Source organism: Ruditapes philippinarum, unplaced genomic scaffold (assembly GCF_026571515.1).
Source record: "Ruditapes philippinarum isolate M1 unplaced genomic scaffold, ASM2657151v2 ctg939_1_1_1_1, whole genome shotgun sequence".
Classification (NCBI taxonomy): Eukaryota; Metazoa; Mollusca; class Bivalvia; order Venerida; family Veneridae; genus Ruditapes; species Ruditapes philippinarum.
In genome coordinates this window covers 57348-201526 of record NW_026855929.1, presented here as the reverse complement: position 1 = coordinate 201526, position 144179 = coordinate 57348, and the positions used below count along the sequence as shown (strand labels likewise).

At 32.3% G+C, this 144179-nt stretch overlaps 5 protein-coding genes and 1 long non-coding RNA gene across 7 annotated transcripts in view; 1 reads left to right on the top strand and 5 right to left on the bottom strand.

Moving 5' to 3' along the window:
- LOC132744885 (G-protein coupled receptor GRL101-like) overlaps window positions 1-16162 on the top strand; it is a gene marked incomplete at its 5' end in the record, with an annotated part of 19516 nt that extends 3354 nt beyond the window's left edge. Inside the window, 5 exons of the mRNA XM_060733677.1 lie at window positions 8564-9093; window positions 10076-10203; window positions 13246-13294; window positions 14118-14365; window positions 15162-16162. Of these exons, the coding sequence (XP_060589660.1) occupies window positions 8564-9093; window positions 10076-10203; window positions 13246-13294; window positions 14118-14365; window positions 15162-15296 (1090 nt within the window). The remainder of the gene's footprint in view (window positions 1-8563; window positions 9094-10075; window positions 10204-13245; window positions 13295-14117; window positions 14366-15161) is intronic.
- Window positions 16163-40913: 24751 nt separating this feature from the next.
- On the bottom strand, window positions 40914-81134 carry LOC132744884 (uncharacterized). The gene is made up of 31 exons (XM_060733676.1): window positions 81034-81134; window positions 80729-80773; window positions 78347-78382; window positions 77697-77741; window positions 76543-76572; window positions 76183-76236; window positions 75933-75983; window positions 75219-75269; window positions 73497-73535; window positions 70499-70711; window positions 69889-69933; window positions 66800-66850; window positions 65793-66218; window positions 65309-65501; window positions 64867-65049; window positions 64158-64268; window positions 63137-63217; window positions 60668-60742; window positions 60096-60176; window positions 59350-59475; window positions 51252-51338; window positions 50875-50955; window positions 50372-50446; window positions 49447-49527; window positions 47860-47946; window positions 46866-46943; window positions 44033-44077; window positions 43738-43812; window positions 42690-42770; window positions 42359-42466; window positions 40914-42172 (listed from the first exon to the last, which is right to left on the bottom strand). Exons 1-31 carry the CDS (start codon window positions 81063-81065, stop codon window positions 41873-41875), a joined length of 3066 nt encoding a protein of 1021 aa, XP_060589659.1. The 5' UTR covers window positions 81066-81134; the 3' UTR covers window positions 40914-41872.
- A 2218-nt stretch (window positions 81135-83352) lies between these two features.
- LOC132744882 (ribosome-binding protein 1-like) lies at window positions 83353-97194 on the bottom strand. Its single transcript, XM_060733675.1, has 15 exons — window positions 97039-97194; window positions 96475-96570; window positions 94317-94370; window positions 89036-89086; window positions 88645-88698; window positions 87658-87708; window positions 87268-87321; window positions 87013-87057; window positions 86738-86770; window positions 86455-86505; window positions 85697-85744; window positions 85049-85099; window positions 84216-84266; window positions 83666-83701; window positions 83353-83407 (listed from the first exon to the last, which is right to left on the bottom strand). The coding sequence occupies exons 2-15, from the start codon at window positions 96504-96506 to the stop codon at window positions 83353-83355; spliced, it is 666 nt and encodes a 221-aa protein (XP_060589658.1). The 5' UTR covers window positions 96507-96570; window positions 97039-97194.
- A 1948-nt stretch (window positions 97195-99142) lies between these two features.
- On the bottom strand, window positions 99143-114435 carry LOC132744880 (cilium assembly protein DZIP1L-like). 2 transcript variants are annotated; one of them, XM_060733672.1, is made up of 11 exons: window positions 114257-114435; window positions 113156-113225; window positions 104941-105033; window positions 104340-104531; window positions 103564-103756; window positions 103218-103367; window positions 102819-102905; window positions 101750-101839; window positions 100811-100900; window positions 100412-100519; window positions 99143-99911 (listed from the first exon to the last, which is right to left on the bottom strand). In XM_060733672.1, exons 2-11 carry the CDS (start codon window positions 113215-113217, stop codon window positions 99624-99626), a joined length of 1353 nt encoding a protein of 450 aa, XP_060589655.1. In that variant the 5' UTR covers window positions 113218-113225; window positions 114257-114435; the 3' UTR covers window positions 99143-99623. The 2 variants fall into 2 exon arrangements, with proteins under 2 accessions (XP_060589655.1, XP_060589656.1); XM_060733673.1 differs by lacking the exon at window positions 100811-100900 and having other exon boundaries at window positions 114257-114431.
- A 5584-nt stretch (window positions 114436-120019) lies between these two features.
- LOC132744879 (uncharacterized) lies at window positions 120020-126550 on the bottom strand. Its single transcript, XM_060733671.1, has 6 exons — window positions 126493-126550; window positions 123282-123422; window positions 122880-123069; window positions 122336-122503; window positions 120700-120801; window positions 120020-120379 (listed from the first exon to the last, which is right to left on the bottom strand). Exons 2-6 carry the CDS (start codon window positions 123386-123388, stop codon window positions 120092-120094), a joined length of 855 nt encoding a protein of 284 aa, XP_060589654.1. The 5' UTR covers window positions 123389-123422; window positions 126493-126550; the 3' UTR covers window positions 120020-120091.
- An 8159-nt stretch (window positions 126551-134709) lies between these two features.
- LOC132744878 (uncharacterized) overlaps window positions 134710-144179 on the bottom strand; it is a 10766-nt gene continuing 1296 nt past the window's right edge. Inside the window, exons 2-3 of the long non-coding RNA XR_009627759.1 lie at window positions 136201-136293; window positions 134710-134921 (exon numbers count right to left, since the gene is read on the bottom strand). This is a non-coding gene — a long non-coding RNA (uncharacterized LOC132744878). The remainder of the gene's footprint in view (window positions 134922-136200; window positions 136294-144179) is intronic.

Sequence of the window (144179 nt, the reverse complement as noted above, 5' to 3'; positions counted from 1 at the left end):
CGCGTCTCTACCGACTGAGTTGTCCGGCCGCTTACACCTTTTATGTGCTTAAAAGTGAACACCTCTTACCCATACGTTAAGATAGCTTACAAAAAACAGAGAAATTAATTCTCAATTAACACGCATTGAAAAAAACCAATATACATGCACACATTTTTTTGACAAAATTTACAATTACAATTATATTACGAGTATTATAATATTTTTACTGAAATGGGATTGTTCCATTATTTATACATGTATAGTTAAAACTTAACTAATACATTGTACCATTTCTATATTTTTGTACAAATAAAAAAGTACATAATAAATTCTACGGTGGCTGATTTGTGCCATGTTGTACTTTTGCTTTGGTAGGCACCAGACGAAAACTCAAAAATACGACTAAGTAGTTTGGTTGTATTTTTGCCCGGCCCCCATGGCACTTTGTTGTTTTTCCATGTCTTCGTAAAAAAAATGATATACAAATGTACATGAATATAACATAAATTGATATTATGATAAGTGTCCAAAAAACCGGTTCAAAATGTCCCGAAAACTGTTCTGAAGTGTCCCAAAATCTGGTTTGATGTGTCTGGTAAGAAATGTCTATTGTCTGAAATGTCCCATAACCAACTCAGCCACAATAAAATTTAATGAACTTATTCAAGAGTGCAAGGAAACACCTACTCTATTAAAAGTCTGTAATGGGATTGATTATGTTCTAACACTGAATATTGACACCAGTGTCCCTCCATAATATAAATAAGACATAAATAAATTCATTAAGTAAATCTGTCACGGGCTTAGCCAACCTTAACAATATTTCCTTTACTCTATAATAGAAAAAAAAATAAGCCAGCTTAGACTTGGTTTAAAGCTGCTCCAGATGAGCGAAAATATTTCAGAAAATCAAACCTGAGAAAAATGTACTAAGATTTTAGGAAAAGTGTAAAGATTCAAAGTTCTAATAATAATTTATATGCTATGTGCGATTAGGCCAACATTTTTTTATTAAATGTTTTACGGGACATTTTTTAAAAAAATTGGGTCGGGGGGGATAAATAAAAATAAAAATAAAATTCAATTTTTTTATCAGTCGACCACAAAATAAAAATAAAATGACAAATGAGGTGAAATTTTTTTATTTTCGAACATTTTTTTTAACACTCCAAAAACAGATTTTTTATCCATAAAATCAATGATTTTATAGTTTTGAAATATTTTTGACATGATTTTTAACAAAATAATTGAAAAAAAATGTTTTAAGTCACTTTTGCTTTTGTTTTATGTAAATATTTAATGCTGATCTAGAATTTGTATTAGTTTGTCTTTTCGCATTTAGGGCAAACATGCCACACAACTCCAAATTCATTGTTTAGTCCCTTCATTTCAAGAGTATCCAAACAAGGTTGTATTGCCACTCTCAAGCTTTACAATACTGACACAAGCTTGCAACCTGATTATAGTGATAGAACAACCAACCTATTATAAGCTTACTGATAGTTTCCTTATGGTAATCCAAATTAAGTTCCTGACAGGATTCTTATCAACAACATCACACAGGGAGAGTGATTTGAGGTCAGAAACCTTAACCATTCACAGAGGTACAAACATAATATTGTACAATGTCAGTTTCACAAGGTAAATTAAATCAACAACTTTAAATTATCTTTAAGAGAGTAAGTTATGTATGTGCAAAAAGTTTGCAATTTCTGAAAATTATTCATATTTCAAATGATTAGTAAAATGAAAGTCATTGACAGTAAATAGAAAATCAAATGGCATACATTGTTACAAAATCAGGGTTTTCTGCAGAGAATTTATTACAGGCAATTTTTTACAGAAATGTCAAAGAGGACTTATGCTCATAATCTTACATTGAAAAAAAAAGGCAAATTTTCTCAATATTGATCTAGTAAAAAACTTCTTAAAATACACATAACTACTGCCTTTAGTCTACTGGTCATGATATAATATAAACTTAATAAATGTTATAGATGACTGTGTTCAATTATAAACAAGCCTTGTATTTCAACAAGACAACAACAACAAAATCTGTCCACCAAAGAACTTTCAGGAACTTATTATTTAGGTATTATAAATTAATCAATTGTTTTCAAAGATTCATAATAAAGATTTTATATTATTATCAATTTACTAACAATAAATGTTAGATTCTACAATGTAAGTAGAACTCGTACGAGTTGAATTTCGATTTATACTCAATTTTCTCGATATGTCAAAGTAAAATGCAAGTCCAGATTTTCCCCTTATATTTTTTATAAACACCTATACATGAGTCTAAATTTTAATGTTTCAAAGTTTTCTCATGTTCCGTGGTAAATCTAGTAAATATTTCATTCTGACACCTTAGTCGATCAACGGCTTTGATCCCGTGCCCATTTAATTTTTTACAACTGATCTGAAAGTGTAGATGATTCAAATCAACTTATGCAATGGATGTTACTTCCCAGTCGTGCTTTCTAACAGCTTTGCAGGCTATCATGTGTGATAAAATGCTCTAATATTTATTCCTGAAATTGCCATAGTTGTATTGAAAGCGAACTTTCATGACCCCGCGACCTTTCATGACCCGGTGTCGCGTGATATTCACACGGGTTAATTTATTACAAGCTTGTTAAGTTATTGCCCTTCCCTTTTGTTACGCCTTTTGTAACATTCTTGTAAACAACTTGTCATTTGTTTTAAGCAAGTTCCTTTGCTTTACCAAGATCCTACAGTTAAGTACCGAGTAACTTTTAATTTTGACAGAAGTGGGTAAGAGAGGTCGGCGGACAAAATGAAAATAAAAGTTCTTAAATGAACTTTTATTTTTATTTGATTTTCTCAAAAAATACGGTCGGCGGTCCCGTAAAACATTTTATAAAAAAATGTTGGCCTTAATGACCGATTTTTCATTATTAATAACTATATTTTTACTGCGTTACTAACGCAGTAAGGGCTATTTTTGCATATTTGTCCTCTTTTTAGTAATTTACGTGTGTTGTAAGTGCCATTGATATTGTATTGATATTGTGTAAATTGCTTCCTTTTGGTTATTTCACTGAATAATACTTTTAAACACATTTTCAAAATGTTCATGAAAATAAGCATGAATCTGGAGGCGTACCACTTTAAACTTAAAATTGGGCTGTCAAATTAAGCCATTAAAGCTCCATTTATACTGTCCCGGTAATGGCCACATTATTGCTACGGTGTCTTAAACCGTTGAACCGGAGTGTTTCATGGTGTTTTTCTGAAAAATCAAATTGCCTTTACACATCTCCCACAAAGCCCAGGCCAGGTGCCTTCCTGTTTTTTTAGTACCCAATATAATACCGACTATATACGGGTAAGTGCCTATGCTAACCTGGTGTATTCCTGGTTGATCTCTTTGAGACCCGTCTACACACGGTTTCATCACCGTCCATCCCGACCATCACTGATTTCAGCACGGTTGAGCTACGGGTGATGCTGTTATTGTCCCGGGGACGCCCCGGTAATGCGCCGAAGCTTCCCTGTTCAAGTTTATTAAAACTAGAACTTGTTGACAATATAGTTTAGGAGAAATACCTAGGACAAAAATGAAATATGAAAATTAACAAAGGGCAATAACTCAAAAAAAAGGAGTGTAGAACAGCAGTTTCTGTGCACTGCACTTGTTATCAATAAGATCTATTATCCTATGAAGTTTCAAGTCCATAGCTTTTATAATTCATGAGAAATGGCCTGGACAAAAATAAAGTATGAAAATTAATAAAGGGTAATAACTCAAAAGAAAGAAGTGCAGAGTACCGGTTTTTGTACACTGCACTTTTTCTTAATGAGATCTATCATCCTATGAAGTTTCAAGTCCATAGCTTTTATACTTTATGAGAAATGGGCTTGACAAAAATGAAGTATGAAAATTAACAAAGGGCAATAACTCAAAAATTAAGAAGTACACAGTACCGGTTCTTTTGCACTGCACTTAGGGTCATTATAAGAAGTCAATCCAACTTATAATGACTGACTTGTGCTCCGGACAAGCTTAAGGGGACGCCGACTCCGACACTGAGGCAAACAACAACGCCGACAAAAGTGACCCCTATATGTTGCCTTTTTCAAGGCGAAACAATAAAACTGCTTGACGACATTTACATCAGTCATTTGGTAAAAAGAGGGAGGGCTGCAATAGAAAGGAAAGGGGAAGAAAGTTCGGAAAACTGTGCATACAATGCCTACAGAGGTTGAGGGCAGTCAGGAAAGCTTGACTCAAAAGAAATAGCAATGAATGGCCATTCTTGGTTTTCACTTAACAAAGTTATCCAAAGTAGCACTTCAAGTCCTTTAAATTGCCCGTTATCAGCATGAGGTCGTGACGCCACAGTCTATCACCAAAGATTATTTTATCACCAATCTGATGAATCCTGTTGCAGGATACCTTTAGATATGGACTAATTGAAATCAACTCTTAAGTATATTATACAGCCAGTCAGACAAAATATCCATTATTCTATTCTATTTATAATAAAGAATAATAAGAAAGTTTCTGTATAGCCTGAAAAGCACACTGCCAGTAACCTAATTGTTTATAAACACCTAAATAGGTCTGTTTGAGATAGACAGATAAGGACAAACAATTTGGTAAGCATGAGTTGCTTCCCCTTAAATTAGAGACAAACTGGAATTAATTGTTAAATACATGCATGTAACATGCTTGAGCTCCATGAGCAGTTTAGTATTTACTGTATTAATTTGAATAACTTAATATAGGGAGATTGACATATTTCTAGGGATATTTATTTTTTATTTTTGGGGAGTGCCCTTGCTTCACTGGAGCCAGATAGGTTAACAAAATTATCTCTAATCCAGGAGTTCTGCACTTAACCATTTTGGGTTGTAAATGTATATTTGAGCTAATGATTCTTTTTTTCTGTACTAATTTTGGAGGGGGTAGGAATGTGAGATGGCCTGAGATAGCTTAGATAGTACAATCCCCATATGGTTTTCTGATTGTCAGGGGTTTGATATCAGGCCAGAATGTAGAGCCATGGTGGTACATGTATATAGCTGAGACCTATTCTCTATACTCATGAATGTAATGTGGTGTTCAATATGGCAGCGATGTCACAGTATTAACTGTTCAATGATTAGGGAAAGGGATATTGAAGAAACCTTATAGCTCAGTTGGTAGAGATTTGGAATGGTATTCAAAGTGTCTATGCAAGCCTCCCAGGTTTGAGCCCCAGTCAGGCTGCACAGTTACTTTCGAAATTGCCTGTAAGGATTAATCATTTAGATTATTATAATAGCACAGGGGTATTTTCCTCTACTGAGTGTAATCAGAAACAATACAGAGTTCTCCTCCGTGACATTTAAAACAACAATGTGAAATTTACTTGGAGTTTCATACGATCACCTATTCCAGCAGGGGACTGTTATGGTATGAAACGATGGTATAAAAGTCCTATTCGCATTGTACCTATTCAAGGACGAATTTCAATAAAGCAGGGATATATGTCATGGTTCCAAACTGTCCACTATTTAAGGAGGTGATGTGTAAGCAGCCTGATAGTTCAGTTGGTTGAGCTGCAGAATAGTTTCCGAGGGTCCTGGGTTCAAGTCTCGGTAAGGCAGCATATTTTTTAAACTTGTAACAGTAACATAAAAAGGAAGGTAACATTGTACTAGGCATTTAATGTTGCTTTGTAATAATATATAGAGGATATTGAATGAGCGTAAGTTCAATACTGAATTTATTGCACAAGTTGAATAAAATTATATAACGCTAATGACGTCACGTCAAATTATATGCACGGCCGTGCAATACCATATTTACGGAGTCGCAAAATCGGCACGGGTGTGTGATAAAGCATATTAATACATACTAAGCGCATGTCAATAAATTTCAATTTTAAGTGATATGAAAAATATTTTCTGTTGCGCTGTCTTTGTAAATCCAATAACTTTACATCACAACCGGTTTCCTTATTTTCCTCACTTTTTTCCTCTCAATTACAGTTTCAGACCCAAAATAAAATTGCGTTCTTAACATTTATATATACTCATATATTGCAATACCCTAGAAATTTTACCTTTTTGGCTTGCAGCCACGGCTGCAAGCCATTTCATTTAGAAAACTGGTTCCGGTTAGGTGGTTTCCTGCTTACATCTGTTGGTGCATGATTGAACGGGAAACCAGCTGCAATCGTGCCAATCGCAACTTTTCGGCCTTTTCCGTCACTCTTCGGATTAATGATAATAGCCGATGTAGTTCCGATTGCAATCGTGACAATTCGGGCGATTCCGTCATACTGCGGAATCAGACGAAGTAATATTACGGAAATCTAAGCTATTTTAGTTACTTCAGTAATCCCAGTCTGTTTCTATAAATAGGATTTCTATTTTTACTTGATTTATCGGTTTAAACCGTAATAAATTATAAACGAAATTGTTCCGTTTCAATTGTTTTTCAAGAAGCAAAAGTTAGTTTCTTTTATAATTGTTTTTTGTCATACAATAGAGAATGGTGACTGTAGTAGTATTCCGTCTTCAAAGGGTGGTCCTGCTTACCAAATCACGCATGATCGAGTTATATTTAGATCTACTGAACGCAATTCAACTTCTTGGTGAGGTAATCTAAAAATAGCCCATGCAAATCATTAACCTTGCAACGTACTGATCATCGTCTATTTGTGATCGTGTAACATAGTTGATACATGCTTATTAATTGGTACCACGTAACGAAGTATTTTAGTGCATTTACTTGTCTAGAAAGCAAAGGAATGATTTCGCTGCGAAAAAGGGGAAATGAAATGTGCACACTTGTTTTCCTTCAGTATCACGTTAGTATTTTTACGATTGATCATTTTCTTTATTAGTTTTATACAATAGAGAATAGATTTCAAATCGTTTTGACAAAAAATATTCGGTTTTCTAAAAAAAACAAAAACCCAACTAAATGAACCCTTTATGATATACAAATACCGTAATTCAAATAAAATGTGATAATATATTGAAACCAAAACAAAAAAAAAAACAATTTTAAAGGGTTGGGATGAAGGCACAACTGTGCAAGCCTTTCCTTTTAAAAGGAAACTTTATTTGTGATTTCACTGGATTTTAGTATTGTTTATTTCTACTTTCACTTTCGTTTTGAGAAGCTTTTACTGGCGACAACACAGTAAATTATGCGGTGTCCTAATGAAACATACAGGACATCAACTTAAATCTACGTATTGTGCCAGCAATTTAATCATTTCTGATTCTGGAAGCTTTTCCCTTAATGTTATCCATTTACATTAATGTTATCCGTGGTAGAATCCTGTGTTTTAATCTGTTTTCGTGCCTTCTGTCAAAATAGTTAATTCCTTTATTTTACACTCAAGATTTTATAGTTCGATTGTTTATGATGCAGCCTCACTTAATATATAGATTTGTCTCATAAATCCATCTGAATTTAATTGTTAGCACTGTATATTTATGAAAATTTGCAATGCATTTTTCAATGTCGGCCATGTTGGACTATTACGTAGAGATTATACGTAGTGAATGCATGGGATAGTTCTTTACCCGATTGCGCATAAAAGAAACACGTTACCCTAATTATTTTACTTTCGATATTAGCGCGTGATAGCTTATACATATTTCTAAAAATCGTTTGTTGAGGCTGTGACAAAAATTAATTTTGGTGCTAGGTTGAGTGCATTTCAGTTCTAACATAAACTCGTTTAAAATACATTTCTAGCTACCATATATAATCAAAATTAATCGCTAAACGATCTACATACAGCTAAAGTTGTTAAAAACTTAATATGATTACGATATTTTAATAAGGTTTAGAAACGTTTTCATTTTGCGTGCGTTTTAGCGTGCGTATATCGTTTAGCGTATTCCGTTTAGCGTATATCGTTTTTTCCAGAACGTGCGTTTTGTGTGTAAACTGAAACGTTCACCCCACTGTATCCTCGAGCTAAATATTCTGGTTTGTACCGGCAACCGGTGAAAGGTCCTTCACTAACTGACTGCTTACTGTTCAGAAATAGAAAGAACATTTTAACTGATTATATTTAAAATCAAAATCAAATTAATTTTCTCTTATAAACAACAGGTGCTTAGTCCTAAATAATGTTAACAAAATTACTATGCCATGTTGCAGTAAACAGTTATCATTCCTTTATAATTTAGAGACAATTACTACAGATACATGAATAAGTTTACCCAAAGAAGATATTGTACACTGTACCTTCATAGTTATAGCTGTATAAATGTTACGAATGAAGTTAAATATTTATGCTTTGTTCATAACTATATCTTTTTATGCTTTTTTATCACACAATCGAGTACATATAAAAGAAAAATTGTTTACATATAATTTGAAGTATTTATATTTTCAATGAAGATATTTAAAACGTTTAAGATGATTAATTTTCCATTTTATTTTTTAATAAAACATGTTTCGATTACCTTTACATGCCAAAGGAAAGAGGTAAAAGAAAAAAATCAGTTAATAAATCTAATAGATGATGATTTTTTGTTACATAATTTAAATGCTTTTTTTCTTCTGAAATTCAAATGTTTTATTCCCATTTATTTGCAGATATATCTTTGTGGACGATCAATGGAGAAACAGTAATTGGTGTATTACTGCCGGAGTTTTGTCTACAATTTCATCGGAAGCCAGCGTCCTCTTTCTTTGCTTGATAACATTAGATAGACTTTTAGTGATCAAGTTTCCGTTTGGCACAGTGAGGTTTGGACCTATGAAGGCCTATGTCTCTTGTGCATTGTGCTGGTTCATTTCCATCATCCTATCGGTCATTCCAATTCTTTACACAAGTCACTTCCAAAACAAATTTTACTCTAGAACAGGAGTTTGTATTGCATTGCCTTTAACACGAGATAAACCTCCTGGGTGGATTTATTCTGTGTCAATCTTTGTCGGCCTGAATTTTTGTACTTTCATTCTTGTTGCTGTAGGACAAATCTCAATATTCACAGAACTTCGACGATCAACATCAGCTATGAAGAAGACAGAAATATCAAGAAGACGTGACTTGAAAGTTGCAAGAAATCTTATACTCGTTGCAACAACTGATTTCCTGTGTTGGTTTCCGATAGGTGTGATGGGTAAGATCTCATACACATGATATATGTGTTTGTATTGTCTACATCACGATTTATCATTTAAACTGAATTACGCGCGTCTAACTTCAACGATATTGCACGATATATCTACCTTTGGGTGTAAAAGCATTATTTTTCTTTTAAATTTTAAGGATTTTCTTGTTCAAATTTTAGTACAGAAATATTCTTCATTTTTTAACATGTACAGTCGACTAACGAATTCAATGGGACATTAAAATATAGTTCGTTATATCCGAAGTTCGCTAAAAGCGAAGTAGCAAAGAATTGCTGACTTGAGTGCGTAAATTTGCCCTGAAAAAGGCATACCTGTCACTGGTTACCCGTATATTTTGTATTTTACGCTGCTGTAATTTAATGCGGGTCATTTTATTGAACAATATATTATGTACTTGTCTATAAAGTGCTTACCATTTGTATTCTTTTACTATTTGTTTGTTATTGTTTGGTTAATATTGCAAACAACATATCGTTTTGGTATGCTAATTATCGAGTATTTACGGCAATTTATCAACTGAGGGTGCGAAATACAAATTTTACGTAACAAGTAGTCTCTATGCTGTGAGAATATTTTATCAAAATCTTTATTCTTACTTATGATTATCAATTGGCGGTATTCATGTATTGCATCTTAATCAAGAGCATCCCGATATTTCAATATAACAGTTTGTTAAAACCGGGGAATTTTACATGCTCTTCGCCGTTTGGGACTTGAAAAAATGGTTTGCTATACCCGAAAATTCGTTTTAAGCCAGTACGTTTTAAGCGATGTGACTTGATATCAAATCAAGAAGGAATCGACCGGGGATGTCAGATTTAGTTCGCTATTAACGATAATTCGTTATAAGCGAGTTCTTTAAAAGTGGAGTCGACTGTATGTGATTTGATAATCTATGAAATGGTCTAAAGTGTATTTAGTGCGCTTTTGAATCTAATACAATGAAAAGTACAGGTATTCCTTTTTCAGGTATTTTAGCCTTGAACGGATTTGCAATTCCTAGTGATGTTTATGCATGGTCAGCTGTTTTCATTTTACCAATAAACTCTGCTCTAAACCCGTTTTTGTATACAGTGACAGCAATAATCGGGAAAAAGGTAAACAAGTAGTTCGCTTTCCTGAAGACAAAATGTCACTTAATTATTTTTTTGAATATCTGAAATCATTATCAACTGTTTACATCGGTGCTATCTATCTTACACCCTCCCCCCACCCGTGTAAGACACGTCGCGTGTTTTAAATGGCGTATCCCGCGCGCCTTTTATTATAGATGAATTGCGTTCTTAGGATGACGTCATTTTGACGTTCATACGCTTCTATAAGAAAAAGATAAATTAAAATATATGCCTTTGTTATTTCTTTCAAGAAATGACTTATATGAAATGTGCAAGGAAAAGAGTCAAACACCGACTGTCGTAACAGATGGGAATATATTGATCTCGGAAACTTGGTTCTGCGGAAACCTGCAGGACCTCGTTACCGCTTGATATTACCGTCTGTACAGGAAGCCCGTGTAAGATTTTCAAAATCTATTTATTCATGATATAATTAATTTATCATGCCACTCGAATGTATTGAAAATTTGGGGCGGAGGGGTTTATTTTTCGAATCACAGTACCATTTGTGTAACTAAAAGTAGAAGAGCATCTGGCAAGCATAATATTGTTTTAGTCAACGAGTCAATAATTTCAGAAATGAACCTGCACGAATGTATATACAATTTATTACGTACAAACAATAAAGACTGTTAAAAAGGGTTAACTTTTCATTGACGCGCCTATAGTGCAACTCTAACATTTTGGGCGTTTTACGCTGTGTTTATGTAATGCAAATGATGTAACGTCAAAATATATACACGGTCGTGCAATTCTGTCTTTGCGATGTCGCATGAACAGCACGTGTATGTGTTGAAAAGATACATTGAGATAACTAGCTCAACAATTTATGTACGCAAAAGTGTCAAATAAATCCAAATAGTTGAATGTATCATTAGGTAAGAGGATTGTGTAATTAAAGACAGGAAAGGTGATCTTATCGTTTATCAACAGTGATAATACAATATATCTCAAGTTGTTATAAAGTGTTAGTATTACAAAATCCATTAAACTCACTACAGTGTTGGGCAAAACCTCTAGACGCTTGCAGAGAGTAGAAAAATATCGTTTTTAGCTCGACTATTCGCATAATATGGAGAGCTATTGCAGTCGCTCCGGCTTCGGTGTACACATCCGCGCTGGCGTCTGCGTTGGTTAAAGATTTTTTGTAAAGTCAAATATTTCAATTATTGCTTGAGATATTCAATTGAAACTTACAATACTTATTTATAGTAACAATGTACATCAGATTGACAAGTTGGATAACTCTGCCTACAATATTTACAGAGTTATGCCCTTTTTTAACTTAGAAATTTTGGTAAAAGTTTTTTGTTAAGTCAAATATCTCAATTATTGCATAAGATAATCAATCGAAATTTACAATACGTTTTTATAGTAACAATGTACATCAATTTGCAAAGTTGCATAATTCTGCCTGCAATATTTGCAGAATTATGTCCCTTTGAAACTTAGAAATTTTGATTAAAGGTAAAAGGTCTTAAGAACTATCAATGATATTTACTTGAAACTTTGCACATGTATCAAGGGTCATAATTGAAGGTCACATCTCAAAATCCATTACTCTGCCATGTATTGTGACAGAATTATACTCCCTTTTGTACTAAAAAATCCTTTTCTTGGTTAAGTTTTTCATGGAAGTTTTGCATATCTCTGAAACTATTAAAGATACAAATTTGAAACTTCATATATATATTTGTGGTCATAAATAATGATGACTGAACAACTCTCATATCTGTGTCATGTATTTAGGCTGATTTATCTCCCCCTTTTTTACTTAGTCTCTTGGTCAATGTTGACATGTAAGTTTTACATATCTCAATAATTACCAAAGATTTTGATTTGAAACTTAACATATGTATCAAGGATCATAATTGTATGTCAATGACCAAGTTCCATAACCCTATTCTGCATTTAGGCTGATAAATCCTCCCTTTTCTACTTAGTTTCTAGATTAATGTTTACATGCAATTTTATATATCTCAATAACTGTCAAAGATATTTATATAACATTTATGGTCATAATTGTAGATCACTGACCAAGATCCATAATTCTATCTTGCATTTATGCTAATTTTTCTCCACTTTTGAACTTTATATTTTTATTTTTCTATTTATGTAATTACATAACCTTTTAAGATAGAGCCATAATGCTTACAATGCTTGTTTACAATAATGCTCTGAGTCTGTATTCCAGAGGGTGTAACAGTGTAAATAATAATATTTACATTTTTAGTAAAGGTACCAAGTTGAAACTTAAAATTACTTAAATATTCTCTAACAAAAGTTACATAACTCTGTAGTATTTCAGGAGTTATGCTCTGGGAAAAATTAAATTTAGTACTTATTATTATTTATGCACCTTTTATACTCAATGAAACTCATGGTTAACTTTTTGCTTGTAAGCTGGTATCTCCCTAACTACTGAAGGGAATGAAATGAAAATTTACATACATTTTCACTGTGATTTTTTTACATGACTGGCACAGGTCCCATAACTCTGATTTACTTATTTACACATTTATGCCCCTTTTTATACTCAATGAAAATCCTTGTGACAACTCTATCGAATAGTCGAGCATTGCTATCTTCCGGCAGCTCTTGTTTTCGCCTATTTTTACATTTTTTATCATTATCGTATATAATTCGATGTAAAAAGATAAATGTTAAACGTCTTATGGTGCATTTGGTGGACGAAAAGGCGAGATTTAACTATAAAAGCGTGTTGTACGGTATATACCGGAATACGGTTTTTAGTGTGTTGCTCAAACATATGAAATTAAAATGTCGAAAATAAATTCATGTAGTGCTGAAGTACCTTTGTCGAATGTATTTGTTAAATTTGTAATTAATTATACCTTTTATTTACTATAATTTAATGATAAGCGTAATTAATTATACCGGTCTTCAAGTTTTAAATATTAAATAAGTGATAGTAGTGCCTTTAAAACGGACAATTAAGATGTTATATTTTTTGCAGTTGAGTAATATTTTTTTTTGAAATCAGTGTTTTACTTTGTATTTTAGAGTTTTAATCCAAGCCTTGATGAGCAGAGTCGAACAGTGGTCCAGAAAGGTAAATACTTAGCTGTAATCAAATTCACTTCTTTAATTCTTTGATTGCTTTTTTCTGGGAAGAATATTTTAAAAGTTAATAACATGCTATGGAATATCAAGACAATTAGAAAAGAAAAAACTGGTTTCGACAGATGAAAAAGAGAGACGAAAAATGTAGAACTGTAATTGTTTGTGACGTTACATATTTTCTTATCAGCGTCCAACTAAATAAGTCGTTGACTAACATGCCGTCGGAACGGGCAGTGCGTATCCAAATATTTATAAACATGGCGTTTAAAGCATCTCCTCTGAGCTTCAAAAGCCTCAAACATAAAAGTTCAATTTCCTACATAAATCAGCACAGAAAGATACACAAAAGAAAATTGAGAAATATTATCAGATAAATTTGAAAATCAGTTTGTGTGCTATTTTAAACCGATTTAAGCGAAATTCGTTGCATCGCTTTCCAAAAGTTGATTTGTTTGTGCACAAAAAAAAATATTCTAAAAACAATGGAGTATGTGAACGATCTAAACTTCTGTGCACAAGATAATGTTCTCGACCTGCATCAAATGGAACATTAATTTCGAACAATTATTTCTAATCCCGTAATGTCAAACAACCTTAGTGGAGTATCTTAAATAGTATCTTTCAAGTTTACAAATATTCGAACGATGTCAATCTGATAAACGTAGCACCACTTAGACTGTTGTTCAAACTGTTTGAAATGCAGATAACCAGTTAAAATATGATAATTGTATACATGATATAATTACAGCTGTTTCCGGCATAAATAAATTACAAGAATGTATAGTTCAATTCAACGTGTACTTTTTTTTTAGAAATTGGTAAAGCCATTTTGGAATACCAGCAATTTAGCAGATCTGTGCGGATGATAAGTGAACTTGTACCAGTTGGGACGAAACGTAGTATTCAAGAAATTCTTGATGACGACAGTTGCTTGTCAGTCAATGTTGTTGCGGCTCTGTGCAAAGAACTTGCCGATTATCTACGTCTATTGCATGAAAATTATATTGCTATAGATCAGATAAGTGAGGAAAACATTTACATTCAATTGTATAAAACAAAGGTACTTACACAATTTTATAAACGATTTCAATTTCATTTTTTACAATAGCACACTTTTCATGATTTACAATAACAAAATTAAATCAAATATCAAAACATATAAAAGAAATAGATCACTGTGATAAGGTATTGACTAAAAGCAAACAATAACAATGATAATAAAACATAGAGGAAAACGAAATAGATTTATGTTTTGTAAGTTGATGTATTGTATAATATAATTATACCAGAATTGTAGTTTTAAGTTCTTTGTGAATAAATATTTAGTACCGTTTGATTAAAAAAAGTCATCTAATCGCACAACAACGGGGAAACCATTGATATTGTCTACAGCACTCATTAACTTTTCAAATTGTATAAAATACAACTCAGTCATTTAAGTAGTGTCATTGATAATTACGTGATCAAATAGGCTTTATAGTGGCAAAACATTTAGTCACTACATGTTCACATGAATTGTTGAAATTCTTGCTTGGTGTAAAGTCAAATTGTTGAAATGTTCAGAATATTAAAAAGAAAAAGTCATTAATGATATTAAAACATCTCTTGGAGTTTATCTTATATACGTCAAAATGATGATATTTTCAATCTTTTTCGCAGAAACCCTTAATTATTTTTTGAAGCTGTTTATATATGTTTTTGTAGAAGCGTGTTCATTATTCCGCAAATGTGCTTATAATGAAGAGAAATAATATTGCGGTATATATATGCTCTTCCTCCAGTTTTCTTTAACATTTTTTCCTTTATGCAAAGCTTCACCAGCCTTTATTAGTTACACTTTTACATTTTGTCAATAGGTAAACAAACCAATTGTTGTAATCGATGCCAAAGCGTCGTTAGCTGCTGATGAAAGAGCTCGTCTGGAAAATATTCGCCAATTTGGTAGCATTCTGCGAAAACTTATTTTAAAATGTGAAAAGGGTTTAAAGTAAAGATTGGTATTCAATGAAAGGAAGTTTTCTCTGTGACGAGGCATATATACTCAGTAATATATATGAGTGAGCCAAAAATAAGTGTTGGAGCACCATACTGTTTCTACACTGTCAACAGTAGAGACATTTCATTCGTACAGGATGACGTGATAAGGAAATTAAATTACTTTTTTACTTTTTATATGCATAGAAATTTCGAATTTCAAGTGACGTATTATTTTTGTTTAAGATATCTTTGTACATAAACGTTCATTGAACCGTCATTATGTCATAAAAATTTTCATACTTAGTTGAATTATAATCGGAACAACTCGGCCTTCATCTAAAATAATGCCGGACTTAATGTAGTTCCTACAAGTGGTTTTAGATGTATTAAAGAACAGAGGGCACAGTATTTAATATAATGTAACAAATGTTTGTATTTAACATGCCAAGAAATACATAAAAGTATATTTAGGTAAAATAATGATTTAAAATATGTCTTTCAATCATAATCAATTTAAAAATGCCAACTGAAAATCAAACCCAAATTTATGTCAACAAGTTTCTACAACCATCATAATAAGTATATGAAAAATGTACTGCTTACTTTTATATCTATGAATTTACTTAATTTATGTTGATTTTTACTCGATTTATTTTGGAAAAAATAAGTCAACAACTTTTGGCATTAAATTACTATTTACTTAGCGTAGGTTAGACAGACCAACATACTGTATCCGTTCTGTCTATTCTTACTGTTGTGTTCGATCGTGTTCTTATCCGAAGTTTGACAGAAAGGGCAGAGAAGTTGCGATTGTGTCAAATTATGGTTGTTTTCATGTTTTTGAATTAAATACGTTTGTTCGGAAATTGTGGTTGCTATTTTGTCTATTTCAATGGTATTTTTACTTATACAATATTCATAAAATCGTATAAGAATCAATGTTAACCATGGGATACGTTAAAATATAAATTCATAAAATGTAAATTAGATTTATTTTGGCGATGACGTTGTCAATTTTTAATCGGTGTTTTTCAAATAGCTGAGTGATTGATGTTGTAAAACTTTCAATAATTTGTTATTTTATTAATATTTGTTATTTTATCAATATTATTAAAATTATTATGTAAAATGTTTTCATCATAGTATCAATGTTGTTTATTGTGAGTACTGTGTTTTCTTAGAATTCCATTCGAGGTTATTATCCGAAGTTTGAAAGAGCCGAGAAGGTGCAATTGTATCAAATCATTGTTTTACATTTTCTTATTAGTGTTGTATCTGTTGTTGTATATGAATAACTTGTCAGAGAGGAGGGTAGGTAGTTATTGTTGTAAAGATTAAAATACTGGCAACACTGGTTTGAGTCCTACTCGTTTGATATCAAAGTACCCCTTGTAAAACCAGTGCAAGTTAGTTATTTATTTCAAAGAGGAGAATTCGATAGCTGACAAAGAAAGAGCTCTATAGTGGAAAATATTTGATAATTTGGAAGCTTTCTTCGGAAACTTATTTCGAAATGTAAAAAAAAATTATGCGTTGTACACAAAAATTTACAATTTAAAATGCGGATTTTCAGTATAAGAATCAATAATATTGAACATTGGATACGTTACCGCTGTTAAAAGAATAATGTCATTTTTTATTATTATTTTGACGATGACGTCAATTTTTAATCGTTGTTTTCCAATAACTGTGTGAGTTATTTTGTAAAAAATTCAATCATTTGTTATTTTATTAATATTGGTTATTTTATTAATATTATTAACCTTATAATGTATAATGTTGTCATCATAGTATCAATATTCTTTATGGTGATAGTACTGTGTATTCCTACTATTGTGTTCGAGGTTTTCTTTCGAAGTTTGACGGAAAGAGCCAAGAAAATGCAATTGTTGCAAAAAGCATTGTCTTATATGTTCTTATTAGTGTTGTATCTGTTGTTGTATATGAATTATTTATCAGAGAGGAGGGGTGGTAGTTATTTTGGTGGAGATTGAAATCCTGGCAATATTGGTTCGAGTCCTTCTTGATTAATATCAATGTACCCCTTGTGAAACCAGTGCAAGTAAGTTAGTAATTTCAAAGAGGAGAATTCGTTAGCTGACAATGAAAGAGCTCTATAGAGGAAAATATCCGATAATTTGGAAACTTTTTTTTTCGAAAACTTATTTCGAAATGTAAAAAAGATTATGTGTGGTACACAAAAATTTACAATACAAAATACGGATTTTTAGTTTTAGAATCAATAATGTTGAACACGGGATACGTTACCGCTGTTAAAACAATATATTCATTAAATGTTTTTATTTTGTCGATGATGTTGTCAATTTTAAATCAGTGTTTTTCCAATAACTGTGTGACTGATGTTGTAAAAAATCAATCATTTGTTTTTTTTATTGATATTTGTTATTTTATTAATATTATTAAACTAATTATGTTAAATGTTGTCATCACAGTTTCAATGTTGTTTATTATTCAGTGAGGAGAAGTCGATAGCTGACAAAGAAGGAGCTTAATAGAGGAAAATATCAGATAATTTGGATATTTTCTCGGAACGTGAAAAGAATTATGTGTGGTTCACAAAAATTTACAATACAAAGTGCAGGTTTTTAGTATCATATATTGCTTATTTCTAATATACATGTAGTAATTTTTTATTGTCAATATCTTTATCTATATACATTTAAGGTATTGTCAAGATATTATCAATATTCTATTCAGTGTCAAATCATATTTTGATGTTTGTGGATAAAACGCTTTTACTGTTGTTTCTTCCGTTGTGTGCCATAGTTTATAATAAACAAGTTTAACTTTATATTTTTAGATGATAGATATTGCCATGGTATCTTTAAGTGGGATAAATACGCTTTTGTCTTGCTAGATATATTGTTGTAGTAATAAGTAATTCTTGATTCAGTTTAAGTGGAAAATGTACGTTTATTGACATTCGTTAAAGGCCCATTATGCCTTAGAAATGCTTTAATTTTCATTTCACAAAAGCTTTTTAATGTTAGTGCTCTTTTATAATCATATCCCAAAAAGTTTATCATAAGGATTTTACCTGAACCGTTTTGTTGGCAGTAAGATCAGTAAGAGTAAATTGGTATTTTGTATGGAAGTCAAAATTCTATTTTGTTTACATTTTGCTACTTTTATGACAAATTATTTCACATTAATGGCTAATATTCTCTGTTCATCTCTATACTCTACCATTATTTAAACATTATAAAATTCATGTTTGCCCTTTCAAAAGAATGAAATTAATTGTTCCTTAGGCAAAGTGTGCCTTAAATAAAATTTATCGAGTAAATACTGCATAATGAAAAGCACAATTTGTGAAACAATAACGTTAATAACGTTTTTACTTTACATATCCTATACTGGAAGAGAACAAACAAGATAACATTGAATACTTTACAATATTATTAGTTGTAAAACTGATTGCCACTGATTCAGACTCTAATTGCTTTTGTTTTATTCACTAAAGAGAACTTGGTGTTTTTTGTTTTGTTTTGTCTTTTTTTGTGGGGGAGTGTGTGTGTGTGCGGGGGGGTATAACTCCGGTCTATTCAAATTGTTTATTTCAAGACGATTGAGTGCATTTATGTACAAGTGGACGTAGTTGAAAGATAGTCCATTAGGGATCTTTTTGGCATATTTCTATTTTAACAGATAAAAAACATCTTAATATAACAGAGGAGATAGACTTTTATAATAGATATATATTTTTTAAACAACCAGATATTAATATACGTTTTAAATAGTGTGTGTGTTTCTAATGTTTTAACCGGCACAAAGTGTTATGTGTTGTATTTTTAGTCAATGAATTAATATAGCAAAATCATTTATAATTCCAGGTAACTATTGACGTCATAAGCAAGTAATGTTTAGTCAAATAGTTCTTTAAGGACACATTATGCCTCAGAAATAAAACAAATGTTTAATTAAAGATTAAATAGTGTTCATAATGTTTTAATAATATATTTAAAGATGTTAGATGTTAAGAAACTAAAGAAAATAGCGCTAAACGTGCAGTAATGTGCCGAAAATAAAGTTAAATGCGAACAAAGTAGTATTATGACTCCAGTAAAAAATACTCAAATATTCACTATAATTGTACACAATGCCAAAAAACAATGGAATCAAAAGATTCTTGTACTTCTATATAGTTATTTAGTAAATATTTTGAAAATGTAAAATAAATATCCTAAAATAAACAGTTTGTCAGAAATAAAAATAATAGCATTTCGGAGGCATAATGGGCCTTTAAATGGCTCTTCAATTGATCAAATTGGAAAATTTGCATTGCATTGGTATCAACAATAAATATCCAACCGTAAAATTAATTTCATATATACATACATCTATACAATACAGAATTGATGCGATAAAATATGCCATCATCAAGAGTTTTCAGGTTACAATGCTTACACGAACTAAGTTAATAATATATATATACAAAACAAACTGTAGTTATATCATGTATATTGCTAAGAATCTATGTAGTCATTTTTGTGTATTAAATATTGTTCGCAAACTGCCTTTTTTATGTTTTTACTTGAAAATGTTACCAGCCGCTTTATATAAGCCATGGAATCATCAACTGCGTTTGGATAAAAAAGTTTATTAACATTTATATACATAGAGATATATTCTATTTCATACCTTGAAAACGATAACCAATGGACCTTCATGCAGCATTTGAACCACGTGACGTAACGTTATAAGAGTTATCATTGGTTAATCCAATCAATAAACTTTCTTTTCTTTTTCCAGAGTCCAAAAATCCATATCAAATGCATATCGTTCCACATAAAGCTTCATTTATCTTAAGAATTTTCTGATTATAAATTTCTGGAAATATACGGGAGTGGCATATTAACACAATCAAGAGAAATCAACCGTGGACAACTGTCTATAAAATTGTTGAAGTAAGAACTAAGTCAGTCCGTGATTTGGACTCGTTTCGTGTAAAAGTAAATTACTTTAAAGCAGCATGCCTTAAGATTTATGCTTATTTTAATAAAAAAACTGTGCACATCATATAAACATACGCCTGTTTAAGTAGGGAGAGTTGTTATGCTCCTCTTTTAGATAACAAGTCAAACTTTAGAAAAGAAAATCTGGAAACGAAGTGATCCCTCAAAAGCATTAATTAATTAAATTTTAAATCCAAGACAAATATAAGGCTTCATTTTTGTGCTTCATTGATTGATTGTACGCCGATTATAACACGTGTTTGTCATATGTCCGCGGTAATTCAATCTCATAATTAAGTCTTACTGGGTTTCTGATAACAATTATTACCCAATTTCTCCACAAATAACCGGCTTCTTAACAACTTAAATTCAATATATCTGCTCTCTAAAACAAAAGGCCGTAGATTGGAAAAAAATGACATAGTCATTAAGTATAAATAGTGCCTGATATGATGGATTGCTTTAATGATATAAGAACACATTTTTTGCTCTTTTCAAAGCAAATTCTTAGTAAAGTGAAGCTTTAAATTGACCGACAATTTGTCAGACACGTGAGTTTAAAACATAAATTGAGTTTCCTTCCATAAGATGGCAAGAAGATATAACAAGAGGGCCATGATGGCCCTGAAATCCATCACCTGTATATAGGCCCCTGGGCCAATGCCAATTTTTAACCAGGGACTTTTATTTGAACAAATTTGGTAGACAGCCATTAGAAGATGTTTCATGATAAATGTCTAAGGTCTAACTGTTTGAGGTTTTTATCAGATATATAGGGAGAAACAATGACCCCCGCCCGGGGAGGGGCCAATTTTGACCCCAGGGCTTTTATTTAAACAAACTTGGTAGACACTAACTAGAAAATATTGCATGCCTAGTATCTAAACTCTAGTTCTTTTGGTTTTTTAAAAGAAGATATTTTAAGTTTTTACTCAATACAAATAAGTTTTTGCTATATACAAATAAGGAAAATCAATGACCCCACGGGGCGGATCCAATTTTGACCCGAGGGCATTGATTTGCACAATTTGGTAGACACTGACTAAGTGATGTTTCATGCCAAATATTTAAGCTCTAACTCTTGCAGTTTTCTAAAAGAAAATACTTTAAAATTTTACTATATACAAATAAGGGAAATCAATGACCCCCCTGGGCGGGGCAAATTTTTACCCATTTAAGCCAAGGGCCATTATTTGAACAAACTTGGTACACACCCATTAGAAGATCTTTCATGCTTAATATTTAAGCTCTAGCTATTAAGTTTTTTTTAAAGAAGATTTTTTAAAGTTTTTACTATATACAAATAAGGAAAAACAATGACCCCCCGGGGCGGGGCCAATTTTGAACCCAAAACATTTATTTGAACAAACTTTGTAGACACTGACTAGTTGATGTTTCATGAAAATTTTTTAAGCTCTTGCTCTTGCGGTTTTTTAAAAGAAGATAATTTAAGTTTTTACTTGTACAAATCAGGAAAATCAATGACCCCCCCCCCCCCGGGGCTGGCCAATTTTGATCCCAGGGCATTTATTTGAACAAACTTGGTAGACACCTACTAGAAGATGTTTCATGCTTAAAATTTAAGCTCTAGCTATTTGGTTTTGTTTTTTTTTTTTTAAAAATCAAAGTTTTACTATTTACAAATAAGGAAAATCATGACCCCCGGGGGCGGGGCCAATTTTGACTCCAGGGCATTTATTTGAACAAATTTGGTAGACACTGACTACGTGATGTTTCATGCCAAATATTTAAGCTCTAGCTCTTGCGGTTTTCTCAAAGAAGATATTTTTCTTTCGGTTGCCATGGCAACCAGAGTTCTACTTGGAATTAAATTCTTTGAACAATTTTTAAAGTTGACTACCAAAGGAACATTCCTGTGAAGTTTGGATGAAATTGGCTAAGTGGTTTATGAGAAGATGTCGTTTAAAGTAAAAGTTTACGGACGGACGGACGCGTGACGAAAAGCGATCAAGATCTACATTCTATCTTCACCTATTCTCGTGTACATACAATATTGTGTCACGTTTTGCTATTGTTAGATGTTAAGTATGCTGTTTTAGTACTATGCTTGAAATATACTGGATTATTGGAAAATCTATTATAAACCTTACGAGATATATGTTATTACCCGATCAATCAAAAACAACGTTTCTTTAAACAAATAATTATGACTGTGCAAAAAATAGCTTAAAGACAGCGGTGTTTTTATGTCAAAAATACAACAATGTCAAAATACTACAATGTCAAAAAAACAACTATATTTCAGGACTACATGTACAACTATGGGAGGCGTTTTGTTTTGCATTCTAATTAACATTTAATTAAACGGATACAAATAATACTGTAATCCGAGAAAAATGAGTCGGCTTTGATGAATATGTATGTAAACCATAAAAACCTAGGTATGTTTCAAATTAACAGGAATTTAATGAGTCAGTTATGCTTCAAGTATGCGTCAAATTATATATGTGATATTATTTTTTTTGTACGAGGCTAACTGATTTGTACGAGGGGGTGTAGCCCCCCCCCCCCGAGTATAAATGAAATTGTCGAGTGTTTTGATGTTCTTTCTCTTTGAATCATAGTCAAAAATAAAAAAAAGTTCCTTGTTGTCACAATATGAAACCTTAGAAAAAGTAACCAAATAAACGAGCATCTTAATAGAATATTTTTGCCGCTATCCATTTATCTGTCGTCACAATATGTAAACCCCAGACAAAATGAGCCAATCAATGGGCATGCTCTGGAGTACAGGTAACTAATACCTGCACTCAAGTTAACGCACTGTGCATTTATGTATACGATTTAACTTTTACACATTTTCAACAAAGAGGTCCCCAAACTATGAAACAATATAAAAATAAATGAATTCTGCAGCACAGATGGTTTCATTTTAGGAAACGATTTAAATACAAATATTTATAAGATAAGAAACGAAACACACCATTTTCCAAGCAAATTTTATTTTCTCATCATACAATTGAGGACTAGATCAAAATATTCCTTTTATACCCCCTTTTTGAGCTGAAACATCATTTTTAGCATATACAATTTATCACACTCAATTTTTTCGAAATGTTAATTTTCCATAGGCCTCTGGGAGTTATTTTTACTGTTAACGCAATTGTACCACGTGACTAAGAATTTTCTACTGTTACATAGGTAACAATATTTTTAACAGTATAAAATCTGGTCACGTGGTCTATTGTCTAAATACAATGAAATCAAATGGCCGCCTTTTTTCTCGATTCATTCTTATTTACGACGTTAAACCCCGATAGGACATCAATTTCTTCTCTGGAGTAACTATGACACCAATGAATTTAGTTGTTTTCACCCTGTTGTGCTTTTAGCGTATAAAATATCTTTTTGTGGAATAGTCAAAAAGTAAACATCCGTGTTCAACGGAAGTAATTGCAATGCAAATAATTATGTGTCAAACTGGAACATGCAGATGATTTAAGCATGCAACAAAGGATTATTTAACAATTTTAATCAGTGAAACGTTACAGATATGGTGGAAAGACATATGATATCATCGTTATTTTGTCAGAAACCACAGATCATAACTGTATAAATGGGTTTGTGTTTTGCTTTCTAACTAAAACCTAGATTAGTGTATGTTTATGACAGATATCATCACTTGCTTTAAGAATAAAAGAAAAAGAAAACTTCTCAAGTAGGCCTAAAGTACACTTTAAACTTAAAAGGTAAGGACAGTTTAGTTATTGTTACTCTTGGTTAATTTTTGTTACAGTAAGATTTATTAGACAATTTCAGATCATCACAATATTTTGTTCGGGGTAATAAAAAAAATAAATGGGTTTGTGAGTAACAGTAAAAATATCATCCCTCGTAAAAATACTGTTACCCTCGGCTACCACGCCCATTATCAGCGAGGCGGATCTTCCGCAACCGTAAACTTGTTACGCTACGGCCAGTAAGGGGAGATCACTGCAGAACAGTTCGTCCTCAAAATCATTCGAACATTATGCAATTCGTACCTATATTTACATGGATATTTTCTCGGCACATAGTGTCTTGAATTCATTTTAAGTATACCAATCATTTCAATTTTACTTGTTATCCAAATTGTTTTGCTTCGACCAGACGTTTCAATCTTTGTCGCAACAGAAAAAACATTTTTGAATTTCAGACATGGCTTTACGTTGTGAATTTATGCATTAGGTTCTACTTTTTCACAAAAAATATGCACTTTATTATTAAACAACGGGAACATACCAAGAACATGGAGAAAAAAAATATTTGTGCTTAAGATATTCACCTGAAATAGAGAACGATTTTCAATGTTGATTGACTGTTCACATCATTTGGCGGCGTCTTTGATGTGCACCATCAACATTTAACTTGTTTTTCTGAGCTTTACTTATTGTGACGGTAGAGAAAGGGATAACGATAGAAATATCATATCAGCTCGTTCAATAGTTACGTTTTTCATGTTCATGGTTTCATATTGTGAAAACAAGCAACATATTTTTATTTTTTGCTCCTCGTACAAATTCGATAGCTTCGTGTTTCGTTGTTCTTTCTATTACTTAGTCATTACAAAAAGACTCCACGAATAGACAATTTATACGAATTTCGGTATTTAAAACATTATGCCTGTTTATTTCTAATTAGTCCATCCGTCCGTTTGTTTGCCTACATCCAAAAATTAATATATAGAGGATATGTGTTTGATTTGCAAGTGTTGACTGAATATACTTCACTGAGTGAACACCACATGTAATATTTAGCAAAGCCAGGAGTGAAAGTAAAATAGCTGATGTCCAAGAATGAAATATGTTTCAATCTTATATGTAAAACATATTTCTTTTTATTTCATGCATTTTATGTGATTTTAAGTACTAATTTTGCTTCGTAACGTCGCGCGTTCTCCTTTATGACGTCATCACTTCTTGGCGTTTTTGGACGAGCCAAATTGGACAATGTAGTAGAGGACATGAAGCTTTATATTTACTTCAACATTTTTATTTTAAAAGTCATTCTCTCATTTAAGCACTTAGTTAAGGACATTGAAATGTCACTTTTATATGTACAATACTGACACTTATGTTATTTCGAAGTGTGTTTTTACATATATTGAAAGTAAGATGAGGTTTAGACAAGGTGTCTAACTTTTGTAGATATGAAACGTTTTTAAGATAACTTGGCACATATTTTACACTTTTATCAGGCAATGTACATTGCACTAAACTAGGCCGCTACCCTAAAGATTGAGGCCATTTTAAAGGTCAAATATAACAGAGTCATGTGCGCTTCAGATTTTTTGAAACAGTGAAAAGTTTTACCTCAACACAAAATATCACAATTATGACGTAATTTGCTGCAATCAAACGTTATCGAATGGCCAAGGTCATTACTGGGAAAAAGTCCATATTTTTATCTGCTTAATAACCTTTAAACTACTAAATAAATCAATCGAAACATATAATGACAATTATCTTTGTTTGACAGAGCGGAAAAACAAGGTTGCTTCATCGAGGTCAAGATCATACTTAAAGGTAGTCAAAGGTTACTTTTGTACTGCAGCAAAACTGTCCTTCTGACTGTCTTGTTTTTCATTGTTTTACAGGTATTTTACACACCTTAAAACTGAAGAAGAAAAACTTTATCAAAATTTAATATGCATTGAAAAGTACGAGACATAAAACAGACGAGACCCACATAAAAAGGAGAGACTTACATGAAAACTAAATGAACCCTACATGAAACAAAAGAACATTTCATGAAACAAACGACACCTACATGAAATAAACGTCACTTACATACACGACCAGACTTACATTAGATAGACAACTTGTACATGAAATAGATAAGACTTACATGAAAAGATAAGACCTTCATTTAAAAACGAGAATTGCATCGGATTGACCTGCCGTATTTGAAAAAAAAAACAAAAAAAAAAAACACGAGATCGCGATTTACATGAAAAGACGATACTTCATAAAGACAACCAATAAATGGAATAAACGAAACTTCGTGTGGGGGTTGCGTTCATTTACCGCCCCATTTTCTTGTTGATCTTGTTAATCATATTTTTCATGTAAAAGGTCGACACTAACACAAAACGACATGACGTATAAGAACATGAAACGTTCAATCAAGACTTACAAAATTTAATTTTAACTGCGGCCTTAAACTTTTGGAAGCCAAAACTATCATTTATCTTGGCCATATTTCAGCTTCAATAAGTAACAGTTATCTTACAGACGTAAGTAGACTCTTTTTGAATGCCTCTGCTTTGGATATAGTCGTAAGAATTCTTACAATTTAAAATCACTAAACTGTTTAAAATAAACTCGATATGTTTTAATGAAAATAATAACTGACTTATTGTAATGTAATCTATTATGATCAAGATAAGATATATTTGTATTTTTATTGTAATATCATATTTTATATCATTTTACACGTCCTTCTTTATATAATAACAATATGTTAATATCAGGGTTAACTTTTCGCAACAACATTGTGTGTCTTTACTTGTTTCTTTTTTATTATAATATACGTTTTTAATACAACATGTGTTACACAATGATTATCATGATTACTGTTAATTTATACATGTATTCTTTGACTGTCCCGCGCACCTGGAAAAATATTTTCAGTCCCAGCCCGGGAAACTTAAAAAAATCTTTCAACCGGAAAATTCGTGCAAAATGCGTAACACTTGAGCTACAGATCAATCCTGTAAAGTTTCATAGACATTGCATTAGTGATATAAGAGAAGTAGTCCGGACAAACTTTAAAAATGAAAATTATTAAAGAGCCATAACTCGGACAAAAATCATTGAGCCGAAAAATACCGAGAATATGCACAATTAGACTTAATATTTATCATTCCTGTAAAGTTTGGATGAAATTGCACCATAAGTTTATGACGATTAGTCCGGACAAGTTTTGTGACAGACGAATAGACAGATCGACAGACATACGGACAGACATAAGACGTAGAAGTGATTCTATATGTCGAAAATGAACGATTATTCTAACTGACTTCGCCTAATTTCACATTAAACTACAGTGTAAAACGACCAAATCTACTGCTTATCTATCTTATTTACGTCTCCGAAAAGAATCATAAAATATATGGATTTTCAACAGTTTATTTATGCCATATATGAGCATGGCTCTATACATTAAACTATTTGAAATTTAAATGAATCAGAGGTTAACATTAATTAAGGTAAACGTGTCTCCTATAAAACTGCGATTTCTGATAGTTAAGAAAAAAATTATATCATTGTTTTACATTTTAAGAGTAAGGGTTTTAATTTTAGATAAGTTTACTCTACCAGAAAATTATAATACTGACATATAATATATAAAACGGGGAAGTCAAAAACCACGACCGCGAAGCTGGCCCGGCTATAGACTACACGTGTACGTATATGTAAAAGAAACATTAAATAAACTATATAGATTCTGTACATATCCATACAATTTACAGTGTCAGTTCTAATTGGGCGCTGTTCATTGTAACTTAAGATATTCCGATTACGTAACAATTGCAACTTTTCGGATTTATTATAATTGTCGAGAGTTCCAAGTGAAAACCGAATGACACCGTCAAAACGGAAAAAATGAACGATTTTTTTAACCGACTTCCCCGTTCGTAAGCTTTGCCTAATTTCATATTATTTAAATATAGCTCTGCGATTCTACTTAAGTGAAGACTTTAAGAAATATTTATCATTTCATAGCATTTTAAAGATTAAGATTTTTATAGCGAGCTCGAAGAGCAGACCAAAGGAGTCTGCTGACAAAGCGAGCTTTACGGTAACGCGAGTACCTGCAAGATAGTTATGGTTTTGAAAACTTTTGCCGGAAGTATTGCAAAATTATGGGAAATAAACCAATCGCAATGTTTCGAATAACAAAATAACAGACGCTTCTCTTGCACAATTCTATGAAAACCAAAATAGGAAAGTGAACTAGAATGGAGCGGAAGCAGTGCAAAAAACACTGAATGGTACTTTTTAAACGGAGATGTAAAATAAAAATGTAAAATAAAAATGAATTATTATTTTAACCAACTTCAGATCTAGAGGTACTGGCGTTACCGTAAAACTGACTTTGCAAGCAGGTCATTTTGGCCTGCTCTTCGAGATCGCTATTTCCTGAACTATGATCAGGTTCCCTGTCCTATAATGGTTTCCATCTATGTTCTCTGACGGGTGGATTCAATTAAGATACCATAGTTATAAAACATAAACATTGTCGTATACAGTATGTGGTTGTGTTGAGTTCGGCCGAAAGTGTGCAGTTCTAATAAAATTGAAAACATAACATGTGTAGCCGCCGATGGTTTAAAATTATAATGTACTAAAAATTCTGTCACATAGCTCGCTTTGAGGTTTTCCTTTGTTGTCAAAGAAAAAAGGGGAATAAAGAAATAGAGATTAACAGGTTACTGTCTTTTGAGAAAGGGTTTCTCAAACGAGGTTAGATATAGTCAAGCCTCGCCCCTTCCGGACCATATCTAGCCGAGTCTGAGAAATCCCTTTCTTAAAAGACAGTAACCTGTTATTCTTTTTATCATGCCACTATTATGATATTGCATCTCATTATTTTAATTCGGGCGCTAATTTCTGAAAGTACGGTAACCAGTTTGTACAAGAGGGTTATACGCCAAAAAAATTAGTCCGAGGGTTTTTACCAATAATTTTGTAACACAACACAATTTTTGGTACAATTTGCTTTACCAATTTATTTGCTGTGTATTATCATAAATATTCAACAAAGACAATTAAACAATACCAACAACAAATATCATCAGTGCTGATCTGGCGTAGGAACATATTACCATTTCAAACAAATTTAGCAAATGGCAGCCGGCTGAAACAGACATCAACTGAAAAATTTAATTGTGCTTTAACAGGATAACAAGTGTGATTTTTAAAGCTGTATAGGAGATTAATACAAAAAGAACCATGTTTTACAAACTGATAGCCAGATATTAACAGTTTAACAGTTAACATAACGGATTTGGACGAAGGAGTCTCGGTCACATGTTCGCCTCAGCTGTTCAACGGAAATATTTCAAAACTGTTCAACTACGACTGCTACTGTTTTGATCGTTCCTTGGAGGCATGATGTACATATTAAAATTCTGTATATGGACAGTAGCACCAACAAACATTGACTACACATAACCTAGAGCATTTCCAGCCTGAGTAATGGGTGGGGTAAATAACAGTTGGGACATTGACTACCTGAGACTGAGTGTTTGGAGCATAGACTGGAGGTTTGATTTGTGTAGATGGCAAAACAGGCAGCAGAGACTGCATTGGGACAGGAGTGCAATTGTCAAGGTAAGAAGCATTTGTACATGTTGCAGATTGATTTGTATTCATTGATTTTACAGAAGTGGCAGAACTGCTTAAGCTATAAGAGCAAGTTGTTTGCTTTTTCAAAGATATATTGCTGTAATTGATTATGCTTTGTACACATTCATGCCCAGTGCTCTGCATGATATCAGTAGGTGCCTGGTCCGAATCCCTGAGCTTTTGTATAGTCTGTTTTTCTCGCAGAATGGTTGGTAAGGTGCCGTGTAATGCCTGATTTTACAATCATTGTTTTCATTAGTGTGCACTTTTTTTTTATTCCAACCCGCTGTTTTAATAACCACTGGTCAAATTCTGTAGGTGGGGTTGTTCTTGGTGCCAATTGAAATGGGTCCAAATCCCGACTGAATCAATATGGACGCTTGGCCGCATAGTATCTGTAGGCAGATACCGGATCCCGACCATCTCCACTAGACCACATACGTGGAGGAACCTCCCTAGAACCACCACTGTCTCCAGTGCGTGTTTTAGTCTGGCGCTCTGTAAGTTCCAGAAACTCAGTGCCCTCCGCATCGATCTTTACTTGTACGTCGCTCTAACTGAAAACAATGTTTTTATATGTACAATTTTTAATATAAATATTTAAATATTAATTTATGTTTTTTTTTTAGTTTAAGTATGCAACTAAAATTACAATTTTATTCCAATTTCAGGTTGTGAAACGGTGAAGCTCGGCCACATGAAATTTCATTTTGAATGGCATTCTGAACATCTTTTAACGTCTACGTTCCAGAAAAACGTAACTAGATAGAACAGAGATTTTGCTACACGTGATTTTTAAGTAGAAAACCTTTTATGCATTTAAGTCAAAGGTTACTTTTGTACTGCAGCAAAACTGTCCTTCTGACTGTCTTGTTTTTCATTGTTTTACAGGTATTTTACACACCTTAAAACTGAAGAAGAAAAACTTTATCAAAATTTAATATGCATTGAAAAGTACGAGACATAAAACAGACGAGACCCACATAAAAAGGAGAGACTTACATGAAAACTAAATGAACCCTACATGAAACAAAAGAACATTTCATGAAACAAACGACACCTACATGAAATAAACGTCACTTACATACACGACCAGACTTACATTAGATAGACAACTTGTACATGAAATAGATAAGACTTACATGAAAAGATAAGACCTTCATTTAAAAACGAGAATTGCATCGGATTGACCTGCCGTATTTGAAAAAAAAAAAAAAAAAAAAAAAAAAAAACACGAGATCGCGATTTACATGAAAAAGACGACACTTCATAAAGACAACCAATAAATGGAATAAACGAAACTTCGTGTGGGGGTTGCGTTCATTTACCGCCCCATTTTCTTGTTGATCTTGTTAATCATATTTTTCATGTAAAAGGTCGACACTAACAAAAAACGACATGACGTATAAGAACATGAAACGTTCAATCAAGACTTACAAAATTTAATTTTAACTGCGGCCCTAAACTTTTGGAAGCCAAAACTATCATTTATCTTGGCCATATTTCAGCTTTCAATAAGTAACAGTTATCTTACAGACGTAAGTAGACTCTTTTTGAATGCCTCTGCTTTGGATATAGTCGTAAGAATTTCTTACAATTTATTATCGTTAAACTGTTTCAAATAAACTCGATATGTTTAAATATAAATGATTACTGACTTATTGTAATGTAATCTTATATGAACAAGATAAGATATATTTATATTGTTATTGAAATATCATATTTTATATCATTTTACACGTCCTTCTTTATATAATAACAATATGTTTATATCAGGGTTAACTTTTCGCAACAACATTGTGTGTCTTTACTTGTTTCTTTTTTATTATAATATACGTTTTTAATACAACATGTGTTACACAATGATTATCATGATTACTGTTAATTTATACATGTATTCTTTGACTGTCCCGCGCACCTGGGAAAATATTTTCAGTCCCAGCCCGGGAAACTTAAAAAATTTTTCAACCGGAAAATTCGTGCAAAATGCGCAAACACTTGAGCTACAGATCAATCCTGTAAAGTTTCATAGACATTGCATTAGTGATATAAGAGAAGTAGTCCGGACAAACTTTAAAAATGAAAATTATTAAAGGGCCATAACTCGGACAAAAATCATTGAGCCGAAAAATACCGAGAATATGCACAATTAGACTTAATATTTATCATTCCTGTAAAGTTTGGATGAAATTGCACCATAAGTTTATGACGATTAGTCCGGACAAGTTTTGTGACAGACGAATAGACAGATCGACAGACAGACGGACAGACATACGACGTAGAAGTGATTCTATATGTCGAAAATGAACGATTATTCTAACTGACTTCGCCTAATTTCACATTAAACTACAGTGTAAAACGACCAAATCTACTGCTTATCTATCTTATTTACGTCTCCGAAAAGAATCATAAAATATATGGATTTCAACAGTTTATTTATGCCATATATGAGCATGGCTCTATACATTAAACTATTTAAAATTAAATGAATCAGAGGTTAACATTAATTAAGGTAAACGTGTCTCCTATAAAACTGCGATTTCTGATAGTTAAGAAAAAAATTATATCATTGTTTTACATTTTAAGAGTAAGGGTTTTAATTTTAGATAAGTTTACTCTACCAGAAAATTATAATACTGACATATAATATATAAAACGGGAAGTCAAAAACCACGACCGCGAAGCTGGCCCGGCTATAGACTACACGTGTACGTATATGTAAAAGAAACATAAAATAAACTATATAGATTCTGTACATATCCATACAATTTACAGTGTCAGTTCTAATTGGGCGCTGTTCATTGTAACTTAAGATATTCCGATTACGTAACAATTGCAACTTTTCGGATTTATTATAATTGTCGAGAGTTCCAAGTGAAAACCGAATGACACCGTCAAAACGGAAAAAATGAACGATTTCTTAACCGACTTCCCCGTTCGTAAGCTTTGCCTAATTTCATATTATTTAAATATAGCTCTGCGATTCTACTTAAGTGAAGACTTTAAGAAATATTTATCATTTCATAGCATTTTAAAGATTAAGATTTTTATAGCGAGCTCGAAGAGCAGACCAAAGGAGTCTGCTGACAAAGCGAGCTTTACGGTAACGCGAGTACCTGCAAGATAGTTATGGTTTTGAAAACTTTTGCCGGAAGTATTGCAAAATTATGGGAAATAAACCAATCGCAATGTTTCGAATAACAAAATAACAGACGCTTCTCTTGCACAATTCTATGAAAACCCAAACAGGAAAGTGAACTAGAATGAACGGAAGCAGTGCAAAAAACACTGAATGGTACTTTTTAAACGGAGATGTAAAATAAAAATGTAAAATAAAAATGAATTATTATTTTAACCAACTTCAGATCTAGAGGTACTGGCGTTACCGTAAAACTGACTTTGCAAGCAGGTCATTTTGGCCTGCTCTTCGAGATCGCTATTTCCTGAACTATGATCAGGTTCCCTGTCCTATAATGGTTTCCATCTATGTTCTCTGACGGGTGGATTCAATTAAGATACCATAGTTATAAAACATAAACATTGTCGTATACAGTATGTGGTTGTGTTGAGTTCGCCGAAAGTGTGCAGTTCTAATAAAATTGAAAACATAACATGTGTAGCCGCCGATGGTTTAAAATTATAATGTACTAAAAATTCTGTCACATAGCTCGCTTTGAGGTTTTCCTTTGTTGTCAAAGAAAAAAGGGGAATAAAGAAATAGAGATTAACAGGTTACTGTCTTTTGAGAAAGGGTTTCTCAAACGAGGTTAGATATAGTCAAGCCTCGCCCCTTCCGGACCATATCTAGCCGAGTCTGAGAAATCCCTTTCTTAAAAGACAGTAACCTGTTATTCTTTTTATCATGCCACTATTATGATATTGCATCTCATTATTTTTAATTCGGGTGCTAATTTCTGAAAGTACGTAACCAGTTTGTACAAGAGGGTTATACGCCAAAAAAATAGTCCGAGGTTTTTACCAATAATTTTGTAACACAACACAATTTTTGGTACAATTTGCTTTACCAATTTATTTGCTGTGTATTATCATAAATATTCAACAAAGACAATTAAACAATACCAACAACAAATATCATCAGTGCTGATCTGGCGTAGGAACATATTACCATTTCAAACAAATTTAGCAAATGGCAGCCGGCTGAAACAGACATCAACTGAAAAATTTAATTGTGCTTTAACAGGATAACAAGTGTGATTTTTAAAGCTGTATAGGAGATTAATACAAAAAGAACCATGTTTTACAAACTGATAGCCAGATATTAACAGTTTAACAGTTAACATAACGGATTTGGACGAAGGAGTCTCGGTCACATGTTCGCCTCAGCTGTTCAACGGAAATATTTCAAAACTGTTCAACTACGACTGCTACTGTTTTGATCGTTCCTTGGAGGCATGATGTACATATTAAAATTCTGTATATGGACAGTAGCACCAACAACATTGACTACACATAACCTAGAGCATTTCCAGCCTGAGTAATGGGTGGGGTAAATAACAGTTGGGACATTGACTACCTGAGACTGAGTGTTTGGAGCATAGACTGGAGGTTTGATTTGTGTAGATGGCAAAACAGGCAGCAGAGACTGCATTGGGACAGGAGTGCAATTGTCAAGGTAAGAAGCATTTGTACATGTTGCAGATTGATTTGTATTCATTGATTTTACAGAAGTGGCAGAACTGCTTAAGCTATAAGAGCAAGTTGTTTGCTTTTTCAAAGATATATTGCTGTAATTGATTATGCTTTGTACACATTCATGCCCAGTGCTCTGCATGATATCAGTAGGTGCCTGGTCCGAGTCCCTGAGCTTTTGTATAGTCTGTTTTTCTCGCAGAATGGTTGGTAAGGTGCCGTGTAATGCCTGATTTTACAATCATTGTTTTCATTAGTGTGCACTTTTTTTTTATTCCAACCCGCTGTTTTAATAACCACTGGTCAAATTCTGTAGGTGGGTTGTTCTTGGTGCCAATTGAAATTGGTCCAAATCCCGACTGAATCAATATGGACGCTTGGCCGCATAGTATCTGTAGGCAGATACCGGATCCCGACCATCTCCACTAGACCACATACGTGGAGGAACCTCCCTAGAACCACCACTGTCTCCAGTGCGTGTTTTAGTCTGGCGCTCTGTAAGTTCCAGAAACTCAGTGCCCTCCGCATCGATCTTTACTTGTACGTCGCTCTAACTGAAAACAATGTTTTTATATGTACAATTTTTAATATAAATATTTAAATATTAATTTATGTTTTTTTTTAGTTTAAGTATGCAACTAAAATTACAATTTTATTCCAATTTCAGGTTGTGAAACGGTGAAGCTCGGCCACATGAAATTTCATTTTGAATGGCATTCTGAACATCTTTTAACGTCTACGTTCCAGAAAAACGTAACTAGAAGATAGAACAGAGATTTTGCTACACGTGATTTTTAAGTAGAAAACCTTTTATGCATTTAAGATTTTTAGGTTTAGTAATCTGACTGATTAACTGTCTTTTAATAAATAGAGATGACGTTTAAAGTTACCATAAGTGATAGTGTTCTTCTACACGTCTCATGCCGAAATGTATCCTAAATTTTAACCACAAAGTGTTGATGATAGACTGTGGTGAAGAAAGACCTAGTTGGCCGGTATCATAAACGCTTGTCAATCTCTTCATCTGTTATTGGTTGGGCAGCATTTTCTTTGTAGCCTTTTCCTGATTTTTTCTGATTTTTTTGTTTTTGCCTGAAATTTACATGCTAATCATTTTGTTGTTTGAAAAAAGGCTGATTTATATCATCATTATTTGTAGAAAATTAAAAGATCATTTATAAACAAAAAATCATTACAGAAACATTTTGTTTTTAATTAAAAGCAAAACAAGTCGGGGGGGGGGTGAAACGTCTAGTTTATAATGATGAAATACATTTATCTTGAAGCGTCAGTTTTTTGCTGAATTTATTTAATTTCCCAAAAGATAGACGTAATAAATTGTAATTACAGATTTAGTCCGATTTGTTAGGGGAAATTATTGTCTTGAATTATTGGCTATGGTAAATTGGTACCCATTTTCCTGGAGAACTCTGTCAAATGTAGTATTGTACCCTCGTAAACTAATCGGCTCGTCTGTTCCATGGAGAGGAGGAACATAGCAAGAAGCTCATCCAGCTCCGTCATTGGGATGGTATGGAACTCTCGTGTTTCGTTTTTCAGTTTGAGGAAAGTTTTTAGCCTGTTTATATGTTGGTAAGTTTTACGTTTTGTGTGCTGATTTTTTTCCGACTTGTTAAATGCCTTTACCGAGTCCATATCAACCATCATAAAGCCTTTGTTCATATTTTCAGAGGCAACACCAGAAAGGACAGGCACAGCACTGTGATTTTCATCAACTTGAGGATATTGAGCAGATGCTGCTTGAGAACATTGAGCAGCAGTTTCAGGAATATGAAGACATTCAGTTGAAACAGGAGTCTTCGAATACTCGGACAGCTGAGAATCAGTCAATAACTTTGTAACATTGTACTGTTTTTCTTCATCAATATCCTCATCAAAGATTGATGGATCAATACCAGCATTTACTTCAAATTCATTCTTGTCATAAATTTCTTCAATATTCATCATTTGAACTTCCAACAAATCATCCCAATGCATATTGAACGTTGCCATAAAGTTGAAGGATTGCCAAATTAAGATTAAAAAGTGCTTATTTGTATTATTTATAATTATCTTTGTGAAACTTGAGACTGATGTAAATATTATAAATGTTTTTTTTTTCCTGTCCTTACATACTCACTAAGAATTCATCTTTTTTTAATTATTTATTATTATTGATATTGTTGTTGTTTAAGATGTCTAAGAGCAGAAGATGTTTTTTAAAGATGTAAGCATCTTAATAAGAAATTGTGTAAATATACCTTTAATTACAATAACATCATTTAAAAATTATTTTTTTATTTTATGTAACATTTTTTTTTTGAATAAATATGTTTTACTTAGGCTGTTTTATCTCGTTAGTTTTTGCAATGCTTTAATCTGTTTACATTGTGAAAGTAGTCCGGACACATCAATGGACGGACACAAAGGCAGGAATGTAAATGTATCTCTTTGTTCCAAAAAGTTCAAGAATGTTTGACCATTTGCAATATAATGATCTTCTTATGAAATCAAGCATTCTAATAATTTATTGAAATAACTTTAATTCCATACATTTGAAGTATAATTATCTCTTTCTAATCCGATTGAAACTATAGAAATATATTTTTTTATCTCAGCACAGAAAAGTAAACAAATATCCGCCATTTTACCGGAAATTTGCTGATAGTAAATTAATGGTGTGAATTGTTTATTTCCAATCAAGTAAATGCCTTAAAATAAGTTAATTCCTAGATACAACAGCAAACAATACATTATTTGTATATTTATTATTATGGTTATAGAAATGAAAAGTACAAAATACCAACCTGTTGACATTTAGTTTAATCTAGTGACGTGCACGTAAAAGACGAACTGTCAAACGTGCGGTATTATAAATTGAGTAAAGAGGTGAAATCTTAGTAAATTAACATTTTGCCATAATCCCTTTAAATTTTATAATTTTCTTCGCATGAACGATAATTAACTCGCGTGGCACAATGATTTTTTATATAAATATCCATCGGAATTAATCAGATTATAAAAAATAGTGGGGCAACCTTGTTATATTTTAAAGCAGATTCACATTTTATCCTTAACATTTGTCAATACAAACTTTTGGTCAACCACCATTATACATGAAAGACATTTTTCGAAATATATAGTTAATTCAGCCCAATTTTCTGTTTCTGTTACTATTATTTCCTATCATGTATCATTAAAGATCCTTTATGTTGTGATCAAAGTGGTTGACCACACTAAGTGAAATAATATATATGAACATAATTATGCAAATAAAACAATTTTTAAACATCGAAGAATATGTAAAATATGTACTGCAAATATTTGTGCATATTATATGTAATCATTAGAATATATGCATTCATTTCTTATTGTAAAGTTTGACTTAAACTTTATAGAAAATAATTTTTATTACCTCCTTTTATTTACACTAAATGTTAAATCCTGTAATATCTTTATAAAAAAATGTTTCTTGGAACCTACAATATTGATAAATCTTAATTTGACATCATATTTATGATTTAAAACCATTAAAAATGTGTTACAGGATCTTTAAAGTAATAATGCCGCCCGTATTGTAAAAGCTTCCATGTATTCAGTTTTGTTATATTTTCTGATATATCGTTATCATCAGTCATGCATTGACTGAATCAAAGCGACTTTGCAATTTTCATGTAATTTTGTTGTGATTTATCACCTTTTTCCCATATTTTTCTAATTTTGAAAAAGAACACTTCCGAAATAATTGTATCGTTTAATCGTTAATGAAAATATTATATACAGATTTAAATAACAGAATATAGATAACATATTGTTACGCATCATGCGATGTGATATTTGAGTAGCCTCGTTTTCATGCTTCTTCTAACAGGACTCCAATTAGAGAACTGCTGTAAATGAATCGCCCTAACAACCGAGTGCGAGTGCTCGTACCTGATGTCAATGTCAGTTCCACTACGGCTGACCGGTAGTAGTCTCACAGCTCCAAGTATTTTGCAATATTTTCAGCGCATAAACGACTTAGGCTTCACTTTAGAGTGAATGACAAATAGGCTTTATACTTCAGTATTTAAAGGGGATCATAAACAATATGAGTACAAAATCGTTATTAAAGCAAAATGAGGTAAATGATCAAGTGTAATTTATTCATTTTCTCTTTAATTCAAAAGCAACTAGCCAATACCCAGTTATATAGTTCCATACAACTTAACACTTTTAAATATAAACTCTTGTACATATAGGTCTTGTAGTTTAATCTTAAAAGTAGAACGTACATGCCTCAAACTCTTATGACAATGTAAAGGATGATTTAATGCGCAAGTTGTTTAAATCAATTTAGAAAATATCTTTTATTATTTATCAATCTGCAAAAAAAATATTTCAAGACTCCTCTTACAAATCGACTGCAACATGTTTTTATCCCCAAAACAAGAAAAATATACAATAAATGAATTAGTCTAGTCTCTATTCGTTACTTTGATAAGTTACACTTATCTTTATATTGAAAATTTTGAACGAAGCAAGACGTCTAGTATTTATAAGAAGTGTGTTCTACCGATTTATCATGCAACAATATGCCAATGAAAACAAATTAAAGAAATAAATTTGGAAGGTTTATCATGGATTGTGAACAAGTTATCTTCATGATAAAAGGAAACTAGTGTTATCAACAATTAAAACAACTGGAATTGTCACAAAAAATACACAGTCTGAGATAAACAGAGCAGCTGAATTGAAAATGAAAAATCTTTGTTTACATTTTAAATGGAGTCACTGCGATGCAAAAAGTAAGAAACGCATAAATAAGGTAAGGTGAGCTAAACATATGAATAATTCAACTGACTTGATTTATACAGGAAACAAGCAAACGCTACACAAATATCTATTGTTCTAAACAGAAAAATGACAGAAAATAACATAACATAAATGTAAATCAGCAAGTAACCAGGGCATTACAATAATGGGCATTTAGCCAATAATCTTTAACTTGTTAATACTAGTATTTAAAACCAAATGATTTTAGTGAAATCGTTACTCAAGAATAAAACAAATGAAGCCATATACAGAAGTGGTTTAATTGCATTGAGTAGGTACAAATAAAGTGTAGCGAAATATTCTTTTATTAAGTAATGAAAAAAAATCAAAATAAAAAGGTATTAGTATAACTGACCTTTTTAGGAAATGTCTCTTGTAAGAATTACGAAAAAGTAAATTGAAAACTAAAACTACATTGAAGACATTGTTAAAAATAAGAAAACTTTAACATTGTTTCTTAAATTCCTGGAACAAAGTCTTTAGGGCTATATCTTTTTAAAGCTACATATCTCTAGATGTGTCAAACTATCAACGTACTAATATTTCAAGAAAAGATAATGGTGCAAGATTCATGTAATACTGAACATGTTTAACGTGGTTAAAGACTAATTTTTCAATATTTTCCACCATACTGCGCTACTAAATCAGAATGTTTTTTTGTTTTGCATATTTTACCTTTTTGGTAATTTAAATGTAGATACCGTTTGCAATATGTAAATTTCTTTGTTTGTTGACTTCTTTGTTTACAAAGTTTTACAATTGTAATTTTCATTTAATTTCAAAATTCAATAGTAATCTAAAAACACTTCTGCGACAAGGGATTGGCCAGTCTGAATTTTACGGGGATGTTATTTACAAACATCGTAAGATCATCTGTCATTGTAATTTTTCGGTTGTCTTTACTAAAATAATTAAACGTTTTATTAAAAGGGGCTATGACCCTATTATTTTAAGACATGCCGCATGCTTAGTGTTCAACCCTTTTACAGTTGGACGCTTTCCTATTTTGATAACATCTGACGGGCCAAGTGGGAGACTATAATGGACAATTATTAAAGCCCTTTGAGACTGAATTGCCTAAATGTTTGTTAAAACTAAATGAACGTGTGATGTAAATTTTCATAGATTACAATTAAAACCTTTTATTTCTTATGTAATAATAAAATCCTATTTTTGTACAAAATGTGCTCTACGATCAAGAAATAATGTGTGCCCTTCGTGTCCGCATACTTGATATTTTGAATGTTGTTTGTTTGTTTGTTTTATTGGGTTTTACTTCACACCGACACAGTACAGGTCATATGGCGACGTTCAAGCTTTACTGGTGGAGGGAGACCTGAGGTGCCCTTCCGTGCTTTATTTCAGGCACGACCGGGCACCTGAGTAGAACCACCGATGTTCCGTAAGGTAGCTGGATAGCTTCACGTGAAAGAATCCAAAGTCTTTGTCGGGATTTGAACCCACGGCGTGAGGGGCAAGTGGTCTTTTAATGTTGACCAAGTCAAAATGTATAAAATCGATTCTCTGTCTTAATGATATAATCACATGTATACTAGATATTTTTACACATACGTAGGTTAACACAATGAAGTGTTTCAAAGAGTGGTGCAGCATTTCTAAACATATGTTAGGTTATAATTGTAGACCTGTAGGTAGTACTGGTGTCGTTTCCTTTGCTTATAAACAACAAAAAAACCAACAAAAATAAAACAAAACAAAAGCATACCAAGAGTGAATTTTTACCCTCAAGCATCTATCCAAGTATCATTATGAATCACATTAGCCTTACATCATTTTGTCCATGTAATGTAACATTGAAAATTTACAATGACTTATGTTTTCTAAAAACGTGCATTCGGCGATTGTAAGCACGAGTAACATAATCATGCATCCTACTTCCTTAATGGAGCGCTGTTTGAATAAACATCTGGACAAAGATAATGTCATTAATGACATTATCTAAGACGTTATTCCAGGATTGTTGTGCGGGCTTATTTGAAAATTAATTGAAAATAACAGATATTTTAGCAGATTGATCCAATCATTGGAACCAACCATATTATGCGATAAATTTGTAAAATCAACAAAGATGAAAAACAGCTAATTGACAATAGTTCGTTATAATGAGTGAATCACATTTTTAATATACATTTTTATCAACCTATTTTCAAAAATAATTATCAGGATATTGTTATTATGGCAGTTTTCTATAGCAGGGACAAAAGATTTAATGCTAGTATATGAGATTTAGGTGCCTGAAATAATTAACAGAAGGTCTTTGGACGTTGTCCTACGTAAGGACAGCTGGAAAGCCACTATAAGACGATTACAGTTTAGTTTGACCCTCATAAACAATAAATCAAATACAAGATAAACATCTACAATCTGATTACAAAAATACATGTTTGAACTTTACATTTCTCAAAAGACAGGTAAAAATGATAAACAAACAACAGAAAACAACTATATTAGAATGACTTTCATCATGAAGGTAAGTGTAAAAACTGTTATTTCACCAATCAAATAATGTTGTTCAAATGATGTTAATTTCAATGAAATATACGATGCTATTAGGAATTTACAACTTTGGAATTTAAGCAGTATACACTGTCTAACTTTCTATTCAATTTATTAACTTAATTACATTGAGCAAAACTCAATAAGGGTCCTTAAGGGATATTGTTATTACGATAATGTCATGTCATTTAGGAATCATTTTTATAATTAACGTTGAAGCAACAATATAAACAAAACACTTTGATCAAAACATTTTAAGACTGAAAACCCTTATAAGTTTTATTTCGATTTTTTGTTTCCCAGTCCTTGGGCTACTCCCTTACACAATAATGGGCCGTCCTCATGTAAGTATAAAGCTGGCCAAACTATATAGTCAATAAATTTGCCAGAACTTGTGTAAGGTTTGTATTTGTTGGTATCAAAAGGAGTAGATTCCTTTAGTTCAGGAAGTTCTATAAAGACTGGTGGGTTATGGCGGTACATTGACCAGCAAATATTCACACACTTTTGGATATAGGTCTTTAGAGTCGTCTTCTCCGAGTCTGCATGGAATGCCTTGCCAATTATGTCTGCGACAGTCTAAATAAAATGGAAGAATAAGACTATTATTAGAACGTTTTCAAATAAAATTGACAATTCAATAATCGATTACATTGGACAATATTTACCTTTTTACTTCGTTAATGCTATCTTAATTAAATTACTTACTTTTCGACAAGTTTCATATAGTTATGTTATCGTATTTTATTTATCAAAGTAACATACCGTTTCGACTTCCTTCGCCAATTGATTTTCAAAAAAGTTCTTTGCGTCCATTATTGTTTTCTTTTGCTCTTTTTGAAGCAATTCAAAGTCTGATTCAATCCGTATTGCCTGTGAAGGAGATATTCAATATATTTTATGTATTTTCTTTCTGAAACGTACTATTTATAGTCGACGAGACAAATGATTTAATTAAGAATGAAGAAAAATCCAAATCTTATTTTTAGAAAAATAAATATGATCAATGTAGATAAAATAATAACAGGAATTCAATTTGCAGTATTTTCATTTATTTATATGTATTACGGTATGCATTTGTGTAATGACTTTTTACCGTTGTTGTCTCTGTTACATCATCCATCGAACTGTGTGTTGCTTCTGGTGCTTCCATAGCATCACTATCAGTTTTATCTTTCTGAAGTAAAATATTATATGATTCATAATGCACGAATAAGACAATACATTCATAGTTGAACATGTATAGAAGCAAAAAAGTATTACTATAGTTATGTTTCAGTGTAGAAATATTGCAAACAAAGACGTTTGATCTTGTTACAATAACTTGTACTTTGTTGAATAAATCGAAATAATTAATATATGATTATGTAGTGTTAAATTAAAGGTCATTAAAATTTCATTATATAAATTTATTTACATGAGTATTTTAGTGATATAGTTTTTTTTTCGCATTAGTTCTTGTCCGTTCTTAGAATATCAATAGTCTGGGAATTAATGTTGTTAACTAGATATCGTCTTACTGTAATATACAGGGCTAAATGTGACGTTTTGCATACAAATACCTAGTTTAAACTTCCAAAAAGTAGATTTGCTACTGACTTGAGAACCCGATCAGTGAATGATTTGGTTTACTATAAAGTGGTATTTATTATTTTACGCGTGTATGTCCCATGGGAGTAAGTACTCCCCTCATTTTAATTCCCCTAAATTGTGTTTATTTCACTACGCCTGAAATTCTTTAAATATTGTATACCTCTCTGAACTACAACTTTTAAGATACATTGCCGACTATTTTCTTTAAGGGGTTATCTCTTTATGTTGTTTATTGCTATCATTAATTGAAACACACACTTCATAACACAATATATATGCCCATTACCGTTTTGGACCGTGTTCCCAGAAAATTTAAAAAGACAGAATGGTTATTACTGTTTTGTTTGATTTCGTTTTTCTTATACAGAGTTTCCATCTGCTTCTTGTATCACAACTTTCTTTTCCGACTTTCCCTAGATAATGTATTGCTTTTTATAGAAATGAAAATAGGTGACGGGCTCTAGTTTATTTACATTAGACTTCTAAACTTAAGCCTTATGTTATTCACATTATCTTTGAATATTTTCGTTGAAAGTATTTTAAAGAATTACTATCGGTGATTCGGGTGTTGCAACTTGATTTGCTACAGGTGGTTTGTCCGTGTTATCATGCTGTTGCCCTGATGTCTAAAATGGAATAAACGCCAAATTCAATAAGGGTTGATTGTATAAGCTACTGACACTCGTAACGTTACTTTTGGTTTACTTTTTCTCTTGTTAACAAATTTGTAATAAGTTTTCAACAGGTGAAATCTTTCATAAAATTGTTCTTCTTTATTCTTTATGAAATACGTAATTACAGTTTAATGACTTATAATAGCTGGATAAATAAGCGTTCTTTACGCACTCCATTACTTTGAAACTCATTTGCATTTTCATTTGCAGCATCCTGCTGAAATAAAAACAATAATGATAATATTCTGACAAGGTTATCTTAACGCATCATGTCTTTGGCCTGTCATTTTCCCCTTACCATTGTGTCTAAAAATGTTCGTGAACTCAATATATTTTTACGATGTTTATTTCTACACATCATCAATGATAACATATTAACCAATATCAAATAAGTCGTTTAGTGGTTGATTTTTCTTAGTAAAAATGCGTATTGTCTTAATACATAATCATCTCAATTTTGTTAAATCCATTTTTGCACCTAAAAGGTAAATGATAAATAAAAAAAAATACAATGGAATATCTTAATGTTTTTAATATGAAAACTCAGTGGTATATTTTACTTATTATCTATTTATTTTTATATGATCAAGCTTTCAGATGAATATTAGATTAACAGTTCTATTTATCATTAATATGGAAGGAGAAATGACAATGCTATCCTGAGTCATGTAATACATGATACATGCTTGTTTTCATGAATAGATTGAAAATGTTTGAAAGTAAAATAGTGTAAAGTGAACAAAGAAAGACATTTACACATTGAAAACGGCACTAATAATCCGCACAAATCATTAAACAGAGGTCAAAATATACAAATATACTTCACACTTAGTCAGGCAGTAGGAAAATGGTGATTAATACTGCTTAATAAGTATTTTGAAACGTTTTAGTTTTTATAAAGTCTTAGGAGGTTTTTCGCAATTGTTTTTCTCGAAATATTTTGGTTCATCTACAAACATACAGCTTCAAACATTTATTAAAGTTCGCAAAATATAATGATTATCCATTGTACTTTATTGATCATACTGAGATGCTAATTGGTTTTATAATGCACTCTTGTCTTAGTAACACTACACATTACATCGAAATGTTACTTCATGATAGATATTTTCATGTTTTCTTAATTACCTAAAAGGTAAATGATAAATAAAAAAAAATACAATGGAATATCTTAATATTTTTAATATGAAAACTCAGTGGTATATTTTACTTATTATCTATTTATTTTTATATGATCAAGCTTTCAGATGAATATTAGATTAACAGTTCTATTTATCATTAATATGGAAGGAGAAATGACAATGCTATCCTGAGTCATGTAATACATGATACATGCTTGTTTTCATGAATAGATTGAAAATGTTTGAAAGTAAAATAGTGTAAAGTGAACAAAGAAAGACATTTACACATTGAAAACGGCACTAATAATCCGCACAAATCATTAAACAGAGGTCAAAATATACAAATATACTTCACACTTAGTCAGGCAGTAGGAAAATGGTGATTAATACTGCTTAATAAGTATTTTGAAACGTTTTAGTTTTTAAAGTCTTAGGAGGTTTTTCGCAATTGTTTTTCTCGAAATATTTTGGTTCATCTACAAACATACAGCTTCAAACATTTATTAAAGTTCGCAAAATATAATGATTATCCATTGTACTTTATTGATCATACTGAGATGCTAATTGGTTTTATAATGCACTCTTGTCTTAGTAACACTACACATTACATCGAAATGTTACTTCATGATAGATATTTTCATGTTTTCTTAATTGTCAGTATTTATTGTTTTTTTAACTTCAAACGGAAATAAGTATTTAACAGACTGAGCAAATCTACAGCTATCACTAAAGGTGATTCATACCCCACCAGCGACATTGGCTTTTTAAAAATAAGTGGACTAAAGTGAAATTTGAACTTAACTTGTAATTCATGATGTTTCATCTGTGTGCCTAAAACTATTACAAGTAATTAACTATCTTCATGAAACCATTTTTCAATTTCAAAGGATCCAACAACAATCCCAAGCTTTGTCTCTTTATAGGTTTACTAAATGTCAAGTTTTATCACAATATTTCATTCTTATAACTTTGATACCTTTTATAGTTCTCAACTTATGTCCAGGACAAAGTTCAAACACTTTAAAAATGAACAAAGGGAGGGTTTTATGCACTTTATTTCTACACAAAGTTTCAAGGTGATATCCTTTATAGTTCTCATGTTTTGTCCTGGACAAAATTCAAAGCCTAAAAATGAACAAAGGGCAATAAATCAAAAGTAATGGAAGGGGTGGTTACGGTTCTTATGCAATGTACCTCTCATCACATACAAAGTTTCAAATTGATAAATTTTACAGTTCTCAAATTCTGTCCCGGAAAGTTTCGAAGTGTAAAAATAAACAAAGGGCATTAACTCACCACCAACACCATATAAAAGACATTTTGTGTGGCTCGGTCTCATGGTATATTGTTTGTAAAAAACATCAATAAAATGAGATGATTGTCGTCATATTTTACATTTTATACTCTCTTTCTCATTTGCATTATCAGCGGTTTCTTTCTTAAAAGTAACCTCATATGTTTGCTAACTATTTCATCTTATTTGTATGCTTTGTCATTTTCGTTTGCTTTACCCGTTTAACCATTTCTTTCTCCATGAATGCTTTGTCCTCTCTGTCCCATTTTAAGGCTTACGTACTCCAAATCATTTTAGTTAGTTATTGTTTCTATCTTATTTGCACGCTTACTTATTTTTATTCAATTTACGTATTAGCATGTTTCGTTATATCGTTTTCGTTTGCACGTCTGACATTTCTATCGCAATTTCTTGCATTGAGATTCGTATCTTATTTGGATGATAGGTCATTTCAATATCATTTATATGCACAGTTATTTTATCTCATTTACTTGCTTAGTCATTTTTATCCCATTTGCCTGCATTCATCACTAATGAACAATCTAAAAATAGCTCGATATTTCCAAAGTTATAAAACATGAGTAGATAACCTTTGGTTGTAAGGCATTTCCTTCGATTCTTTTCTCAGTTTCTTTATCTGTTCCAGCATGATGTGCCTCCTCTGTCGTCTTTGTATAGATTAAACGTGATTTAAACAATAATCTGCATAGTACTCTACATAATGATATAAGATCAGTATCGAAAAATACGTGTTTCCAATTTGTTTGTATGAAAATGATATGTTTATATTAACTCTTTATCAAAAAGTTGAAAGACCTTTAAAAACACATATAAATTAATAGTTCTTCATCAAATACATGTATATATAATAACATGACAGAGTTATGGTTGGAATCAAATTTTCAAAATTATTTCAGAAATAAAAAGGGTTATATAGGGCATGTGTTAACTACCATTTAATAACAAAAACTTAAAATATAAAATATACACCTTTTTGCCAAATTTAAGCAGGGTTTGAATGCAAACTTATAAAGATTAAATGTATTACGAGCAAACTGGTAGAATTTTAACTAAACGCAAGCACTCATTTCGTTTTGACGAAATAGACAAATACAGAATCCCTAAAGAAAGCCCAACACGACAAAATTGAAAATGTTGCAGGCTCGGTTTGATTGAGCCTGTTCATGGACGGTAATGGAAAGTGCAAGTTACCGTCCACGCCCCCTAGCACCGGCTTAAGCAGAATTCAACATTTAACACGAAAATGGTGAGAATTTGAATTTAGAAACATCCGCAGATGTGTTCATACGGCGGTTATCATGAAGTTGACGACAAGTTTTAAAAGCACCAGTTAGTTTTCATTTGGAAAATTAGCAAAGTAAGTATCATTATATCGCAACTTCAACATTTATCGACCGTTAACGTGCTTTCTTAATACTAGAAACGTTGTTATTAAACTAAATGTTGTAGTATATAGCCATATTTAAATAAACATTGTCAGAACACATTTTTGCAAGGTATCTTCAGATGTTATAAAAAGTATTGACACTATACTTGAATATTTTTGTTATTTGAAACACTCACAATTGTTTGTTCGGATGTTTTAACTTCAGTTTCTTCTTTATTCCCCCCAGGATTATCGTCCATGTTATTTTGCTCGACTTTTGATTTCTAAAATGGAATAACATCTATTACAACAGATTATTGTTATAATAATTATGAAGATGGTTCACTGAGATACTCTTTTGTAGTTAACAGTAAAAATATTCAAGCAAAAATACAGTTAAAGGGGAAAGTCAAGATATGTTTGTTAAACATGTATGATCCACTTTCGGCAGGTTATTGTGAATTTCATTTGACCTAGTGACAAATAGGGGTTATCTACTATTTATGAGTCATGACTAGTCACTAGGTCATTGTGACCGTAAAGACCGTGCAGAAATTTTAGTATAAAGTTATCTATCACAAATCTTACCAAATAACATATGCATACATTTTATGAACCATGTAGACCTCCTTAACGACAGCTAATTTGGTATATTACAAACGACCTTGAAATGTGAATTCCAAAGCATTTTTAGCTCAAAAAAGTATCAACCAAGGCAACTTGAGTTGTTGAGTTCTCGTTCGGAAACCGGTTTACGTACAAGGGCAATGTGACTTTGACCTTTGACAGGGGGTATCTACTGGACAAGACAAATTCACCAGTGAAGTTTGATGGTAAAGTGTCCATGATATGTTGAGATATTGATTAGAAACGGTTTTACCTAAAAAGTCAATGTGATCTTGACCCCTGACCCCTTGGCACAAAAATCCATTGAAATAATCTCCCGATCATACCTTTCGGAAGTTTGAAGGTGAAGGGTCAATGGGATAGGAAAATGTTTTGACATAAAAGGTCAATGTGACCTTTGACTCTTGACCACACGACCAATGCAACTTTGCAGTTTAAGGGCCAAGGGTCCATTGGTTGTCAAGATATTGATCGGACACCGTTTTTATATACAAAGTCAAAATGACATGGACGGTAACTTCCTCCAGTACCGTCCACCCAATCAGAGAGAGGGGCCCGCAATTTTTTTCAATTTCCGTGTTTTTTTATTTGGGACTGTTCCAAATTTTTTTTATTTCCCCCATACGTGTTAAGTACAATCACATGATAAAAACTAGGTTTGCAAACCTTATGTAGCTTTATAAAGATATCTTATTAATATCTGAAAGGTCAATAGGCAATGCATTTTGGAAGTTTGAAGGTGAAGGGTCAATAGGTTGTCGAGTTATTGATAGGAAAATGTTTTGACATACAAGGTCAATGTGACCTTTGACCCTTGACCTCAAGACCAATGCAACTTTGTAGTTTGAGGGCCAAGGGTCCATTGGTTGTCAAGTTATTGACCGGTAACCGTTTTAATATGCAAGGCCAAAATGACGTGGACGGGAACTTGCTCCAGTACCGTCCAGCTCAATCAGAGCCTGCAGCATTTTCAATTTTGCCGTGTTCGGCTTTATTAAGGTATTTTGTTTATCTATATGTTATTGATCAAACCTTATACTTTTTAATGTACAATCACAAGATATAAACTAGGTTTGCAAAGCTTGCGTTGCTTTATCAAGATATCTTATTAATATCTAAAAGGTCAATAGGCAATGTAAATAATTGGTTTTACCTACCTCATAGTTTTTGTCTTTATTAGCCTTGCTTTCGTTTTTGTCATCGCTAAGCATATTTGAATTGACTGCAGTTCTTTCGTCCTTAAAAAGGAAAATTTATTTTCATTAGGCTTAGCCAAAGATCTGGTATTTTATCGTGTGTCATGATGATATTTATTGTTACAGAAAATGCAAATATCTAATTTTGTTTTGTTTGTCTTGGGTTTTACGTCACATCAACATAGTTTAGGTCATATCGTGACGTTCTAGCTTTACTGGTGGAGAAAGATCTCTGGTGCCCTTCCGAACATTATTTCAGGCAGGAACGGGCACGTGCGTAGAACGACCGACGTCCCGTTAGCTAGCTGGGGGGCAAGTGCAAATATCTTAATAAAAGAGGCGCTTAATTTATATCAAAGTCCACCCAATGCCGAAATAAATGGTGCCTAGTCATTTCTAATAACTTCCTTTCCCAGCAGTTTCTATCATATATTTTTATCATATATACCCCACAAGATTCCTAAGTCAGTTCTTTCACATTTACTTGGTTGAATATCATCATTTAATTTACATGATTTGCTATTTTGTCCCCTATACGTTACGTTAAACATTTTTTATCTTATATGCATGTTTATCGTTGTATAACTTTTTTCCTGCTTCTCAACTTTTATCTCACTTGCATGCTTGATTATTAATTTCTAAAATACCGGCTTTAACATTTTTATCTTATTTTATTATATGACCAGCCCTATCTTTTTGCACATTGTGTTTAATCCATACTACTTGAAAGTTTGTTTTTTCTTTACTTTTTGTTTAATTCATTTGCATGAATTAATTACAAAGGAAAGTATTATATTCGTTTCGATGTATTCTTAAACTACAAAATTGTTCAACTACATAGTCGTTGAATACTTGTCGTTTCATTAAGTAACAATGAAAACTTTACCTTTGGTGGCTCGGTGTTTCCTTCTTCCTTCTCTTCATGTCCTTTATCTTTGTTATCATGCTTTGCCTCTGGAATCTGTATTATACAGCAATAAACGTGATTCAAACAAACTTTTGCATAACATATCTTTGAAATGCCGTTCTACGGCTATATCTTTTGGCACGCAGAGTTAGACCAATATTATTTGCATGATTGGTCATTTTATCTTATTTCATGCTTGATCATGTTTAATTTATTTGCATTATTTCTCAACAAATAAAAGTAATATAACTAGCTCGATGTATTCCAATTAACGAAACTGTTCAACTACAATGCCGTTGAATACTAGTAGATTCTTGAATTGAAAATTTTACTTTTGGTGGTTTATGTGACAGGGTAGGGAAAAGTACAGCCTGACCCTTGCCTGACATTTGGAATACCGTTTTTTGGCCATACTGACTGAGCTATCCGGTCGTTCACACCTTTTTCCCTAATATATGAACAGTTTTAATTTTTACACACACCTCATCTTTTTTGTACTCATTGGTCTTGCATTTATTTTGGTCTGCATTATCCGTATTTAAATGGCCTTCTATGCTTTCATCCTTCAAAGGAAATTTAATTTTAATAGAACTTTAAAATGTGGCATTTAATTGTTTGTCATTGTGATATTGTTGTCAAGAAAACTCTAATTGAAAGATGCAATAAATTGATATCGAAGTTCATCCAATGGCGAATTAAATGATAGCTAGTCATTTCTATTTTTTTCCAAGTTAATTTTGTCATTAAATGTTATATTTGATTAACATTATAAAATCACTTTTTAAAGGCATTTTCAGGTCGATTGTTATGAAAAATACTATATTTGAATATATTTGTTAACATTATTTGAAAGAATTACAATTGGCGCCTCAGGTGTTTCAACTCCAGTCTCATCTTCATTCTCTTCAGGATTTCCTTCCGTGTTAGAATGCTCAAGTTCTGATTTCTAAAATGTAATAAACGTCAAAGTCAATACATTCTGATAAAGGGTCATTTGTTTTAGAAAAAAATGTCTTTTTTTGCGAAACACCGGTGACACTTGCAAGTGCACTTGATGATAAAGCTTCTGTGATAGTTTGTTAAAAATCCTTTTAAAAGTAGTTGCACACAGATTAATTGTGCAACGCTAACCTGTCCGCCAGTCAACATACTGAGTATATAATCATATGTTCCTTCGAAAATCAAAACATATTGAATATACTTGATATATTGTAATGACGTTTCAAGATTTATGGATTTAACTTAAGACCTTTAAACGTGCAATCACATGATACAAACTTGGTTTGCAATACTCAATACTTATGATTAAATATAGTGTAGGCCCCTTTATTTGTAGAATTTTGACAAAATATACTTTCTTCGTTATATCATAAAGCTGATGAATTTTTTCAGAAGCATCAGTCAGTATTTATTTAAATTAATTGCAAAGTTTTGTAAAATCATATCGCAACTACTTCCGTAAGGTCAGAAACATATGTTTAAACATTATTTTGTAATAATTTTGTCATTGATACCTATAATTGAATAACCATTATGAGAGCACATTCTAAATGTGCACCTGCAGATAAAATGTTATTCACATTGGCCCAGTTTTTCAAATCTTTTGTTAAATATGTAACAATGAAATAATTGTTAAATTAACAAAAAAATGTTACATTCTGCCTTAAATTTTCTTGTTAAGCAATCCTGTTGTTCAAACATTGTTAACGTTAAAGTTCTGTTAAATTAACAAAGTGTTGTATTTGTTATGTTAAATATCTTTGTTCAGTAAATTAGCATCATATTTTTGTTAAACAAATCAGCTTTAACAAAGACTTCCAGAAGTGAATTAATTTTATCTTTATTGGAACAGAAAATAACTTGCCCCCCCCCCCCTGCTCTGTCGCTGTCAACCCTCAATAAATCATTGTTAACATTTTAACACAAATGGGACATCTTTCTCAATTTTAAAAGATATACGGGAATTTTAGAAAGTCCAATGTTCTATCAAGCCTCAATGAAGAAAAAAAACATACTGATAAACACGTTTTAAATTACATGAAATAAGTATTAAAATCATCTTTTAAATACCAAGTGTCAACATGAAGTCGTGTCTGTGATTTAATTGACTTTCTAGAAGTATACACTTTAACAATGTTAAAATTACCTTATTCTACCTAATCTATTATGTTTAATTTTCATCAACTAAGAAGCACGCTAACAATACTGAATACCATTTTCAAATTACTTAGAACAACAACTGATCAATTATCTTAAAAAGTGTTTAACTTCCTTTTATTTTATTATAGTCTGTGTCATCAAATTTGAATATTATTTTCATTTTTTACCAAATGTGAGACTAGATTAGGTCATCTGATTTAATGATATGTAATCCCTGGATTAAAACGGAGTCTTTTACTGTAAAAAGATATTCAGCACTTCATATTTTCAATAAGGGCAATAATAAAAATATGTCTTCCCTGGACCCAACCCAACTAAAATAGGGTCTGAAGAATTAAGGTAACTTCTAATTTTCCTTTTTTATGTGAGTGCATTAAAAGCAAGCTTTTTTTAAATTTGAAGACATTTATAAGGACTTTTATTGTAAAATATGCAAGGATATAAATGATGACAGTAACAGGTATTCATGCATTATGTGTAAAAAATTGAGTACTTGAAAATTTGAGATAATATTTGTACATACTTCATTTTTGAGAAAAAAATTGGGAAGGAGACAAATTCACTTGGGAAAAAAAAACACTTGTTTGTTTGTTGTTTGCAAGTCAGTAATTATACTTATATAATGGTAAAAGGATAGTGCGTGTTTTGATCAAAATCTGTATTATGTTGATAAATGATGTACACATAAGTTTCATCTTCAAATTTAAAATGGACATACCAAACCTGTCTAACAATTAGTTGATCGTCTGTAGGAACTTAAGAGTTAAAATCTCAATCATGACTTTTTTGTGTTAAAATTGAAACGTGCTTTATATAGATAATTGATTTTAAACTGTATAAACTGGCATACATATTGCTGAAATTTAGAGGGTAAATTGCATAGTGAATTTGTTTATTTTGAACCTAATGCTATGTTATTGTTTCATAAAAGTTTATCATTCGGTCAAAATTGATGATGCAGTTATAAGCCTGGTCTTTGACAGTGACTTCCAGTTATGATTTTACACACATACCAAGCTAAAAGTTTTTGTAGTATTCTGTATAAAAACATACCTGGGGGCCATTTCTTATAACATAAGCATATGGAAGAAAAATCAATACGATAGTCAGACCCTTAAGTGACTCATCAATTACCACAATGCAACAGTAAAACATGGCTTTTCAAATGGGGATTTCATACTAGCAACAGCAATTTTAAGTATTTTACAGTGTTTAAAATGAAATTAATCTTTCAGACGTTGCTAGCATGTTTCCTAACACCCAGTTTAATATTTCACAAAAGCACAAAAGGATTTAACAAACATTACGGAATAAAGACTGATAAAGATGCATACACATGGAAAATATACTTTGGAAAAGGTTGTAGTGTATACACTAAAGCATTTTAAAAAGATGAATGGCAAGCACCGTTTTTAGCTCGACTATTCGAAGAATATGAGAGCTATTGTAGTCGCCCCGGCGTCGGCGTCGGCGTCAGCGTCCGCGTCGGCGTTGGTAAAAGTTTTTTGTAAAGTCAAATATCTCAATTATTACTTGAGATATTCAATTAAAACTTACAATACTTATTTATAGTAACAAGGCACATCAGATTGACAAGTTGGATAACTCTGCCTACAATATTGACAGAATTATGCCCCTTTTTAACTTAGAAATTTTGGTTAAAGTTTTTTGTGAAGTCAAATATCTCAATCAATGCTTGAAATACTCAATTGAAACTTACAATACTTATTTATAGTAACAAGGTACATCAGAATGACAAGTTGGATAACTCTGCCTACAATATTGACAGAATTATGCCCCTTTTTAACTTAGAAATTTTGGTTAAAGTTTTTTGTAAAGTCAAATATCTCAAATATTGCTTGAGATATTCAATTGAAACTTACAATACTTATTTATAGTAACAAGGTGCATCAGATTGACAAGTTGGATAACTCTGCCTACAATATTAACAGAATTATGCCCCTTTGGAACTTAGAAAATTTTGGTTAAAGTTTTTTTGTAAAGTCAAATATCTCAATTATTGCTTGAGATATTCAATTGAAATTTAAAATACTTTTTTATAGTAACAATGTACATCAGTTTGCAAAATTGCATAACTCTGCCTGCAATATTTGCAGAATAATTCGCCCCTTTGAAACTTAGAAATTTTGGTTAAAGATTAAAGGTCTTCAAAGATATTTACTTGAAACTTTACAACATGCACTTAGGGTCATAATTGGAGGGTCATAATTGTATGTCACTGACCAAGTTCCAAAACTCTATCTTGCATTAAGGCTGATTCATATCCCCCTTTTCTACTTAGTCTCTTGGTTAGTGTTTACATGCAAGTTTTACATATCTCAATAACTATTAAAGATATTTATTAAAAACTTCACATATGCATTTAGGGTCATAATTGTAGGTCACTGACAAAGATCCATAATTCTATCTTGCATTTAGGCTGATTTTCTCTCCCTCTTTTCAACTTAGAAATTCATGGTTAAGTTTTTCATGTAAGTTTTTATCTCAATAACTACTGAAGGGTTTGTGCCTTTTTCGGGACACAATTTTATGCATTCATAATAATTAAAGCAGTGATTTACTTGATAAAACATCTTAATAACAAGCCTTTGTACCTTTTCTGTCAAATTTATTTATTCATAGGTAATTAGTATTATTATACTCAATAAAACACACCCTTGTGACATTACCTTCCGAATAGTCAAGCCAATACTGTATAATTAGACTCTCTCTTAGGCCTATAACATGAATTTATAAAAAAAATTTAGCCCTTTTGTGAACTTAAAAAATTAAACAATATAAAGGCTCTTTTACTATCAAGCACTTAGAATAGTCGAGCGTGCTGTCCTACAGACAGCTCTTGTTTTATATGCAGTCTGTCTGACAAATATTCATCAGACCAGAATGTTTATTTAATGTATGGTACATTGTCAAATGCTTCAGATGACCACAGATTAGGATCAAGTTTGGTGAAGTCTACATGTAAAATGCACAGTTATCACAGAGTAACCAGTATAATGTAAACTGACATTACTAAAAGAATATGCAGGTAAATTAACTTTCAAAAAAACATAAGATAAGTTTGCCCATGTAAAACTGCAACTTATGAAAAACATCACTCTCAAATTCAGTCAAGATATCTATAGTTTCATATAGGTACTTGGGTCCTGGTTACACTATGTTCATGACCAAACAGTCAAAAAGGACTTATCATTTCACATAAGTTCTCATTTTCTATAAGTCTATGACTTGGCTGTTTTTTTTTGCAAACAGTGTTCATTTTGCTGATTTTTTTAGTATTTCTTATTGAAGTGGAGAGTTATCGGCCACTTTGTTTCTTGTAAAGGAAAGGAACATACTCCATTATGGGATTATTTTTTGTTAATTAATTAACATACGAAAATGTTATACTAGCTCTGAACAACCCATTTTTTTGGCATTTCGTTAGTTAACGAAAATGGTAACCAACAGGTTGAAGTCAAAATAAGTTAACATTTTCTCATAATTCCTTTCAATGTTATAATTTATTTCACAAAAAACGGTAAATAACTCACTGGGCCCTGTGTATAGTTATCCGTCGGACTGTATCTGTAACTTTAAATTTATAAAAAGAGTTGGGCAGTCTTTTTATATATTTAGGTAGATATTTTTTTACCCTAAGCATTTTCAAATATCATATGTTGGTCAATCACCATTATAACGAGCAGTTTATTGAAGTATATAGTCAATTAAATTCAATTTGACAATGAAAAATGAGCATAATGTCACTTTAAACCTTTTCTTCTTTATTCTTTATGTAATAAGTAAATATAGTGTTATGACTTAAAAAGTTTAATATATCAGTTTTTACTTATTTCATTACTTTCTAACTCATTTGCGTTCTCATTTACAGCATCCTTCTTAAATTAAAACAATAATGATAATATTTTGACAAGGTTATCTTAATGTATTATGTCTTTGGCTTGTCATGTTTCTCTTCCATTTTGTCTAACACTGTGTGTGAACAACTCAATGTAATTTAAGATATTTATTTCTACACATTATCAATGATAAATATGATCACATTAATATTTGGAAATATCTTTTTATCGCATAATGTTACGCTGAATATACTTCTAATTGTTCAAAGAAATGTGTCATCTAAAATACGAGTACAAATTAATCAATATCAAATAAGTCGTTGAATGGTTGATTTTTCTTAGAAACAATGCGTTTTGTTTAAATACATATCAATTTTGTTAAATGCAAAAAGTAAATGATAAACAAAAAAATAATACCAGGGATATCTTATTATTTTTATCTTGTAATCTCAGTTGTATCTTATTATCTATTTGATTTTATTTGATAAAGCTTTCAGGTGGATATTAATTTGACGTTTGATTTTTTTTTCAAATTGTGTTTTTCTCGAAATATTTTAGTTCATCTGGAGGCATGCAGTTTCAAACATTTCTTAAAGTACGCAAAGTATTTTGATTTAAATCATCCGTTATTCATTGTTCTTTCTTGATCATACTGAGATGCTTATTGGTTTTATAATGCACTCTTGTCATAGTAACACAACACATTACATCGAAATGTTACTTCATGATGAAAACAAAAAAGATTAATACAAAGTTTACAAAGTGTTTCAAAATTTTAAAGATGTAACCTTTTAACATTTCATGACATGACGGATTGTTATTCATCTTTTCTAGATATTTTCATGTTGTCATACTTGATAAACTATCTTATCTATCCTGTTCGGCAGACAATTAGTCATGTGGCCAGGTTATTGCGACTGACATTTGACCTAGTGACAAATAGGGGTTATCTACTGTTTATGAGTCATGACTAGTCACTAGGTCATTGTGACCGTAAATGTTGTGTGCAGAAATTTTAGGATGAGGTTATCTATTACAAATCTTACCAAATAACATATGCATACATTTGATAAATCATAAAGGCCTCCTTAACGACAGCTATTTTTTATATTACAAACGACCTTGAAATGCGTATTCCAAAGCATTTTTATCTCAAAAAGTATCAACTATGACAACTTGAGTTGTAACTTTATCGTTCGGAAACCGGTTTACGTACAATGTCAATGTGACTTTGACTTTTGACAGGGGATATCTACTGGCCAAAACCAATGCACCAGTGAAGTTTGATGGGGTGGAGTTGTTGAGATATTGATTAGAAACGGTTTTACCTATTGACCGCTGATCCCTTGATACCAAAAATTAATTGAGATAATCTCCCAATTAAAGGCAATGCAATTCGGAAGTTTGAAGGTCAAGGGTCAATGGGTTGTCAAGTTATTGATTGGAAAATGATTTGACATACAAGGTCAATGTGACCTTTGACCCCTAGACCCCAATACAAATGCAACTTTGCAGTTTGAGGGCCAAGGGTCCATTGGTTGTCAAGTTATTTATCAGAAACTGTTTTTTATATACAAAATCAAAATGACTCGGACGGTAACTTGCTACAGTACCGTCCAGCTCAATCAAACAGGGCCTGCAACATTTTCAATTTTGCCGTGTTCGGCTTTATTTAGGTATTTTGTTTATCTTTATTTTATTGATAAAACCTTATACTTTTAAATGTACAATCACATGATAAAAACTAGGTTTGCAAACCTTATGTGGCTTTATAAAGATATCTTATAGATATCTAAAAGGTCAATATGCAATGCTAATAATTGGTTTTATCTACCTCATAGTTTTTGTCTTTATTAGCCTTGCTTTCTTTTTTGTCAGCGCTTACCGTATTTAAATTGCCTGCTGTTCTTTCGTCTTTAAAAAAAGAAATTTTATTTCATTAGGCTTAGCAAAAGATCTGGTATTTTATCGTGTGTCATAAAGATATGTTTTGTTGCAGAAAATACAATTATCTAATTTTGTTTTGTTTGTGTTGGGTTTTACGCCACATCAACACAGTTTAGGTCATATCGCGACGTTCCAGCTTTACTGGTGGACGAAGAGCTCAGGTGCTCTTCTGTGCATTATTTCAGACGCGAACGGGCACCTGAGTAGAACCACCGACGTTCCGTAACCTAGCTGGATAGCTTCGTCACATGATAGAATCCAAAGTCCCTGTCGGATTCGAACCCACGGCGGAGAGGGGCAAGTGAAAATATCTGATTAAAAGAGGCGCTAAATTTATATCAAAGTTTACCCAATGCCGAATTAAATAAAGCCTTGTCATTTCTATTTATTTGCTTTCTCAGCAGTTTCTATGAAATATTTTTATCATTTATACCCCAAAAAATTCCTAAGTCAATTCTATCACATTTACTTGTTGGAATATCCTCATTCACATAATTTATATGATTTGCTACTTTATATCTTATTTATGCTATGTTATTTTTTCGAATTTGAATTCGAAGGCTTTTCCTTTGCTATTAACATCTCGCTCATTTTATCTCATTTTCATCATTTTAATTCTTATCTATTCTTACACTTGTATACATTAGGTTAAATTTTTTATGTCATATGCATGTTAATCGTTGTTTATCTCATTTTTCCTGCTTGTCAACAGTTATTTCAGTTGCATGCTTGATCATTTATATCTAAAATACCGGTTTTCACATTTCATCTTATTTTCATATATGTCCAGCCCTATCTTTTGGCACATTGTGTCTGATCCATACTATTTGAAAGTTTGTTTTTTCTTTACTTTTTGTTTAATTCATTTGCATGAATTAATTACAAAGGAAAGTATTATATTCGTTTCGATGTATTCTTAAACTACAAAATTGTTCAACTACATAGTCGTTGAATACTTGTCGTTTCATTAAGTTACAATGAAAACTTTACCTTTGGTGGCTCGGTGTTTCCTTCTTCCTTCTCTTCATGTCCTTTATCTTTGTTATCATGCTTTGCCTCTGGAATCTGTATTATACAGCAATAAACGTGATTCAAACAAACTTTTGCATAACATTTCTTTGAAATACCGTTCTACGGCTCTATTTTTTGGCACGCAGAGTTAGACCAATATTATTTGCATGATTGGTCATTTTATCTTATTTGCATGTTTGATTATTTTTAATTCATTTGCATTTCACCAGAAATAAAACTATTATTACAAGCTCGATGTATTCCAATTAACGAAACTGTTTAACTACAATGACGTTGAATACTAGTAGTTTCTTGAATTGAAAGTTTTACTTTTGGTGGTCTGTTGTTAACTTAGAAACACATAGAGCTACCATTACACCAGCAACAATAAAAGTCGGAAATTATATGCCAGGACAGGCACATGATCTTTAAGCTATGTGAATGTTTATCAAGGAGTTCAGAACAGAACAGGTTTTCCCTGTATTTTGAAAGAAAACCCTATCAAAGGGCCATATCTCTACCATCATGTGTGTGTCTCAAGAATATACACCAGGACAATAGCAAGTGTTACTGTTTGGTCTTACGTATGTGACAGGGTAGGGAAAGTGTACAGCCTGACCCGGGCCAGACATTTGGAATACTGTTTTACGGCCATACTTAATGAGCTATCCGGTCGCTCACACCTTTTTCTCTAATATGTGAACAGTTTTGATTATTACACATACCTCATCTTTTTTGTCCTTATTGGCCTTGCATTTATTTTGGTCAGCGTTTACCGTACTTAAATAGCCTTCTTTGCTTTCATCCTTCAAAGGAAATTTTATTTTAATAGAAACTTTAAATGTGGCATTTAATTGTTTGTCATTGTGATATTGTTTTCAAGAAAACTCTAATTGAAAGATGCGTTAAATTGATATCGAAGTTCATCAATTGGCGAATTAAATGATAGCTAGTCATTTCTATTTTTTCCAAGTTAATTTTGTAATTAAATGTTTATATTAACATTATAAAATCACTTTTTAAAGGCATTTTCAGGTCAATTGTTATGAAAAATACTATATTTGAATATATTTGTTAACATTATTTGATAGAGTTACAATTGGTGCCTCATTAGGGCTTTCCATTGCTGTTAACATCTCTCTCGTGTTATCTTTAAGTTATTTTAATCATTTTAATGCTTTATCTATTATGTCACATTCATATGTAAGAAATTTTCATAATTGGCCTAATGTATTCAGAAAAAAAACCCGGCTCAACTACATTGTTGTTGAATAGTAGTAGTATCATTAAACAACACTGAAAAATTTACCTTTGGTGGTTCGGCTATCCTTAATTTATTCTCTTCTATGCTATCACGCTTAGCCTCTCGTACCTGTATCAAAAATCAGCAATAAATGTGATTCAGATAAACCTTGGCATAGCATAATACTTTAGGTAATGGAACACAATGTCGAAACATAAATATAATTTTTGCGTTTTATTTGTTTATATGTAATTATTTGTAAAAAGACTACTTTTAATAATTATTCAATTTATAGTACTATAAGATATTAAAATACGTATTTATTTACTTTATTTAATACTTGTATAATTATAATCACAAAGATGTAACGCCTATGAAGCTAAGCGATAATTTGGGAAATGTATGATTCCAAAACAAATGCTTGTTTGTCAGTTCTTCAACTTTCCGCAACTGCAAAGTGCCAGGGTGCGAGGACGATACCTGCACTTTCCATTACCGTTCATGAACAGGCTCAATCAAACTGAGCCTGCAATATTTTCAATTATGTCGTTTCGTGCCTGCTTTAGGGGGATTCTTTAATTATCTCTCTTTTGAAAAAGAAACTGATCAATACTACAGCATATATAACTGAGTCACAAAACTAAATAAATGCTATACGGAAGTTAAAATTATTCCATATGCATTGTAGTCGTTGAAAATCTCATTTGACCAACTCGAACACTTTTATCTTATTTGCATGCTCGGTCATTTGTATCGCAAATATAGGCTTTCATATTGTTCATTTTCGTGCCTATCTTTTATGCACGCTGGATGTTATCAATATTGTTTTCATACTCAGTTTTTTTTATCTTATTTGCATGCTTGATCACATTTATTCGTTTGCATGATGTTACCAAAAATGAAAGTATTATAACTAGCTCGATGTATTCCGAAAAAAACATTGTCATTAATTATTAGTAGTTTCATTACATAACATTGTTCGTGTTTTCCTACTGTCATCCAATGTCTTTTATCTGCGCGATCATCCTGGGCCTCTGGTGCCTGAATCTACGCTCAGTAATAAACGTGATTCAAACAATTTGAAAGCTTTTCATAACATTATATAATTATTGACTAGTTTGCCATTGAATATGACGTGATATTCACCGGCACATGACATATTGACCGAGGCGATATTGCCCGAGGCACATTAGTCAAAAATAGTTTTATTTTATGACTAGAATTTTAAAAAACCTTAGCTATGTCCAATTTTTGCCTGTTTCATTGAAGCGCAGGAAAAAAGACGCACGTGTCAAGCGTGCAACAACTACGCGAACGCTGCGCAAACAAAAATAATTCAAGTTTATACTCATTATTGCGGTGTTATAGTTAAGTAATGATATCTTAATAGAGAAATATGTCATATAGAACAAAACGCAACAATCATTTTTAAATAAGCACATGTAATCATTAGTCTACGATGTATGTTCATTAATATGACTCTCAATCTATTTTTAGACTACAAAAAACCAATTCAGCCAGTGAATATGATACTTCACCCAGTGAATATGATTCTATAAAAAGTTTTATTGACTACTGTTTGAACAACATCGTTACTATATTACGATCATATAATAAAATTTAAAAAATATAATGGAAAATCAATATCGAAACATAAGTATTTTTGCATTTTTCTTGGTTATATGTACTCTTTATTTAAGTATAAACGCTTCTTTAAAAAATTTGTTATATTTACAGTACATAATTAAATGTTTGATAGATACTTGAATTTATTTAATTGAATTTAATACAAGAATAGCTAAATGGCAAAAATATAACTCTTTAGCAATTAAACTTTTACACACTAAAAACCCTCGATCTTTATGTGGGCATCTACTTATTTGTAGTTTGTATACTGTAGAGTCGATGCTGATTTTAACTATTTGAATTCGATTATAAATGGAACTGAGGCTGAACCGGATCAAAGTCATCATTTCTTTTTATTATTGAAATCAATAAAGTCTTACAACGAATATTGAAATATTAAAATACTACACGCTTATTTATTCAAACAAAGTAGTTGTTTTTAAAAGTTATACACATAGCAAAATGACACGTATCGCATATTATTAGATACACTTCAAAATATATAATAAATAAATAATAGATAAGAAATAAAAAACTTATCCGAAATTTGACATCGTGTTTGATTTTGAATAATTTTGTTAATTTGTTTGTTTTGGGTTTACGTCACATCGACACAGTATAGGTCATATTGCGACGTTCCAGCTTTACTGGTGGAGGAAGACCTCAGGTGCCCTTCAGTGCATTATTTCAGGCAAGAACGGGCACCTGAGTAGAACCACCGACGTTCCGTTAGCTAGCTGGAAAGCTTCCTCACATGACAGAATCCAAAGTCCCTGTCGAGATTCGAACCCACAGCGGTGAGGGGCAAGTGGTTTGAAGTCAACGACCTTAAAGCCACGGACGCCCACCATTTTGTTAAGTGTCACCATGTAAGGAAATTAATAATAAAATACGTACTTGCTCCAAGTTGTTTTCTCTACTTTGAACACTCATTTCTATAGATTCTGTAACTTTGCAACTGTCTGTTTTATCTTGTTTCTGAAAAGAATTGCATATTACTTTCCCGGTTATACAACTGAATGTTAAATAAAACATATCTCTTTGAAAATAATAAAAGGAACTTCTTTAATAATTTTGAGTGACGTGTACTGCAATGGTGTAACTATATTGTTTGCTTTTGTTTGAATTTTACGCCATCATAGCAAAATATGTGCCATACATCGCAATGATGATAACTATTTATACAAATTCGGGACGAGTATTTGCTATTAATTTCTCTGTTTTATGTATTAACTGCAATTTACATTTAGATATTTCAAAATCTCTTGATAGGTAAATAAAGAATATTTGTTTAGTTCAGTGTTTGATCGAAATATATTCACCGAGTGAGCACCAAAAGGTACATTTGACGAGTGGCGCAGCCACGAGTGAAATATGAACATTTGGCCTTCACACGGTGAAATATATTTTGATCTTTCACTAAACTTAACAAATCTTCTTTTTATTATATGCAAAGAAACGTTTTAAACGATATTAAAACCTAATACTGAATAAAAAACGCGCCAAATAATAATACAAAGTGACGTCATTTACGACGTCACGTCATTAAGTTGGTTCCCAGTACTGTGCATGCTGGTATTTCACTGAAACAACGTTAGGGGCTTAAATTCAAAACAGTGAAATTACCAGTTTTATATTTATATTTATTTCACTGATATATTTCTATAAACCACCGAAAAGCATGTAATAAATGACAGTATTTGCAAGTTGATGTTTGTTCACATTAAGTAATGATTAATGTCGTGAGAATGTTTCGTATGTTTTTGCAGCATAATTTATACATTTCTTAGAAAAGCAACCTTTGTTGTCAATTTACATTTCATATTTTTTTATTAATATGCCACCAAACATACGATATATGGTTGATTCAAAATATATAATTATTCCTCATGAAATATATAATTTATATTACAAGTACCTCTATTGTTTCTTCAAGTTCAAACTTATTTTTGAGAACCTTATCTATTTGCTCGTCGTCATCGTGCGATTCATTGTTAACGTTGTTTCCTTCTTTTACTAGATCCATGTCCTAAAAATATAAGCGTATTAATTTTAATTAATATATCACGGGGGACGAAGGATGGAGTTCTTATGATCACTTGTCAGAAGTTTGTCTGATAACTGTCACGAAGATCCTATATTTCGTCGGAAAACATCATGTCATAAGAACTTTATCCTCAGTATAACAGTTCCACCCCGTGTATCACAACATTTATTAAACATTTTCGTTTCCTGTAATCTCTAATGAAACCTTCTGCATTTCTACATGAAATTATGTATTCTTTTCAAGACTTTACAGAAATGATATATCCATGTAGAAAATGATGTAAAGCTTTCATTTTTGTGTAATAAAAATGCAAATGTATATTCTGTAATGAACAATAAGCAATATTGAAATCTTTGGTATAAATCAAGTGACAGCAATACTAATTATTAAATTTCGAGATTTACTTTCGTTTGAAAGGACTCTTGATTTAGTTGTTTTGTCTGCCGTATCATTTGGATATAGCCAAAGCATTACACAAAAAGTATTTGAGTACGACATTGATCACAAACATGTTAATGCAGGAAATATTTTTATGACATAGCAAAGCAATTGAAGGTATAAACAAGAAAACGATTCCTACGTTATCAACGCTTTCAACTTTTGTTTCCTTTTGATCTGATGGTACAACTTCCATTGTCTCTAATTTTGACTGTTTCACAACATTTGCCAACGTGTTATGACTTGTAGTAGTAAGCCTGCAAAACGCGTCCTTTATCCTCTTGGTGTGACTATTTGAAAGATCACTACAGATTGCATTAGTTCTCTGTAATTTTGAGAATTTTATGTCTGAGTAAATCTCTTAGTTAATCCTTAATTTTGCCTACAAATGCAAATCAATTTCTTATTTTTCAATTGTATTTTGATTGTAACTACTTCCTGAAATTTCGAATTAGACAGTGAAAAATCATATAGTAATTCCGATTATTTTGTCTGACAAAAATCCATATACAAATGGTTTTTGTACATTTATTTTGCATTTTCTTTTTAGAACACATGTTAAAAATTATTAAACAATAACCAACCTTAAGAATGTCAAGCATGAAATTAGTCTTTCCTTTTTCTGTTTCAAAATCTAGTTCCTCAAAGACATCTGTCCACTCGTTATCATAAAGTTCCGAAAACTCCTCCGCTAATTTTGTTGGTCGTTTTTCATCACTAAGGTCCGCTATATTTGGATTGTTGTAGGTCAAATTTGCACCTGCTACTTTACTTAACCTAAAAAGGATATCTTTATTCATTTCGTTTCGCATTGGATTATATTAACTTAAAGGAAATGAATAACTCTTTTTGTACTGCACATTGCATGCGGGAAAACATATCTTTCATTACGGAAAAAAACAATACTTGCATATTCTATAAGGTAGATAAAATAAATAAATAATCTCTTCCGTTGTAAACTTAAATTGTTACATAAATAACAACTCTTGGAAACGAAATTACAGTAATGTAATTGCCGGTCTAGTTAAGCTATAAATGTCAATGTAATCGGCATATACACGTTAATACCTTAGTAATAATTCCTTCTTTTCTTCTGTCAGAGAATGTCTCTCTCCTTCTACAGTGTGTAATCTTTGAACTAAATCGTTGTACTTCCTGGTTAGTGCAAAGCGATTTTGCCTCTCAGCGTGAATGTCTGTATTCAAATTATAAACTTCTGTCTTGTGTGTATTTTCGATTTCTTTGATATATGCCTTCAGTTTCGCAATGTTCTTAATTAGAGTTTGTATTTCTGATTTAGATTCATTTTCATACTTTTGTCTTCGTGTCTCTAATTGTTTCACCGTTCCGTTCAGTTGTTTAATTTCTTCATTTTGCTTTTTTATATTATCGTCACGTTGTTTTATTTCTTTGCTCATACTGTTAATACGTTCATGAACTGACCTTTTATATTTTTCATTGTCAGCATCTTTCTTCTTGTATTTGTTATTTTCCCTGTGCGATAGTTATAATACAAATAATAGAAAAACGTATGCATGAGTAAAAGTTTCTTAGGAAACTTGAAAAATGAATTTCTTACAAAGGCATCTATTGTGCATAGACAATCAAGTACATTACAATAAATCAAGAACACAAATACTTTATTGAGTATTGATGAGTTGGTAATGGCATCTAGTTCACATGTTACATATGAATGGCAAAACACGTTGTGATTTCTATTTCGAGAAAGCTTTATAGGCACAAGATGTCATTGAAACAGCTTTGCAAAGAGATATGTTTATATAAAAAAAAACATTTATTCTGATCGAAGCTTTATCTGTTTCAAAGTAATTCATAGCACTTATTGTACCACTTCATGTTAAAAAGTTATGTTGTTTACAAGATATTAACTCGTAACTTATTTACTACCAGTTTGTTTATAATAAAGATGACATGACGAGGTCAAACAAGAAATAGCAAAGCATATAAATATTTCTATTCATACAAAAAAAGCCACAAAAGCAATAACGTTTAGTTATTAAAAATGTGAAATTCAATATTATAATTGGATTTAATCTTTTAATATGGTGACCTACTTTTCAATCTCTTTTATTTTGGCATTTCTTTCTTTCATTTCCCTTTCATGTCTGTAAAAGTAGAGAATGAAATATACTGAAATATAATGGATTTAATAAATAATGAATTTACTATAAAAAGCATGAATTGATAATAAAAGCGTCAAAGTTATTCATACAGTCTACTTACAAAGTAAAGAATGATTGTTATCTATAATGCAAATTTTCTTTGTTGCGTAGAGATGAAAAATCTACCTCGTGAAGGAAACAAACTGTCTTTTATCAATGTGCATTATTTCAGATCAAAACATAGTACATGAAATATTAAACGCTATATATATTTTAAACAGAATAGTTTTGGAAGGTTATGTTTTTCAGTCCGGCGTCAGTCTACGAGTCTGTTAAGAACGTCAAGACAACCTATCTCCGTAGTTTTTGCGGTATAACAAGAATAATATTGATGGTATAATATAATGTATATTAACCTAAATAGATATTGAAAACGAATTCAACAATGTAAAAATCATCTTCGAACACAATGTTCGTTGATCTAACGGAAAGTTTCTTCTAACTTATGTCCTCCTCGTTTTGGCAATAATTTGAAAAAATCGAATTCACATGGAAGGAATGTTAAGTATGATATATTGTTCCACGGATTTTATTAAACACAATTTTATACCCACAGTTGAAGCGACATATCACATGGCGTAGTGGTGGTAAGTAATCAAACAAAACAAAATGAATTTGCAAATGTTGGGTTAGAGGATAGGGTTAATGGCATGAACTATGTTTTTAAGGGATTTAGTTTACAAATCTGAATTTAACATTAAAGAGAGCTTTATCAGTTTCTTTTTCATTTCGATAATAATATGAAACGTTGACACCACAAGTATTCTAACTATTCCACAAAACACAAGGGTCTAGTTTGAAATCGTCTCGAGTATTTTATATTTTTAATATATAAGTAACTGAAAATGTTTAAGCTACATATTGTTTTTACAATAACAAGTGGAGGCATATGTGACAAAAACTGGAAAAGTCTGTCGTAAAGCATTGCGAAATTGACATGGTATACGGAAGTGTACATTCCGTATATCATTAATATACGTGTACGAATACGGGAAACTTGAAATACGGAGATGTACGGGACCGTATATTATATCAGTCCGTATATGACTAGTATACGAACTCGTTATATACGGGATCATTAGTGTACGAAGTCCGGTTTTTACTAATATACAGAATTTTTATAACAAGTCCGTATATTACTAAAATACGAAATTCTGTATTTGTGCAAATACGGATTCTTTATATAGAAATAGCGAATGAAAATTTACTTCTGAATAGCCTATTTCCTGTAAGAGTAAAGAAATAGTCGGATCATATATTTGTCAGACATTTGACAATTAACACAATGCAAACTTTCCTGGAGTTATTAACCGTCAATTGCGTACAAATCATATCGTCAGTGCCCAGAACTTGTAAGACATCCAACTGTAATATGCAGACGCAGTATTGTAGCTCAATAGACCCTTAAGCGATAACAGTCAAGGAAGAGTTACTTCCCTTACCGGATGTGACGTAAATGGGGATAACACTATGCAAACAGCATGGAATGTTAGCTTATTGAAAAGTTAAATGCGTAAATACTGACCGTTAAATTATGATTATAACATGTAAAAATTTACGCATGCATACATAAATTCAATATCAAGACAATAGAAAAAATACAAAAACAAAGACTGAGATTAATTCTCGCTACGGAGTGAAACAGCGAAAAATTTCAAAGTAAATATATTGACTCTATATATCTATTAGAGACTAGACTTTCTGAAAAGCTAGTAACTTAATCAAATTTTAATAATTTATAAACACCCATACACACTGAAATTGCCTATGATTAATTGAAATGGCCATTTTCTAGTTTTCTGTGTTATTTATATTCATTTAGAAAATTCCGGCGTATTTGTGACAAACATGAAAATAAGATTGCCAATGTCTTTTAATGAAAATAATGCATTTTGCCAATACTTACTGATTCTTTTTCATTACGTCGTATAAAAAACATTTCAAAGAACCAGTAATATAATCTTTTATTACAAAATTAATATAAATCCGTGATTCCGGAAAGAATGAAAACCATGTGGCATTAACTTTCACAAAAGACCATAAGATAATTTTGATATTGAAAATCTATTCTTATGGTAATAAAAATAAAACCTTTTCCAAGATGTGTATATATAAGCGCCACTGAGTCGTAACATATTAATTAACAGGGTGCATATGTATACTATACAAGCGGCACTTGGCTGTGATATCATAAATCACCAGGGTGCATTTTTAGAGTTATAACATCACATTAGATTAAGTCACTTTTGTTGTCAAAATATTTATGGTTCGAATTTAGTTATGGATCATCTTTATTGGTCATGCCTTACTGATTTGCTGACTTACTGATACTCGATCCAGAGTCCTATCAACAAGCACAGTCAAATATACGTAAACTTATAATTCAGTTAATAACAAATTTCTGTGATCGTGTTTCACAAATTGTTTGTTTGTTCTTTTTGTGATTTTTTAAATATTTGATAAGCAAAGTAGGGTTGAAAATATTACTTTACCAGCTTAGATATATTGGTGTGATCACAGATATATAAACTCTTATATTTAGCTCCATGGTATGATGTACGATTTTTTGAGAGCGCAATTTTTGCCGACACAAATAGTATATATATCCATGTACATTCAAAAATGAATTTTGACTTTTTATGCCTTTACACTTTTTTTATTCTCCGTATACTTCAAATGTACGAGCAAATGTACGTACATGTATATGGGGCATATACGCACTTCCCGTATACCCAGTGTTCCCTATACGGACTCGTATGCTTGGTCTGTATATTCGACGAATACACCCCGTACACGCCCGTGCATGTCAAAAATACGGGACCGTATATTCCTGTATATCAGTATATTTTTCGCAGTGAAGTGTACTGAGCACGAGTTTATTTTAACGTTGTATTTTTCATTTATCTGTTTTAACATGATATAGTGTTAGATTATCTAATTAAAAAATTTGTCATAAAGTTAAAACATTTGTGTTTACATACTTTGTTTCCAATGCCTTTAATTCTTCCCGAAGTGTAAACATTTTCCTGAAATGGAAATAAAACGTAAACATGACATATCTTAACTTCACGGAAATACAAAAAAAAAAAAAACAACTAATGCTATGAATATTCTGAAAATACCTGATCTTTCTTATCCCTTTTGAAGATGTCTTCGAGTATTCTCTTCGATATGCAAATAGCTATCGGAATAATTTCGATAAATTACATTGACATGAGCATTTTTTTACAGTATTGAATACAATACTGAATTCTATTGGACGAATTCACAGCTGTCAAACCTTTCTTAGACATGACGCTATCATTTTGATATATTAGAGAAACATTTGTCAGTCATTTGAATAGTTTTTTAATCAGAATGATGATTCAAAGTAAAACATTTACTTATCTTACGCTCTACTGGAAATGAAATATAAGCAAAAGAAATTAAATCAAGTCGCTATTAAGAAGTTGACAAATTTCAGACGTGGAAAAACTTGTTTACATTCTACTGAGGTTTCAAATCAGTGTTATAAGTCTTAGCGGATCAGTTTCACTTGGAACAATTGATAGCAAAAGACAGTACCATGTTGGTTAATATACTGGTACATACGTTTGACTCTCTATATCCTTTTTACAGAATTCTTCTATTCCCTTTTCTTTTTCATCTCTGTCGTTTGCTATATCTTCAATTTTGTGTTCGAGTTGTTCAATTTTGATCAAAAGACCCTCATTTGTATCAATCACAGTTTGTATAGTCAGAGTGGAATCTGGGTTTTTATGTTCAGCATGAGGACTTTCCTCCAAACACTTACTGTCGTTAGCCCTGGTGATGATAAGAATAGAAATAGTGCAGGGTAATTAATAACCTATTACAAATAACAACAACAACAACAACAACAACAAAAGTAATAATAAAAAAGGATTAAAAAACAAGCAAAAAGTCTCACGTTATTATCGCCGTTTGAAGGCAGCTTCTAACAGACGTGTTGCAATAGACATTGATTTCAAAGCCTAGCCTGTTCAATAGGGAGACAATGTTTGTTATCGCCAGTGTAAATAGTGAGCGTACAGTTTAATGTCAAAATAATTTTAGCTTTTGCCATAATGTTGTTCAATGCTATGTTGTTGTTCATGTGTATACTGAATAATCCATATGCCCCTAACAGGAGGTCTTAAAATACTTTTAGTCATGTATCGTAAACGTTCAAAATGTTGGTGCAGTCTTTTTATATTTTAGGCAGTTGCTATATTGTATCTTTAACATTTTTCATCATCAGGTATTAGTCAATGACTATTGTTAGAGTAAAATATGTTTTATTATATAGGCAAGTAAGGGCAAATCGACAATGAGAATAAGCATTATAACACTTTAATTTACTATAGGACGTCCACTTCTTTTATTTTTGGTAATACGTATGCTCTTTGTGCTAAAATGTTTCATTCAATATTTCCACAAAGCTAAAGCAAAACTATCACTTACTTTCGATCGGGTAAAAGAACGTTATACTGTTCATGACAGAACATGTCTCATATTATTTAATCGAAATGTTATAATGAGTCCCATCTAAGGTCCAGTTTACTTAAGCCAACATAAATATCTCTTAAAACTAGGAATTGATAATCATATGCGTGGTTTTTATTATTTTCAAAGGTCAACATTGTACAGTATATGCATGGTCATCGGACAAATATACAAAATTGCCCTGTTTTAACAAAAAGCAATTTATTAATTCTACAACGCTCACTATTCTCCTATCGTAAATGACCATCATTCATGCAATTTGTTACCTGATAAATGCATTCACACATCATTTAGAAAATTCAAATTCATTTAAGTCATGAATGAAGTTAAAATGAAAATCAGAAAAAATGATTGACGCACATGTGACTCATTTGCTAATTCCTAATAACTAGTTCATACAAAATATGTTGTACAGTCAGTAGTTTATTTTATTTAAGATCTTGTTGTTGGTAAGTATTTGAACTGCAAAGATGAGGTATCAGCGATGGTATCTCGCCGGCCTTAACCCTTTAACCCATAGGCATATTGTGAAAAATGGCCGTTTTCGTTAAAAAGACCTCTTGTTACAAGTTCTAACTGTTATGAAACTATGAAAGATGCTTCAGTACTGATGAAACTTGGCACAAAAGGTAAATGGACAATAACCTCTGTAACAGCTTGCTCAATTTTTAATGTCCTGTTACAATGGCAACGGGGGGTCTAAAATTGCCAAAAATCACAATTTTGCATTGTTTTATTCCATCAAAACTGATTTTAAAGTGTTGCAATTTCTCAATAGATTGAGTAAGAGTAAAAGGCTTTTCAGGTTTGGTAACACGTTACCTTACAATTGACCTGAGGCCATTTTGCCCCCTTCAAAATCCCGAAGCAGAGGGGGGGGGGTCATACACCCCTTCTTGCGTGGGTTCGATCCCCTGGAGTTGCTTTGGTAGTTTATCGCGGAGGAAGGTAGTCTAGTACTGGTGTAAATCTCCAGGAACGATGGTTAGGAAACTACCCGCCTAAATGACTGAAATACTGTTGGGAAAAGGCGTAAAATGAATCAAACAAACAAACAAACAAAACACCCCTTCAGGCATTCTCCTGATGCACCTATTTGATGGGGGCGGCGCCGAAAAGTGAACATTTTTTATCATAATTTTCCCAAAGAAAACATAATCTTAGTTTAAAACATTGAATATGTAAATAACAAAATGTTGACATCTTTGTATCTAAAAGCCGTAAAAAGAGATACATTTAAAGAAATGAAACTGTAAACTTTTTATACCTTAGTTATTGTCATGATAAAAATGTTTATGCAAACTAAAGACATAATTTGCAACAAAATATTGTCAACAGGTAAACATATTTTACTTGTCTAACTTTAAAATTCAATAATTTTTGTGTAAATACTTTGGTCTTTTACGTTTATAACTATCAAATTCTTCGCTTTCTGTCTATTTTAACACAACACAATCTCAGTTAACCATTAACAGCATTTACTAAAAAAAATCACAATTACATTTATCACATATATCATACCACATTTTGGAAGTTATTTTGTAATTCATGTTATTAAATGTGCAGCAACCAAACATAGTTCTTTATTACAAGTATTCAAATACATTTTCTATTTGATGTTTTTAAAACACAAATAATACTTAGGTCAAGGACTTATACCCCTTGTTTACTGTTGCAACAGGAAATATTTTATCATATTATATTCCATCTTATCTGACATGCATATCGTCCCAATTTAAATAATGCAAAGGAAAAAAAACGTTTTGATTAATAGCTTATTCTTTTTCTAAAAGTGTTGATCAGAACATTTTGAGTTACAAAAAGATAGTAAAGTATTCGTGGAATTTGACAATAAACTGAGTAAGTGTGCTAACTGATTTAATGTTAGGATAATGATCTTTTATAAACACTTACTGAATTTAAATTTGAGCTTGATTTGCATACTTCGATAACTATGATACAAATGGAAGAAAGAAATAACCATGTATAAACATGATGGAGTGGAAATGGATGTCAATCGACATTGAACGCAATTTGTAGATCATTGTAACGTCTTAATAATTCGTCGAAAAAATAAGACTCTTACCCTTTGCTTGGTTCTGTGAGTTCCCCTCCTTTTTCATTTCTGTTATAAAACAAACGAAATAATCTAATGTCTAAAATTTTTTTGAAAACGTTGCTCCTAGTTTTTTTTAATCATCATTATACATCAGAAACAGAAACTGTTCAATAACCTGATATGGGTATAAACGTAAAAACAAATAATATATGATCTAAATATAGCTTTAATCTCATTGGTCCAAACAGAAACCGACATTACAAATTATAAAATCATATTCACTAGTGTTGCATCAAGAATTGGAGTCACCAAATCTAGATATATATTGAGACTCATTTTCAATGACCATACATCGTAGACTGTTAATTCAACGTGCGCATTCTTTGTGGCATATTTCTTGATTAAAATATCATTACTCTACAATTATTGTTATAAGTTACATCGCAATTATTAGTATAATATGGAATTACTTTTATTTGCACAGCGTTCGCGTAGTCGTTGAACGCATGATGACATATTGTTAACTTTTTTTCTCGCGTTTCAATGAAACCGACAAAAGTTGCATTAGGTTACATTTAAGTCATGTAAGCCTGTTCATATAAAAACAAGTATTGACTAGTGAGCATTATACCCCCAGATGAGCTAAAATATTTCAAGAAATTCAATATTTAGAAAAATGTATTATGATCTTAAGAAAAGTAAAAAAGATTCATTATCTAATTCATTATTTATATGTTATGTGCGATTAATGACTGATTTTGCAGTATCAATCACTATAGTTTACTGCATTACTAACACAGTAAGAGGTATTTATATGTACTTTTACAAGCCTTTTTGGTAATTAACGTGCATAGTAAGTGCCGTGTGCAATGTGTTAATTACTTTCTTTGTTCACTTCACAGTATTTTATTTTTAAATACATTTTCAAAATTTTCATGAAAATTAGTATGAATATGGAGGCATGCTGCTTTAGATATGATGTGAAATTCATTGGCAGAAAATCAAATTGAACTCGGCTATCACCGCGGTCAATATATTATTATCTGTGGGTGAATAAAACATCATATTCATTGGCGCACTTATCAATTATTGTATAATATAATATTATTCGACAACACGATAACTACAAAACATATTGTAGAGAAAAGAAGTCGCAACTGGCGAAAATTAACAAATAAAGATATGATAACAAGAAAATATGCAGTACAGTATGCTGTATAAGTCACAAACGTTACGTGTAAGTTATTTCGTATATCATAAAGCTTCCTTAACATTCCAATTGATTCGAATATGTAAAAATAGTTCTCTATATAAATATATAATAGTTTGATAGTTATATAATATAAACTATAATAATATTAAGGATTACTCTTCTTTTGTTATTGCCACAGACGGAGCCATTTTTATATTCAGATAGATAAGTAGATGATACATTCTTTCATATAATAATATTTAATTTAGTACACATATTTAGAACATGTGTTCATAAACTTTGTAAAACGAAAGATTTATATTACAAAATAATGTCATAAGAAAAAATTGAATATTTGCATATTCAATCTTCTTCTTCTTTGTGTATATCTTCTCTATGATAAACATCAAAATAATTTGATGCTCAAATATTACTCTTAAATGACAGTTGGAATGCTGTATGAATGATTTCTTTGTAAAAAAAAAAATTCAATAAATCAATCTAAATATAAATATATAATTTTTTTGGGTAGATCTGTCGTAAAATGAAAATATTACCTTTTTTTCTGTGTTCTGTCTGCACATTTGTCGTTTGCGTCCGTTTCCGCGCTAAAATATAAACAAAATCAAATTTGGAGTTTGTATTACGAAAAATCATATCAGACTACTAAAGTGAAACTTATGCATAATAATGCTTAATATTTTCTTATACAAAGTGCATACCTATAAATTTTCTCCCTAAAATACACGTAAATCTTGAAGCGCAAATACGCTTCAACAGATAGAAATTTCCGAATTATGTTAGAGACAAATACGGTACCATATATGAAAGTGTTGGACTATTTTTGACGTTGGTTCCGATCTTAGCTTATTATAATATTGCATTTGGAAATGGGAACTTAAAGGCGTGGCCGGTTTTGCAAGAATTACGTATTCATCCGTCAGTCGTGAATTTATTTCTTGACAATTACATTTCATTTCTGAATAAAACGAAAAGGTATATAATAAAAGGAAATTATGTTGTAGTAAATTTCAGAGGCTATGTATTTTGCTACTCGCAACGTTGGAAAATTGATATATATTTACCTTCGGTCTCGCGAGATATCAATTTTTAACCGCTGCTCGTAGAAAAATACAAAGCCTCAGAAAGGTACTACAACAAAATAATCCGAATTTATACACATCGCCTTTGTGATCCACAATCGATATAAAAAAGTGATCAAATATCATTGAGGTTTTGTATTTACAACTGTCCTACAATTAAACTCTTACCCTTGGTTTGGTGTGAATTCTGTAGGTTTTCTATTTGCATCTGTATCTCCTCTATAAAACAACAAAAACACAATGATCATCAAATCTTAAAGATATTGTCTTTAGTTAATAATTATTGTATGTTCAAATTATAAAACGTATTTCGAGAGACACACTTTCATAATTATTCATGTCAATCAGCCATTTGGAACATACTTTTATATCATTAAATTTAAAAAAAAAACATTGATATTTATAATATGAGACTTACTCATCTTTCGCTTGTGTCACAGAAAATTCCGTTTCATTTTCAGTGATGTTCTCTCTATAGATAATAGAAAAGATTTTGTTATTCTACTTATATTTAGCAATATGTTAATAGCCTTTGTAGAACTTTAAATTAACGCTCGTATATTACAAATCATGTTATAATGCAGATTCCATCTTCCATATTCTTCATGCATATCACTTTTGTTATACACAATCAAAATAACGCTCAATTTTACACTGAAATGTGAGATAAAATATCGTATGACTGATCTAATTTGAAATACAAACAAATCAATAAATCAATCTTGATGTAATATAAATTTCATGACATTGAGTCAATCCATCGTAAAAAAACGCTTACTCTTGTTTTGATGTTCTTTTTCCAGATTTTCTGAAATACAAACGAAAAAAAAATCAATTCCCGAGATGTGACATCTTCAACAATTACATTGACTTATATCACCGTGTATATCCAGTAACGCAGGAATGTGGAAATAACCCATGAATCGTGCAACAATTACCCCGATTCTTAGCAATGATTTGTGTGGAATGAGTAAGCAATAAGTGAACAAGCAAAAGTTGTTTTATAAAAGAAATGAATAAGTAAATATGATATACGACTGCTATCACAATTGACAAATATTTTCAGGAATATGTTTACATTTTAAGTCATTCGTGAGAATGACAACCCGACTGCCGTCTGTGAGACGACCTTGACATTTGGCGAGATTAGGAACCATAATGCATTTTAAAACATTATGTTTTTGAAATTTTGTATACCATATTTTGCAAAACGTAATATAATAATAAAAAGAGGATATTTGTTTAGTTCAGTGTAAGATCGGAATATATTTCACCGAGTGAGCACCAAAAGGTATATTTCACGAGTGGGGCAGCCACGAGTGAAATGTGAACTTTTGGTGTTCACAAGGTGAATATATTTCGATCTTACACTAAACTAAACAAATTTTCTTTTTATTACATGCAAAGAAACGTTTTAAAAAGACATTAAACCTAATACTAAATGAAAAGCGCGCCAAATAATAATACAACGTGATTTCATTTACGACGTCACGTCATTAAGTTGGTACCCAGTACTGTGTACGCTGGTATTTCACCGAAACAACATAAGGGCGGCTTAAATTCAAAACAGTGAAATTACCAAGGTGGTAATTTCACTGTTTCAAACAGTGAAATTACCAATTTTATATCACTGATATATTTCTATAAACTACCGAGGCTGCACCAGCAGTTAATTTATTGACTGGCGTGACATTCCATTAAATAACGAAAAGCGTTTTCGCAATTTACTAGTGCTAATTTAATTAAAAGAATATTGTCCATACAAATTCATAATTTACGGTTTATTTCAAAGCTTTATATTCAAAACTCATTTCATTCCAGCATTGTTATGAGATTCAGTCTTCTCTTTTATCCACATCGCTTCGTAAAACACAATTGACATAAAATGTGGTCAAACATTATTGAAGTACCACTGCAGAATAAAACTCTTACCCTTGGTTCAGTGTTAAATCTGTAGGTTCTTCATTTGGTACTATACTATAAAACAACAAAAAAAAGAATCATCAAATATCAAATCTGTTGTCTATAGTTAATTTTTATTGAATGTTCGAAATGTAAAATGTATTCCGGCAGACATATCTTCATAATTATTCACGTCAATGAGCTATTTGCAACATTTTTTACACAAATATATATATTTTGATATTTTCAAAACTTCAATATTTATTATATAAAGACTAACTCTTCTTTTGCTGTGGTCACAGACGATTCCGTTTTATTTTCAGGGTAGACCTCCCTTTAGATAACAGAAAATATTTTTTTATTCCACAACTATAAATTTTATACTTTTATTTGGTTATGTGTCCATAAACTAAGTAAAGCTAAAGGTTTATATTACAAAATCATATCATATGAAAATGATAAAGAAATGGTAATTTACAGGATCCATCTTCTATTTCTTCATGCATATTACCTTCTGTGATAAACAGAAAAAGAAACAACAGTTCATGCTAAATATAACTCTGAAAAGAGAGTTGAAATGTTATATGGCTGATTTAGTTTAAAATACAAAATTAAGAACAAAATACTTAAAAAAAATCAATCTTAATGTTATATCTTGAATGTCTCGTAAAAACGCTTACTCTTGTTTTCGTGTTATTTCTGCATCTGCACCCCCACTGCAATACAAAAAAAAAAATCAAATCTCGAGATGTTACGTGTGCAACAATATCTTTGACTTATATCACTGTGTATATCCAGTAACGCAGGAATGTGGAAATAAACGATGAATCGTGCAATAATTACCCCGATTTTAAGCAATGATTTGACTGGAATGAGTAAGCAATAAGTGAACAAACCAAAGTTGTTTTATATAAAATCAAATTAAGAGAAATGAATAAGTAAATATGATATACGGCTGCTATCACAATTGACAAATATTCCAGGAATATGTTTACATTTTTAAGTCATTCGTGAGAATGACAACCCGACTGACGTCTTTAAGACGACCTTGACTTTTGACTGGAACGAGTAAGCGATAAGTAAACAACCAAATTATTTAATATAAAATCAAATTGAAAGAAATGAATAATCAAATATGTCATAAAGATGTTATGACAATAGACGAAAAGACGAATATTTCCAGGAATATGATTACATTTTTAAATCAATCGTGAGAATAAAAAAACTCGACTGCCATCTTAAAGACGACGTTGACTTTAGATGATATATTAGGAACAATAATGCATTTTAAAACATTATAGTTTTAATATTCGGTAATCTTATTTTGCAAAACGTCATATTATATTAAGAGGACATTTGCGGCATTTTATCATGTTTCGTGAAAATATTTACCATATTTCACGAAAAAAGAAAAAAACCTTTTTATTTAATTTCATTATAAAATGAAAATGGTTAGGAATTCCTTGCTTGCTACGCAACTGCAATTTGACAGCGCGCAGTAATGTATTGATTCTGTATTTGTACGCGCTGTTTGGCGCTACATTGTGACGTCACGTAAACATCTCTTTAAACGTCTGTACAGCGTTAAAGACTGAATTAAAGACATTGGTGTACGGATTCATTTTCTTAGTTAGACCATTTTCTACCATTCTTAATAGGTTTCAAAACAAATTTCAACAAAACGTTGTTTCTTTATCAATCAATTTTTTTAAACAAAATGGCGAAAGAAGTTCCTTAAAATAAATATAAATTTTGACTCCGCCCACTTTCATATTTATATTTCATAGTTATTTTCTTCAAATATGAAATATATTTGACAGATATAGCACCATATTTCATGGGTTAAATTAAATAATTCTCGGTATTATTTAACAAAATAAGATTCAATTACGTTTCATATAATTTTTAGGTAACTTTTAGTTAATTTTCTTTGTTTACTCGAATAATAAATGTTTTTGACAGACACATCTTCATAATTATTCATGTCAATCAGCTAGGAACATATGTCTTATACTAGGGATGTTCAAATTTGAACGCAACTAGTCCAATATTTCGCTTTTCACCACGTTATGCATGAACTATGTACATGTATCGCATAGATAGTTATGTAGGCTATTAATTAATACAATGCATGTGTAATTTAGTTCGCTCTTTCTTTGACAATAGCTCGATTCGTGTATACACAAGCTAAAATCGTCGGGAAAAGGAAACCAAATACGGTCCTATATCTAGAATCGCTATATTCTTGGTATACAGGCGTAAACATATTGAATGAAATATGTCTTGATTATGGTAACAATGGAATATCTTTTTCATCTGTCACACGATGGTGTAAGAGAGTTAAAAGTGGTGAGGATTTAATAAAAGATACACTTCATGAATGCCGTCGGAAACTACAATTTTGCCAAAAATGGATGAAAAAGTAAAGGATCTTATTACTTCTGATGCAAGGTTTACGGTTAAATGCGTTGGTATCTCTCTCCTCTAGGACCCGCTAATACAATTTCCAGACGTGATTGGGAATGAGAAATATAAGTGCCAGATGGATACTCCATCTCCTTACAAAAGAGCAAAATCTTGCTACCGGGAGAATGTGGAATTAACATAGGAATCGCGAAACAGATACGCCGATTCTTTGCAATGATATGGCTGGAACAGGGAAGCGATCAATAAACAAACCAAACTATTTTATATAAAATAAAATTAAATGAAATGAAAAAGCAAATATAATATACGGCTGCTATGACAATAGACAAATATTTCTAGGAATAGTTTTAAATTTTTAAATCATTCGTGAGAATGATAACCCGACTTCCGTTTTGAAGATGACTTTTGACGTTTGACAATATATTAAGAACAATTATGCGTTTTAAAAAATTAAAGTTTAAATAATTTTCAAGACGTCATATAATATCAAACGGTTTTAAACAAGATAAGATTCATTTACATTTAATATAACTATGAGGTAAGATATATTGTTTCCAACTGACCACCTTATAAAAATTACTATTATTTTTTAGAATATCTCCATATTCAATTTGACTTTAAATTTAAACTCTTACCCTTGGTTTGGTGGTAATTCTGTAGGTTCTCCTTTTGCAACTACACTATAAAACAACAAAAACACAATCATCAAACCTTAAAAATGTTGTCTATAGTTAATTCTTATTGTATGTTCAAATATTAAAACGTATTTCGACAGACACATCTTTATAATTATTTATGTCAATTCGTTTATTAGCTATTTGGAACATATTCTTACATGAATTTATCACATTTTGAAATTTTGAAAAACATTTATATCTGTAAAATAAAGAGTTTTGACATTTTTTTAATTACTGTTTATAATACATGTATTAAGACTTACTCTTTCTTTGCGTTTGCCAAAGAAGAACTCATTTCATTTTCAGTGGTGACCTCCCTTTAGATAACAGAAAATATGCTTTTATTCCACAAATATTAAGTTTCCACTTATATTTAGCAATATGTTAATACACTTTGTAGAACTCATATGAGAATATTAAAGAGGTGGTTGATTGCAGATTTCATACTCTGTTTCTTCATGCATATCATCTCTGTGATAAACAAACAAACTATCGCAATCCTCAATATGTCTGTCAAAAGGGAGTTGTAATGTCATATGACTGATCGTATTTGAAATACACAATAAGAGTGCCAATGTGGCCCTAGAGCGCTAACCTGACCTATTGAACTCATTCGAGCAATTACTAATACAAACATCCTGACCAAGTTTGATAACAATTGTATAACAAATGTGACAACTAGAGTGAAAACAAGGTTTTCCATGTTTGGGTAGTGTGACCTTGTTTTGGTGCCAGTTAACCCATATTCGAACTAAACCTAGGACTCATCTTAACAAACTTGGAGACTAATTTCCAAGTTAATTGTATAGCAATAGTAGCCGTTAGAGAGTTTACAAGATTTTTTTTCTAAAACCTGTGACTTAGTTTTTCATCAGAGATGACCCATGTTCAATCTCCTCCGATCAATTAATTAACAACCATCCTGAACAAATTTGATGACAGTTGTGTAAAAAATGTGACCACTACAGTGTAAACAATGTTTGTGCTAAATTTGGGCGGTGTGAAATTGTTTTTGACCCCAGGTGACCATGTTAGAACTTGATCTAGAAATAATCAAAACAAACTATCAAACTAATTTCATGGATATTTGAATACAAAAAGTAGCTACCAAAGCCTTAACAGGTATTTCTATATTAAGCTCTTGTGACCTAGTTTTTCATTTGAAATGACCCATGTTCGAACTCATTCAAGCAATTACTTAGACAAGCATTTTGACAAAGTTTGATGATGATTTAGGCAAGAATGTGACCACTACAGTGTTAACAAGGTTTATCCATATTTGGGCGGTGTGACCTAGTTTTTGATCGCAAGTGACCCCTATTCAAACTTGACCTAGAAATCATTAAAACTATCAAGCTAATTGCCAGGATATTTGGATAACAACATTAGCCACTAGAATGTTAACAAGATATTTCTATTTTTAACTCCTGTAAACCTAGTTTTTCATCAGTGTTGACCCATGGATTAAGTTTAGTGACAATTGAGTCAACAATTTGACCACTAGAGTATTAACAAGGTTTTCTATATTTGGGCAGTGAGACCTAGTATTAGACCCTAGGTGACCCAAAAATTATCAGACTAATTTTTCCTAATATTTTGATTAAAACAGTAGTCACTAGAGTGTTTACATCTTTTTCTATTTTTAGCTCATGTGACCTTGTTTTTGAACCGAGAACATGTTCGAACTAGTCCGAGCAATTACCTAGACAAGTATGGTGACAAATTTGATGATGATTAAGGCAAACTTGTGGCGACTAGAGTGTTAACAAACAGATGTGAACGGTTTACGGACGACAGACGACAGACATTAAACGATCCTTAAAGCTAGACGTGAGCTCAAAACCTCAATAAATCAATCTAAAGTTTATGTTCGCAATAAAGGCGTAAACGCGTGCGATGATGTTCTTTCTGCAGATTCTCCCTCTGCAAACCAATCCTAGTTAAGATAAAAACGAAAATAATTAAATCTCGTGATGTAACATGTACAACATTTACATAACATATATCACTGTGTATATCCAGTAACACAGGAATTTGGAAATAACGCGGGAATCGTGAAACAATTACACTGAATCTTACAAATTATATGGCTGGAACGAGTAAGCGATAAGTGAACAAACCAAACTGTTAATGTAAAATCATATTGACAGAAATGAATAAGCAAATATGTTAAACGGCTGCTATGCCAATAGACAAACATTTTCAGGAATATGTTTACATTTTTAAATCGTTCGTGAGAATGACAACCCGACTGCCGCCATGAAGAAGACTTTTGACGTGATAATATATTAAGAACTTTTATGCATTATGAAACATTGCAGTTTTAATATTCGTTATAAATTATTTTGCAAAACACTATATAATATACAAAATAAGGTTTTTGTACGTCTTTTATAATTATGAAATAAAATCTCTACTTTTTTTCAAACGAACCAACTTCCAAAAATATTTCTTTATTCATTAGTAAACCTCCATATTCCAATTGAATTGATGAAATGGTGCAATAATTTAACACATTTCTTGATGAATATTTTATCTATTCTAATTTGACATTCTTTAAACATAATAATGATATTAAAATCTTACTCCTCATTTGAGGCTGCATCAGCAGTTAATTTATTGTCTGGCGTGTCATCCCTATCAAAAACGAATAGCATGTTTGCAATTACAAATTTTATTTCTAAAATATTGTCCATTCCAATAACTTCATAATCATTGCATAACTAACCTTTTGTCAAATCTTTATATTCAAAACTTATTCCATTCCAGAATGGTAACGAGATTAAGTCTATTCTTTTATCGACATAGATTTTGGGATACACAATCGAGATAAATAGTGGTCAGATATTGTTGAAGGTTTGTATTTATGCTGCTACATTAGATTAAAACTCATACCCTCGGTTCGGTTTAAATATTGCATCTGTGTCTCCGCTTTAAAACAACAAGAACACAATAATCAAATCAAAAATATGTTGTCTATAGTAAATTCTTATTGTATGCTCGAATTATAAAACGTATTTCGACAGACACATCACCATAATTATTCATGTCAATTAGCGTTTTGGAACATATTTTTCATATAAAATACGCGTATATTGTTATTTTTAAAACATAAATATTTTTAATATTAAGATTTACTCTTTTGCTGGTGTCGCTGAAGATTCCTTTTCAGTTTCATGGGTGTCCTTCCTATAGATAATAGAATTTTGTTTTAATTCCTCAAATATTGATTTTCTTCTTATATTTTGCAATGTGGTCATAACCTATGTAAAACTAAAGGTTTATATTACAAAATCTTGTCATATGAGAATATTTAGGAGATGGTTATTTGCAAATTTCATTTTCTTTTCCTTCATGCTTATCACCTGTGCGATAAACAATCAATATAATGTGATGTAATTAAAGTTTATGCTTTTAAAACAATCCGTCGTACAAAAACGTTTACGTTTGCTTTAGAGTTCTTTCTGCAGATGTTTTCTCTGCAGCGGTTTCCGCACTAAAATACAAACAAAAATAATCAAATCTCGAGATGTTACAAGTGCAAGTTGACATATATCATCGTTTATATCCAGTAACGCGGGAATGTCGAAATAACGCGGGAATCGTGCAACAATTACGCCGATTTTGAGCAATGATATGGTTGGAACAAGAAAGCGATTATATAAAATAAAATTAAAAGAAATGAACAAGCAAATGTGTTATACGGCTGCTATGACAATAGACCACATTTCCAGAAATGTGGCTACATTTTTAAATCATTCATGGGAATCACAACCCGACTTCCATTTTGAGGACGATTTTTGACTTTTGACGATATATTAAGAACAGTAATGCATTTTAAAACATTATATTTTTGATATTCGGTATACCTTATTTCGCAAATTAACTTGCATGATATAATATTAACAAACAAAATAAGATTCAATCAAGTACATTTTATTAGGTGAAATAAACTAGTTTAAATATATCATTTCTTTATTAATATGAAAACCACGATATTTCAAATGAATTGATGAAAATGTGAAATAATAAATTCATAGCTAACGGTTTATTTCAATGATTTATCTCAAAACCTCATTTCATTCGAGAATAATAATGAAATTTTCCTTTATCCACATTGTCTTTGTGACACACAATCGAACTAAAATTGTGGTCAAACATTATTCAAATTTTGTATTTACGGTACTGATTTTGTTTGTTATACAAAAATAATAAATCAATCTTAGTTAAAAAAAGTATATTACTATGTACCAATTTGGCGTATAATAAATCTCTTACCTTTGGTTTGGTGTTATTTTGGTAGCTTCTCCATTTGCAACTGTATCCCCCCTATAATACAAAAGCACAACTAGCATCGAATCTCACAGATATTGGCTTTAGTTATTTCTTATTGTATGTTCTAAATATAAAATGTATAATTATTCATATCAATTAACTATCTGGAATTTATTTCTCTAAATAGATATATTATTTTTTGATATGTTTAAAACATTAAGAAGAACAATATTAAGGCTTACTCTTGTTTTGCTGGTGTCACAGAAGAATCCAGTATTTCCCTAAAGATAATACAAATCAAAGATATTTTCATTCAACATATATCAATTTCGGCACAAATTAGCAAATGTGCTTATAAACTATGTAAAACAAAAAGATTTATGTTGCGAAAAATAATTTCAGAGTATTCAAGTGAAACTTATTCATGATTCCGTACTTTTTCATGCATATCACCTCTGTGAGTAACAATTAACAATCGACAATAACGTGATGCACAAGATTACTATGAAAAGAGAGTTGAAATGCCGTATGACCGATTGTATTTAGAAAATGAAAAAAAAACAAAAAAACAAATAAAAGCTAAATGCACCAATATTAATGAAAATAAAAGTTATTTCTTCAAACAATTAGTCGTTAAATAAAACCTCTTACCCTTGTTTTTGTGTTTCTGAAGTCTCTTTCTCTGCACCTTGATCTGTGCTAAAATACAATCAAAAGAATAATCAAATTTCGAGATGTTGAATGTGCAAACAATTTAATTTGCTTATATCAACGTGTATATCTAGTACCACAGGAATGTAGGAATAACGCAAATATCCTGCAAAAAACGCCGATTTTGTGCCAAGCTATGACTGAAAAGAGTAAGCGTAAATAATCAATATATTCAAATTATTTTATATTAATTCAAACTTTAAAAAACAAATAAGAAAATATACGGCTGTTATGACAATAGCTGAATCATCATTACAAATATTTCCAGGAATATGATTACTTCTTAAGATCATTCGTAAGAGTGCAAATCTGACTATCATCTTGAAGACAACTTTTTATTTTCGTCGATAACATTTCGAACAGTAATGCATTTAACCAAAATATGATTCTAGTACCTTTTATGACGTAATCAACACCGTTGCTTAAGTGCATATCGTACGAAATCATCGGCAATTTATTGTAAAACTTTGTTAAACACATATTGTCTACAGATTGGAATGAAATATTACACTAGAAGTTTGGCATATGTTTTAGGTATACTGAAAATTAAACAAAAAATGTTTTAAGGGTACAATGCAACATTATTAGCAAATTAAAATTATTCTAATTGTATTCATAGAAATGTGCAACAATCTAACATATTCCTTGATAGATATTTTATCTATTCTTATTTGACATTCTTTAAATCAAAGACTTACTCTTTGTTTGAGGCTGCACCAGCAGTTACTGTTTTGTCTGGCGTTCCATCCCTATAAATAACGAAAAGCATTTTTGCAATCACTATTGCTTTCTTAAATATTGTCCATTCCAATAACTTCATAATCATTGCATAACTAACGGTTTAGTTCAAAGCTTAATATTAAAAACTCATTTCATTTATAATTGTAATGAGATTATAACTTGTCTTTTATCCACACAATATAAAAAGTGGTCAGACATTATTGAAGTTTTTTCTTTACGCTACTTTACGCAAAGACTTACTCTTCTTTCGAGGCTTCGTTAGGCGTGCCATCTCTTTAAAAAACGTAAAGCAATTTTTGCAATTACTTATTTCATTTCTAGAATATTGTCAATACAAAACAATCGATTAATAACAAACGTTTTCTTCAACGTTTTTTTATTCAAAAATTCTTTATTCCAGAATGGTAATGAGATTCAATATTCTCTTTTATCCACATCGTCATTGTAATACACAATCGAGGCAAATATTATTGAAGTTTTGTATATACGCTACTGCCGAAAATAAAAACTTTTACCCTTGGTTTGGTGGTAATTCTGTAGGTTCTCCTTTTGCAACTACACTATAAAACAACAAATACGCAATCATCAAATCTCAAAAATGTTGTCTATAGTCAATTCATATTGTATGTTCAAATATTAAAACGTATTTCGACAGACACATCTTCATAATTATTCATGTCTATTAGCTATTTTGAACATGTTTTTTTTTATATAAATATATTATATTTTGATATTTTTAAAACATTAATATTTATAATATTTAGACTTACTCTTCTTTTGCTGTTGTCACAGAAGATTCCATATTATTATCAGCGATGTCCTTCCTTTAGATAACAGAAGATTTTTTTTATCCCACAAATAATAATTTTCTAATTATATTTAGCAATGTGTCCATAAACTATGTAAAGTTTAAGGTTTATATTACAAAATCACGTCATATGAGAATATTTAAGAGATGGTTATTTGCAGTTCCCATCTTCTCTTTCATGCATATTACCTCTGTGATCTACAAAAAAGGCCATGCTCATTATTACTCTAAATTGAGAGTTAAAATGTCGTATGACTGATCTGATTTAAAATAAAAAAGCCTGAATGAACCAATCTAAATGTAAAGAAAATTGTGTCTTTGAAACAATCTGTCGTAAAAAAGAATCGCTTACGCTTGGTTTAGAGTTCTTTCTGCAGATGTTTCTTCTGCATCGGTATCCGCACTAGAATACAAACGAAAAATGTTAAAATAACGCAGGAATCGTGCAACAGTCATGCCGATTCTGAACAAACATATGGTTGGAACGAGTAAGCAGTTAGTAATCAAACCAAACTATTGTATATGAAACCAAATTAAAAGAAATGAATAAGCAAATATGTTATACGAGTGTTATGGCAATATATAAGTATTTCCAAGAATATGTTTACATTTTAAAATCATTAGAGAGAATGACAACCCGACTGCCATCTTGAAGACGACTTTGATATTTGACGATATATTAAGAACAATAATGCATTTCAAAACATTATAGCTTTGGTATTCTGTATAACTTATTTTGTAAAACTACAAGTGTCATATAATATTAAATGGTAGCACACACAATGAGATGCAAGTCTTTTGTGAGGTGAAATAAACTTTTCTCCAACATAGCATCTTCTAAATTTATTTCATTTTTTATTAGAAAACCTCCATATTTCAATTGAATTGATGAAAATGTGCAATAATCAATTCATAACTAACGGTTTATTTCAATGATTTATATCTAAATCTCATTCATTCTAGAATTATTATGAGATTCTCTTTTATCCACATAGTCTTTGTGATATACAATCGAAATAAAATAGTGGTCAAACATTATTCAAATTTTGAATTAACGGTACTGATTTTGTTTGTCATAGAAAAAATAAATCTATCTTAGTTTAAATAAGGTTAACTACTATTAAGCAAAATAAGATAAAACAATTATCCTTGGTTTTGTGTTATTTCTGTAGGTCTCCTTTTAAGCTGTCTAGAGTGAATTTCTATTGTATGCTCTAATTATAAAAGGTATTTCGATAGACAAATTTTCATTATTATTCATGCAAATTATCAATCTGGAACATATTTTGTTTTATTTTGATATATTTAAAACAATATAAATAATAATATTTAGGCTTACTTTTTGTTTGCTGGTGTCACAGGAGAATCAATTTTATTGTCAGGGGTGTCCTCCCTATAGATATTAGATTTTTTTTTTATTTCACAAATATTTATTTTCTAAAAACATTTAGCAAATATGTTCAATAAATATGTCAAACTAAAGGTTTATATCACAACACCTTGTCATACGAAAATATTAAAGAGATATTTATTTGCAGATTCTATGTTCTTTTTCTTCATGAGTATCACCTCTGTGATAAACATTCGAAATAACGTTATGCTCAATAAAACTGTTAAAAGATAGTAAACATCTCGAATTACTGATTTAATTTAAAATAAAAAACTCTTAATGAATCAATCTTAAAGTAAAAGTTACGTTGAGACAAGCTGTCTTAAAATAAAACGCTCACGCTTTTTTTGGAGTTCTTTCTGCAGACTTTTCTTCTGCACCTGTATCTGCGCTAAAATACAAAAGAAAACAAAAATCAAATCTCGAGATGTTACATTTGCAACAATTACATTGACTTTATAACCGTGTATATCCCGTAACGGGGGAAATAACGCAGGAATCGTGCGGAAGTTACGCCGATTCTGAACAATGATATGGCTGGAACAAGTAAGCTATTTTTGAACTTTATAAAAATCAAATTTAAAGAAATGAATAAAGAAATTTGTAAACGGCTGCTATTAAATGAGTATGGACTATATACTGTTTCTTGATATCTTTTATTAATCAAGTATGACATATAGAATGATGGAGATCTGAAACATATACATACGAAAGGGTAAGTGATGGAATGAAACAATAATCATTTATGTATATTCAGCTTATGCATTAATACAGATAAGACGTTAATAAGATGGAGACAATGCTACTTACAACGTAAATAAGATGAAACACTACGCATATGATTATTGACCAATTTTGTATTACAAATGGTGTAAGTAAGAAAAGGGGAGCTAACTATATGATGTCCAAATAATACACCAGAGTAAAAGGGAAGTAACTAATAGCGTATATTCTTCTATCCCCTCCTGAGTCATTGGTGAATCCCTGTGAACAATGGCTGTTAAAATATAAGTTCTTCTGAATGCAGCTAATCTGCCATTGATTATAAATGTTCTTTACACTAGTAACCAGTGATCAATATATAGAACAAATTTAATTGCTACTTGCAACTTACTGATTTTTCAACAAATTGTAGACTGTATTTAGGTAAAAATCAAGCACTTCAATAATCACTCACTTATTTTGATTTATGTCAAGGTAAACACAGAAATTTTAATGAACACTTATGGTGGGTCGGCCTTCTCAGGGTTAGACTGCCCTCCAGCCGGGGGATTATTTTGCCCCGTTATCAACTGCACATAATCCTGTAACCATCCTGGTTTCACACTCGGTCTCTTGGAACGTCGTAGAGTCATAGGTGTGGTTGGTGCGGTTGGCTAAACTGGTTGTTCTTGAAAGGTTGATGTAGGCTGAGGTGTAGGTAATGTGGGTATGGCATCTGAAGTAGAAGGGACCTGTTTGCAATCTGGGCTATTACACATAGTGTCTGGGGAATCGACAGGCGTGTAACTTGTAAGTTCACTACGGTGAACTGGTGAGGTATCAATTCTAGTGGTACTCATGTCTGAATTTTTGGAAGTGGTTCCGGGTATCAGCCGTGTCTGCAGGAGAGTTGTCTGAGGTAAAGGTGTTTTTGACAAACTCTGTAAATCAGTCGCAATAGTTCGGCGTGCTGGGGGTTTGTACACAGGTGTTTAACGACGGAGGAACTTCCTGTTGCGTAGCGTCATTCGCCCAGTATCATCAGTTCGTACGGCATATTGGTCAAATTGATGGACTTCAATGATCTGACCTGTTTAATCCAGTTTAGAGGGTGACCACCAGTCTGGTTTTGAATTCTTACGTAGTCATCAACTTTTTGTGGTGGTAGTCGTTTGGTATGTTCACTGAGGCGTTCCCCCTGATTTATATGTCTATTTCTGAGGGCAGCCTCGCGTAAAAGTAAAGTGTCTTGCCATGTATCATGAGGTAAGTAACGACCCGGAAGAATGGGAATGAAGTCTTTCACAGCACGATCGAATACACACATAGCAGGAGAAAGTTTTGTATCCCGATCAGGGGTGTTTCGATACTGCAAAATGGCGCGCTGGAAAGCATCAGTGTTAAATTCGCCATTTTGGCCGGTGTTGTCAGTTATCATGCGCTTAACCGTTTTGACACCAACCTCTGCTCTACAGTTACTGTGTGGGAATGCCACCGAAGACAGTCTGTGGTGTACACCCAAGTGTTCAAGAAGTCTCGAGTTGCAGTCGAAGTGAACTCTGAGCCCCCATCTGAGACCAGTTCATCTGGAATTCCAAAAGTAACGAATGTTTTTCGCAAACTGTCAATTAGACCAGCTGAACCATTGGCAGATCTTTCTACGATGGGCCAGTTTGAATACCTGTCCACTATCACAAGGTAATTCACACCCTTGTAATGAAAAAAAGTCGGCGAATAAACATTAAAACGGGTATTGGGCATAAACTAGTGGTGTTGGAGGAGGAATGGGCTGGGAAGGTGCCATACGATTACAATGTAAGCAATTATTCCTTATACTTGTGATGTCAGCAGTTATTCCTGGCCAGAAGACAGACTGCTCAGCTCTTGATGTCATTGATGTTACACCTTGATGAACCGAATGAAGGGAGGTAAGTATATCCTGTCTCAGGGAAGGGGGAATCACCAGTCGGTCTTTGAAGATGGCGACGCTATCAACTGTGGACAAATGGTCTCTAAAAGGGAAGAAATCTTGTAGGGAAGGCGGGAAGGCTTAACGAGTGGCTAGGACACCCGTTTCTATAAGTTCAACAAGTTGGTGCATAGATTCATCACTCGATATAGCTGTGCGAACTTTGTCCCATGTTACACATTTCAAGTTGAATTGAATTAACAGCTGATAAATATATGTAAGACTCATTGTTTAGGGATACTGATGAGATGTCATCAATGAGTACCATTAGTTCTGCATCTCCGGTCGGGTAGCGCGAAACGGCATCTGGTGCTCGGTTCTTGGCACCTGGCACATATAGCATCTTAAACTTGTATCGAAGCGTCTTTTCCTTCAAGTTGCGAAGACGTGCGTTTGGGATATTTTCTAAAGACCTATCTCCAAATAGTTTCAACAATGGTTTATGATCCACTGCTATCGCTAGGTTATCACATCCAATTACAAAGTATCGAGCTTTCTCAAGGGCATCAGCTACAGCTAAAGCTTCACCCTCGACTGGTGCATATCGCGATTATGTAGCACTAGTGAATCTGCTTCCAACTAAAGTGATTTTCCACCCATCATTACAACAGAACGGTCTGGTTTGGGCACATTCACAGTGTTTTTGGAATAACTAGAATCCTATTCCATTTTTAGACCAATCCGTTGCTAGGCAAGTCGGCTTAGTGGGATCAAATATTTGCACACCGTTTTCAATCTCGTTGATAATCACAGATTTTGACTCCTGGAAGAGGTCATCTAAGGTTGAGTCCCACTTAAAAGGTGTACTTGGTTTAAGTAACTGACGGAATGGAAACATGCGGTCTGTCATACTGAACGCGTAAGAAACTTGGTTGATAAGACCGAACCATGATCGTACATCAGTAATGTTCTTGGGTGTTGGGAATTCAAGAATTGCATGGATATATCTTGCACATGGGCGAACACTTTCTGGTGTTATTTCAAAACCAGCAAATTCCAGAGTGTCCTGGGCAAATACAACTTATGAGGATTAAGTGTTATGCTTTGTCCACATATGTCGAGCCATTTATATGCTTGAAAAAAGCTTTTTTCAATATTGTAAGCCTATAATAGAGTGTCATCTATACATTTTGTCTTCTTTGGGATGTCACTGACAATCTCATCGAAGCGCCGAGTGTATCCATCGCCTGAAGCGACATATCCATGCGGGGCAGTAAGGTATCGGTATCGACCCAATGGAGTAATAAATGTGATAAGGTGCCTGTCTGCTTGACGCAGAAGTACACTGTGATACCCATTCCAGGCATCAAATACTGTCTTCTTTGTACCCTGTGGAACTGATCGTGCTTGGTGGAATGGAGCCTGAATATGGTGTGTTTCTCGGACGGCATGCGCGTTTAAGGCCTGAAAGTCTACCGTACGTCTAGGTGTTTCATTTTTCTTGGCACATACTACCATGCGGTGGCACCAAGTGACTGGTTCTCCTATTGGGACGGGTTCAATCACACCTAGTCTCACATCCTAATCAAGCCCAGCTTTAACCTCCTCCTGCCAATGGAGTGGAACTGGAACAGGGGTATGATAAGCCACAGGCTTAGCTTCAGCGTCTACCATAAGTTGCATAGGTGGTCCTGTCATAAGTGGTAAGGTCTGGTGCTCACAAGTATTAAATGTACTTGACTTGTACCTATTCAAGAGGTACTGTTGTAAGTCCATTACATGTTCTTCTGTTGCAGGAAACGGTAACTTTGTTGGTAAAGGAGGTGGGGGTTGTCGTTTCGGACAGTCACACAAATGAGCATCAAAACTGGTATGAAGCGATTCTGGTGGTATGCGACTGGTTGTTTCACAGTCTATTGATAAAAGCTTGTCATCGACAGCGTTGTTTAGGGCATCCGTTGATGAGCATGTTATCGTTTCACCAAGTTTTGGGAATGACTCTGATATAATAACCATATAGTAACTGCTGGGAAATATCTTGTCTGAGTTGTTGGTGATGTAGAATCAAGACATGACTTTGGAGGAAGCTTTTAATGTTGTTGAAGCAAAAGAATCTGGAAAACGCTCGGATTCTAAGTTGATTGACTCTCAAGGTGCTGAAGCTGCAAGGTCGTATCGCCGTGAAAAAAATCTTGCACAACGAGCAAAGAGTCAAGAACATCCAAAGAAATTCAATCCACGTGAATTGTGCTCTTATTGTGGCAAAAATGGACACGGTGTGCGAGCCCCAGCCTTTATTCGTAAAAACGAGTGTACTGCTTATTGACAGACATGTTCGAAATGTAAACGCCCGAACCATTTTTCGTCGATGTGTAGATCCTCAGCGAAGAAACAATTTACCGAACATGAAGGTGCTGTCTTTGATTCATTGTGCTCAGTCACTGAATACAATTCATTTTACGACCGGAAAGGTCTGGTTCTAGACCACCACGTATACGATGACATCTCGGACAAATGGACAAAATGTGCATCTAAACCCCAACCTTTCCTAAAACTCATTGCAGAAAGTGTACTTGATGACTACAAAACGTTTGGATCAAGCTTCCCATCTAAACCTAAGACCACGATAGTATCCGCCATGGCAGATACTGGCTGCCAAAGTTGCCTTGCAGTAATAAAAGTTGTCAATCGCTTGGGTATGACTGAAAAGAATCTCATACCAGTAACAATGAAAATACATGCTGCAAACAATAGAGGTATAAGGATACTTGGTGCAGCAATCATCCGCTTCTCTGCTGAGTCGTCTAATGGAACTGTACTCCAGACTCGCCAAATCGTCTACATTTTTAATTCATTCGTGAGGATGACAACCCGACTCAAAAAAATTGGCTTTACTTGTTAATTTCTTTCTTTCTTTTCTTTGCTATAGATTGAAATAATTTTGGATAGCATTTAAAGTATTAAAAAATGAACACATTGAACACAATTTTTCGTAAAATAAAGGATTTACCCTTGATTTTGTGTCATTTCTGTAGCAGATTTTCCCTGTACATCTGTATTTTGGCTATAATACAAACAAATAAAAGCAACATTATGCTTATGTTTTCGCTGCCAATCTTAGCTGAATTAGTAATATACTAAACACAATCCCCTGTATTTAAAAACAGATATACACAAATATGAAAATTAGGATTAAAGAAGATTTATATGTATTGACAGGGTATGTTATTGCGTTTTGTTGTGAAAACATCATTGCTATGGGTTTATCCAGTTTATGAAGTTGTGAAATGGTATTTAAATTGCATAATCCGCCCAACAAAATCACAAATAAATTTCGGATATGACCACTTTGAGCATCAAGGACTGCCTGTTATCGTTGACATATAGAACAAATCAGCGTATTGATTTCGGTTTGTGTAATGTTGTTTCATTTCTGAAAGGTTTGTCTTAGCTGAATGACGTTTGACGGCAGAAAAGGCCGACGTCTTACACGCTGGTCCAAATTATCCCAAAGGTGTTCAATGGGATCTAGATCAGGGCTTTTGGCAGGCCAGGTATTAATAAATACAATGTTATTCGCCTTTGAAAATTCACAGCGTCCCTAGCTGTATGGCTTGTTGCATTATTATGTTTAGAAGAGTGATATTAGCATCATTTGAAACAGTGGGAATATATGCCTCGCAAGAATTTCAACTCGGTAGCGTTGCACATTCAAATTCCCGAGACGGACGAGATAAGTGCGAGAGCCAAGTGCATTGCCGGCCCAGACAGAACATCCACCCTTAAAATGATCTCAGCAATCGGCATGACGTTCATTTCTTCTACGGTAAACCCGCATCAGCTAGATAAATGTAAAATTTTGACACGTCAGGGCAAAGAACGCTATTCTATTACAATCTAAGCCAGCGTTGGTGTGTAACACGATTTAAGCAGCGATTTATTATCGACTTTTCGCTTGGAGGGATCGCGGGACGAAAACACGCAAATAAGTGGTGGCGCGCGGCGAAGTTTTATTTATTAACCGCGCTAATTCGCGTATTGTCGTCCCGCGACCCCGCCGTTTATTTTTTTTTATAAATCTTCGCCCGCGCCCTCGCTAATTAGCGTGTTTTCGCTCTGCGATCCCGCCATTTTAACTTAATTCTCGACTTTTCGCTTGGCGGGGTCGCGGGACGAAAACATGATAATAAGCGGGGGCGCGCGGCGAAGTTTTATTTATTCAACTTCGCCCCGCGACCGCGCTAATTAGCGTATTTTTGTCCCGCTACCCCGCCGTTTATTTTTTTGAATTTCGTTTCGCGCTCCCGCGGAACGAAATTTCATTTATAAATCTTCGCCCCGCGCCCTCGCTAATACGCGGGTTTTCGCTCCGCATCCCCGCCATTTTAACTTGTTAATTCTCGACATTTCGCTTTTCGGAGTCGCGGAACGAAAACACGCTAAATAGCGGGGCGCGCAGCGAATTTCTATTTGTTTTATTTTTTTTCCTTTATGAAAATCGAAGTTTTATTTATTAAACTTTGCCCTGCGACCACGCTAAATAGCGTGTTTTCGTCCCGCAACCCCGTCGTTTTATTTCTTAAATCTCGCTCCGCGTGGCCACGCGGGACGAAGTTTTATTTATTAAACTTCGCCCCGCTCCCCCGCTAATTAGCGTGTTTTGGCCCCGCGCCCCCGCCATTTTATGTTGTTAATTTTTGGATTTTCGCTTGGCGGGGTCGCGGGGCGAAAACACGAATGGCACAAATCAGCCACCATATAACTCAATACAGGATGTTAAAAAGCTAACCAGGAAGAAATAATATAATATGCTCGATAGTTATTTCCAATAATTCACCGCACATTTTTGGAAATCAGATAACATTGTTTTTTCTCTTCATGAAAATCGATTTCCTGAAAAAGGAATTAATTTGACCCTTGCTTGTGCGTAATGACATGTTTGTCACGAAAGAAAAATAAGTATTTAATCGGGTATGTTATTTCAAATAAATGATGACGAATAAAAAGGAAGAAAGCAAATGATATGATGTCTGATATAATGGTGAACATTCAAACATGAAATATGTAATACTTATATATATAGTATAGATATGTTTTACAAGGTAGTTTCTAGTCACGTGAAAATAGAAATCTGATTTGATAACAAGACAAGAAAGTGTCAGTCTTACATATTCGTCCCATTTTCCTGTTCCGATTCCATTTGTCACGTTTTCTTTGAAACTGATTAAATCAGTTATTTGTTTCAGCAAACGTCTGTAGATGCCCTGAATTAACATTAAAATAATAAGTGTTGGTATTCATGCCTATTAAGCATGTATGATAAACATCCGTAAATGGTCCTCAGTACTTAGGCGCTCGCTCGTCCCCGTGGTCTTCCTCAACCAGTAAAGCGGAAAAAGAAGCCATATGAACGCTACTATGTTGAGCACTCAACCTCAACAAAAACAACTAAACCCCTACGTGCTACTTGTCCTTATTGTAATGATTTATGATAGTCAAGAAGGAAAACATGTATAATATATACTGAAAAAATCGTTTGAATCAAATGAACCATTTGCTTTTATGTAAAATATAATGTGATAAAATGAACGGTAAAATAATTGTAACTTCTGAGCATTTACGAATGTCTTACGCCCCCTTTAACTTCCCCTGATTTAAACTAAATTGTATCGTGCAGTCTTCTTTACTTCATGACAAATATTTCAATATTTAAATTGTAAACATTAACTTACCTTCTAATATCAAAAATAAAGTCTTTAGAATCGTGAAACTCTTGTTAAACTGTGTTCAATCGCACACCACCACTATGTGACGATCTCAGATAATTAACCTTCCTCTTTCGTTTTCGATGAATTCAGTTAAGACATAAATCTCCTAATGTAAACATACAATAATCATAAACCTGACGTTTATCTTTGTTTACTACTGCATGAATCGTTAGCGTGTTTAAACCGGTCACACGATATCTATTTTACGCTTGTTTAAAATTATGCGACGAGATATATAAACATATTTCTGTGTAATATTTGTAAATAGTACTTTAGAAATAAAGAAAAGAGAAACTCAATCTATTACGAATTATATTCATTAGGCAAACGTTGTTAATATATTTACGCTAAAATAGTGTAAATTTGGTAGTATATTTTCATGATTAACAAAGAATAATATAGAGGATATTTGTTAAGTTCAGTGTAAGATCGAAATATATTTCACCGAGTGAGCACCAAAAGGTATATTTCACGAGTGGCGCAGCCACGAGTGAAATATGAACTTTTGGTGTTCACAAGGTGAAATATATTTGATCTTACACTAAACTAAACAAATTTTCTTTTTATTATATGCAAATAAACGTTTTAAAAAGACCTAAGTTCTTAAGTCCTATATAGTATGGCCACGTTTAACCGTATTTGTCAGAGACCAAACATGTAAAATAGTGACAAAAATTCGACCGTTTATGTTTTACATACATGTGTGATATATTCGGCAGCAAATTGCACGAACATGGACGAATATAACACATAACTCTCAATGACGGCACTTGGAATTACTCTGGCACATGGCAGAATAGACAAAAACAAAGGAAAACGTAACTTTTCCCATTACTTGCATTCTGTTAACATTTTTGTTTACATTTAAACAGGATAGTATCTCTGTAAGGAACCTCTCCGGCTAGATAAACTCTTGATATTGAGTAAAATAAATAAAAACACATGAAGATAATGTGACAGACACGTAGCATATCTAAATCCACTCAAAGTGAAATGTAGTTTTATTTCCACCACGTATACTTTAAGGTTTATGAATATCAAGACTTTCATTTTCGACTCATATGTCTATAAAGCTATTTTGTGAATGTTCATACAACAGTTAGCTTGCAATCACTAATGTCCATTTGCAGGCTGAATCAAATTGTTCTTTATTTTATTTTCCTTTTTGTATGATTTGAATAAATGAATGAAAATTATGATAAACAGATTTATTAGCACGCCTACGAAGAGGCATATAACATAACCATCAAATCTGCATGTTATTAAACTTATTGTTCATTTATTAGTTTTCACAAGAGTGTATTATAAAATATTATTTTCAGTAGAATCTTCTTATTATTCAGGTAAATGCTCCGCAAAAAATGTATAAATGTTCAAGACACGTGGAGACCGGTGTAAAAATCGAAATGTAGTTTACTAGTGAGTAAATTTTCAACTTCGAGAGCTTGCTCGAAAACCAACTTCAAAACTATCAAAAGGCGAATTAAGATTTTTATAGGAAGAAAATGAAAAATAAATCACTTACTTATTTCTTTTGAGTTTTATGTCGCACCAACCCTTTAATGGAGATATGGCGACTTATCAGCTTTAGTGGTGCCCCTCAGTACATTATTTCAGAAACGAACGGGCAACAAAATAGAAACACCAAACTTTTTGTAAGCTTCCTGGATAACTTTTTCACATGTAAGAATTAAATGTCCCTGGCGGGACTGGAGCAAAAGACACGAGAAGCAATTGGTTCGGATCCATCGGCCTTAACCATTTGGCAACGGACTGATATTGACTTCGTGTTTTGTTGGTTTATTAATAAAGGCCACTTTAAGAGGAATTCGCCGGGTCTTGTTGAATGTTTAAGCTTTTTATTTATAAGTACACTTTATTTACACCTTTGTTCATACTTAAGTGAATTTTAATATCTACTTGTCATTCAAAAAACTATAATAAATATTCTGTCGCAGACATTGCACTAGGCAAAATCTTAGTCATTTATCATTATATAATGCCTAACTTACACATATACATTTCTGTGTTTTTTTTTAGTTTTAGAAAATATGACGATTAAATACAATACTTTACATACATTTATTGTTAGTATAGTAGTGATATTATTTTATTCGCTTGTGTAATGTAACGTTTAGTTATTTACAGAATTTCACTGTTATCACTGTCACACATAAAGCTACAAGAACATGATCATTATATACATTCGTGCACATAATCAAAATCACAAAATAACCTCATACAAATATTTGTATTTGTTTTTCAAATGTTCTTATGAATTTAATACGCAACTGATGATTCGTTATTGTATACATGTATAAATTAATACATTTTTTAAGAAACAAACTATCAGCTAAACGTGTCTGTGGTGTTTGCAAAAAATATCTCATTGAAATGTTAATGTCTTTGACTTTTCCAACCAGTAACAGTTTAATGTAATTCTTGTCTCAAAACATGCATTTTATTTCTATCTTCAAAATATTCTGGATAATTTATGTATCACTATAAATGAATACGCTCATTTTTCAATTTTCATTTTGTGTTTCTTTTTAAGATCGTCCTTGGGCAACACCCTTTCCAAGCAGAGGTCCACCCATGTAAAGATATAAGGGTGGCCAAACGATATAATCTATGTATTTTCCAGATTTTGTGTACGGTTTGTACACATTGACGTCAAGGCACGTCTCGCCATTTGTCTCCGGAAGGTCGAAAAATACAGGTGGTTCATGCTGGCACATTGACCAACAAATGTCCACACATTTTGCAATGTATTTGATGGTGCTATCTTGGGTCTGTCTGTCAATATTATTTTCTATTGCCACCATATTTGTAACTACCTAAAAGAAAACAAGAGACATACTGTTTGAATTTACGATAGTGGAAAATAATATATTAATAAATAATATATAAATTAAACAACCTTCAGCATCCGTTTCTGTGCATCCTGGTTGTTTTAAATACAACACTTTTATTGGTTGTTTCTAATAATTAAGATCAGTTCAGAGAAATAACGAATCTGGCTAATCTCTGTGTAGAAGTGATCAAAATGTTACTAATTTAACTTATTTGTAAACGCTTTCACATTAACGTAAGGAATAAACTGTTTTATAGAACCATTACGCTAAAAGAACATAAAGGGTCGCTTATCTTCTTTGCGAATATTAATTTCAATGGCAGATATCACAAAACCGAGTTTGAGGACTCTCATTTGTTCTGTTTCTGTTATCATGAGTTAGAATAATTCTGTTCTGCAAGTTTCTGGTTTGCAAGTTTCTGATCTGCAAACCTCTTTAAGGAAAAAAGACACAGGTTCAGTAAATAGATATAAACAACCTACCTCTTGGAGTTGTTTGGACAGGCGTACTTCCACATCCTTTTTTATTTCTAAGATAGCTTGTTTTTGAGCAGCGCTAAAAGTGTTGACATCACCGGCTATAATATGCACCTGAAATTATAATTATTAAAATATATTAGTTATAATAAGAATGACATTGAAAGATTAATTTTTTTATATGCTTGTGCTGAAATCCCTAGCTCTTACCTTAGAAAAGTAAATTTTTTTTATAAAAAAAAGTATTTTAAAATTAACTATATGCGATTCACAGTTTTTTTTACAATTTGTTTTTAATTGCGTTTTTTTTCATTACACGGAAAAATCATAAAAAGTATTAATTGGAAGAATATTCAATGTTAGGTGAAAGAAAGTAAAACAAAGTATTTGTAGAAGTACCATTACCTTTGGCGTGTGTGAACCAGCATGTGCACTTATTTCTTTCGAAGGCTCTTCACAGTTCATCACTTCACCATGTTCACCAGGTTCAATAACCTAAACATCAAATTTTGTAGAGATCTTGTTACATCTTTCATTTATACAGAAAAATATGTTGGTTTTCCAAGATATATGTGGATATGTGTAAAACTGGTTAAATATAACATAAAAATAACCATTTTTTTTAAATCTAAATGTTTTTGATTTGTTTGTTTCAAGTGGGAAATGAAATCATTTGGTGTGTAATGTGGTTTAACATATTCATTTCAGCGCGGTTGCGAAACAATTTCTTTCAATTTATATTAATCATTTTTAAGTCCGCTTCCTGGAACCAACCAGTACTGGTGTCATATGAAAAACATGGTCGTGACATAATAAGGGCCCGAACCCATGATCCCAGGGTTGAGAGACACATCTTGACCACTAGGCTACCGCTCCCCTGTTGTCTTGGTGGATATTTGGCTGAAGCTGAAATTTCAGTTAATATCTTAGAGGTTAGCAAACTCTAAATAAATCTAACCAAATTTTGTAACATAAATCAATGCTGGCAATAGGTCTTTAAAGATGTAATGTACATTTTGTATTGTAAATGAGTTAATTTTAAAGTTTAATCCATAGGTAAATATATCAATGTAATGATGTATTTTAGGGTTAAAATCCATATGTAAAAGATTTAAAACCATATCATTTGTATAAGTCGCTTATGATTCTAATACAGAATAGTGAAATAAGTGCGAACCTGAGAGAGATATAATATAAAGATTCCCTGGTCTAATTTTTTTATTCCTTTTAGAGGTATGGAAATGATAGTCATTATACGGAAAAATCATGAAAAGTATTAATTGGAAGAATATTCAATGTTAAGTGAAAGAAAGTAAAACAAAGTATTTGTAGAAGTACCATTACCTTTGGCGTCTGTGAACCAGTATGTGCACTTATTTCTTTCGAAGGCTCTTCACAGTTCATCACTTCACCATGTTCACCAGGTTCAATAACCTAAACATCAAATTTTGTAGAGATTTTGTTACATCTTTCATTTATACAGAAAAATATGTTGGTTTTCCAAGATATATGTGGATATGTGTAAAACTGGTTAAATATAACATAAAAATAACCATTTTTTTTAAATCTAAATGTTTTTGATTTGTTTGTTTCAAGTGGGAAATGAAATCAATTGGTGTGTAATGTGGTTTAACATATTCATTTCAGCGCGGTTGCGAAACAATTTCTTTCAATTTATAATAATCATTTTTAAGTCCCTTCCTGGAACCAACCAGTACTGGTGTCATATGAAAAACATGGTCGTGACATAATTAGGGCCCGAACCCATGATCCCAGGGTTGAGAGACACATCTTAACCACTAGGCCACCGCTCCCCTGTTGTCTTGGTGGATATTTGGCTGAAGTTGAAATTCAGTTAATATGTTAGAGGTTAGCAAACTCTAAATAAATCTAACCAAATTTTGTAACATAAATCAATGCTGGCAATAGGTCTTTAAACATGTAATGTACGTTTTGTATTGTAAATGAGTTAATTTTAAAGTTTAATCCATAGGTAAAATATATCAATGTAATGATGTATTTTAGGGTTAAAATCCATATGTAAAAGATTTAAAACCATATCATTTGTATAAGTCGCTTATGATTCTAATACAGAAAAGTAAAATAAGTGCGAACCTGAGAGAGATATAATATAAAGATTCCCTGGTCTACTTTTTTGATTCCTTTTAGAGGTATGGAAATGTTAGCTTATCTTTCACTATAATCTGTTTATGTCTCCAGTCAAAGAAAAAGGGGCTCTTAACTCGCAAAGAATCCGACAAAAGTAAGTTTGTTTAAACTAAGCGGATGCTTTTAATTAACACTTGCAATCCATTTATTGAGTAAGTAAAATATGACTTAATAAATTATTTGGAGCCAAATAGCATTGTTAATGTCCATGGTACATTGTGTCACATATCTAATGTGCACTTACTACAAATTCCTCTAAAGTGTCAGAGTCAACGGCATCCACTTTCAGCCTTTTCCGTTTGTCTTCTGATTCGTTGCATTCGGATTCAGCCTGATATGAAATCGCTACATATGCTTGTCAAAGAAACAGTGGCTTTACATATATAAGATACAATGGTTATATAATTTTCTAATAGCACTCTACAAACAGTTTATTTTTCTTATTGACCTTTGAAAAGGCTTTCTTTACATTTACCTATAAAACAAAAATATTTCTTATTTTCTTTCTAATCAATGAGAAGCACGTTCAATCTGTATTTTACTTAATGAAACAAATCGATTGAAATTCTATTTTTGTCATTGTAATAATCCGAATATCTGGTTAATAATGTTATTTTTACGTATGTTGAAAGTAAATACGTACCTTATCATTTTTATTACAGGATTCTATGGCATTTTGTTCTGAGGATAATTTCTCGGACGATTTCTTAGTGCGGACAGTCAGGGTAACTATACCTTTCGTTATATCCTCCATATGTCTTCTTGAAACATCGTTACATATATGTCTGGTACTCTAAATTGAAGAAAGAATTATTTTCACAGTAAATATTTCCAGCACTATGTGGTTCTATCAGGCTTGCATTAAACAAAAAGGTCAATTGTGTGTTCTAGTGTATCTGTATTTAGATTCAAAATCATTCTTAAGGAAAATATGCAATGACTAGTTTGAGTAATGTAAGTGTTAAAACAAAATAAGTATAAGTATTGACCTGTAACAATCTAAGCATGAATTCTATTTTCTCTGGTTCAGACTCAAGTTGGATATTTTCAAAAGCATCTGTCCATTCATTGTCATACAGCTCGGCGAATTCCTCGGCAAGTTTTGTTGGGCGTTTACAGTCACTAAGATCAGCGATATTTGGATTATCAACTGTAAGTTTTGCGCCAGCAAGTTTGCTTAATCTGATAAAGATATCGTAACATCATACATGTCATAGAAAACAACAACAACATTCATTACTTGCAACACTTTAGTTTTGAATTCAATTTAATGAAAACGAAGACTGTGACATATATTCTCATATTATTAACCAAATCAAAGGTAATTAACTGTCACGTAGATTTCTTTTAACATTTATTTATTGAAAAATCAAAATAAAAAAAATCAATATCAAACTCATAATTACGCCTGACAAAAACCGATTCGAATTAAATTTAAATACTGTCAACAAATATATATATACATACTTTATATGTTATACTTTTCATTTTTCCGAACATTATATTAATGTCAACAAATACATAACTATATATTCTTCACTTTTAGGATATGAATTTTCATTAAGTCCGCCGACATTAATTTAGTTAAATCGTTGAAAAATTACAAGAATCATTATACTTGTTTAACCTTTAAAAACGTAGGTTAAACCAAATTTCATATCCGGCCGTTATCTTTCTACCATTTTCGTCGAGGTCTTCATCAAGCAATTCACGAACATTTGGCCTTCAAGTTGTGAGTCAGCAAGTTTTACAACTAAAGGTTTACCTTAAAATTAAATCATCCTTTTGTTCAGTAAGTGATTGGTTGTTTCTATTTAGGACTTGCACTTGTTCTTGAAGAGACTTTTTGATAATTTCTGCCTCCTGTAACCTGCTCCTTAGATTACCATTCTCACATTTGATAGATTTCTGCTGGCTTTTAAGGGAATTAATCTCCTCTTGTAATTCCCTCTTCTCACTATATGTTGGAATTAGAAATAAATCTTAAATACGAATAAAATTAAAGAAAAAGAAAAGATAACTCCACAATACTTATGCGGAAAATTATATACCATTGCTTGGTAAATGTTCAATTTTGCATTACGCGGTACAAGGAAGTGTAGGCGATAGCTTGCATTTGTGATTAGGGTCCATGAATAGACTCAATCTACCGAGCAAGCAATTTTTTGTCATTTTGGGCGTTCTCTAGGGATTCTGTTTTTTCTCTAATTTCTTCTTTCTTTTGTAATTCCTTTTAAAAAATACACCAATAAAATAGTACTTTATAACGAACATTTTTACACATGAAAGTTTCTGAACAATGAAAACATTTTTTGTACAGTATAAATTCAAAAATGGATTATTGAAATGCGTACAAATTAAATTACCTTTCAATTTTTTTCTTTAGCTTTTCGTTTTTTCGTTGCCAGGAGTTTGCATTTTTACCCTTTTGTGCATTCCTTTGTTCATCTGGAAAAGTGCTAAAATAACATAAGAAGTGGTTAAAAAGCTTCCCTTTGTCTGAGTTTTCTTTCTACTGCTTTTATTGTAATACATGATCGCCCTCTTTCATCAAGTTGATTAAATGTTTATACAATAATGCAATGTAATTCGGAATTATATTGTGACGATTGTTCTCTTTTGCCTAGATTCAATTATGATATTTAGTGGTTTTATGCCTAAATTGCCGATAAGATAAATTGTAAACAAATATGTTATCTTGTGTTTAAAAGTAGAGTTTGATCTTTTATAGATAAGTAAAAAATACATAAAAAATAAATGAATAGATTTAACAACTTATTCGTAGCAATAATTTGATATAACGGGCATATTTATATTATTTCTAAAATATCAGAACAATTCGTCCTTAAAATCATTCGAACTCAATGTCATTCGCACCAATATTCGACGCATTATCAATATCTCTTGGATGCTTGATTTCTTCAACTTCAACATTGCGTTAGGTGTAATTGTTATTACTAAAGTATTGAAAACTCGATATCCAAGTGGTTTTTCTGTATATATTAAATAGCCTCAAAGTGTCACCCCAATTTTATACCAAGTTCAAGGACCACTTATTATCTTTCAAGCACATGACTGTTATAACATTAGTTAATTAAACTTGATTCCAAAGTTTAAACATTTTATTGTTTAATCATTTGTAACCAATCAACTGGCAAAGTAGCCATAAATTTTTTTATATATAACAGCTCTCCCGTGCACGTTACAATATCATTTTCATTAAGTAATTATGTTGAATTAAGATATAAACAGTACATAGAGTGCATACATACTAGTACCTTGTATTCCATACACAAATAAAGGCAATATAAAAAAACTCAGTCAAACCAGTTTCTTATATTTGCAATCTGGCTGATTTAGGCAAAGATTGTGAACGTTGTATAACGTGTAAGCGACATGCGGTATATTTCATAAATTAAAATACGTCGACAGTTTTAAATTTGCCATCCGCTTTTCATCATATTTTGGCAAAGTTTTTGGAGATAATAGCTTTTAAATAACAAAACATCTTTTAAAATAATCGATTACCCATATGTTAAATATTTTTTTAATTTTTTAAAGCAAAAACTGCAAATTAAATTGGCTTCATATTTGACTTTGTTTCAGTACACCTATCTCCACCAACTGTGACAATTACAATAATTGTATGTCGGCATTGGTATAATGTATCTGTGCACACACTGTTGTGGTATAGCCGCCAAAATCTGATGACCGGGGATCAAACCTGGATCCATCCGAATATCTTTCAGCAGTTCATCCGACAAAGATATCGGCCGATCAAGTACTTTGTCTTTTTAAATTCATAAACAATTCTTCTTGTGACAGACTTATACATATTGACACTGTATTTACTAAGACGCCGGTACAAAAAAAAATCCAACGGTTTGAGAGCACTTTGTAATGCTTATTCATTTGTTTAAACAGGAAAAGATGGACCTGTCACGTATAACAAAAATAACCATTATTTAAATCTGAAGTATGTACCTCTATTATATAGTCGCCAATAAGAAATCAAATGAAGAGTATTAAAGTATAAAAGTATTAAACGTGATACTAGTATATCAAGTATCAGGTAGAGAGCGCACTTATTACAAACAGTGTGATACGGTACCACACTGGCCATAGCTTTCGCAGAAGCGGTGGGTCTACCGGTGCGGCGATGGAGAATTCGTCGCAGAAGCGGTGGAAAAACATGGCTGTCGGATAGTTTTTTGCTGGTGTCGGTAAGTTTATGACTTATTTGTACGTTATGTTTTTATGTTTACCTGATAACTTTTAGTGAGACTGGAGCCCAGATATGTAATCTTCCAACTTATTACACGCATGGGGTGCAAATCATGACCAGTTATGCAAACACTTCTGTACAGTTTGACGAGGGGACGCCACTTTTGCCTAATTTTGTTTATAACACTATAAATGTACTCAAAACTACCCCTAGATACACTGGCATCGCATCGTATGTATGATAATTACACAAACCAACCATATTTTGGAACTTTTGGAAATTGATATTACCATTTTAGTAAAAGAATTGACAAAAATTGATTACAACGCAGACGGCGGTGGATTCGATTGCAACGCAGTGCGGTGGGCCCGATATCATTTATGTCTTTTTTTTAACGTTAAAGTCACGACACTTAGGAGTTGAGCTCCAAACACCTAAAAATACAAATGAAATATATATTTGTTAATCCTAACACATATAGTTGTTATATATATCAATGAAAGTAAATATACGCTTTTTTTGCATCATGTACCTTATTAATATGTTTTTATAAAACAATCCCTGTTTTAGATACTAGTGGTGTTTGTTAACTACATTTATCACACACCCGTCCCGATTTTGCGACTCCGTAAATATGGTATGGCACGGTCGTGCATATATTTTGACGTGACGTCATTAGCGTTATGCTAACATAGTGTAAAGACGCGCTAAATGTTAGCGTTATGCTATAGGCGCGTCAATGAAAAATGACTCTTGGTTTAAACATATTTATTCAACAAAACATTTAACAAGTGAACAATATTTACAAAGTACATTTTGGGATTGGGCAGAAAGCTATAAAGCTTATAAATGTCCTCTCCCAGTTATGATAATTTACAATAACAAAGTTCATGGCATTATCATACACAACGGTTAGTTGAAGTATTCATAGACTTTCACATAATAGTTAAGAGTTAAGTATTTAGCAAAATAACATATGTAAGAGCAAACAGTAAAAAGGAGGGAAAAAAAAGATTGAAGAATAAAGCAACTCACAAAAAGTACAAATAGACAAACACCTGTCTTAGTATTTTTTTGTTTTAGAATTTAGTAAGAAGAAATAAAATATTATCTTATTTGAATGCTTACAGCTGTATATTAGCAGATACGCACAATAGGTATACACTGAATATTTAAAGAAAAAAAAGATATTAGAAAAGGAAAGAAGAAATGGATGAACAATGATGGAACAATAACGAGGAACTAAGATGCATATTCTAGTAAATGTCAAATATGTTAAGACATCTCTGGTTTTAAGTACGCTAAAATCGTTTTGTATCTCGGATATATTTTTGAACTGATTTAAAGATTGATACATTATAATCAAAAGGTAAAGTAGTGGAACCAGTAAGAATGACATTGATGGAAGGATGACAAAATTGAGATATAGTACTTAATTCAGGTCGTAGGTTTGTATATTTAGGGCATTCAAAAAAGTAGTGATAAGCATTTTCTCTCGCACCACATTCACACAAAGGAGAGTCGGTAATGTTCTTATCAAATAGATCGGCAGAAAGAGAGCTGCAGTTAGTACGTAATCTTGTGTGAAAAATTTGTAATTTACGCTCACCGCATAGAAAATGGGCAGGTACTTTTGGCATATCAGTATTAAGAAGTCGCTTAAATGATGTTAACGTTGTAGCAGTTTGTGTTTGAGGTGGAAGAGAGTTGAAATCCCTAATAACAGAAGGTAAGAATGATTTATAGTAAAATTCTGTATTTGCACGGATATATTGTATGTCGTCTGCGTTCCTGAGAGGGTAACGGTGCTCACTGCCAATCGACGGGGGGACAAGATCAGAAAGATAATGTGGTGTAAGGTTGTTTTTCATTTTAAAAAATAGAATAGTTTATGTTTGTGTCTCCTTTTTTCTAGGGATTCCCAGCCAATTTCATTCATGAGTTTATCGATTGATACGAGCTTAGTTGTTCCAGTAATTATTCTAGCGGCTTCTTGTTGAATTTGTTCGAGGTCCTTTTTATCACTTTGCGTACAATTATCAAAAAGCACATCTCCATATTCTAAAATTGGTCTTATGAAGGATTGATAAATTATTTCTAATGATTTCCTATCAAGTTGGAATTTTAATTTTTTCATAACATTTATTCTTTTCCTAGCTTTATTTATGATATATTCAATATGAGTGGACCATCTTAAATCATGAGCGAAAGTAATTCCCAAGTGTTTATGAATGCGTACTTCTTTTATTTGTGTGCCATGCATAAAGATAGGAGGATGGATTAAATTATGGTTTGTTTTTCGTGTTATTATTAGTGATTCTGTTTTAATGGGATTAAATTTTACCAACCATTGTTCGGCCCAAGAACTTATCTTATCAAGATCTGAATTAAGGATAGTTGAAGCAGTCACGGGGTCTTCGACCACAATAAAAAGGTTAGTGTCGTCGGCGAAAAGTCTTATATTGGCATTGATGTCGATAACAATATCGTTAATATAAACAAGAAACAACAAAGGCCCAAGAATTGACCCTTGTGGCACACCAGCGGCAATAAAATTAAGAGAAGATCTACAACCTGGTAAAATCACTCTTTGTCTTCTGTCCTTAAGATAAGAAGAAAACCAAGAGGAAAGACGGCCAGAAATACCGATACAATTTAATTTATAAATAAGTCCCTTGTGCCAGACCCGATCAAACGCTTTACTGATGTCACAAAACACAGCCCTGACTTCTTTACCAGAATCAATGGCCTGTGCAAACAAATTATATAAGTATGTTAGTTGGTTGACAGTGGAGTCTCCGGGAACAAAACCAGATTGAAGAGATGTAATGATATTATTATCACGCAGAAAATTAAATGTATGTTTAAATACGATTCTTTCAAAGACTTTGTTGACAGTACTTATGAGAGATATTGGTCGGTAGTTATTAACAAGAGAAGAATCACCCAATTTGAAAAGAGGTGAAACATTTGCTTCTTTCCATACGTCTGGAACTTGAGAAACCTGAATGGAATAGTTAAATAGAGAACTTAGAGGACCACTGAGTTCATGTGAGAGTTCACGAAGGATTCGATTGTTAATATCATCAGGACCAGCGGCCTTTCCCAAAAGAAGTGATTTCATTACTAATTGCACCTCATCTGGTGATATGGTGAGATCATCCAGATGATAAGGAATGTTGGGCAAGTCAGTAAGAATTGGAGCCTGACTTTCGTCAATACGTGTTTGCGCAACAAAAAAGTCGTTCAAGAAATTAGCTTTTTCCAAATTTTCAGTGATTACGGTGTTATTATTAATTGTTAAGGGGGGTATTGAGTTAGAATAAGACGGTTTAATAAAGGATTTAAGACAAGACCACCAACTCTTTGAGTTCCTGTTTTCGTGTTGTAATTTTTGGGCTAGATTGTCGATATGTTGTTTTTTTGCTTCTCGAATTTTTTATATAATTTGGTTTCTTAAGGTTCGAAAACGTGCCCAATAATACGGTGAATTAGTTTGTCTGGCTTTTCGATACAGTCGTTTTCGTTTTCTTATAAGCACTCTTAAGTTATTTTTAAACCAAGGCGGTTCGTTTTCGCGGATTAAGACTTTTCTAGTCGGGATACATTGTTTTGAGAGAGATATTATATTGCTAGTAATGTTATGTGCGTATACGTTTATATCATCGTTTTTAAGGGAATCCCAATCATATTCGGAGGCCAGTTGTCTAAGTAGTACAAAATAGTAGTAAAAATGACTCTTATTTCACTTTAAACGGTCTCTATTTTGGGTATGTGATAAATAGAATATTAAATTCGTGTAAGTTCATTACTGAATTTATTGCACGAGTTGAATAAATTAAAATTATGCTCGCCAGAGGCTCGCATAATATAATTTTATTCAACTCGTGCAATAAATTCAGTATTGAACTTACACTTATTCAATATCCTCTATGTATGGGTTGTTTAAAAATAAATTATAATGTATACATTTATTATAAAATTATCTTGTATTCTATTTTCAATCTATGCATCATGTACCTTATCATTATGTTTTTATAAAACAGTCCCTGTTTTTGATTCTAGTTTAAAATATTGGGATGTATGTTAACTTTGTAGTGCTTAAATGGTAATTTTAACTTATAACTTGAAGTAAAAAATACTTAAAGTTTGTATTTTCTTTACAGACTATGCATTCATTTATCTTATAAAATGTCTTGATAAATTAAATCCTAGTATGGACACTAGTTCAACAAATTGAAGTATATGTTAACTATGTATCGCTGAAATGTTAGTTATAGCTTAAACTCGTATATTGAATTTAATTGATCAATTTAACAAATCAAAATGTTTTTGTAGTTTAACACACAAGAGTCATCATTAACTACGTATTACTAACACATTGGTCATAAATTTATTTTGAACTTTATTTTTACTTATGAACGGTTTGTGATAAAATTTTAATACATTGATAAGATGAGATGAGATGAGATAAGATCTGTTGATAGTGACACTAATTAAAGCTTTATTGTTTTATCTATTTTTTTATTTTATTTATTTCATTTTTTTAATATAACTTAACATGTTAACATTAAATTATATCAATTTTTTATTTAACATGTACAAAGCTATAAATAGGCTGTATGTAATATAAAAAATTATAGAATGCATTTTGAAATAAAATATTACAAAATACCTGACAAAAAAGGTAGACGAAAATGTTGTTTATTGGTCTATGAGCGAATTGTACATGCAAACGTTCAAATTATCGTATATTTTTGTTTGTAAATTGTAATTGTAATGTTTAAGTCACAATTTAAATTGTCGCTCTTTCGTTTTCGTTGCTTTTCAAGGTCTGTCGTTCCTCCTTTGGTTGGACTGTTTGGTGGTTTTTGTTGTCCAACTTTGTGTCATCTATTATAACGTTTGCTACAATTGTTTTCTATATGAAAGCGTATTTGAAGTTTCTAGTTAATCTTTTGATTATATCATAATCTATTCTTAGACAATAAAGACGTCTGGCTCTGCCAGACATTATCAATCAATTTTCTATGTTTGTATTTTAACTCTACCGAGGATGACACAAATTAACATGGAGGAATATGTACCGTGGTAAAAGTAAAACATAAATACATTTCCAAACTTTTCATGAAAATAAACATGAATATTGAGGCGTGCTGCTTTAAAATCCTAATAATTGTATATTTATTAATTCCAGCCCATATACTTATCATATATTTCAATAAAACTTACATATATGCTGTTTTGAAGAAAAAGTAAATATTTATACGTCAAAAATATACACAAGATAAAAAAATGAGTTAGAAAAAAATCGCACATCCTCCAAATCACCTTGCAATTGATTCTATTTCCAATATTTTCACATTATCATTTTGTCAACAGGCGACACGAGTCATCCATTAAACATATATTACTGGTACTTATTATATATTTTCATCATATTTTTCTTTTTCAACAATATCAAACTTCATCTTCAATATACAAACACACTATGTGAAAAAATTTAAACTATCGCCGTTTTATTTATTTACAAAATATTTCAACAAATTCAAGCGTGGCACTCAGCTCTGTCGTATTTAAATGCGGTGCGCTATGAATGTGAGAACCCGCATTATCCCGAATGACTCCGATTATAGCAAGGCTGGTTCAAAGCGCATTGATATACAGCATATCTGAGAGTCATTTTGTTTTCAAAAAAGCGTATATTTACTTTCATTGATATATATAACAACTATATGTGTTAGGATTAACAAATATATATTTCATTTGTATTTTTAGGCGTTTGGAGCTCAACTCCTAAGTGTCTGTGACTTTAACGTTAAAAAAAGACATAAATGATATCGGGCCCACCGCACTGCGTTGCAATCGAATCCACCGCCGTCTGCGTTGTAATCAATTTTTGTCAATTCTAATATGAAAATGGTAATATCAATTTCCAAAAGTTCCAAAATATGGTTGTTTTTTGCAATTATCATACATACGATGCGATGCCAGTGTATCTAGGGGTAGTTTTGAGTACATTTATAGTGTTATAAACAAAATTAGGCAAAAGTGGCGTCCCCTCGTCAAACTATACAGAAGTGTTTGCATAACTGGTCATGATTTGCACCCCATGCGTGTAATAAGTTGGAAGAGTACATATGTGGGCTCCAGTCTCACTAGGTGTTATCAGTTAAACATAAAAATATAACGTACAAATAAGTCATAAACTTACCGACACCAGCAAAAAACTATCCGACAGCCATGTTTTTCCACCGCTTCTGCGACGAATTCTCCATCGCCGCATGCGAAAGCTATGGCCAGTGTGGGTACGTTACAGATTCGTTTATTTTACTACTTTCTAACACTAGTCTTACTCTTTGTCGTTATCACAGCTGCTACCAGGACTAGCCACAGAGTCCTGTTCAGGTTCTTCCATACTTTAAACTGCAAGTATAAAATAAAGCATTGTTCCATGAATCACTCAAGTCATTATGATAAAATATTACAATGATTAAAAGTTTGGTTAAGCAATGGAAAATATCATTCTAACTGTTAAGTTATTTTTTTTTAATTTAAAATTTACTTATATTATTTTAAAGATATTTTTTGCTCAAATTTGATATTTGAAAATTATGATAATTGCTAAACACCCATCTATTAAATGTACAATTAATATATTTTTACTACAGACAGAGAATAATTGTTACGTTTTAACCTCTAACCCCATAGGTAATCAAAGTATGAATACATTCTGTCATTAAAAAAACTTGCATTCTTTAAAAGAAAAGACCATATGAACTGGCCAGTTATAGGGAATGCAGCTCCCAAACATTGTTTGTGCTTTTTGATCCAAATTAGACATATTCAGTTAGGATGTCATTGATTTTAATAAATTTCTGCAAAAAAGTATTTTAATGCAATGTGCTCAGTGAACCTCCCATAGCATATAAACAGTTGAGAATAAAATGGTGGACAATAAACTGGTCATATCGTATTTCATACACATTGAATCTATATATTAAAGTGTTTTTATCATCAATCAAACGCTACAATAATTGTTTGGATATTATGACGGTTTAAACCTGTTAGAAGGTCACCAAATTTTATCTAGCGATTTATAACTATTTGGGGAAGGGTCCGATTATAAAACCCAGTTTATGAAAATAGCTGATAACTGTATTACAAGTTTAAAAAATAATAATAAACCCCTATAATAATGACAATGTAAATCATTCTCGTTTAGATGTCATAGTAAAGCGGACAAACACAGCAAATATAGTGAAAATAACTACTAGATATCGGGTTATTTGAATCAGATTAGAAATATCTATTTACTCAATTTGATTGACTAAGTTCAGACAAACCAATTTAGTCAACTAAATTATCTTCTACATGAAGTACTTTCTACATGGTAACGTAACTGTTAATAAATCGTTGACAAAATAAAGTTAAAAACGCAAAATATTAAAACTTACGGAAGTTGATCACCATACAACAATCTCCTCACTGTTTATTTACTTCCTCTTTCGATTTCCAATTTTTGTAAACTATTACAGGTATAAATATTTAATTTTTATCGGTCGAGGTTTAACATACAATAAATCAATGTAAATATTTCATTTGGTATTGTATTTTACATTGCCATGCTTTGTAAGGGAATATAAATCGATTTAAACTACAAATATCATCCTGACGACATACCATATAAACATTATTATCTGTTACAGTTAACTTTTATAAATACATGTACAATGAGAAAGAAATGCGTACGGTGGAGTACGTACTATTATGTTAGAAATGTTAGGTGGACGTGGAATCTAGTTTTGAATATCGCAATATTTTCAAATTGCTCAAAAGATGAAAGCGTGGAATCTAGTTTTGAATATCGCAATATTTTCAAATTGCTCAAAAGATGAAAGCCTAAACTGCCTTTTAATTAATTTATGCACTCCTAGGTTTATATTTGTAAACGAAAAGAAGCAGGTGTTAAGTGCCGTGTGGCAGCTGTAAAATTTTGCCCCGTACTTCACTCATGTGTTGTAATATATATCTGGTCCGTCAGGAACATATTTTTCATAGTAATGAAATATTCAATCAAATGGTTTTGTTAATTGTAATTGTGGTTTAGATTACACAGTCAGGTAACTTAGTTTTTTCCGGACATAAAGTGTCTTCCGGTTTTTTTTCTGCTGGGGGATTTAAAACCGACAAACCCGTCTCAATTATAATCTCCCTATTAAAATTTCGATTTGAACCCAAGTTATTTTCTTTAAATCTAAAATGACATTTAGGACTACAAATATAGCATAATTAACACCGTTTTCATCTATACTTACATTCATAATCTAAAAACGATAAGCAACAACCTTTTGAGTACGAATCAAATTATTGGTGTCATTGTTTATTTTTATGTGTTCGCGTCTTCGATCTTTGATAATCGGTTTAATAGTGGATTTATGTGGGATTTTGGGTAAACCTTTTTTTTTTGGATACGTCAATATGTGTTTCGAATATCGTGAACAATCATTAAAATGGCAGCTGATTAAATAATTGTTAAGTTTTCATGTACAAAAGCTAAAAAAAAATTGTTGTTTCTCCTTCAGAAAGCTGTGCTGGTATTCATAATTGTTCTAGTGAGAGTGTTGATAATGATATACCACGTTGTGCAAAATAGTAATAAAAATATATACCTAGGAAATTCGATGTTTGCAGATGTTATAGTGATATTAGCGATGCAGAAGATGTCACTAACGTTTGATGCTCAGAACAGTAGTTCTTCTGGTAATACTCCTGGTGTAAATACAGAAAATCCTGCCTCCGCTGATAGCTGATAAGTGTCGAATACAGAAAGTACCACTGACAATTATCGTCATGATCACGATGAAATTTGACAGTGGCATTGAAGACTGATGAAATAGAATCTTCTTCCATTTCATTTACGCGAACTGGAAAATCAGTAAAACGTAGTACTTCTATTAGGTATTCAGAAAAACTTCGTTGAGAACGTCATGCGATTCAAACGAAAGGGGGAATTTGCTAATGTCCAAACGAATTTGCTGAATATATTAATTTCTATCATGATACAACAAAGTAACCATAAATATTTATAAAAGAGAAGTCTCTCTTGATTTTGGAATGTCGAGAACATCGCTTTTATAAATGTTTAGTTTTCATGCATATAAGTTAAATATATAATATTAATTCATGTGTCATTATTTTACCTACTGTGCTTATGTTCTTTTTCTTATGTCACGATGTTGCTGTACCGAAACGTAACTGTGGTATTTACATTGATGCATACATATTTACTGTTTATTGTTACGTAAAAACATCGTAGGCAAACGCATGTTTACATGATAACCTTGACGTTTATACAAGAACTTGGGGGATAAAGTTACTTGTCGCATGGACAATAAGCTAGTATACATACCTAGGTATTCAAGCAATGATCGTCAGCTATTAATCAAAACCGATCATACTGTAACTTTTCGATAGGAAATGATATATAGTCTTTCGTAGCGTTTCGTAGCAATCATTATATGACACAAATGAGCCGCGCCATGACAAACCCAACATAATGAGTTTGCGACCAGCATGGATCCAGACCAGCCTGCACGTCAGCATAGTCTGATCAGGATCCATGCTGTTCGCTTACAAAACAATAGAGAAACTGATAGTGAACAGCATGGATCCTGATCAGACTGCGCGAACGCGCAGGCTGGTCTAGATCAATGCTGGTCGTAAACGCATTACGTTGGTTTTGTCATGACGCGGCTCAAATGATCTTCTGGCTCCAGTGCACACATTTACCTATATTAACCGACTATAGATTGGTATTTATAGCAATTTGTAACATATAAATATATTTCGAGTCACGCTTTAAGTAATTGGCATTGAAGTCCCCCATAACAAGGGCTATCTATTACTCATTATACATTAGCCATCAATTGTATCATAGTTTGGGGACCTTTCTGTTGAAAACGTGTCAGAGTTAAATTGTATACATATACATGCACAGTGCGTAAACTTGAGTGCAGGAATTAGTTACTCGCACTCCAGAGCATGCCCATTGCTGGGGTTTACTTATTGTGACTGAAGAGAAAGGGAAAGCGGCAGAAATATCTTCTTCATATGCTCGTTCATTGCTTACTTTTTTCCGGGGTTTCATATTGTGACAACAGGGAACGTGTTTTTTATGTTTGACTATGATACAAAAGAGAAAGAACATCAAAACACTCGGCAATCTGATTAATACAAAAGAGAAAGAACATCAAAACACTCGTACAAATCAGCCTCGTGTTTCGATGATGCTCTTTCTATTACATACCTTATCAATATAATCCTTAAACATAGATATAGAATGATTTCCTCGAGTGCAGGTTTACTTGTGAAATATTCATAAATTGTGAAGGTGCTACTTGCACCTGTTTACCTTTTTTTTTATCATTATCAATATAGTACTGTCTTTTTTAACATTCTGCATGAAGCATCACCGCATCGTGTTACAGAACTGTTAAAGCCACTGGCCTCCAGATGGTAAAATGAAATGAATTTCAGGTTAACGTAAATAATGATTTAATAAGTATAATGTGTAAATGTATTATCTCTGATATCTTGTTTCAAAAAAGAATGTTGACAAAAGAGTCAATATATCATGTTTCTTCTTTGCAAAATCTACTATATTACTAACGCAGTAGCCATATAAATAGGAGAAGATAATTTATGTAACACATTCACGTGTCACAACAGTGGTTTGGAAAAAATTTCGGTATCCGATACGCCCAGGTCGTATATCAATGTTCGTCAATGAGTAGGCCCTTACCATATTTCTAGCTTAATTTTCAATCAATATATTAGTCATCAAATATACGACGTAAAACCCAAAACAAAAACAAAAAATATGGGTAATATATTAATTCCCCGTGTTATATAATATAAATACATTATTCAAACAGAGCATAACATGTCATCAATAGGATTTTTATACCGTTGTAATATATAAAAAAAAAATGAATTAAATAAAATTTATCTGCTTCCTTAGAGTATTATTTGGAGATATAGTTGTGTGGCAAAATTCTCAAGTTATCCTATAATATGCTTGATGGCAAAATATCCTATTAAAACAACATGCCTCCAGATTATTGCAATTTTATACAAAAATTGGATTTAAAAGTAAAATATTGTGAAGTGAAAAAAAATAATTCCACACTGCAAATGGCACTTACAATTCACGTAAACTACCAAAACAAAAATGCAAAAATAGCCCTCACTGCGTTAGTCACGCATTTGAAATATTTGGATAAAGTCTTGTAAATCAGTCATTTATTGTAGCACTGCATGAAACGTCACTAATTACATGTACTTTAATCCTTTTCTTAAACTCTTAGTATATTTTCTAAAGTTTAAAACAAAAAATGGCTCATCTAGAAGCATGAAGGTTTTAGAATTTTAGCCAGGTCATTTTTAACAATTGACTTAAAAATCAAAGACTTGAATTGAAAACATTTGTCAGGAAGTTAAAAATATGTCGTAGTTTCCGTATGCGCTAAGATACTTCTTCCAGTTTGATAAGTGATGTTCTGAAAAATATCGGGCTGTTTACAAAATGCAGTGGTATTTTCTCCCTTTAAGGATTCAGATTTTCGGAGGTTTAATTTATAACACGTGTTTTGTCTTTGAGTAGTTCATATAGGTTTTTTTTACTGATTTTTACGGCAGATTTGCGAGAAATTGAAATAGGAGAGGAAAAATTCACCAGTGCTGTTTATTCTTGATCACACATTTGTTTTGGAAGGATAAAAATGAATTCATGTAAATGAAATATTCCCGCTAAAAAATGACAAAAATACAAATAACATAAGTAAACATAAATTGCAAGTAGGACGTGCGCATATAAAATAGTCATGATTCAAGTAATTTAAGCAGTTTTGACATTAAACCAATACTTTGAAATATATAATTCAGTAGATACCTAAAAATAAACACTCCTTGACATAGTGATATAACAAACCTATTGTTTCCTAAATAATAATAGAATTAAACATGTCTGTGGTAATCGCATGCCATATATATATATATATATATGGAAATAATAAGGGATCGCCATCATTTATTTTAATTTATAAAATCTGAAAAATATTTGTTGGTTTTATGCCCTCAAAGTGAGTATTCGAGCCATTTTCAAGACTAGAAAGCTCAAAATCAATTCAATTGATTCAATTTTTGTTTCAATTTATTTCTCGTTATTACATTTTAAGTCAATATAGTAGGTTTCAGGTTTAAAACAATATAACATGCACTTGACTATGCTTAAATGAGGGAACTTTTCTTCAAAAATGGCAAAACTGAAAAAAACATTTTTTATCATCTCGCATAATCATCTACAAAGTAAAATATAAGTGACATAAAATTACAGCAACATTTGTACCATAAAGGGGATAAAATAAAAGACATGGACTGGAAATCAAATAAGACGTTACTAGCCGCGGTTTTTAGCTATCTGTTCTTGAAAATGACCAAAATGAGCTGTACACATACTTTTCTGAGCGGATAACACAACAAAATTTGTTTAAACTATAATATTTCTTTAATCATGCAAAGTATTGTTAATTTTTTTTATACTGGTTTGAATTGTCCTTCTTTTCCTACGTAACTCATTGTAAAACTCATGACTTTGGAAATTTCCTATTAGCTGTCTTTCTTTGTAATGTTTTAACGGTGACATTTTGAAATCTTTCATAAATTGTGTACAGTGCATTGCCTTTGATGATGTATTGTCTTTATATATTTCTTTATTTATCTAATTAATTGTTTAAAAAATAAAAAAGATGTTGGTCTCTTAGTAGAAGTGTTATATAATCTGTAAAAAGCTGTATCTAACGTTCTTGACATGACGCTGATATTTTTATCGATTGGTTGACAGTGAATATTCCTGAAACAAGAAAGTGCAAAAAGGTGTTTGATTATAAATTGTTTGAAAATAGTTTATTTCTTTAACCAAGGCGATAGATGATTATCTATAAACAATAATTTGGCATACATTTGTACATACTTCAGCTCAGGTTAAAAAATAACATAAAATTTATCTTTAAACTGGTAATGCTTGAATATTTGTTAGCTTAGTTTGTATATTTATTTCAATATGATGATTATCATAGAGACTTCAAAACGACAAAATTAAGGTTATTTCCTTAACAATTTAAACATTAGAAAAAAATAATGATTATTTCCTCTGAGTTAATAGAAGGTTTCAAAATGGTTACAGAAATTAATATATTTGATGAATAAAAACAAGAAACAGTACTTGCTTGTCAATTTTTTCCTTGTGCAACCCCTTTGCAAAGCATTGGACCATCCTTGTAAAGGAACAATGCAGGCCATACAATGAAATGCAGATATTTGCCTGACTTTGTGTACGGTTTGAAAACATTAGTATCAAATTTGTGATTGACTTGTAGAACAGGGAAGTCAATGTGTACGGGGGGCTCGTGTTTACACATTGTCCAGCATATGTTAACACATTTCTTTATATATTTTACAACCGTATCATCTCCTTCTGTATTGATATCATTTTCAGAAGCTATAACATTTGCGACCTCCTGAAAATATATGTGTCACATACAGCTTATGCAGTTGCGTAACGCGGCATGAAAGCAAAATTAAACCTTTTTTATATTTCTTTATATGTCCAATGTACATTCACCTGATATAACTAACATTATAACTTTTTTTTTACAATCAAGGAAAGCTATGAACGAAGTGTATGGCAATGAATTTTATTAAATATAAAACCACAAACAAAATAAATAACACAAAAACCCATAAAAATAATGGGCTAGCTGGGTTGTTAATTATAAATGAAACTATTACCTACAAAATAAATAAATATGTACAGAGGTAAACGCTGTACAAAACATACCATTTCAAGCTGATTAGATAGCTGTTTTTCAACAAACTTTCGCAAATCCATCACAATCTTCCTTTGATGAGTTTGCAAAGTGTCAAAAGGCATTGTAATCACCTGGTAGAAAAAACGTACATTTTTATCTGTAACAATGTATACAGAAAACGTGCAATTTTATTTTATGATGAATATGCTTGGGTGTCTATAAATTAATGTACAGTTTTAAATTGGCTATCAAGTATTGTCATTTATATTATACTCATAGTGGTTATCTATCCAACCTTCCCTAATCTTACATGCAAAATTCTATCTGCGTGTAAACCATATGTCAATCTCAAACTTATATACGGGGGTGTTCGCGAAGTACCTGTTAAAGTGGATTTTTTCTAATGTCTTTTGTTTTATATGTAGTGTCGACTAACTTAAAACGATCATCAAAGCTTTATTCGATTTCATGTTTAAATGTTAGCACAAACCGTGTCCATAGTAACGCGGGTAACGCCGGCCGGGGCAACCATAATTTTAAAGCTTTGCCTGACTTTAAAAGGCCCCTAATTTTTGCGGATATTACGCGATTGGTGTAAGAGGGTGATACGTTTAAAGACCGCATTGTTACAATTGATGAAACTTGGTTGTGGCACTATGACCCTGAAGTCCATGTGGAAGACCCTGCAGAAACCAATACCTAAACACCAAATCAGAATCGGCTGCAAGCACATGATCATTTTATTCATGGACAGATAGAGCATGATTCTGTAAGTCCAGATTCCGGAAGGATTCAATGAACGCACAGTATTATTCAAAGGTAAATTTTATAGATCCTGTATATTGTAATTAAGATTGTAACCACACGATAACGCTCCGTGCCAAATGGCAAGAGGAGTGAAACCGACTTTCTTGATTTTGAATTGTTACCACACACCCTTTGCAGTCTGGACCTCGCTACTATGGACTTCAAACATTTTTCTGAATTAAAGGCACAGCTACGAGGAATTTGTTTTCAGATTTCTGAAGACTCAGAACATTATTGTAATGTTTGACCAAGAGTGGTATTCAGAAGCCATTGAGAAACGGATCCACTCGGCATCAAACTTGCGTTCGCGTAGGCGGTGACTGCATAAAAAAACCGCGACTTTTGATGTTGAGCGCGACGTCACTGCCATTTGTTTACTTACATGCATTGTGTTTTCTATGATTTATCGTATTATCATGTTTTGTAAAATGCATCTGTAGTATATCACTAGTTTTGTAATTAAATAAATTTCCTTGTGATGCATTTTTTATCTCAATATACTTTATTGATTTTCTATAACACGGACTTCGCGAACAACCCCTGTATATGCTTCATGTCCGGTGGAACAAAACCGTATTCAAATTTCAGAATATTCAGAATAAAGCTAACCTGATTTAATTTTATTTGATCTACTTAATTTCTGCTTTAAGATTTTCAATGTATTCTGTATATAGCTTAGTTAATAGTTATAAATATATAGGAAAATAATTGCTGTAAATCTTCTTTTATTCTTAAGCAACTAGAAATACTAGTTGACAGGCACATACATATATGATATAATTTCTTAAAATATTTGTTAACATAACTTGATTATCTGAAACTAAATGTAATGATATCAAATGCACACAACTTTGATACCTCATTCTTTAAAACTTGATTCTTTTCATTTTTGAGGATTCCCAACATTTCATTTGTGCCAACATTAATCCTGTTCGGCAACTGAGTTCGGAGAGTCAGAGAACACAAACTTTTCTTGATACTCTCCATATGATCGTTTGATATTTGCTTACAAAAAGTGCTTGCTCTCTAAATAAGAAATGTAGAAAAGATTAAATAAACCTAATTCACATCTGTGATTTGATTGTTATAACTTATCAGAAACACTCTTGAAAAAGCGGAAACATTTATTTTGATGTTCTTGCTACAATAATATTGTTGAGTGATACTACTTGATATAAAACTTTTCAAATTCATAAAGACATTGGTTAATATTTTATCATGACAATTTACTTAAAGATTCAAAACAAAGCATCAAAACAAAAACAGATAAATAAAGTCATTTTCACAGATTCTTTCTCAAAAAAGAAAGAATAAAACGAAACAAAACACACACAAAAACACAAAAAAACATTCTTAGCTAATCCTTAACATGTAAATGATTTACAACTCTCATAAGTTTCACCTGTAATAAATGAAGCATGAAGGTCGTTCTATCCTGTTCATCAGTTTTAAGAACTTCAAATGTATCCGTCCATTCATTGTCATAAAGTTCAGAAAATTCCTCTGCAAGTTTGGTGGGACGGTTCTTGTCACTTAGATTAGCAATATTTGGATTATCTAACGTTAGGTTTCCTCCTGTAACTTTACTCAACCTATTGAATGAACAACAAACATTTTACGTATTGAAAACAACTATCGAAGAATATGTAAAATATGTATCAAGCTTTATGTTGAATTTGAGTTACAGAAATGCAAAATACCTTTGATAATCTCGAATTTAGTACACATTCAGGACATACATACTCGTAGATAATAATTTCGTTAATTAAAAACATGCTAAAGTAGATAATATAACAGCTGAAACCTTAACAATAAGTCCTTTTTTTCTGAATCGTGTTTTTTCTTTTCTTTAGTCAATTCCTCTTTCAACCTAACCATGTAAGCTTCTTTTTGTTTTACTTCACATTCCATTTTCCTTGCATGCTCTTTAAACTTCTCTTGATTACTGAAATCAAGTAGTAAATTGTTTATTAATAAAGTCTATCTTTTAAGCTAGTATATAACATACACAATAAACATCATGTTCTAAATAAGCATGATGATTATGGGAATTTCGACATTTTTACATTAAAAATACTGTTTTAAAAAAACGGTAAATTTGAAAGAGCGTGTGCATGAATTATTAAACAAATTAAACACTATTGATGAAATACGTCATGTTATGCCACATTGTTAGTTGACAATAAAAATACAAAACTGATGATTGTGTTTGTAAAGAATGTGAACACTACTATACGAATTTAACTGATTTCACCTAAATGTAATTCGAAATACTTCTTTAATACTTTTTTCGTACAATATATATCCCCCTTTGCTTTGTATAAAAGCATTTACAAGTACTAGATATTTCATCACGTAAACAATTTTGCGCGCTTGTAATGAAAATAAAAGCTTTTAAACTTTACTTCTCTTGAAAAAGTGGTTATTGAAGTAACAGAAATCTTGATACAATTAAATAAACGTTTTAATTCGATATTTAATGTCTATGTGTGTTATTGATAATGCTCGTGCGTCATTTTGAACGTGGTATGATGGTTAAGGCATAGAAGAGTCCCAAACATGCATTTAAGACAGCTAGCAATTTTATTCATTTAAAATACACAAAATTTGATTTTTTCGTTCGATATGAAAGAATACAAATTCTAACACTTTCGAAGGTTTCCCTTTTATTCTGAAACTGCCTATATTATCAGCCGGATAAAGGCTTACCGGATCCAGTCAGTACGTCAAATGGGTAGCCTATGATGACGTCACATAGTTTATGGCAAAGGAAAAAAAAACATGTAGAAGATGTTTTATCGGAAGAAAGTAAGTATGAAAATAATAGAATAAATAATTAAATAATCTAAAGACATGATAAAAAATAGAAAGATTTAAAGCAGGATAAATCAAATACTTCTTTAATGCCGGGAAAGAAGAATGCTTATCCGTTCGCTTAGGCTCGCCAAGATACTTTCTCGCTCACTGGATAAACATTTTTCATCCCGACATCAACCATGTATTCTCTAAATATTTCTTAACAATGCAATTGCCGTTTTAATTTCCTCCCTATGTTTTTCAAACCGACTCATTGACAGTTCCATTGTGTTTGTAAAATCTGATAAATAAAACGAAAAACAATTTTTGAAAACCGTCTAAGCAAGGATGCTTTTTCAATTTCACAAACAAGTTTAATTTCTTATTTATGTCACTAAAATGCTCAGTATTTCGCTTGAAAAATATGAAGTGAAATAAATAAAAACATGCAAATTTTTTTAATTAATTATTCTCAAAATGTTTCTCCAAACGGATGACTTAACGAGTGCTTTAACAACCGACTGGACCAGCCTTTAAAAAACGTTTCTATTGGAAACTCTTGAGGCGAAAACAATTTTAACCACCAAACATATAGTCCAACTATATATTTTTTCTTGACGAGTTTTTATATAAATATATATAAATTCTTCGTGCATTATAGAATAATATTGCACGGTTTTTCGTTCAAATGCTCTGTAATTAATCACTCTTGACTACCGGCCTTCGTGATTATATTCCTTCGCATTTGAACTCAAACCGTGCATTATTCTACAACAATTCACTCAGAATTGATATATATTTCCTAAGCAGATACACAAGCCGTTCTTATTTCCTCCCTCAGTATTTGCAAACCGACGCATTGACGGCGCTATTTTGTTTATGTGATGTCACAATGCAGCGCCAAACAGTGCATGCAAAATCTTTAAAAAAAAGCGCTTTTACTTTTTTAGGAAGATGGGAGAAACGTAGAGATATTTTGATTATCTAACTTCATTATTTTGCCATTAGCCGCTTGCCATGCATATAAAAAGAACAGTTAGCAGGTAAAACATTGAACTCAAGTTATTATATATTGATTGTCATATATTAAATGTCACATGTACGCGAATTTTCACCAAATTTTAATTCACATTTTATTCTTCAAAGTTGTCCGCCATGTTGCAGTAAAAAAAAAGTTTTCATTTATATGTAGTAAACGGGTGATGGAGGGTAAATTTGTTCTTGGTAATCAAGAGGAGGTCTGACAATTATAGGCAAGACAAATGTCCCGAGCCCCTGTGCCTCTTTTGAGAATGGTTCGAAGGTTTTCGTTGCGGGAGCGAACGATGTCTTTGACAGCCATTATCAGCTTTGACTTTACACCATGTTATAAAGATATAAAACAAGTAAAATCGAAACACTCTTGATGTCCATTATCATTCATTTATGCAGTAATATTAATGATTCATACATATAATTATCAAAGGACACATTAGAATGAATCTTAATACAAAAATAATATCACAGTTCTAAAATGTCAATAATCTTAGACAGACAATTATTTCATATTTAAAATTTAATCAATAAATTGCATATAACGGGCGTAACTCGATATTGACCTGTGCCTGGCAAAGCATAATTCCATGCCGAATAACAAAGCTACCGTTGAAATCCTTTAATCTTTATCTTGTGGAAATCCATTTTTGCACATAATATTTGTCTAATGAGGTATAAATCTGTCAATGATATTTTCTGTGAAGCGTTGATCGTAGTTAAGGTGTGTATTAATGTATTATTCTTACATTCCGTATAAAAACACAAACATTGAAAAGTAATCATACATAAAGAATAATTTCGCAGAAAAATTGTTTTAAAGTGGGCATAACTCTATCAATAATACGTTTATTGCAGCGAAAACGAATATAACATTTTTTAATAAAACATTCTTGCCAGACATAATCACGATCATTAAAAGCATTGAAAAGTTGTTCCAATTATTTCACAGAAAATATTGGCATATCCCTATCAATAATTAGATGATTGTAGCGAACATCAAACTTGACCTGTATATAGTATAAAACATACTTACATATCAGTCATTGATATCCTTCAAACCTTATCCTGCGAAACATAAATGTCTTCGGATAGACAGACGGACAACGCCATACCATAATACGTCCCTAAGTATCTGCGAGCGTATAAACTCAATGTAACTTAAAAATTTGCAATAACATAATTACCTTGTAATAATCTTTGCAAAATCTTCCTCTTTTACTATTCTGTCAGTTTCTAGTTGATGTATGCTAGATATTGTTAATAAAAGGTGATTTAAATTGAACAAATTGTCAAACACATATTTATTTGATAAGCAATATATGTTAACATTTGCCATTATAAATAGACAATTCAAAAACATACAAAATTACTACTGAACCATCAATGGCACGATAAACACTTAATTAGTATAAATATGTTTCTTGATATTCACTTAGAATTATAGACATATTAAGAAGAAATATACAAATTGATGCTACACGTCAATGTCATATTCTGGGCTTGTTATTTCAATAAGACTTAAATGTGGTTTTCTCTACAAACTTATACAAATCAAGGTTTCCCAAAGGGTAAACCAGGAGCATAATTAATATCCGTTTTTCAGGGGCTGACAAGGTATACTACTTGCTACATATCTTAGCTTTTGGAATTATAGTTTCACAAATTGAGACTTAACAGGGTTTTCAAATACAAGACTATTTGGGAAATAAGCTACCCTAGAGGCAGGCCAACATTGAACCAAGCGACATGATTCATATCAGTTTTTAGGCAATATTACACGCTACATATCTAAGATGAAGACATTGTAGTTTTTACTTAATGAGCTTTAAATGTGTTTTCCTATATATCAAGAGATCCTCGCGGAGCAGCCAAAACCTATGTTCTGCACATCGAATCATATTAAGTAGTATTTCCGTCTGGAAGTTTTAATTTCTTTCTATGGGTTTAAAAGTTACACAGACATAGAGTATATAAGTTGATAGACATAACACTCTTTCTTGCATCTAAAATAAGTACTATTCATACGTTCTTAGATTGTTTTACAAACATATACTTTATGTTTCATACTATTGGGACTTGATAATAATAAAGAGAAAAATTTTCAGCTTAATTCAACAAGACAAAGTGATTTAGTTCATAAATATTCAATTAAAATATTTCAACATGTTTAAAATATTTCAACTTGTATTATTTCACATCACAATATATATACGGATAGGAAATTAAGCATAGCACTTACGTCAATTCCTTTCAAGTAAAACACGAGTATCGCAAAGGGGGGACTTTATACACTAAAACTAAACTTTGTTTAAATGATAGAAACCCCTTTGTGGGTGCATTTAGACCCTAGACGCATGTCTTATACAATAGAGGTCTACTAGGCAATGCAACATGCCAAATACGGTCCGATGTACTTCCGGTAGTCAGAGAACTCAACTACTTGTCTTACTTCCCAATATGATCGTCCCCTACATCACTGCACTTTGCCCAGCTGTGCACCAACTTGTTTAACCCTTCAAAATAGAGCTCTTCTATTATGGCCCTAAAAAATTTCAAGGACCGCCTCCATGACACCTTCATTATTTCCAAGACGTCTACCACGAAGCTTGGTTTTCAGTTTCAGAAACAGGCAGAAATAAGACGGGTTAAGTCCAGAGAATATGGGCCGGGAGAATATCAAAGCCACAGTCAATTGCAGCAGCTATCGCAACTTGGGATGTGTGAGCTGGCGCACAGTCGTGCAGGAGCTCAGATTGTCCTTCCTTTTACGCGCGATGTCTTGACGCACACGTCTTAATTCGTCTGCATAGTACGTACCGTTTATGGTACGAACTTGCTCAAGATAGTCAATCATGATATCCCCTGACTAGCCCAAACATTGAACCAATCATCTTCCCTACTGATGGCACCCTCTTGAATTTCTTCAAAGGGGGTGAGCCAGGGTGCTTCCACTGCATGCACTTTTTTATTCTGGATCGAAGTGATGGACCCATGTTTTATCCTGAGTTACGAACAAGTAGATAAATTCAAGTTCATCCTCGTAGCGAAATTAAAAGATATCTTTAAATGTCAAGTTGGTGGCCTCTTTTGGCGGCCCAATGTTCTCCCTACCCCTCTTAAATTCAACAGTCTATTTTTCACAGTGCTACAGGAAGGGGACTCCTTCCCAAGTGTATCCATGAAGTCTTCATTGATTTCCTTAGGTGACATGTCTTTCTTACAGTGATACATAATGACAGCTCTGATTTAACCATGGTCTAAATGACACACCCTTCTACAGATCAAAGTGTGTTTTATGTTATTTACTCTTTGTAAAACCGCGTATAACTTTGATATCGGTATGGGCGTATCATGTGTAAATGTCAGTGTAGTGGCTTAAAGTATATTGGGTCGAGAATGTTTTGATCACACCTCGTTCATAAGCTCTGAACACTGTATTTTTCCACAAAAAGATTTGATTTATTTTGTAACACATCCATCTACATATGGTGTGTGACCCTTGGGCATGGCCAATTTAGACCTAAGGGTTATGATTAATACAACTTTTGAAGAAGACTAGAAATCAGTGCTACATGTCAATATCACGCTACATGCCTTTAAAGTATAGATGTCAATAATTCTAAGATATGTTACTAAGTTTACATAAAGTAATTGGCCCCAGAGTGGTGCAAATCCCTACCAAAGGGTCAAAATTTATGTCACTTTTTTGAAGTCAAAACAGCAAAGCATTTTAGTTTCACACATTAAAAATTAAGTATATTATTCCATATAGATTGATATAAACTAAGAAACACCTGCGGCGGGGCAAATATTGCCCAAAGGGATAAGCTATATATCTATTTTGCTAAGGTCTAAAAGTTTATGCTTCACGCCAACTATGTAGCTTTTGACATTGTACTTTTAAAGAATAAGACTAAAATTCTATGTTATTTGTGCCAATGCAATGAAATTCTGGAAACAAAGTGATCCCTCGGAAGCATTAATCACAACAAAATAACATAAGAATTGCAGACTCGGTTTGATTGAGTCTATACATGAGTGATAATGAATAAGTGCAACATCACTCACGCCCCCTAGCACCGGCTTGAGCGGTACTCAATTCTCAACACTTTATAGTGTTGGCATCAATGATCCCGAAGGACCAGAAAATATAACAACACTGAAGTGAAGTACGGGGCAACTTTTTACGGCTGCCACACGGCACTTGACACCTGCTGTTGTGAAGTACAAAATTCTGGAAACAAAGTGATCCCTCGGAAGCATTAATCACAACAAAATAACATAAGAATTGCAGACTCGGTTTGATTGAGTCTATACATGAGTGATAATGAATAAGTGCAACATCACTCACGCCCCCTAGCACCGGCTTGAGCGGTACTCAAGACACACTTTAACATTTATCTTGGTACTGTCAGAAAATTCAAAGCTTATTTCGTATCTTTGTGAGATCTTAATTTTGATGATGTCTGCTGTAAAAAAACATTTATATAAGGTTCTAAAGCTAAAAAAATTAAGTTTGACATATTGTTTTTAGTATTGAAAAAATAACTTTATTTTTCAAACAGAAAAAAAAATGTCTTACCTACCTGTATTAAATTCGGTTTTTAAATTACATGTAGCTTGAAATGTACATGCATATAAGTGTGTTAGGTTAGAGGATATAATTTACATATGTATCAGACACATAATATATAAGTGTGACCAAGACATGTGAAAGGTCAAACTTTCACTCTGCCCATCGTCTCATAATGATACACATTTCTGCCAAGAATTTTTAATTTCCTTACATCGGTTCAAGAGAAACAGACCAGAAACAGAATTTCTTACCAACTGGCCGACGGACAGATGAACGGACAACCATGTGAAAAGCATAGACGCCGAAATTTCAAGGTGTATAAAAGTAGAGGAAAATGATAAAAAAATAAACGATTGTGTCACACAGTTTGCCATAGAAAAAAGATTTAGAAATAGGGAAATATAAACAAGAAAAATATTACATACATTCGTATGCAATATAGGTACGATTGCATACTACTTTTTGTGAAGACTTTATGCTTGCTGCATTATAGGTGCAATGTAAAATGAACAAACATGTCATGAGATATTTTATATCTTTAAACATTTTCATGGAATGTAAGTAATGTATCATCAAATTAAAGTTGCATGCCTTCAGATGAGAAAAATGATTTCAAGGTAATCAAAATATGAAAAAAAATCACTGTCAATTGACTGCTTTGAAGCATAATCACAGAATAAAATTACAGGAAATTAAAAAACCTTTTTAATACACTAAAGATAGAATTTCATTGTAAGTCATAGTCGCACATTTGAGATATGATTATTTATTCATATTGACATCATTGTCAAGTTTTTGGTTTCACTTATGAGATTTTTATCGATATTCTGAGCGGTATTTGTGATTATAAGTTAAGAATCGCTGTACTCCTGGACTTGCTGCAGTATTGGACTTGCTGCAGCATTGGACTTGCTACGCTTCTTGGACTTGCTGCGCTTCTTGGACTTGCTGCACTACTGGACTTGCTGCACTATCGGACTTGCTGCACTATTGGACTTGCTGCACTATTGGACTAGCTACGCTTCTTAGACTTGCTGCAGTAATGGACTTGCTGCACTATTGGACTTGCTGCAGTATTGGACTTGCTGCACTATTGGACTTGCTGCACTATTGGACTTGCTGCACTATTGGACTTGCTGCACTTCTTGGACTTGCTTCACTATTACACTAGCTACGCTTTTTAGACTTGCTGCGCTTCTTTGACTTGCTGCGCTTATTAGACTTGCTGCGCTTCTTGGACTTGCTACGCTTCTTGGACTTGCTGCGCTTCTTAGACTTGCTGCGCTTCTTGGACTTGCTGCGCTTCTTGGACTTGCTGCGCTCCTTGGACTTGCTGCGCTTCTAAGACTTGCTGCGCTCCTTGGACTTGCTGCGCTTCTTAGACTTGCTGCGTTCCTTGGACTTGCTTCTTTTCTAGGAAGCGGACCGTTCTTAGACTTGCTTCTTTACTGGGAAGCGGACCGTTCTTAGACTTGCTTCTTTACTGGGAAGCGGACCGTTCTTTGACTTGCTTCTTTACTGGGAAGCGGACCGTTGCTAAGGCTCAACTCTTCACTAGAAAGCCGACCGTTTTCTAGACTTGCTGCTTTATTCGGTTCCCTCACTGGACCTGCTCACCAACAAGGAGACTTGCTGAAAATTAAGCTTTCCGACAATATGTATAAAGCTTCTTTCGAAATCAAATTTTTTTTTCTTCTTTTTTATTTCCAATTTCATTTCATATAAATACACAACGCGCGAACCGGAAAGAACGCCACAATTGTGACGTGACGTCAAAACAATAAATAATACAAAATGGCGGACATTTGTGTTTCTTTTCATAAATAAAATGGCTATTTTGACAATCATCAATGATTATATATTGATAAAAAAAACTCGAAAGACACAGTTTGTAAATATTTATTACAATAAAATATGAAAAAAATATTTTTCCATTCTATGCGACGCGCCGAGGTTAGCTATATTTATAATTCCCGCGCTAAGTCGCGGTGGTGCTTGGGATAATCACTTGATACTGTAAATGGCAGCCATTTTACAATACGAAAATGCCTGGCCATCTTCGGACAGTTTATCCTGCCGAAAAGCTATGAAAAAATACTTGCAATTCAAAGTTTGTTTGCTAAGATGATCGATTAACCCTCTCTGCCTGATTGTGATAATAATGATGTGTTTTCATTGGCTTAAACTATCACGTTATCAATACACATAAAGGTGTGAACTAATTTTGTGTTCATTAAAATTATTCCGTTAATAGACATATAACAATCTTATTTACAAATGAATTGATAAAACAACAATCCCAGAAGCATTTAAGATAATAACAATCATTGGAAAAAAATAAATGCATATAAATTGTAAATCTGTGTATGACAACTCACCCCCTAAACAAAACATAATAGACTCAACCAAAAGCAGCGTCTGCTTCTTAACCTAACTATGTAAAGGCATGACCATGATTAGAAATTATAAACCAAATGTAAGAGGTAAACCTATTGTAAAAATAATACTATGACGACATCAGATTTCGTACAGAAAACTGTGTGATGCTTTATTAAAGCCCTTTACAAGAGTTAACGTGTTCCGGTTGAAATTTGTATTGAAGTTCGTATGTTGTCTATGCTTGCCGAATACATTTGTACCAATCCTTTTTGTTAAATCCTATCTGTCAGTCAAGCCCGAAATATATGATTTATTTTTATCATGCATTTAATGGTCGCATTGCCCATCAGTGCATTAAAATAGTAAACACTAAAAAATTAATAGGTCACCTTTCATGAATTGCCACAAGCACCAACGCACGCACACACACACACACACACACACACACACGCACGCACGCACGCACGTACGCACGCACGCACGCACGCACGCACACACACACACACATACACACACGCACAAACACACTAAAATACACATACATATAACATACATACATGCAATACATACATATGTGCACAGGGTAGAGACAGTTTCCATTAGCACGCACTGATTAGATCTGTATCTTAGTCCAATGAATAAATGGTTTAATTTGTTTTTCGTGCTGCCCAAAGTTAACAAAGGAATTTGAAAGACAATAGATAGATAGATAGATAGATTTCGGCAATGTCTCGTCATTAAAGCAGCATGCCTATAGAAGAGCCAAAGTATTTCAATAATATCAAACTTTAGTTACATGCACTTAGATTTTAGGAAAAGTGAAAAGATTCAAGGAATAATTTACATGATATGTGTAATAAATGTCTGATTTTATAGTAATTACAACTATATATCTCCTGCGTAACTAACGCAGTTAAGGCTATTTGTGCATACTGTTAACTCCCTTTGGTAATTGGTTGTGAGTGACATTGATAATGTAAAGTGTTTTGGTTGCTTATAATTTTAAATACATTTTCAAAATTGTTATTAAAGTTAGCATGAATCTAGAGGAGTGATGCTTTAAGGGTAACGTCTGCTAAACTGAATGAAGTACATATATCTTTCTTTTTTTAGCCTTGGCAGCCAAAATTTTTATACAGCACACCGGTAAAATTGCCGCAATTTAAGTAAAGGACTGCCAATTGATCATTGCTACAGTTTTGTATAAATTTGTCGGATGGTTGAGGACAAAGTGTTACTTTTTATTACTGTGAAACATTTATTTTTCGCGAGAACCTTATTTCGCGAATTTGAGGCAAAATGTCCAAAATAATTATTTCGCGTCAACATGAATTCGCGTCTTCCCGAAAAATGTGAAACCGGAAACCCGATGTGATTCGGATAATTTCTGTCCTGTCCGTTCAATAACTTTGCGTCGTTTATTGTGCGACGATGCATTTATATCCATATCGATTTTTCTGATAGCTTGCTAATCTTCTTGTTAAGTGAAACCTTCTGTCTAAAAATATGTCAACAAAGTTTGATAATTATTAGATATGTGTTCACTGTGTTTCCCATGTATTGTCCTTGATTATACTCCGTGCCTCTAGCATTGTTACTAATAATGCAAAGTGTTAAAGTTTAACTGATTAGCCATTCAAAGGCAAGCAGACGAAAATCAATTAAACGGTACTATAATTTGCCTAACCTGTAGTAAACAATTATGTTTACCCTCCGGCTTAAACTATGTACAATACAAAAGGATAAAATAAATAGAAATGATACAAACAACTCGCAGGTGCTAAAGCATTTGTACCAAATACCAAAACAGTTATTCTGAAACACTTGAATAGCTACGTGATGTAACTAGAAATGGCTTCGATACTTTCCCGCAGATATAAATCCATGTGTACGCATTTTCGGATAGTGTTCATTTTCGGACAAGTGTATAGACAAAGTGAAATATTCGCGAGAAATATGAATTCGCGTCTTAGAAAACTCGCGAATATTAGCGAAAATAACTTTCTCGCGAATAATAAGTGTTTTACAGTATTAGCTCGGACGAAAATTTTGTTGACCCTGACCATTAGAGCCATAAATATACACGACTATCCAACGCATATCCTTCAATATCATATCAAAGTCTACTTAACAGTTAATGAGATGTCATTGAAAAGCGTTTCTATTTTAGCTCCGACGGCAATCTTGTTCACCAAACCGGATCCAGATGAACCTTTTAATTAATTGCCCTATAATTATTTCTGTACAGTATCATCTTAATCTATCGGACGGTTGAGGACAGTATGTTATTTAGCACTTTTTTATTTTTAGCAGCACTGGTTTCTTTCTTATTCAAAAAAACCCAAACCATTTAATTGATTTCTTTAAAAGTTAAGCTAAAACTTATTGCTGTATACTTAAACTACCAATCAGTTAAGGAAAAGATGTATTTTACGCGTGTTTTTTTCTCCTTTTTAAGTAAAAATGTTAACGACCGATGACAAACTCTGAACGGACAAAAGCGTATCAAAAAAGCTCTCATTGAGCACTAGTACTCAGATTAGCTAAAATGCAAATTACATGTTAATCTATTTCTCAACTTAAACACTATACCGTTTTTCTTGTTCTTTGGGTGCTTTCTTCAATTTCTCGATTTCAATTTTCAATTCGTCGATTTCCCTGAATTAAAAAGATAACTTTTAATTTTAATATCATCAGGTATACCTTATCAACCTTTGTTCACACACATGAATTACATTATCATAAAAAAGTATTGCAGCCTGACGGAGTGGTTACCATTCTAAGTACTACTTGTTGCGTTACTTAAAATATGATGAATAAGATCAACAAGGAAAGGCGGCGTTCAGTGGATTCAACCCAAACACGACCCAGCAACAAGAACCAGCGGCAAGGAGCCAAGGAGGACCATTGCAAACCGTTGTTTCCTTAAGCAAGAACAAACCGCTAAGTACTGGTTTGTTACAGGAATTGGTACAAGAGCATGTCATAGATTATAGCCTCCAACACAAGAGAACTAAAATAACATTTGCATAAATAAAAGAAATACATTATTGTACTTGTAACAGAAAATGATGATTTGTACGAAAGACCTGTGATTACATTATAATTTCAAGATTTAAGTTTCATGAATTCCTAATTGAACTCATTAATTCACGTGCTTATGTTCACGTACAATTTAACTAGAAAGTTAAAGAGATATCGTGTGAACTATAATTGGCTTTTTTTTGCATAATGGCATGGCAAAATCTATCCTATACTTATAAGTAAAGAACTATCTTAGAAAATAGTAATAGAAATAGTAAACAAGAAATAGTTTTACTTTTTAAATTAGAATGGGAGATTCCAAGATTTCATTTTGTAATTTTTGAAATGACAAATGAAAACTCTTCTTCTATTTAGTTCTTCCCTGTAAATTTTATAGGAAGTCAAACCTCTTTAGACCGGCATTTGGCCGGAAAAATACAGGCATCATATTCAAATGTCACCCGACTAATCAATAGCCTTATTAAAATATATTTACATCTATTAAAAATATTGATAATTTTCAATTTTAAAAAAAAGGAGGCAGTGCTTTTATTTCTCAGGCAGTGTTTACATTTTATCCTAAATATTCGTGTTTTGCAATTATTATTCAATCGTTATAACAATAGTCAATGTTTTCAAATATACATCTTATTTATCTATTTTCAGTGCAAAACATGAGCATAATGTAAATTATGCACATGAAAGATTAAAAATGTAAAGAGAAATGCGTACATTGCAACTAACAAAAAACTTGAACGTAGGATAAAAAGAGATCCAGTAGTGTAGTTAGAAAATGCTGAAATTAAACCGAATTAACACGTAAAATATTTCAATTCTTGTAAAAAGGTAAATAAGATCTCTTTAATGTGTAATCTTATTTAGATATAAATAATTAAGCTTTTTTAATCCTTACTTGGAAAGCGTCTTTTTTACTTCATTTCTTTCATTCCGGGCTGTAGACAAAGATTGTTGAAGCGAATCTATTATTATTTGTTTTTTCGTTTTCCTGAAAAATAAAAATATGAGTTATAATGAAGAAATTTATAAAAAACTCTCTTGCCGTTCTGCAAGTAAACTGAATGTTATCACACATCATTTATTTAAAGGCTAATCATGCCTCAAAACCATTTGTACTCAGTAGACTGGGATATTTATAGATAACAGTTTTATTATATGACAGATTCTTCAATTGGTAAATTTTCGAAAATGTCTAATGCCCATTTTACACAAACAAGCCCAAATATAAGAGGACGGAATCCAGTCTTCGTTTTTTGTATCCCTTTCTAAAGCGTGTAAGTAACAAAACAATTTATTGTCGGAAAAACGAACGCTGGCTGAATCTTCATTTAACAAAAAGTGTTCATTTCACGAAATGTTGTTTTTGATTTGTCGGATATAAGTTTGGTTTCTAATAATAATGCTTAGTGACGTTGCTTAAGATATGATACCGTTCTAAGCGGTACTTATTGGCTAATTAACATCGGTTTGGAGATTTGATGCATAGGCATAAGCCACGAAGGCCGTATGCCGTGTAAAATAGCCGATAAACACCTCTCAGCTCAATATTACTTCGATTCTAAGTCAAAATAAGGGAAATTAGTTCTGCTGCCGATTTTCATATTTTGCTGTTCTATTTCGCATCCTTCTGTTGTTAAGGTAATAAAAGTAAATAATAAAGAAAATAAATTTTACGATTTTTAGAAAGACTTTTTACATAAATTATCCAATATATCTTCATTTTCTTATAGACATGTCAGCACTTTTGGTATCTTATTCTATCATTTTTATCTTACTGCTTTTCACGAAAGAATCCATTTAATATTAAACTTAACACAGCCAGTATGACACTGACATGTATAAAGGTTGAACGCGACACTTTGCGAACTTTCGAGTAGCGTCTTGAAAATTTACATGCAAAAAGTTGACCATATTAAAAAAATTCTGATTTTTGTACACACGGCGTCAAAGTTGACCAACAAAGTCCGTTTTTTGAACATGACGTCTTTGCGTATCCTTGACAACTGTTACGTGCATTTCAACGCCATTGGTTGACAAACTATCTTAAATTCTACAGCATTCGGCGGAAATCCTTTTTAACCTTTAAGCTGATATAAAATTTATCGATTTACGCCGAAAAATGTTTGGAAAATGGAAAGAAAATTGTTAATTTTGTGTAAAATTTGACGTTCAGGTTAGCCGCAATTTTCGTCTTTAAAGCGGCTTATTAAAAAATTCCCGAAATAAATTTTTGATTTTTTTCTTTAAACGTTCTTTAAAATGTGTACTTAGTCAAAATTACTAAATAAATTAGAGGGCCACCGACTCAAATTTTTCGGTACACGTGATTTTATTTCCCCCACCCAGTAATTTTGAGTAATTTTGTAACGAAATTCGACATATGCAGATACGTTTGAGACTTCAAAGTGCGGCTTATCAGGAGAATTGTTCTAGAGCTTTACTTATACATATGAAACAACACCAACAATGTTCCATTGCAAATGCTTAATATTTAAAATGAGACATGAAGATGATTAAGCATATTTATATTTAAAATCTTTGCTGAGTAGAACCACCGACGTTCCGTAAGGTAGCCTGGTATTTAGGCGTTGATATTTTTGCTTATTCATAACATACGCGCTGTTTTTTTACGAGCACGTCACCATTTCTTACTGATATATACTCGATTTTCTGAACAGAAACAAAGACTTGAGCCCAGGCTAGTAAAGTCTAAATACAGGATCATTTCAATATACCGTGTTACTTGAGCAAAAAAGGAACTGTCAGCAGTGAACGAAACTTAACAGATATGTAACAACAATTGTCTAACTATCATGGGCTTGGTCGAAGTGCAATTTTATTGAATTTATTATCGCCTTTCCATTTTGTGACGTTTATGTTTGCTGAAAAAAATGTACGAAAAACAAACAAATTTTCTTCTTGTTTTTTAAGCATGATTAATAACTTCATATGTAATTGTAAACAGACGAATGTACAGAAAATGAAGTCAGGCGTTCAACGGCAACGCGAACGCTGCGCAAACTAATACAGCGGAGTGATCATTGCGGTGTAATGTTTTGATATTGAAATACATTAAAATAAATAAACTTGAATCGAGAAATATGCCATAAGGAGCAAAAAGCAACAATATATTTTTATGTAAATTTAGAAATTTACGGAAATTCAATCATAAATTTATACGTAGTCTACCAAAAATTCTGCAAAGCTATAAATTTTGTATTACCCGCACTATGAATGATATACTGTGAGTGATATGTATTTTATTCCACCTATTAAAAACCAGAATGAATTTGAAGTTCATTTGTAAGCAAAAACTATTACAACAATTTGACAGAGTATATGCTAAATAACTGTGCGAACTGTTGACAAATTAAAATATACGGTTCATCAATTATATAAGTGTGAAGCAACAGTCATGTTTGAACGTTAGCTCAGTGGGTGTTAGATTACAGATGTAGCACGTTCGTTTCTACAAGTAAATAAACATCTTTAATACATATTTTTTTGGTTTTGCTTATCATTTTAGAATATTATAATGTTAAAAATAACGTTTAATTGAGGATTCATCATAAATGCTGTATTAAAAACATCATTATCAAATCGGCCTTTACAATTATTCATTATTCACTGTATAGCCAACTTTATGGTAGAATTTATGGTAGAATTTATTTTGAACAGGAAAACATTAAACATGAAATATAGTGAAACGCTGTAAATACACGTCTGCGGATGTTTGTAGCAACGCTTTATGTCGCAACGCCGTTATATGTCGCAACTAACGCTAAATGTCGCAACGCTGACGCTATATGTCGCAATCAACGCTATATGTCGCAATCGCCTACCGCTAAATGTCGCAACGTTTCCGCTATATGTCGCACAAAAATCGATTGCCGCTTAATGTCGAAACCCCTTGACGCTAAATGTCGCTCTTGGTAGGAAAGTAACAGATGGAACTGAAACAAAAAGTAAGTGTTAAAACATTTAAAGTTTATACCTTTTACACATGAAAACATATCCTAGTAACCAAACAAAAGTTGTATTTCGCGGTCTATGGCAAAAACCTTATATGGCCATAGAAACTGTTTTTGATAAAAGGGATGGATTTGGTTCTCAACCACGGACCAGGTGTGAGATCAAACTTTCTCTTTGAGGATGTCTTTCTCACAAAATGCATCAACAAAAACATTTGGACATACATGTATATTTGTTAATATATTATTTGACTGAGCAAACCGCTTGTTAATGCTAAGGGGGAACTATATCTTAATATATATTTTATATTATACCTGTTCATAATCTGACTAGATATATAGGCTTTACTACATGTAAGTATTAAATAATACCCAATTGATCTGTTGATATTCGTAACTATGCGGTGTATTGATTTAGGTATTATGACAGAATTGTTATACTTTCATAACTTTTTATATTTATCTCAATATTTCTTTGGGAACATTAATGAATCAATATACTGTGGAATTGCCAAATGTTGACTGCCTACTGCTTACTGTCAACTGCTTACTGTCAACTGCTTACGGCTTACTACTTATTGTTCACTGCTTATAGCATTAAAATAAAAATGGACGACCTATTACAACTGTACTGGCCAAAAAGTTATTCAGTTGCCCAAATAGTTGCCGTTCTGGAGGTCAAACACAATATAGTGCAGTGGTATATAGGCCACTTCCAACAGCCTTGCTGTTGGGTAAACCCTTTAGCGATGTGGTTGAGGCGTCCGCCTACGGACCAAGAGGTCTATTGTTCAAAACCCGGTTGGACCCTTGGTATTTTTCTGTCTCCTAATTCACTTAAATGGTGTCAGAAGTGTTTGACGGACTCATGCGGTAAGCAGGGAGTGACATTCAGGAGAGCTGGCTAGCTCTGAAAAGTAAAGAGGGGAGGAGTTTAGTGGTTGTAGGTTTATAGGCCACTTCCATCAGCCTTGCTGTTAGATTAACCCTTTAACGACGTGGTTGAGGTGTCCGTCTACGGACCAAGAGGCCTGTGGTTCAAAACCCGGTTTAATCCTTGGTATTTTTCTGCCTCCTAATTTACTTTAATAGTTTACAGGTACATATATATTCTTAGAAACAACATTTAAAGCAATTCACTGATAAATTAATAAATGCATGGACTATAACATGAAATTCCATAAACGACAGCCAACTGTTGACTGCTTACTGTCTACTTCTGACTAACTACTGCCTACTGTTAACTGCCTAGTGCTTACTGTCAACTGCTTACTGTCAATTGCATACTGTCAACTGCTTACTCCCCCACTAGAAAACAACAACAACATCAATTAGATAAATAAATAAATACAAAAATGAATAAAAATAAATAAATAGAGGTATTCTTTTATCCGTTTACATATAGAGGTTATAGGCTGACCCATGAAAAGAATAGAGAAACTAAAAATCAAGCCAAAAAGAAATTGTTTTATCATATACTTATAAGTGAAATATTGAGAAATACTGATGAAATAAAATGCGTATTTTCAATTTTAGTATTTTCACTGTAAAAAGCTATTTTTCACTGTAGTGAAATATATTTTCCGTATTTTCACTGCTGTCTTGCCGGACTACTTTCTTCTAAATTCAGAAAATACACATAATTTAAGGAGAATTCTTTCAAATTGTAATGTCAAAAAAAAGAAAAGAGAAATCTATATGATAAACAGACAATTCAAGTTTTTTTTTCTATAAATACAGGATTTATTATCATCTTGTGGTATGGAAATTATCATATTTCATTCATGGCTACCGCCACTCATAAAATAATTAATGTCTTGCCACTAGATGAAAATAAATCCTGTATTTATAGAAAACACTTGAATATCCTCCATGAATTATGTCATAATATGTTCAAAAGCAACCAGACATAAAATCGTATGTATTAGATATCTAGATGTATATTCAATAAGCATGAACCGAATGTTCATTTTTTCTTTCGTGCGACAAATTAAGAATAATTCAAATATCGATTGAATTATACATCCAATTTGTCGTTAGATAAATCATCAAAGGGTGATAATAAGACAACAACTTAATACATGTAAATGTGAACATAATATTTAAAGTTACGTTTTGACAAAATTCCTGTCATTCAGCATATTGCAGATGTGATATATGTGAGGAACGAACAACTCTGCTTCGAAATAATTTAGAAACATCAAAAATGAAACCATGGTGAAGTTAAAATGAGACTACGATACGTTAAGTTAACAAATGTATCAGTGTTACGAGAAAAAAGAGGATAAAACATATAAGGGAGAATATGGGATAATAATTTAATGTCATAAACGTGTTCGTGTTCATGTAAATCAGGAAATAGAGTAACCATTCACAAACGTGTCCTTGTTTCGATCAAAACGAGTATATACATGTAATTAGAAAATGTGATAAACGTAACCATATTGCAATACAAACGAGGCCACGTAAAGGAAACGTGACAAACGTAACTATGAAAACGAGGCTACAGTAAAGAAACGTCACAAACGTAACCATGTAACAATGAAAACGAGGCTACAATAAAGAAACTTTACAAACGTAATCATGTAACAATGAAAACGAGGCTACAGTAAAGAAATGTCATAAAACGTAACCATGTAAAAATGGAAACGAGGCTACAGTAAAGAAATGTCATAAAACGTAACCATGTAACAATGGAAACGAGGCTACAGTAACAAACGTCACAAACGTAGCCATGTAACAATGAAAAAGAGGCTACAGTAAGGAAACGTTACAAACGTATCCGCGTTACAGTGAAAACAAGGCAACAGTAAGGAAACGTCACAAACGTATCCGCGTTACAGGGAAAACGAGGCTACAGTAAGGAAACGTCACAAACGTATCCGCGTTAGAGTGAAGACGAAGCAACAGTAAGGAAACGTCACAAACGTATCCGCGTTACAGTGAAAACGAGGCTACAGTAGGGAAACGTCACCAACGTATCCGCGTTACAGTGAAAACAAGGCAACAGTAAGGAAACGTCACAAACATATCCGCGTTACAGTGTAAACAAGGCAACAGTAAGGAAACGTTACAAACGTATTCGCGTTACAGTTAAACGCAGGAAAAGAGACTATACTAACCCTATTATAATGAAAACGAGGCTACAATAAGGAAATGTGACACTGAAAACCAGGCTGCAACAAGGAAAACTTTACAAAAGTATTTCATGTAATGGTAAAACAAGGCAAATGTATCATTATAAAATGAAAATGATACTTCATTATGAAACGCCACAAACGAAACCATGTTAATGTAAATATGAAGCTACAATATCAAACCATTACAAAAGTATCCATGTAACGGAGAAAAAACGAGGCTTAAACAAAGCGCAGTATAATATGAGAAATTGGACACAGTACTTCGGATATCAAAATATTGTTGTATCCCCTGTCGTATAACGGAGAGAGAACACACTGATGTTTCACATTTTATTACTCAATACATAAGTATATATCTGCTCTGGACAAATACCAAATTCGAATTACCTAGACTGGGCTATTCGACCACTATTTATAATGACAGCTATTAACATAAAATGTTAAGATATAGTTCCCCCTTAGCATTAACAAGCGGTTTGCTCAGTTATGTCAAATAATATAACAAATATACATGTATTTCCAAATGTTTTTGTTGATGCATTTTGTGAGAAAGACATCCTCAAAGAGAAAGTTTGATCTCACACCTGGTCCTTTAATCAAAAACTGTTTCTATGGCCATACAAGGTTTTTGCCATAGACCGCGAAATATCCTAGTAACCAAACAAAAGTTGTATTTCGCGGTCTATGGCAAAAACCTTGTATGGCCATAGAAACAGTTTTTGATTAAAGGGATGGATTTGGTTCTCAACCACGGACCAGGTATGAGATCATGTGTAAATGGTATAAACTTTAAATGTTTTAACACTTACTTTTTGTATCAGTTCCATCTGTTACTTTCCTACCAAGAGCCACATTTAGCGTCAAGGGATTTCGACATTTAGCGGCAATCGATTTTTGTGCGACATATAGCGGAAACGTTGCGACATTTAGCGGTAGGCGATTGCGACATATAGCGTTGATTGCGACATATAGCGTCAGCGTTGCGACATTTAGCGTTAGTTGCGACATATAACGGCGTTGCGACATATAGCGTTGCTACAAACATCCGCAGACGTGTATTTACAGCGTTTCACTATATTTCATGTTTAAAATACTGTTTTCCTGTTCAAAATAAATTCTACCATAAATTCTACCATAAAGTTGGCTATACAGTGAATAATGAATAATTGGCGATTGCGACATATAGCGTTGATTGCGACATATAGCGTCAGCGTTGCGACATTTAGCGTTAGCTGCGACATATAGCGGCGTTGCGACATATAGCGTTGCTACAATGTTTTACAGAACATATATAGCGAACCAGGCGGTCCTGAGCTAGATACTGCACATGTAAATTTTTATACAGAGAAAGTTGAGAAAACCGGACGGCTGTCGAACCGAGGGTTTTGTCCGGTTTTCTCAGCGGTCCGGTTTTCTCAATGTCCCCTTCAGCTGTTCAGGATCATATAAACCGAGCAATGACTAACAAAGGATGCTAAACGTATATTTCCATTTTCATTTTCATGATTATGAGTAAGTATATTGCTAAATAAAGAAATGATAAAAATTCTATACGATATGTTTTCTTGGTTTTTGTTACATTATTGCATATAAATACAATAAAATTTTGGATTTAAACGAACAGCAGTTACCTCATAACGATAAAGTCCGATTACATCCGCATATGTTTATATTTGGGTAATGGATAATGATTTAACGAACATACATGTAGTTTACTTTGTTTGTTTATAATAATTCCCCAATTGTAAATATTGCCAACTTTA

Coding starts and splice junctions, on each gene's coding strand:
- LOC132744880 (XM_060733672.1), bottom strand. CDS start 113,217: ATGGAAGAACCTGAACAGGACTCTGTGGCTAGTCCTGGTAGCAGCTGT. Junction 101,840..102,818: donor ACACTTTAGAGGAATTTGTA/GTAAGTGCACAT, acceptor TTTGATGTTTAG/GTTATTGAACCTGGTGAACA. Junction 99,912..100,411: donor TGTCCAAACAACTCCAAGAG/GTAGGTTGTTTA, acceptor GTTTTCTTTTAG/GTAGTTACAAATATGGTGGC.
- LOC132744879 (XM_060733671.1), bottom strand. CDS start 123,388: ATGGAATGTGAAGTAAAACAAAAAGAAGCTTACATGGTTAGGTTGAAA. Junction 122,504..122,879: donor TCATGCTTCATTTATTACAG/GTGAAACTTATG, acceptor TTTCTTATTTAG/AGAGCAAGCACTTTTTGTAA. Junction 120,380..120,699: donor TATCTAATCAGCTTGAAATG/GTATGTTTTGTA, acceptor ATATATTTTCAG/GAGGTCGCAAATGTTATAGC.
- LOC132744884 (XM_060733676.1), bottom strand. CDS start 81,065: ATGAGTTCTTCTTTGGCAAACGCAAAGAAAGA. Junction 65,050..65,308: donor TCATGCTTGACATTCTTAAG/GTTGGTTATTGT, acceptor TCAAAATTACAG/AGAACTAATGCAATCTGTAG. Junction 59,476..60,095: donor ATAAGGACAAAAAAGATGAG/GTATGTGTAATA, acceptor GGTATTTCAAAG/AAATGTTATGCAAAAGTTTG.
- LOC132744882 (XM_060733675.1), bottom strand. CDS start 96,506: ATGGAATCGGAACAGGAAAATGGGACGAATAT. Junction 85,745..86,454: donor GGTGCAGCCTCAAACAAAGA/GTAAGTCTTTGA, acceptor ATTGTATTTTAG/CACAGATCAAGGTGCAGAGA. Junction 83,408..83,665: donor ATATTTAAACCGAACCGAGG/GTATGAGTTTTA, acceptor CGTTTTTGATAG/GGATGACACGCCAGACAATA.